Source organism: Hesperophylax consimilis, chromosome 2, assembly GCF_061612785.1.
Source record: "Hesperophylax consimilis isolate HC1 chromosome 2, BYU_Hcon_1.0, whole genome shotgun sequence".
Lineage (NCBI taxonomy): Eukaryota > Metazoa > Arthropoda > Insecta > Trichoptera > Limnephilidae > Hesperophylax > Hesperophylax consimilis.
In genome coordinates this window covers 31,905,446-32,049,624 of record NC_142837.1, presented here as the reverse complement: position 1 = coordinate 32,049,624, position 144,179 = coordinate 31,905,446, and the positions used below count along the sequence as shown (strand labels likewise).

At 33.8% G+C, this 144,179-nt stretch overlaps 1 protein-coding gene across 1 annotated transcript; it reads right to left on the bottom strand.

Moving 5' to 3' along the window:
- Window positions 1-65,394: 65,394 nt before the first annotated feature.
- On the bottom strand, window positions 65,395-139,540 carry LOC149425907 (furin-like protease 1). Its single transcript, XM_089645116.1, has 4 exons — window positions 139,480-139,540; window positions 139,033-139,147; window positions 104,913-105,551; window positions 65,395-65,465 (listed from the first exon to the last, which is right to left on the bottom strand). Exons 3-4 carry the CDS (start codon window positions 105,108-105,110, stop codon window positions 65,412-65,414), a joined length of 252 nt encoding a protein of 83 aa, XP_089501242.1. The 5' UTR covers window positions 105,111-105,551; window positions 139,033-139,147; window positions 139,480-139,540; the 3' UTR covers window positions 65,395-65,411.
- Between the last annotated feature and the right edge of the window lie 4,639 nt (window positions 139,541-144,179).

Below are 144,179 nucleotides of genomic sequence, written 5' to 3'. Positions count from 1 at the left end.
CGTGTCAATTAAACAACACTATTCTAAACTATTAAAGAATACTTATTTATAATAATAAAACAACACACAAGAAATAACAACCAACACTATATTAGAAACGGTAGATCTCAGGGTCAAACATATATTCAACAAGCAACTACAAATACAACATTTGGGCAAAAAATATTACGGTTAATATTATGATACTTAACTCCACAAAATCCCACTCTCATTCAAAACTCACAACAATATTATAACATTTTAATCTCAAATAAAAAGCTGGATACAAAAAAATCAGAAATCGGGATATTAGAAATAGAAAATATTCTGACTGCAATCAAAAAAAAACTTCAGTAACGTTTTTATAATTACTTCATATTATGCATAGTACTAAATTTTAATAATAAATATTATTATATAATCTATTTAGAAGGTAATAAAACATTTAAATATAAATGTATTATATTGCCCTCTAAACCGAATATGACTTAACCCATGCGATCGCTCAAGTTTTTTAGAGTGTTGTTTCAATGTCACTTTAAGGATTTGTTGAAATCATCAATTGTCTAGTTTCTACATGCTATTATGATATTAGCTCCTATCAAAAATAAATTTGAACAATGAAAACATATTATTGCCCTCTAAACCGAAATTCTGTTAAAATAACAAGTCGTTAAACATGATTTAGATTAAATAGCTTTCGTAACAATGAAGTTACTGCGATAACTTAGGGTTAAGCTATTTTTATTATATTTTAATCGTGGACTAAGTCAATATACAAACACAATTCAACCTTGAATCAAATGAACAAAAACCGATATTAAAATCAAGGCCACAAATAAGAACATTAATTCTATTCGTTCTTTTCGGTATTCAAGTGTTCACCAATGAAAGGGATTTTTTACTAATGTGTGTGTTTTAAGTAATTGTAACTAAGTTATCTCGCAAGAATGTTCCTAACGCAGGAAAGGTAAATGTATTACATATAATACACATTAGTATTATGAATGTATTTGTTAATGACACAATCAGAGATTCCACAGCTTTCTTACTGCAGTATTATTTCTTAGATAATCTTGATAAAAAAAATAACTATAATATATTAAAAATAATTTTGTACGGAAGAACGTTCATCACTAGGTGAGATGTTCTCCAACAGATACGGTTTCCAGTCATTCTTTTTTAGTTCTCAAACCTTCCTATCCTGAGTCAATCCTCTCTCAATTAATTGAATTAAAATCTGACATTCTTTCCCAGTGGCCAGCCGATCGCAATCTTTAAGGCATACAACTATGCTTTCAAATAAATTAGATTCTAGACTCGACCTAAGGGCATAAACAAGTTAATGGAGAAGTTTATTTAAGGGGTTACACCACCTTGAGATTTTCAAAAAATCTAATAATATTTTTTTTCCTAGATAAATTGTTTATACTTTTAAGAATAACATTTAAGAATATTTTAATCAAGTTACATCAATTAGAGGTAAGCGTGGCAGAGTCGGCTCGAAACTCGGGTAGCGATCGTACGAATATCTCTAGCCAACATGAGAGCCCAACAGGAGACTAAAGAGGCCAGGAAATTGAAAAGAGCTGCTCAAAAGAAGGACATCGCGGCAACAATGGAAGACCTCATGTACGGTCCAGGAATCGCAGATGGTAGTTTTAAAAATATTAGGTTTTAAGACGCTAACGTACTGTTTTTCTTTTGCGTTTCATTCGAACTATTCTACTTTTCTCAAACCGGTATACAAGATATCTCAAAATCTATTTAACCGATTGCCTGTTGTATGCTGATGATGCGGTGCTGATTGCTAATAGTATGGATGGATCTACAGTCTCTCGTGTCTAGGATGAACGAGGTATGCATGAAGAATGAGTTAATGGTGAATGTAAGTAAGTCTAAAGTAATGGTGTTTGAAAGAGAGAGTACGAAAACAGTGTGCAATATAGTTATGAATGAGGAATACTTGGAGCGGGTGGATGAGTTTGTGTATTTAGGAAGTATGTTTATGAGAGATGGGAAGGCTGACAGTGATATTGAAAGAAGGGTAAATGCAGGTAACTCCATTAATGGAGGACTAAACGCAGTTGGCGCTAACAAAAAATTGTCTAAAGAAGCGAAGTTAGCAGTCCACAACGGAGTGCTGGTACCTACCTTGATGTATGGAAGTGAGGCATGGAACTGGCAAAGAAAAGATGAAAGTAGATTGAATGCTGTTGAAATGAGATCCCTGAGGCGTGTGTGTGGTAAAACCATGTATGATCGTGTGAGGAATGTGGAGATCCGCAAAGAGTGCAAGGCTGATGTAAGCATAATGAGTAAGATTAAGAAAGGGACGCGTAGGTGGTTTGGGCATGTAGAGCGAATGAGCGAAGAAAGGAGTAAAGGATTGCTATGTAAAATTGACACAAAGTTTCATTCGAATACGCGTGTATTTTTATATACCTATATTAAATAGCTGTCACTTGGTAAAAACATGCATTTTGTCACCTGGGACAGATAAACACATGTTTTTTTTAAACAGCGCCATCTGTTGGAAGTAAAAGCAACAAGCGCTATTGTTTTTCTATCTTCACAGACAGACTGAGCCATAGCAACGCGTGGCGGTGTACAACTAGTTGTTTAATAAATATACGAGTATTTTAAATAAAAATTAATTATGTTTGATACTCCACCAGAAGTTTATTACGTACAAAATAATTTCAATCTGTTTTCGATTAGCGAATTTTATTAATTGTTGTTCGCTTCCACGAAGGCGGAAGCTGAAGTTTGGGAAACGTTTGTATTTAGACCATTTTTTTAGTAATTACCTGGAGGCAATTTGTTCGTGGTGGTCGCAGGCCGTTGTCAATAACAGGGAGAGGGAAAAGGTAAGCCAGAGGTAAGTGGGTATTTAACAAGGTATTAAGTGGGTGAATAGAGGAAAGAATAATAAATTAAGGTCCGGTCAGGAATGAGACTTAGTCAGCCAAGAATAATAAATATTATAACAACACGTTTCTGTAGCCCAATACGAGAAATTCGTTGTAATTAATAAGTTAAATACATTATTAAATTAACCTGTGGAACCTCGGGAAACATGTTTACCGGCTAATTCACCTCAAACAACGTGAATAAAATATATTATGTGTTTCTAACGGCTGTAATTTATTCGACGACCTCTGTGGCAGAAACTTAGTGTGGCTATTAGAATTTTTTTTATATTAATAACAGTTTACAGAATACTAATAGGGAAGCACAGTATCCCGCAAGGGTGGGCAGTGATGATGGACCACCACACAACTATGTTCTGCGCACACTCCTTGTTTCGTTCACATTCATACATCGTCTCATACTTCAATAGAATAGATATATAAAAAAATAATTATATGTAAAAAAATAATTATAAATAAAAAAATTAATCTTGAATAAACAATATATAGATTTAGAGAAAAAAGAGGCAAAAAAAGTATTGGTATATGTAACAGATTATATACATAGCAACCTAGATCAACAGCATAAATTCATAGTGATATATCTAGATTTAGCTAAAGCATTTGATTCCATCTGCCACAAAAACCCTTTTAAAAAATTAGAAAACATTGGTATCAAAGGCAGGGAGCTCTAACTAATGAAAAGTTTTATGAGTAACAGAACTCAACAAGTCAAAATTAATCAGTAATAGCAAGCCACTGCTGATTACATAAGGAGTTCCACAAGGTAGCAGCATACGGCCCGTTCTATTCAGTGAAAAAGTTAGTTATGTGAACGACACTGTTTTAAATTGTAAATCTAAATATTCAACATGTTTGACGTGCTAGATACACGAGAATTATACATAAAAACACTACTAAACTATTTTTGACAAAAAAAATCAACAAACACAAAATATCATTAATAGACAAGCGTAAAGAAACACATAAAAACTCCGACGGTAAACACACGCTTTGGACAGAGACACCACAAATACCAGGCATTAAAAGCATTCAACCAATTGTCAAAGGTACCATAATTACAGATGTAAAAAAAATCATTAGCACCTCCACAATACCGCTTATTCATCACGCTAGATCAAATACAATGACATAAAAAATATTCCAAGTCATAAAACCACATTCGGACAAAGAAATTAGATTTATTTTGCGACAAAACTACACAACTTCCTTCCCCCAAATATAAAACGAATAAAAATTTTGAATGATTACAAATCAAGAATAAAAATCTGGCTGAAAGAGATTAATGAAAAAACTCCATAGAAAATAACATAAAAACGACATAGAAAACAAATAAAATAGAAATCAATAACTTTAGTCCGCCTCAGCACAGGACTAAGACATACAATATTCTATTCATATACTTACTAACAAATTTTGTATGTACAATGTATAAATATTCGCTATAATAAAAAATTTTTAAATAAAAATTATTTTAATAATAAAAACAATTAAATGTTAGATTTATAGCTTTAGATACATTTTATAACCTTTTTATCTTTTTTATGATAATTTCCAGAGAATTTTTTTTAAATTAGCATTTATTTCAAAATGTGCTAAACAGCCTTTGAACAGTGATTTATTTTTGGGGTACTATGCCGTGTTGCGCTACCACCTTCTATAGCCAACGTAACGGCCAGCATTGCAGTGTCCATCATCAGGGCAGATGTGTAATCTGATTACACTGCAATGCTGTCCGAAACGTTGGTTAAAGAAGGAGGTAACGCAACACGGCATAATACCCCAAAAACAAATCACTATAATACTTTTGTTCGTAAAAATCTCAAATCATACCACATACACATCATAACAGTTTTCTCACTTTTGCCTAGGATTTTTGGAGTTAGGTACGTACACTATAATTCTCAGGTTCTAATTTTAGACAAACTGACGAGATGCATGGATAGATGCAGCCAATCTAATGTAATACTTCTGTAGAGAAATATAGGAAAATTGGCAAGTAGATACATTTAGGATACCGCGAGGCGCTGCCAATAATTTTATTCACTGAAGCAGTTTCCACGTCCCCGAATCCACTGAATATAAAATTCATTTTTCCAACCGATCAGCCGCGATATTTATGCGGAGGCACATTGCACTTCAATGCAATATTTCTATAAATAATAACTCCAAAATGCTACCAAATAACCCGAAGATCAATTCAATGGAAAATGGGATCAGTTGTATTTAAAAAATCTTATTCGCAAGTATTGTTCTTTTTTTTTTATTCTTCCACAATATTTATTTATGAAAATTGATTAGTAGATAACAATAGTGTCGGTCTTAGGCAGAAAAAAATGGAACACTTTTTCATGGTATTTTTTATTACTTAACGAGCTTTAATAGTTGTTGGAATTATCTTTTCTGAAGACGAACAACAATTTTTTTATACGCTCTATGCAAGCAATGAGTGAGCATCGTGTTCGACTCAACTCTAGTTGTAATTATTAATATGTAAATTTCCGGGAATCTATTTTTGGGAAATACTCCCAGGAAAATTCCCCAAACAAAGAATATTGCGGTAATTTTCATATAAATGGTAAAATCCACAGACTAACCAATGAGGTTGTCTCCTACCATGAAATTTCATGTTGTTTACAAATTACAATATATATACAGGGTGTATCGGCAAGTACCCGACAAACTTTAACCAGCTATTCCTCAGTACATTTGGAGTAAAAAATGTTATGGGCGCTTTGCTGTCCGGTAACATTTTTTTCCATTAAAAACAAAAAATAAATAAAAAATCCACACTCCGTCAATGTCATTTGCATTGAATCTCGTGTTCAACAGCTGTTATTAGCAAGTGTGTCAAAAAGTGTCCTCGCTCTTTCGTACACACTAAATAATAATAGTTAAAAATGAGACGAATGGTGCCGTGCCATTTCGTTGTGATTGTAAAAGCGCGCCAACGTAGGTACGTAAGTACATTATTCAACGAAACTCGAACAAAATATTACCAGACGGGTTTTCAAACTTTGACAAAGGATAAAAAATTGGTGACATGTGGTGAAAATATGAATAGTAAATTTTTTATTAAAAAACATGTTACCGGACAGCAAAGTGCCCATAGCATTTTTTACTCCAAATGTGCTAAGAAACTGGTTAAAGTTTGTCGGGTACGTGCCGCTACACCCTGTATATAGTATTAGAACATGCAGAGAACAGGATAGAAATAATAAAACATAGAGACGGGTTTTACGAATTTTTACAATTTTATTTTATAGTCACTGTAACAGCTCAATAATTGCATACGACTCAAAGTCAGAAAAAAACCTTCCCGGGTTACGAATGACCTGACAATATTTGAAAATCTCTTACTAGCACCACAGTAAGCTGAAAATGTGGCTTGTGTTGTGATAGAGGACTTAGCCAGTCGAGGAATTGAACACACTACGCCTGGGTGGGACCCAAACGCGATGTCAACTCGGCCACCGACCGGTTATTATAAACCATAATTCATATATACTGAACGGAAATAATCGTTTCTTCGGTAATTGCAAAATCACTTTGTGCCGCCATTTTATTTCAAATAAAAAAAACTTATGTAAACACCACTATTTAATCATAAAGTATCAACACGTTTATAAACCAATGATTTCATCGTCAGGATAAACGTATATTGAAAAATGAAAAAAAAAAGTTTAAAAATAGGCAAAGTTCCGGAGATAAAGTGCGCTAACTTCGGGGGGTGATTATACATGATGGTAATTTTTTTAGAGTAAAAAAAAAACTTTTTTTTCGAAATTCCAACGTTCATTTTTCCATAGAAGAATATTTATTTGCCCATGCAAATGGTTCATCTTTTTTACCTAAAAACTATCTTAAAAAAAATATTTTTTACTTCAAAAATCATATGGAATCATCCCCCGAAGTTAACGCACTTTACGCCCGGACACCATTTATAAATATAAACGTTTTATTCATAAATTTGTATTATTGTAGCATTGGTTTCAATATCTGATCGCTTGGAAATACTAATATTTTTTTTTTATTTCCATATAAGCACTCATGATTCCATGTATATATTGACAAAGAAAATGATTGGAATAGAATAAATGAATGAGTGTTAATCATGAATAGCTCTTAGTCACAAATAACATATTTATTACCTATCACATATTAATAAATCGCCTTCGAATAGAATTAATGAATAAGTGTTAATCATGAATAGCTCTTAGTCACAAATAACATATTTATTAACTATCACATATTAATAAATCGCCTCCGAATAGAATTAATGAATAAGTGTTAATCATGAATAGCTCTTAGTCACAAATAACATATTTATTAACTATCACATATTAATAAATCGCCTCCGAATAGAATTAATGAATAAGTGTTAATCATGAATAGCTCTTAGTCCCAAATAACATATTTATTAACTATCACATATTAATAAATCGCCTCCGAATAGAATTAATGAATAAGTGTTAATCATGAATAGCTCTTAGTCACAAATAACATATTTATTAACTATCACATATTAATAAATCGCCTCCGAATAGAATTAATGAATAAGTGTTAATCATGAATAGCTCTTAGTCACAAATAACATATTTATTAACTATCACATATTAATAAATCGTCTCCGAATAGAATTAATGAATAAGTGTTAATCATGAATAGCTCTTAGTCACAAATAACATATTTATTAACTATCACATATTAATAAATCGTCTCCGAATAGAATTAATGAATAAGTGTTAATCATGAATAGCTCTTAGTCACAAATAACATATTTATTAACTATCACATATTAATAAATCGCCTCCGAATAGAATTAATGAATAAGTGTTAATCATGAATAGCTCCTAGTCACAACTAACATATTTACTAAATATCACATACAAATACTAATGAATCGCCTCTGAATAGATTTAACGAATGGGTGTTAATCAGGAATAGCGCCTAGTCACAAATAACATATTTACTAAATACTAATAATAATTAATCACTTCTGAATCAAAATGATGAACACACACCTACATAATTAAATAAATATGATTGCACTAACCAGGATATTTATAAAAACTGTCTAACAGTTTCGGAAGTGGTTTTTTTAAAGAAATTGTTTAATTTATTATAATTTTAGTAAGGCAAACTTTCAATTATTTTACGAACATGATAAATAATTTATTCCTGAAAATTGGACCAATAAATAAATGAATAGGTATTGGAGAAGAATCAGTTGTTAAGTTTTTGGGGGTACTTTTATTTAATTGCTTGTAACATCTGTTCTCAAAATCCTAATTCCATCGTTACATTAGTTTTATTTAGAGTTAACAACCTTCACAAAATTTTAGATCACGAATCATATCTGAACGAATCATCATGAAGGTAGAATAAAAACAAAAGAGAAACCACTGTAAAAAAAGAGGACTAGCTCCTTCGGTCCGATGAAATAGAAAGGGATGGTTACAGTGGAAATAAACAAGAGAGAGAAAGAGATGGAAAGATAATAACATCTTAATCGTGACTCGTGTGTTGGTTTACCTTTTGAAAAGATATGCTGTTACTGTCAAGCCAAATTGGCTTTGGATGCCATGCGGAATTTCCATTATAAAGCTGGTTTTCGCGTGACGCTAACAATAAAAATCCTGTCTTAAAGGATATTGCAAGGAGCGGATCTGAAATTCCATTTCGGTAGAAGGTCCAAAATAAAGATATGGCGTTGAGAAATGATTGCTCGATTTAAGAAATGTCACATTTTTTATGGCTAGGTTAGTCACAGAGCTGTAAGTTCCTTGGCTCTGTGTATTAGAGGTCACAGACTAAATTTGAGTCGTTTTATGAGCATAAGTAGCTATTTATTTATATAATTTAAAGGTTGCTGATTTAAAAAAGTCTACACTCTCTCCTTTACCCCTCCCTTACTTATTTCCGTCTCACAACATTCCACGATCTCACTGGATTCGGATTTGGAACGAAATTGTTTTAATGTTCACATTTTAATAAAAATGCACAAATTATTATGAGATTTGGTATTTGTTTTCAAATGTGGAGAGCTGAAATTCAAGTGTAGATACACTTTTTAATACCAACGATATTAAAATAAAGTACTATTAAAAATTCTCTAGAACAAAGGGACTGAGTCATGTGTAAAGGATAATAAATATATTCCACCAGCAATGCTTCTATAGTCGTTGTATGGAGGCACTGTTTTCAGTTGGACTGTCACTGTTTGCAGTTTTTTTTACCTATAGGTAAATCATGCTAATTAGATATTCCGAGAAACTGATGGCCATACGAGTTATATAAACACTTATAGTCAGGGGCGGCCCTACGCATGCGCAATTCAAGCAATCCGCTCAGAGCGCCAAAATGTCAAGGGGCTGATAATACCTAACAGTCCTAACACCACATTCTTGAGATTATTTTTAACAAAAACTGCGCTACGGAAAAACACAAATCATCCCAAGTATTGCAATTGTTGATAACAGTGATCACCTACCTACTACCTAGGGCCTAGAGCCTAGGCGACAACTGGTTTTGACAAGGGGCGTCAACAGTTTACTCGCGCCAGGTGCCGTTTCCATCAGGGCCGACCCTGCTTATAGTGAAATTCTACGTAGAAGCTTTAATAGAGACGATATTATGACAAAAAAGGAAGGGAAATTTCCAAAGATATTAGAAGAACGAGATGTGCTATGAGCAGTTCATACTGTGTGGAATTGTTTTGCCCAGTGTCGCCGGTTTTGTTCACCAATACTACTGCACACCTTCGCTTACGCTAAGGTATCCGCACTAATACATAGAACAGATTTCTGTGCGTACACGTCCCGATAGTATTCAAAGTACCCTAATTAGGTAGTACTCCGCCTACGGTCCGGCGGCCAACATAGCATATCTCGTCCTTCTAATATCTTTGGAAATTCTGACTGGTTTTCCATAGAAATTCAAACACTCCGACGCATCGTAATAACTTAATATCTTTGTGATTTATCGTCGTTGCCTCATTGTTGAGAATCGTGATCCTCCATTCCAATTTTCTTGATGAAACAGACTGCTCCACTCACCATGGTCATTTGCTGCATGAAAAGGCGCGGACACCGACGTTCCGGACGCCTGTGGTAGGTACTTTATGAGTCCAATGCAGTAACGCACCGGTGATCTTCCTCTGCGTCTCCTGGATTCCACTTGGCCAGTGACCATGAGCATTTCCAGCTTCAAGTTTTCTGTTCGGCGAACAATGTGCCTAAAGTATCGTAGGATAAGTTGTTAGCAGTGTTGGCAGACGGTTATTGATTTTGATTTTGTATGCGTAGCTCTTGCACAATGAATATATTAGTGCACCAGGCTGCCCAAGCATTATTCTCCAGCACCACGTGTCTGATTCCTTTCGCATGGCTATCTTAACCAAACAGATGAAGATTATCTAATGTATTATTATCTAATCTAATTATTTAATGTCAAGTAACTTCATTCAAATCGTATAAAATGACACAAATGATTGAACTAATTTTACAACAAAAAAATTACAATAATGTTTATACAGGGTTTTCCAATAAGAGGTGTTATTTTGATATTCAATCGTAAAAGATCAATGGTTTCGTTGCCTTTGTGGCACGTCGCGCCGTCTTGTTGAAAGTAAACGTTGTCCAGATCAATACCATCCAATTCCGGCCATAAAAAAATCATTAATCATCTCTCGATAGCGCAATCCATTCACCGTAACTGTTGCTACAGCCTCATTTTCGAAAAAGTAAGGTCCAATGACTCCACCGGACCATAAACCGCACCAAACAGTCACACGTTGGGGATAGAGAGGCTTTTCAACAATAACTCTTGGGTTTTCCAAGCCCCAGATGCGACAATTTTGCTTGTTGACGAAGCCACCGAGGTGGAAATGGGCCTCATCACTCAAGATGATTTGCATTTGATTCACTCAAGTGAATTTTAATAATTTCAATGCGTTGTTGAAGCGTGTATCGTTTTATTTGTATTAATGGCGTAGTTTCTACTTGTTAAATGTCAAAAATGACAGCTTCAAAAGTAACATCCAATGGCGGGCTATTCAAAATAACACCTCTTATTGGAAAACCCTGTACATTGTTTACAAATTGTCGTTTCATGAAAATCGTCGTCACCCCCAAGTGCTGGTAATTTATTTTTATTAGAATTAATGAGTACCTATAATTAAATTTACGAGTAACGCATGCAACGTTTTGCATTTGTCGACAATGCCATAGATTATTTTAATTTCTATTATCATTTATGCGCAAACTATCAAAACAATCATATCTAAAATCTGCCGTTCGGTCACAAGTATCACAACATGTCGAAAACAACTTCACATGACAATTCTTTTTCTCCACAGATTGCTCTTTCAAAATTAGATATTGTATTGGAAATGATATCTCATAATGAATAGGGAAGACTTATCCAAAATTTCGATTTACTGTTTTAATAGCGGGATAATTCACCATCCATATTTCACTTCCAACTAAACTGCTGATTAACGCTGCTCGTTGAGTAGCGCATACCTCCACTACTAGTAATGCCACTCTTAAAAAAATCTATTTTACAGCCTGATAATCCTTTAATTAAAGTAATTTGCCGAGTAGTAACTCAACATTTTACTCAGAGGTGGTGAAACACCAAGTAAAACTGTAAAATTAAAAATATATATATATTTCATGCCATAGAATTACGCTTATGTTTAAAATATACCGCAATACCGAAACAATACATAATCATAAGCGACAAACATTTTTTTATTAAATTCTTAACTTCGAGCTTTTCGCCGAGAATTTTCGCCACCCAACAGACAGATAATCACATTATTATAATGTATCACACGCTATTTTGTAATGGAAGCAGATGAGCAGTTGGTATCCCGCCATAGTAGCAGCGGTGGAGATTAAATTACAAGGAAAAACAATATGTTTTAATTAATTTTCTGCAATAGCCGAAATTGTACGATAGTTCTGATTACATTTAGAACTACATACAAACATTACAAACTAAATGCAAGTATCGTGAAGTATTCAGCTGGCCATAATTATAATAATACTGGGCTGATTTATATAAACTCAATTTTTTTGAAATAGCTGAAATCTATGGATTTGATTATTCGAAAGCGTTATCCGGTGTGCAATTTGGTTCCTCGAACCTTTCAGTAGCTGATGTCACAGCTGATCTAAGAGTTAATACAAGACAATATTCTAAAATAAAGCCAGAATCTTAACGACATAAGTGATGAAGCCGTATAAAAACAATATTCGGCGCGCGGCCCGGCGTAATGGACGGACCTACGGTCGACTTTGCCCTAGCAGGCCTAGAAAATTGTTATTACCGTGGGATGTATTTTAATTATTTCTGATGAACGTATTACTAAAATCTCAAATGTTTCTAGAGGGATCCCTCGGGAAGTTACTAATTTATCGTCTAGAAAAACAAAAGCTGGTGCTTACCTATAATTTTATAGTTGAAAAACGTTTCATAAAATGTTCAAACCGTTTAACACAAAATATTTTAATGGTAAGGTCCTGTTTTTATTAATCTTAAATATAAATAAATTAAATCAGCCGGGATTCCTCTAGAAATATTTGAGATTTTAGTAAAACGTTCATCAGAAATAATTAAAAATATGAGGGTCGAGCAAACCCCGTTATTAGAGTCTTATGTCGCCTTAATTGTTGTGAAAGTTTAATTACTTATTTAAAGCTGTCGGCGAGAATATCAAGGTAGTAGTAATCTGTATTATCCTACTTTTTTGATAATGTATATAACAGATTTGTTTAATCACATTACAATACATTTAATTCCATCACGTAAAACCTACAGCCTACATAGGTTAGGTTAGATTGGGTAACCTCGCGATGTAATCTTGTTCAACCAAGGTTGTACTGTACGTGTACAACCAAACACAACCTACACGACCTAACCAAACCTTAACATTCTAAACTAACCTACATACATATTTTTTACATTTAAGAAGATACATAATAGTTGAAATATAAATATAAAAGAGATTATAAATATTTTCTTAGTCCTCTTCAATAAAGGATCCTGTGCTGATCCTGGCTTTTTGGATGGAGGGTTTTCAGCAATTTCTATGTTACAACTTCATGGTTTCGGTAGGGTTTTTTTCAGTAACTTCTATGGCGATGTTTTTAATTAAAAAAAACTATACAACTGTACTGTGGGTAGGGCGAGACCTCAACAATAATTAATTGTGACCATTGTTAAAAAAAATACGTAGTCGTCAATACAATAGATAAATCTCAAAAAAGGACAACCAAATAATTTCAAAACTTCTTCTATCTTCTATCCTTCTCCTCCGTTCCCAAAACATCCTGCCCTACGATTTTCCCCAAAGTTGGGGTTTTGGTAAATGGGATTTGTTAGTATTTGGAATCCTGATACTTATTTTCAAGCATTTCAAATAGAAACGGTGAGATGTGAACTAGCTACGAGCTACGACCCTAGAATAGATATCTCTCAATAATTAAAGCGTAAACCCCTACTAATCTAGAAGCGAGCCTTACTGGGCAGATGCCATATAGAATTAATCAGTAATTCCAGACGGAAGACGCCCAGCAGGATTCCCCAGATAAAGCAAAGAATGCACAATGAGAGACTGGGCCTGCAAACAACACCTTCCTGTATAAATTCCTACAAACAGACTGCCAAGATGGCCGTTCCTGTTCAAATATATTTCTTATGTGGTGATTAATAAAGACAAACTATTAATAAAGTACACATAATTGGTTTGCACGTGTAGATTAGAGATACTATTATATATGACCAGCAAGAGAATGGACGAATTCGGGGAAGTCCCAGCATGGCGTGACGCGAACAAATGAACTCGGGTCGGGTTATCTATTCAGTATAACATGATTGTTTTTATGAGTGAGTATGTACCAAAACAGAGTTATGTTATGTTTATCCCCTCCAGAATATAATAATTCAGTAGCGTTTTCACAAAGAGAAATATCTACCCTAAACTATATATTTTTTAAATTATTCTTATTATACATCTCTAGGTAGGTAGGTGCCTACGAAAAGACTAATTCAGATTTAAAAAAAAAAACATTTATCAACCTGCTTTATGTATGATAGAGAATGATAATACATACATACAAACCTACATCCATATAAAAGTGAAATAATTAGGTAGGTATATAATGTTAAAGATCCATTATTATCTTATTTCAATGTATCTGAGTTCTGAGTAGGCCTACATTGTACAAAAAAAAAACTTTATTTCTGATTCCCTTATTTCCAAATTATTTATTTTTTAGGGGTATTTGTTAGGTACTTACAAAGATAAATAAAACGTATATAATTGAATATTATTAAAAACAATAATTTAATCTAATAACTAAAATGAAAAGGGAGATTTCGCTTTGTAAAAAATGTTTTTTCTTTTCAAATACCTATGTAGATATTTCTCTTTTATCAAAATTCACAATTTTCGACTTCTTTACTTAAAAAAATAAGCGAATACTGTTGTATGAATCTACTGCTAGGGCCAGTCTCAAAGGTTGTACACAAGATATTAAGGGACGCACTTGACGAAATTTAACCAGTGATTCCTGCCATTGTTTGGAGTAAAAAACATAAAAACATAATAACAACGAAATTTTGGCGCCTTAAGGCGAACCTTAATGCTAAATCACTATTTTGATTAATCTTTATAACGAATTGGTGTACATTATGAATACCAAAATATACTTAGATAAATTTAAGGTTTTCCTATCGTTTCGCTTGAGTATTAATCAAATTAAAAAAATAAATTACTCAATAAAAAATATAAATGCAAACTACAAAACAAAAATATTTTTTCAATAGAAATGTATGAACGCGTAAAGGAAACAACTTTAAAAAAATACAGTATTATAGCTCAGATTATCTGTGAAAGTTTCACTTGATTAACTTATTTGCTTTCTTATAAAATTATTTACAAAATAAATAAAAACCAGTTTTGTGCTTGACATCGAACGTTTCTAGACTCCGTTTGTCAAGCGATTTTAATGCATATTACCTACAATATAAGGTATACCAAGAATATACACATTTTTAGCTTGTAGCTTCCTTTTAACTAAAAACATATAAAATTCCTGTGCGTATTGGACGATGTGATTTTTTTATTTGTTTACAAATGAAAAACAAAAATTACCGGAGACCTAAATTTCATTAACATTTTTTACTACAAATAGTGCCCTTAACATCCTATATTAGAAGGTCTTTCTGTAATCGAGGTTACCAACGAAGGGCAGGATAGAAATTCCTGGAATAATATAATAATAAAAATAAATGGATAATTTAAGTAAGGGCTGTAAGAAACTTGGAGGGAATAGGCCCTCCTTCCCGACCAGGAGAATGGGACGAATACAACGAAGACATGCCTCTGAAAACCTTTAACCAATTCTTAAGCAAAATATATACATTTAAAGATATCTACATTTATAAAACAGCGAATCATTATTCTGTTACACATTGTGAAGAAAGTAGATAAGGCATTTACATGACACTTTTATTACGATCGCGGTGACTGAATTTTCCTCAATTTCTCAACTAAGTGTATCTTTTGTAGAGCAAATTCAATTTATTTTTATAGCCACAATGTCGGGCGTTTTTTTTATTATTTATTTTCCACTCGCTTTTTCAACTTCCACGGAATCCCCTCACCGATTGGAAAAAAATCGATATCCTTTTAGGTTTTTGTTTTGAAACTCGCTAGAATCCAATTTAATTAAGTTTTGCGGTGTCTATTTTTTTTACAAAATCGTTTAAATATCATGCCAATCTCAAAGCTTACGATATTACAACTGTATGTATACTATAACTCAGTTTTTAATATAAAGATATGTATTTTTCAAAAATCCTAGAAAAAATTGTGATCAGGCAGATAACCGCCCATCTGGCGAAAAATGAACTGCTGTCAAAGTACCAATCAGCTTATAGGAGGTACTATTCTACAGAGACTGGATTACTGCGCATGTTGTCAGATTTGATGCTTGCAAATGAGTCAGGTAAGCTAGCTTTGCTATCACTATTAGATCTGAGTGCAGCATTTGACACCATTGACCACAATTTCCTGATCGACAGACTGGAAAAAACTTTTGGACTGGGTGGTGAAATTATTAAGTGGATAAAATCATACCTCTGTGGCCGAACCCAATCTGTACAAGCGGGCGTTAAAAACTCTCCCTACGTGACCCTGACTTCTGGAGTCCCCCAGGGTTCAGTCTTGGGGCCCCTACTTCTCATTCTGTTCATAAACGATGTTGCCAAAATTATAGATTCATTCGGACTTCTTTCCCATTGCTATGCTGACGATCAGCAAATCTATTTCTACCGTGCACCGAATGAGAAAGACAAATTAAAAGATATTACTGTTAAATGCATTGGTGCCATAACAGAGTGGATGTCTTCGAACAAACTTAGACTAAATCCATCCAAAACAGAATTTCTCTGGACAGCAACAAAAAAGCGCCAGTCAATGTTAGACAAAACTCCTCTAATTACTTCTGGCTGCAACATCATCCCTAAAAATGGCATTAAACTCCTAGGTGTTCATCTAGATGAAGATCTCTCACTCAAATCCCAAATTAACAAAACAGTAAGCGCAGGTTTCTTTCACCTGCATCAAATCAAATCTATAAAAAGAAATATTCCGGCTAGCGCCACAAAGATGTTAGTAAACTTCTACGTTGTATCACGACTCGACTATTGCAATGGCATATACGCAAGTCTCCCTAAAATATACACTGACAGACTTCAGTCAGTTTTCAATGCTGCAGCAAGGCTGATAACTGGTGTTCCCAAATATTCCCACATCTCACAACATTTGCGGAACCTTCATTGGCTTAAGTGCCCTGAGAGAATCCAATTCAAACTCTGCTGGATGGTTTTTAAAGCCGTACATGATATGGCGCCACCCTACTTGTCGGAACTCTGCATTCCAAACGATGTTAATGTTAGGCAAGCAACGCTTCGATCAGCACCTTCAACAGCCATAGGTAGACTTTCAGTACCTATGCGCAATCACAATACCAATTTTGGAGACCGAGCTTTTGCAGTAGCAGGCCCAACAGCTTGGAACAAACTCCCTTCATATTTGCGAAAGATCGACAGCTCATCTTAGTTCAGAGCAAAACTAAAGACTCACCTTTTCAACTTGTCGTATCCAGAATGATGACCTTTTTTATTGTTTTATTCATCAGTAGTATTTCATTGCTCAGTCCAGGGGATTTTCTATTTGACTTTTTTTTCACCGTTATTAACCGTTTATTACGCGTAAACATTTTTTTTAAAATATTTTATAACTGACACCACGCGCAGAAATCATAACAATCGGTATTTGTAAATATAAATTAAATATGTATGTTAGTCGTAAATCTCTAGTTTAAGCCGTAGTTGTAAGTCGTTTTGTAGCGGTATTGTGTGAAAATGCCCACTTGGTCATAAAAATATGTATAGCTTAAGTCATTAGTTAAAAGTCTTAGTTGTAAATCACTCGACATTAGTCTTAGTTATAAGTCTCTCTCTATCTATGAAACTTAGTTATAAACCAAAAGTAATTAAGTCTAAGTGATCAATGCATAAATTAAATTGTTAAGCGCCTTTGAGGTGATTTTCTCACGAAAACGGCGCTATATAAATAATCCAATCATTATTATTAAAGCCCCGAATATTAAACGCACTGTCATTATACTTAGTTTAAAATTTACCACATGTATACACACACAGTAGTTACGTGGTAGTTCATAATATATCAATTTTTTTATATTCACATTTAATATGCATAAATTTTCACATTCATCCACCATCCCATAAATATTCTTGTGATTTTTTATTGCAATCATTTGAACGTACCTTCTCTTTCTGGGGCGTCTCCGAGTTGTTCCATTCGCTTTCGCGTCATGAATATATTCTCCCGACTCTCTCAGTATCTACCTACATTCGCACCACATGTTATTCGCTATCACGTCATGAATATATTCTCCCAACTCTCTACCTACATTCGCACCACATGTTACTCGCTATCGCGTCATGAATATACTCTCCCGACTCTCTCAGTATCTACCTACGTTCGCACCACATGTTATTCGCTATCACGTCATGAATATATTCTCCCAACTCTCTACCTACATTCGCACCACATGTTACTCGCTATCGCGTCATGAATATATTCTCCCGACTCTCTCAGTATCTACCTACATTCGAACCACATGTTATTCAAACCCCAAACCGTTCAAGTTGACAAATCTTAATCGTATTCATTATTTTCAAATGCAGAGTGGTTATATTAGAAGAGTGCAAGACTGATGTAAGCGTAATGAGATTAAGAAATGGACGCTTGGATGGTTTGGGAATGTAGAGCGAATGAACGAAGAAGGAAGTTCAAGGAGAATATAAGACGTAAAAATAACCTTTAATATTAATATTGTAATTTAATAGCAGATGAGGAAAAACTGTCAATATTATTTAAATCAGAAGCCTGGATAATATTATACATTACAAAAAAATATGAATATCCTCGATCGCATTGGTAAAGCTGGTATATTTTATTTAATAATATGGGCTACATTATGTTGGTAGAAATGTGCATTATTTATTACGTGGTGGATATAATATTATAAAAATAAGGTTGACTGTACAGCGACCCAAAAACGGGGTTTACAATGAATTTTTATATTCGAAAAGTTTTTTACAAAATGCACGGAGAACGACGTATGGAGATGACTTTTCCAGTAAAAAATATTTTCAAATATTGAGATCTTTTAGGACACAGAACCAGTAACAATTTTTTTATGTGAATACAACGTAGGAGGCTTGGACCAATGAGAATATTGCAACCCCATTTTGAGTAGATATGTTGTGAGCCTAGAGGGAGTGGAGGGTATGGAGATAGGGAAGAGTAATACCTGCTTTACACGATACTTTAGTTCAAGGCTGCCCAACCTTTTTAACAGTTGGGCGAAATTGACGATTTTAAATCACTGGCGGGTCACTGAATACCTGACGGTTCCTATTTCCATGGGGGGGGGGGGGTTGTTAGAGAATCACCCAAAAACATCATATGTTTCTCCAATCCCTGAAATCCAGGCGAACGGTAGCTGACATGACATTTCTCCATAAAATAATACACAACGAAATAGACTGCTCAGAACTTCTATCTCAAATAAATTTTAACACCCCATCTAAAAGAACTCGACACACCAACCTTTTTTACACAACTAGTAATAATACAAACGCTGCAGCCAATTCCCCTATTTCTCGTATCCTTCAAACATTCAACTCAATTCAAACAAGCACAAGTACCGATATATTTTTTGATTCTCTCCCTCTATTTAAGAAAAACTTTTTTAGCACACTAAATTCGCCAACATAACACATACAACCACACACAGACACGCACGCACACGTACACACACACAAACACTCACACACACCTCTCTCCTTCCCCAGCACACTAATTAACTTAACTTAAAAATGTAACTTAACCGTACATGTATAATACACCTCCTATGTATATATGTCAGCGACATGTCATTGGTACCAATTATTATACTAACTTTTATAACTTTGTAACTATTTTCATCTATGTAATTATGTACTGTTTGTTTCTGCAATAAACAAAAATAAAATAAAATAAAATATGTGATTCCCCACAACAATTTTTCGAATTCCATGGGGAGGAGGGTGGCTACAAGATTCCATTTCGGACGCATAAAATATTATATCAAAAACCGGTGTATTTTTGTTTAAAAGGTAGGTTCAACAGGTTAGACAGTTCAACAGGTTTTCGTCGCTGATTCTCGTTCTGAGTAGCCTAAATAGAGATAAATCGCCTTCGTTGGCAACACTGGTGACCGCACGCAAGCTACATTATTTGTTTTACCGCGGGCCCGCGACACTTTTTCAAATTGGCGGATTGGCGGGTTTTTTGAAAATGGTTCACGCGGGCCACTTATAATTCGTTCGCGGGCCACATTGTGGCCCGCGGGCCTGGGGTTGGGCAGCCTTGCTTTAGTTCATACCGATCCCCATATCGGGACACATAAGAAAAAAAATCCCTTTACTAGATTATTATCTTCATACTTACGATTTCACACAGATAGTAGTTTCATATAGGCAGAAACAAAATATCAACCATCAAACATAGAAGCGAAATTCACAATATTTAACAGTAATTCACAATCAATAATAAGTAGATAGTGTAGCCATTTTACTAAAATTTTAAATATAACACTGAATAAGCATGCAACACTTTCACGTAACGTAAAACAATAAGAGATGGAAGATGTCAAATAATGTCCGCCATCTTAAACTAAACTAAGATCGGTAATACCAAAACATGTCACTCACGGTACCACCAAACTACCAAAATAGGACACGTCTCTTTTTATCATCCCGATTAGATAAACTGGATACAAAAGGTGTCATGTAAAATGGGCATCAGTATGGGAAGTACCTCACGGTATCAAGTCATTGCAAGCAACATTTCGATTCTGAATGGTGGACTTACATCAGGGCAATACTGAGAGCATCTACTACCCTGGTAAGATCTGCAAATTGACAATTAATATGATTTTACTTAATATACCACAAATAAGTTGTTCCCACAGACATATGAATATATAGGCATCTCGCATTATAATATCACCATTTAGTTCTTAAAAGTAAAATCTGCTTTTGAATGAATAGACATTTTTACATGGGAGCGCAAATTACTCGCCACGTTATGAACAAATTCGCGAAGTCCAAATTCGGCAAAAAAAAAACTTCTATTTTCAGAGTCGAATATTTTGTTTACGTATTTAGTTAAGACACTTTTATAAGTGTTCATAATTTACTTCCCAGTAACAACGATGCGCACACTTGAGAATCGCTACATTCGACCAATGTTGGCTCGATGTGATAGTATATGTTTCTACAACTGATTCATATTATACGACGTGAATAAGCTTAAAATGATGCTTACATATGGAATGTAATACGACAATTGGGTTTATTCTCTTTTTCACATCTATTTTTACAATTTTTCATATCACAAGCCACTATTTTGCCGTGTTATTTCATAAAATGCCTCGACCATAGCTCGACGCTAGTTCGAACAAGAATGATGACGTCACATTCTCAAGATTCACGGGAAGCCATACGCGAGCCCAGCCGGCTCCAATGGAACCGGTATGGGGAGTGGGGAATAATACGCTTTTAATCTCTTGGGGCAGGTCTACTAATATTCATATGTTTATGGTTGTTCCCAAGTAACGGAGCCAAAGAACGCTAACATCGATTAAAAAATAAATTGTCTCACATTAGCCGACAGTTCGGTCTGTCAAATTAGTTGACAGACAGGTCGTCGTGTCTAGTCTTTGTCATTAATCATTATTTATACCGGTTCGTGTGCAAATTGATTACAATGCAAACCGGTTTAACGTCATACAAATATTTTAAGATCAACTGGTCTTAAGAAAGGTCAGTTGTTGGTTAGTTCATATAAGAGATTGTTCACAAAAAAGGCTACAATGTCAAGACGGTGAAATTTATATGGCTGACCTTCGTCAAATGTCAGAAAACACGTAGGTAATGATAATGATAGTACCCATGTATATAATTATTCATATGTTTCTAGGTATGCTATTTTCTATGAATCGATGAAGGTCGCCATTATCAAATTATCTTTTATAACATTTTACTGAGAAAATTACGAAGAGCTCTGCATGATTTGCGGATACCAATTATCAGTTTATAACAACGTATCAGTTGTTTCAGGGATATTCAATTGCAACATTTGTATTTTTTAACTATTGAATAGACCCTGTTAAAAGACGATTCCATGCCCGTTTCAAATGTTAAGCATTTTAAAAAAATGTGATCAGCTGACACTAAGGCCGAATTACACCTGCAGAAGTGCCGAGTGCTCGTCCGAGTCACTCGCTTTGTTACTCGGCCCAGCAACTTATTGGAGCGTAGACGTGATCAAATATAAAAGAGACATTGGCGAGTCAGTTCATTGAGATTAGTTCAGTTCATTTTCACTCAGTTCATTGAGTTTAAAGTGCTGTCAACATGGTTTTGCGAAGGAGGAAAAAGAAAAAAATTAAGAGAGTTTTAGAACTACAACACAATTACTAATTACAAATACAACAAACGTCACACACTCACAATACATTTTTAAATTTTGATTTTTTTTCTTTCACTGGAGACCGAGTTGAGTATGCATGTGGAGGGGGTACTTAGTCGACCGAGTCATTGAACCTTGGTTCTATCCACTGTTTCGCCTGAATCACTCGCCTGCTACTAGACCGAGTACTGAGCCGAGTACTCGGCCGAATGCAGTGTCTTAGCCGAGCATTCGGCAGGTATAAGTTTAGAAGTAGCTAGTGACATTTAAAAACACAATGAATCGAATTACCTAAAAGTTTTTTTTTTTGATACAAGATATAATTAAAATATTTTGTGATTATTGATTATTGTACCTTATCAGGTCGAAATTATTGGTTCTAACTAGGCAAATTGCCCGTTCCAAGAAACCAAAAAATATGTGAAAGTAAGTGTGTGATTTGTCTATGTCTATAATATATCTCATTAATGTATTAATTTGTGATGTTTAATCGTTACAATCTTATGATAGAGTCGAACTTGAGCTGTTGTGTATGTTTCAATTGTGTATGAGCAATAATAAGAATAATGGAAAATATATATATAGTGTGTGATTAGTCTATGTCTATTTATTACTACCTTGGTTTAAATTTTAGAATGAGTACATTCTTTTTTGCATTGCTTTAATTCTTTAATAGGTCAAATGTCGAATTTTCGAATAGCGATTAAGTTTTATCGCAGTCTGAAGTGTATTTTTGTACGTTTGCACCGAACCACACAATTTGTTTTTACTCTTCAAACAACATTTATTGTGCCACAAAGGACTACACTATTACTTAGATAGCTTTAATTTTAATGGTCTAATCTTCGAATAAGCTATATCACAGTCTGGTGTGTCCTTTAGTATGTTTGCCCCGAACCATACAGTTTTTTATTACTCTTAGAACAATTTTATGCCACATCGGCATCACATAGTTAAATAGAAAAATGCACAAAGTTCTTGGAAAAACAGACATAAATGGATTAACTTACAAGTAATTAGTCTATTTGTGTGTTCTTTTGTGGAATTTGTATGGCTGCGGGCATAAATATTTACTCTAGTATTCAATTAGACGTACCAATACGATCAGTTCAGTGAAGACTACAATAAACAGAAAATGACGGATCCATTTAAACATTTTAGAATATGTTAAGATGTAGAAGGTAATTAGGGTGACTGCCAGGGATACATCTTTTATTCCTATTGGATAAATCATACCAAACGTTTTAACTATCGAAAAGCAGCTTTGTATAAATAGGTCTACCAAAACAAAACAGTGGCATAGACATTCAAATGAATAGACGAGCCAATCAGGGAAGGGGGAACCAACTATGTTGCTTAACCTGATCGTCCCCCTTTCTGTTATTTATCGATAAATAAATCTGACATATTTTGTTACACTATTTAGTTAGACACTTTTACAAATGTGTTATAAGTTATCTACCTTACTCAATTTTAGCGTTCTACGCCATGCGTTTCGTTTAAAAACGAACAAATAGACTGTGCTGTTTTTTTTTCAAAAAAGTTTTTTTTCAATTTTGAGGATTTAAAAAAAAAAAGCGCAAGTTGCGCCACAATACGAAGTATGTCAAAAAATAAAAATAAATAGTAGTATATCTGTGTGTAAGGATATAATGGCCAACCTAATGATTCCAGAGATAGCCTCATTTTTAATGTAAGTGCCATACAATTTTTTCTATAAAAATGATAACTCCTTCATTTGTACACGCAATTGCTTCATACGAAATTTTATAGCATAATAATGATCAGCAGAATCCATTTCTAGCCAAAAAAATATCCTTGAAAATTCAAGTCTCTATGTCTATGAAAGGCGATTTTCAGACCACTGTGCGCCGTTTCCGCGGGTATAGGCAGAGAGAACGGACCGCAAACAAATCGGTCTTGCGACCCTTTCTTGAACATACTCATTGCGTGCAGTCCGTCCTCTCTGCCACCCGTGCGGGGAAACGGCGTGATGGTTAGTTAGTAAATCTAATACCATAACAAAGAAAATATAGATATACGAACCACTTTATTAGATGAGATTATAGATGAGAACGGTTGAATTCTGTTCAATAGAAGATCGTTGAAGTTCTAGTTTGTAACCTAACACGATAAACTACGTAACTTATGGGCAAGTACCTAAATCAAAGCCCGTCAATGGGTATTACACGAACCGTTTACAGGGAGATAGTGATGGGTAGAATCAATATATTACTATCCCTTTTGTATTACTAGTAGCTTTTTTAGACATACCGCGAATAATAATCGATTAACGAACAATTTTAAAAGTTCAAATAACTGCAATACCATTAATCGGTTAACCCTCTATTTTTATAAAATAAAATTTAAATTAAAGAAGGCTGTAAATTAACTATCATCTATGCCAGTCCACAGCCATTTGGGACTGTGGCAGCCTCAATCGGGGTTTATTGTGAGGCTGGGAGGAAAATGAGATAAGGAGGAGGAAGGTTGGGAATTACCTGGATATTCAGATATATATGTGTATGGTCACTAAACACCACTAAATCCATTTTAAGTAACGTATCGATTGTGCTTTCTTTCTGAAAGACATTCACCAGGACGACACTGAGAGTATCTCACTATTAGAGTCAAGAAGGTCACAAACACTACAACGAAGTTCGCCAGTTGTATATATATACACTGTAAATAATCGAGTATAAAATGTTGATAAATCTTCGCCAGCCCAAGATAATGCGTCATTGCTCGCATAATGAATAATGATGGTAACAAAAAATCGCCTTATAATCATTTATATTCATCGGCGAGTTAAGTCCGAACTGCGGGCGAAAACGTAAACAATGTTTCACGTTCTCGCAGTCATCGGCCTACGTCTATTTCGAATCAAAACATATCGAGCAAATCGTTTGGGTAATACTCGATAAAGAAATCGAACTGTTTACAGTACGGATTCGCTGATGTTCGCTGACCTATGAGCTAATAATATTTCATCACTAAACTTGTTGATTCACAAATCTGTTAGGAGGTGGTAACAGAATGAGAGAGTGATATAAACTCTGTCGAACTCTCGATTATTTATCGGTAGCGTTGATTTACGAACAGCTGGCGCAATTGAAGTTTTAAAAATAAATATTTATTTATTTAAAGGGGCCATATTAGGGTCGATGTAATATCAACTAGAAAAAAGAAAATTTGTGGAAGCAGTGCGAACTTCAGAACGGTGATCTTCGGCGTTATGAAAATTGACACAGTAAATTCCAGCTATCAAAATCATTGCCATCATCGAGTTTGAAGAATTCATTTGATTGTTAAATGTAAGACAGTAAAAGTGTTAATAGAGAATGACAGAATTGGAACTTGAGCGAAGCCGGGTTGTAAACAGTAATTTAATACAAATATAACAATTAATAAAGTAATTTTTTAAAACTTTATTTAAAAATAACTTTATCGTTGAAAAAATATATTTATTTTTTATTATAGTTTTTTTAGGAAACAGACAGTTGTACATGTGAATTAACTTTACATTTAAGTTGAATATAAGATAAACCAGTTAAGTTCCATTTAATATTTTTGTAAGAAAGAAAATAGAAAGACATTGGTAAAAAATTAATAAAAAGAATATGCGAACAATAAAAATAATCGTGATTAAAGTACATTGTATTATCAATTTGTTTTTTAAAGTTTTTAGGGTACAGTGGAAAATATCTTAAATAAGCCATATTGTAAAACATAAATAAGATATCACAGAAATTCCATTTTCATAACAATAATAAAAATAATCGTAGAGTAAAGTAGTAATGCGAGTTCGATTTATGTAGACAAAAAGTGGCGATGTAAATTTAACCTCTTACGAGAAGTATATTTATATACGTCTCGTAAGAGGTTATATATTGTATATTTTTGATACTGACCATTCGTTTATTGTTATTAAGTTTAATTTGTAGAACTCCATTTTATTTTTTTATTTTTTATATATACAATAATATTATTATTGGGTTTATAAAAACAGTTTATTTTTAAACAAGTTCTGCTGTGTAATTATTATTACGCGTGACAGCTGTTTCGCCCTCTGAAGGCATTATCAAACTGTGGGTAGCCCACTTACAGACGATAAATTTATATTATTTCTAGGTAGGTATTTTAATTTCATTTACTGATTTCTTAATTGATTTCTAAGTAAAATATCAAAAATTATTAATGGTTATTACCCCAGCAAAGTTTCCCCAATTAGTGTAATGTTTAAATTTGACTGAATGTCTTTATGTTAGTTATTCCCAAACGATGACTCATAGGGTTATTTTAATAGCATAATTAAGTACTTCATAGTGCACTCATATTTGCATTAGGTTTGAAGATATCTAGTAGGGGTGAACGAATTATATTTGTTTGTTCATTAATTAGAATAGCTTTTGGATTATTAGAGTTTTTGTTAATTTCTAACTGCTCTAAAAGATTCAGTTTACGGCCTTTATTTTGTATGTGTAACGGAGTTGGTTTATTATTATCATTAAGTGAGTGATTTTCATCTAGGAGATGTTCGGCAAATTGAGATTGTATTTTATTATTATTTTTAAAAGATCTTATATGTTCTTTAAACCTAGTGTTAAAGGACCGGCCCGTTTGTCCAACATAAACAGCGTTGCATTCGTCACACTGGAGTTTATAAATGCCACTATTTTGTAATTTGAGTACCTTACTTTTTGAGTTTTTAAGAGATGATCCTAAGTTGTTATTTGTGCGGAAGGCAATATCTAAACCACACTTTTTGAGGACTTTGGCAATTTTATTAGATGTCTGTCCGATGAATTCTAAACACCCGAATTTATTAGAATTCATCGGACAGACATCTAATAAAATTGCCAAAGTCCTCAAAAAGTGTGGTTTAGATATTGCCTTCCGCACAAATAACAACTTAGGATCATCTCTTAAAAACTCAAAAAGTAAGGTACTCAAATTACAAAATAGTGGCATTTATAAACTCCAGTGTGACGAATGCAACGCTGTTTATGTTGGACAAACGGGCCGGTCCTTTAACACTAGGTTTAAAGAACATATAAGATCTTTTAAAAATAATAATAAAATACAATCTCAATTTGCCAAACATCTCCTAGATGAAAATCACTCACTTAATGATAATAATAAACCAACTCCGTTACACATACAAAATAAAGGCCGTAAACTGAATCTTTTAGAGCAGTTAGAAATTAACAAAAACTCTAATAATCCAAAAGCTATTCTAATTAATGAACAAACAAATATAATTCGTTCACCCCTACTAGATATCTTCAAACCTAATGCAAATATGAGTGCACTATGAAGTACTTAATTATGCTATTAAAATAACCCTATGAGTCATCGTTTGGGAATAACTAACATAAAGACATTCAGTCAAATTTAAACATTACACTAATTGGGGAAACTTTGCTGGGGTAATAACCATTAATAATTTTTGATATTTTACTTAGAAATCAATTAAGAAATCAGTAAATGAAATTAAAATACCTACCTAGAAATAATATAAATTTATCGTCTGTAAGTGGGCTACCCACAGTTTGATAATGCCTTCAGAGGGCGAAACAGCTGTCACGCGTAATAATAATTACACAGCAGAACTTGTTTAAAAATAAACTGTTTTTATAAACCCAATACTGACCATTCGTGGTAGAATTCCATTATAATGATACATTGAAACGGTAACCGGGCAACTCAGAACAGGCCATTTAACACACTCTTGTAAAGTGATGAAAAACACAAGGTAAAATAGGTTAGGTTAGGTTTATAGGCCTTTTTTCATCACTTTTAGCGTACAAAATTGCACCAACTTAAAACTAACTCCCCAATCTTCTCACACGATATTCTGTTTTTAACTGAAACATGGTTAAATGCTGATATCAGCTCGTCAGAATTAGGCCTACATCAATATACCACATATCGTTCTGATCGAAATTCTATTACGAGCAAAAAGTCTAACGGAGGAGGTGTGATGCTGTGCGTATCCAAGAATATATCATCTACTAAATTACCGGTAAAACACAAAAGTGTTGAACAAATTTTTGTATTGCTCAATATACCTAATGGAAAAATTATTATTGGCTGTGTCTATATCCCACCTGCATCGGATTTGCAAACGTATAAAAATCACAATGAGGACATAGAAGTACTCAAATTCAAATATCCTAAAGCAAAATTCATTATTGCTGGTGATTATAACCTTCCTAACTGGACCAGCCAAGATGACAACGGACCTGCTACAAACCAAGCCGATTTACAGTGTGCTAAATGTAGTGAAATTCGTGATATGTCTTTATTTTTGGGACTAACTCAATCAAACAAGATTTTCAACTTTAACAATCGAATGTTGGATTTAGTGTTTTCAAGTGATTCGAAAATAGTGGTTGAGCTATCCGACGAATTATTATTACCATTAGATCAACACCACCCACCGTTGGACATTATCATAACAAATAGGCCTTTAACATCTTCAAAAAAAACAAGTGTCCCATCGTATAACTTTTCCAAAGCTGAATACCATCATATTACGGAGTACCTTGCCCAAACAGATTGGTCCTTTTTAGATGAGGAAAATAATATAAATGATCAATTAGAATACTTTTACTCGATTTTAAATACCTCTATAGAACAATTTGTTCCCAAGGTTAGCTTTACATCATCTAATTATCCGAAATGGTTTACAAGGGAACTAACTAATTTAATTAATAAAAAAAAATGTATCCACAGAAAATATAAACATACCAGAAATTCTAACGATTATATAGCATTTACTAAACTACGAAAACAATGTAAAGAATTATCAATAAAGTGCTATAGTGACTATGTTAACGTAATTGAAAATGAGGTACATCATCACAATGTGAAAAAATTCTGGAATTTTACTAAATCTCAACGAAAAGACAACTGTGGATATCCTAATAGCATGTGCTTTAAAGAAAAATGTGCCGACAGTATTGAGGGTATAGTTAATCTTTTTGCTGACTCATTTAAAAGTGTCTACGACAAAGATATTCCCATCAAAGCAGTCTCCAGTACGTCAGTGGAAGAGTCATTAAACCTAAGTCAATGTTTCATAAAATTAGATTCCATAGAAAGAAGCATAAAAGCACTAGATAGTAATAAATCTGCTGGACCGGATGGTATTCCTCCCATATTTTTAATAACTTGCATTGATAGTTTGATATATCCCTTACATAAACTTTTTAACAAATCCTTAGCGTCTGGCTGTTTTCCGGCTCTGTGGAAAAAGAGTTATTTAACGCCCATTCATAAAAAAGGCGACAAAAGCGATATATCTAACTACAGACCTATTTGTATTATGTCTGCTTTACCCAAACTTTTCGAGTCATTAGTATTAGATACCATTGTAAAACCTATCAACAATATTATTGTTCCTAACCAACATGGCTTTATCAGAGGTCGATCTACCTTAAGTAATTTAACTATCTACAATAATTACATATCTGAATCGCTCAGTCTGAAACAACAAGTGGATTCTATATACACCGATTTCAGTAAAGCATTTGATAAGGTTCGACATCATATTCTTATATCCAAACTCCGACTGTTAGGCATCAAAGGTAGTTTATTGACATGGATTATTAGTTACCTCAGTAATAGAGTTCTTTGTGTCAGGATTAATTTTATAGAATCCTATGTATTCGAGGCCACAAGTGGTGTCCCGCAAGGGTCCCACCTTGGCCCAATATTATTCTTAATATTCATTAATGACATTGTAAACATATTTAAAGATGTACAAGTCCTACTTTTTGCAGATGATCTAAAATTGTTTAAAAGAATACGAAATATATATGATTGCCTAATTTTACAAGCTAATTTAGATAAATTTTTTAAATGGTGCGAACAAAATATGTTATTTTTGAACATTGAGAAATGTCAAGTAATACGATTTTCCAGAACTCATTCTCATATCTTACATGAATATAATTTAAATAATGTTAAATTAACACCAGTATCACAAATTCGTGACTTGGGAGTTATATTCGAATCAAACTTAACATTCACAGCGCATATAGATGATATAACTAATAAGGCTTTAAAGATTCTTGGCTTCCTTTGTAGAACCCTAACTGATTTTAAGTCATTGGATTGCATGAAAACACTCTACATTTCACTAGTTAGAAGCCAAGTGGAATATAATTCACCTATTTGGTCTCCTTTCTATAAAGTACACTCTAACAAATTAGAACGGGTTCAACACAAATTTCTTAGGTACTTAAATTTCAAGCTTAAAATTCCAATAGAAAACATTAATTATGTAAATTTGATGAATGGACTTAATTTAATTACGCTGTCTGACAGAAGAACCATTTCAGACCTAATTTTATTATACAGAGTCATGAACAACCTTATTGACAGCCCTGCCATCGTTGCTGCTATTAAACTCTATGTACCGACAAGAAATACTAGACAAAATACAACATTCTTTTGCGACACATATAAAACCAACTATCAGTCAAACTCACTTACCAATAGGATGCATGATTTGGGCAACAAGTTTGGTGGTATTATAGATATATTCCATGATTCCCTTTATAATCTTAAATTCAAATTAAACCAACACTTTGTGGAATCATACAAATTATTGTAATAGATTTAACGATTAGATATGTTATTGTAATGTTTTATATTATATTTTGTTCTTTGTTATTGTTAAATATTATGTTGTTTAAAATGTTTCTTTACGCCATATTCTTCAAAAACTACTTGTATATTTTTTTAAAATTCTTCACTTTTATAACTCTTAGTATAAATTCTAACTCGATAACTTATGTAAAACTTATTTATAATCTATGTAAAAGCCCCTATGGGCGTATAACAACAACAATAAACAATAAACAATAAACATTATATCAGTTTTCAAAAGTGTGTTGAATTGCCACTGTCATGGGTTGCAATGAAACCATTTAAACAATTTTAAACTTTAAGGAACTTTTTTATTTTATTTTGTTTTATCCATTATTATTATTTTTTTACCATTACACATGTAAATTCTTGAACTATGGTTTATACACATCCCTACCTCAAATGTTGTGTAAATAAACCATAGTTTAAAGAATAATTGTACAAGTCTGAAGATGGCATCGACAGGCTAAAATCGGTAACTGTCAAAAATAAATTAAGTTAATATAATTTAAAAATTGTTTCGAATATCGTTTAATAGACAAAAAATAGACATACACATAACAATAATATTAGTTAATTTTAACAGTATTTTGTTTACGAAAAAATCACCACCCGGGCAATAAAAGCTAGAAAATAACTTATATAATAGGTAATAAGTCAGTTTAATAATAATTCTTGCATGCTTTATATAGCGCCGTTTTTGGGGAAAATCATCTCAAAGGCTCTGAATCTGAATAATTATATTTCTTTCTTTCCTTTGCTTCGAAGACTTTCTTAATACTAAAGATAGACAATAAAGTGAGAAATAGGATTTATAACAACCGAACGTTTATATATTTTTTGTAGATTACTTCTCAATGTTGTGAAGTCTAAGTAGGTGTTATTATTATAGTAGTTTTCAAATATGTATTCACTTAAAATGTTAAAAATTTATAGCTAAATAATACACATATACAAAATCAAGAAAAAGAAGACCAAAAAATTGCACAATTATGCACCTATAGACAGAATTATTAGACACATACATAATAAAGACAGAATTGTTAGACAAATACATAATATAGAAAGAATTATTATTCACATATATAATATAAGCAGAATTATTAGACACATACATAATATAGACAGAATTATTAGACACATACACAATATAGACAGAATTACTAGACACATACACAATATAGACAGAATAGTTTTTTATTTATTATTTACATACATTTGTTAACATGTAATTGTTGGGTTATGTAATATAATGTGTATTTGTTGGGTTAGCTGGAAGAAATAGGATTTAACCTATAAGCTATACCCTTTGTACTCTTTTTGTGTAATAAATATTTTTTTGAATTTGAATTAGACACACACATAATATAGACAGAATTATTAGACACATACACAATATAGACGGAATTATTAGACACCATAGACATATGAATATTAGTAGACCTGCCCTAAGTGATTAAAAGCGTATTATCCCCACTCCCCATACCGGTTCCATTGAGCCGGCTGGGCTCGCATATGGCCTCAAGTGAAATTTGAAAACGTGACGTCATCATTCTTGTGCGAACTATGGTCGAGGCATCATCGGTTCATTTTACGAAATAACACGGCAAAATGTTGACTTGTACTATGAAAACTTGTAAAAATAGATGTGAAAAAGAGAATAAACCCAATTGTCGTATTACATTCCATATATAAGCATTATTTTACTTTATTTAAAGCATATTCACATCGTATAATATGAATCAGTTGTTACTATCACATCGAGAAACGTCTGGACGCGAAACACAAAGCTGGTGGGTTGCTGGGAAGTAAATTATGAACATTTATAAAAGTGTCTTAACTAAATACTCTGAAACTAACTACGACTCTGCAAACAGAAGAAATTTACTTTGCCGAATTTGGACTTCGCAAATTAGTTCATAACGTGGCGAGTAATTTGCGCTCCCATGTAAAAATGTCTATTCATTCAAAGGCAGATTTTACTTTTAAGAACTAAATGGTGATATTATAATGCGAGATGCCTATTTACTGTCAGGTTGATTTATTGACGAATCACAGTCAGCTTAACCCCCTTCGTTCTTCAACAGTTGATTTTACCCCTCGCCATTATCTTCTCGTCTATTAATTCCTATGTCTGTGTTAGACACACACATAATATAGACAGAATTATTGAGTTTTATTTTCCAATATACATTTTTTACTTAAATTTTGTTAACTTTGTTAAAAATAATTAAATTAAATTTAATTTTTAAGATTACATGTTAATTACACGTTTGTGTCGAAACCGGTAGCAAAGTAAACAAAATTTAGGTAACAAATGTACATTAGAAAATAAAACTCAATAAAACAAAAATGTCCAGATATTGTTACATAGTTAATGCCCAAGAAATACAAAAAAATAGACAGAATTATTAGAAATTGAGAAAGAGAAAACAATATGAATAGGCAAAAAAGGCATGAAAGATGTAAAAAATGTTAATTAAAAATTTAAATATCATCAGACGCATCAAATTGCAAGCAGTTGGTATAACCTTGGAACAATAATTAATCAATCGCAAAAATTATGGAGCTTTAGAAAGAAAATAGGAGAGGGGAAATAGACTAGATTGAGATGTCATGATGACCTAGCAGAGGAATTGAACCATTGACACTTGGGTGGTAGTCCGACAAGTGGCGTGCAAAGTTTTTAATCAGGAAAGGCAGTACGAGAAACAGCGAATTCGTTTAATATTAAATAAAACTTACTGCCGATACCGACAACACCCTTCGTGCACACTTGGGTGGTAGTCAATTAAAATAGGAAATTAAAAATAATTTTACACACAAAATTACAAAATGGATTAAAGAACAAAAAAGACAATATTACCAAAATGTCATAGCATAAAATAAAAATAAAACCTACACGTAACACACAAAACCAATATAAACACACATCACTAACAAACACACAAGATTATTTTCAAGTAATAATTTTTAATTTTAAATGTATTATTTTTTCTTTAAATGTATTATGTAGATTATATTTTAATATTATAAAATGAAGGCCTCAGCACGGGCAAGCCACCCAGTGAGGCCTAAATTACTGGAAAATTTAAAATGTAAAAAATATTGTACCAAATAAATAAATAAATAATAAATCCGACATACGACTCATTTGTCAACTCACCCACACGGAGAAAACTTACTGATATAAAATATTGCTAATTTATTAAGAATTTCTTCAAATTATTTGTAATCCGGTTAAAAACGGGACTGCAGGCCCTTAACCAATGAATCGATAGGTTTCCTGTTAAAATTTTTGTAAAAACGGAATGTATTATCGCGATGTCGGAAAACGTGTTCATAGAAATCATAATATTATCGCATTTCGTCATTATCATCACGCGTTCCGATATATTAGGAATGTACTAAAAGTTTGACAGGAAACAGCCTGCAATACCGTTTTTAACCGGATTACGAATAATTTGAAGAGATTTTTAATAATTCAGCAAAACTCATTTTTCTCTGTGCACTAACCGATTGAACAACATCAACCCAATATTTAGATTAAGTCACTATACGTAGCTCGGGATATTTCAAGAAAAGTTACCATACTAATTGGTGGCATTTCACCAATGCGATATTTAAAGTGCCTTCCGAAAACGAACGGTTTTGCGAAATAGTGACTTTAACGCCGGGTTTTAATTTATTTATGAGCAAATTGATTCACAGTATAAATTTTACAACCAAAACTAGAGTTTTGCAATCTGTGGGTCGCGGGCCCGTAGAAATTATACTCCTTCTTATGGTTCTGCCGCAGAGAACTCTCTGGTAACTTCTCTTTCTGTTACTTAACAAGCGTGGCGTCGGTCGATGAAAACGACGGAGAGGTTACAACAGATCTGTCGCGCTAACTCCTTCTTTAGGCTAAAGAAGGAGTTAGCGCAACACGGCATAACACCCCAAAAACAAATAACAAAAATACTTTTGGCCGTGAAAATCTTAAATCATATTAGGTTACTTGTGTTAGTTTTTTTGCACCGCTTTTAATAAATTTATATCATTTTTTAACGGTGAGATTTTCATTGTGTTGTCGTCGTTGAACCCATTGAAACATGAACATTTTGTATTAAAAAATATATTTTTGGAAATCAAAACGCGAATAGATCACCAAGAAAACAAGTATTAACACTATTAAAATTAACTAAAATTGACTGAAATGACTATGAATATTAGATCGGTGCCTGTGGCGCCCTGTCTGATCAAAATATGCAATTGCATGAACGTCATAACTTAACAAAGTTAATTATTTATTTCCTGCTTAACAAATGATTTGCTTGGATATTATTAAAAAATATTATTAAAAGATCTTTGTTCACCGAAGTTTGAAAACCCCTGCCGTAGAAATGATCAGAATAGAGAAATAACCCAATAAAACAGAAATTACGTACGGTACGTAACAATTACGACACTTTCACCCGAAGTCTTGCAGAAAAAATGGTGCAGCAGAAGCGTGAAACCGACCGAAATAGAAGGTGGCCAGATTTGACTAAAATTGTTCTGAAATATCCCAATTTGTGTCTTCGGTATTTCTGTCATATCGACGTTCATAAAGGCTTATGTAGTTTTTTGATCATGCATTGCGTTATAGTTTGGATAACTCGAGTGTAAAATGTGCGTTTAAATACTTGTTTTTTTTTTTTTTTTGTGTGAATAATTAAATTTTGTACAACCATCGATATTGGACACACAAGACTGGCTTTTTCGTTGCAAAAACGACATAAATAAAATTGTGATAAATATAATAAAAGATTTTATGCTGACAAAACAAAGACTATTTAACACTGTTATACAGCGGTAGGCACAACATTTAATTTAAGTGTCATTAAATCATCTATGGTGGGTACAATTTCATTTAGTAACATAATTTTTCATTAAAGTTTTAATAACGTTCATTGCAAAGTTTAAAAAAACATATTTAAATACATATTTATCAATCTTCTTGCAATAGCGAAACGGCCGTACAGCCATTATCGTAAGGTCCACTAAAAAGAAAATTCCTAGAATTATTTCCTGATTTCAGATTGTTGGATTGTTCAGAGAGTAAGGATTGTCCTGATGAAAGTCAACCTCCGGTAATAGATAGCAAGAGAAGAAGAAAATATGTTTGATCGGTGCAGGATTCGAATTAAGTCAAGAATGAAGTCCAGACTCAGAGTAATGTATGTAAAAAAACATTTTTATACATTAGAGATGTGCTTATAATAATAATAATAATAATATTATAAGTTTTTGTGAAATTTCACCTCAAGGGCGCTGTACAAAAAATATTACTTTCTAGGCTATATCTAATTATGTAAAAACTGAGACGAAAGCATTATTGCCTGGCAGGTCACATCAGATGAAGACAGTTTCATTAGAAAGCTTAATCTTGGAGAATATACAGTTTTGAACCTAGGGCTATTACAAACTCTGAATATTGCATGATTGTGAGGTATTTGTTACTTCATGCTTTGTATTATAATTGATACCACATTTATCAAAAGATTAGTGGCAGAAGTAGAGTTGGAATTCATTTAAATGTTTATTGTATATGTATTTATCATAATGGTTTACTTTAAGGCGATGCCATACGTATTAATGCAAAATCATATGTTTTTGGTTTGAAAATTTGGTCGCCTAGAAATGTTTCAGATGCTTTAATTAAATACTTCGAGTAGAATACATCTTGGCCTTTGAAATAATCGAGTATTTTTTAGATAAGTCTTTTTATAAGCCCAGAAAAAAATAATGTATAAGGCCCATGAAAACTACTTTAAAGTTCAAAATCTCCTACTTACAAACCCATTTTCGATTATGATTTTATTGTATAATATGGCAAATTAAGTTATTTATAAAATGATTGAAAAAAAATTAAATATTTATGCCTGAACATCCACAAAATAATATAAAAGGCACTTTTTGGCCATGTTTTTTTCTTGCATAAATCAAAACAGGCGGATGGTGTTAAGCGGGAATTTAAACCTTATCGCCATCTACGGGTTGCTATTGATAGCGGCTCAATTTAAAATATTTCATGACGTAGTGCATCGCCTTAATATGGTAGATACTCTCAGTATCGCCCTGGTGTAATACAACCATTCAGGACTGAAACGTTGCTTGAAATGCTTGTATTTTATGACCAGATCTTCCTTATCTCCTTCCCTTCCCCACACCGTTCAACCTCACAACATATCCCAATTGGGGGTTCCATAGTCTCTCTACCTCAAGACAGTCGGGAACAATTTTAAAACTTCGTGGCAAAGATAATGACGAAAATTAATTGATTTTTTAAATGCAACCGAAGCAAAACGTTCCTACTAACTTCGCGTTAACGTTTTCACAAACTTACAACTTGCGCGCGGAAGACATAAAAAGTCAGCGTTGTTTTAAAGTCGATTGTTGCCGGCACCGTTCATGTAGCGAGATTAGTTTGCACAACTAACAGCAACTGGTAACATTACCGCAACACTGATGCTGTAAGGATTACAGATAATACAGACACGACTTTAAAAGTGCACGATCTTGTTAGCGTTCACACTACGTTATTATATAGATTGCAAGTAAAAATATACAACTTTAATAATGCACACATATTGTATGTGAATAACGCACAAGAGTCCCAACTGAGAAACGTTAAAGAAAGAGAAATATCTATGTAATATTTTTTCATAACTTATTTCATGATAATCCAATAATGCACAATTAAGAGTTAAAAACTATTAACAATAAGAAAACTTGTGAAGTCGTTTTTTCAAAGAAGTCGAAAATTGCAACTGTCGCGATTCTCATTATCAAAAAGCCGTACGTGCTATTTATAAATCAGAGTAAACAAGGGTGTTGTTTTAATCGTTTGTTAGAGTGGGTTTCCGGTACATTAGCCACTATCAGATAAGTCGTTTAACTTAAGAACTATTAGTCTGGATACTGGAGATAATTCTGGAGATAAGTCACATAATGGCCCGTGAGCTGTGATCTGATATCGCAAATTAATGTAGCGTGGTGGTCTTGTATTATTATTATCATAAACAAAGTTTGGTTACTAGGCCCGAAAGAGTAATAAGTTCGTGGAGGTTTCTAGTAATGCCGTCAATATTTTGACAAAGCACATTAATTTCATCTAATATTTTATTGTATAAATTGACAGTATTTGCATATATTTTACGTGATATTTTAAACATTTACAGCCTTACTAATAAAAACTTCACAATCGTTAAACGTTGTTTTTGGTTGCACATTGTACAAAGACTGTACAATTTCTATTTCGAATTATTACTAGTAAAAATGTACTAAACTGCGCTGCGAAAGAACTGGTAATATTCCATTTTGGTAGACTGTCGAATTTTTCCAGGCAATATCAGTAGTATGACAGTTTTGATTTTGTGATGTGTGAATAATCATGTTTTTGTTCATAATTTCTTTTCTAATTACTAATTCACTATTATTATAATTCAATATATTAGCTATTATTTGTGTTATTTTTCGTCAGTTTTAATCCATTAATAATGTCACTTTGTTAATTTAGTTTCATGTTATCGGGAAAAGGATATTTCGGTCATATTATTTGTTAATTTACTGTTACCGCATGAATATTATAAGAATTTTATGAAAGTGATAGTAAAAATAATAATAATTTGATGATTTGTAACCACCGTTTTTGTAAAAAAAAATCACCCCAAGGGCGCTGTACACATTATTAGTTACAAGGCTCTAATTTTATTATTTACAAACATAAACAGATACACAAAAACATACTCAACATGGTCTCTTCAGATAAACACACTTTTATTAAAAAGTTTACGACTTTGCACGCAGACACTACAGTAAAAACAATTGGATTTTATATTTGCAATCTTACACCCTGTACCTGTACCATAGACATATGAATATTAGTAGACCTGCCCTAAGTGATTAAAAGCGTATTATCCCCACTCCCCATACCGGTTCCATTGGAGCCGGCTGTGCTCGCGTATGGCCTCAAGTGAAATTTGAAAACGTGACGTCATCATTCTTGTGCGAACTATGGTCGAGGCATCATCGGTTCATTTTACGAAATAACACGGCAAAATGTTGACTTGTGATATGAAAACTTGTAGAAATAGACGTGAAAAAGAGAATAAACCCAATTGTCGTATTACATTCCATAAGTAAGCATTATTTTACTTTATTTTAAGCTTATTCACACCGTATTATATGGATCAGTTTTAGAAACATATACTATCACATCACAATGTAGCGATTCTCAAGTGTGCTCATCGTTGTTTACTGGGGTAAGTAAATTATGAAACATTTGTAAAAGTGTCTTAACTAAATACTCTGAAACTAACTACGACTCTGAAAATAGAAGAAATTTACTTTGCCGAATTTGGACTTCGCAAATTAGTTCATAACGTGGCTAGTAATTTGCGCTCCCATGTAAAAATGTCTATTCATTCAAAAGCAGATTTTACTTTTAAGAACTAAATGGTGATATTATAATGCGAGATGCCTATTTACTGTCAGATTGATTTATTGACGAATCACAGTCAGCTTAACCCCCTTCGTTCTTCAACAGTTGATTTTACCCCTCGCCATTATCTTCTCGTCTATTAATTCCTTTGTCTGTGACCTGTACCAATGATATTATATTTATAAGAAGATTAGTGACAAAAGAATATTTGATATTTCTTTTAAAATGCTGGAGAATTTTTACGCAATGAACCTAACCGTTCAAGCCTAACCTAACCTAACCGTTCAAGCCTCAGACATATTGACAGTTTTTTTCTTAAAGAATCTGTCAGAAAGTCAGTCAAAGTCAAGAAAGGAAAGAGAATTTGTGTGTATTTCCGCTTCTAAATAATATCCAAATAAATGGTTTATTTCTAAACGTATCCGAAAACTTAAAACTGTTTTTGATGGGAGATGAAGCACACTTTCAAATTTAGTATTAGAAATAAACATATAATTTTTGAAATATTAAAATTGTGAATGCAAATAAAAAGAGTTTTAAAAATGGCTCGCCTTACGTTTTTTCGTCTAACCACTGAATTAAAATTACTGATAAAAAAACACATACAAATTTTAATATAAAAATGTATTCTAAACATAATAGCTACCTCACATTTTTGTCATTTCAATTAAAAATAATTAATAATTTTTTTTATTAAATTGCGGTCGGAATCTTTGGTTTGATAGAGGTGTACATTTTAATTATACTGTAGTCAACTTCTATATTTGAATATAAAGCTTGGTGTTTTCTCTTTTCAACACCTTTTCAATCATATTTTTAACAATGAGGGCAAGGGAGACAACGGATGATTCTATAAGACCATAGTTATTAAAAAAAGCGAACTAATAAACTCTACGGGTACCAGCTGTTTGTTTCCAAAACCGAACAAGTTAGCCCGAGGAGTTAAAAAGCTTACAAATTCTTAGTTGTTTACATTTTTTACACATTTACAGAACTAAGTGTTAAAAATATGTGATATAAGCATATTTTAACACCAGTTTTGATTTCAACAGTCTAAATTTCCGGGAGATATAAAGTTAACGAGAATATTTTGTATGTAGACTTTTGCAAAACTATCACGAAATGTGTGACTAAGGATATCCTTTTTTCTTCTTACATTTTCATTAATTTATCCTAAACCAAATAACTGTTCGCATGGGAGGATGTAAATTTATTACACCTCCAACCATTTAGAGAAATTAACAAGTAATAATTTCTCTAACTGATGACAGTGAGAATTATCGGAAAATTATTTTTTCGTCAATGTTTACAATGTTAACATTTCTAAGGTAATTTAGTTTTCGTAAAACATCTTCAATATCAATTAAATATGGGAAATTCACACCAAAACCAAATTAAAAAATGTAAAATGGATATTTAAAAAAAAATCTAAAAATGAGTAGGTAATCGCTGATTTGTTGGGAAGTGGATTTTTAGTTTATTGTAATTAAGTTTAATTTGTAGAACTCCATTTTTATTTTTATTTTTTATATATTCAATAATATTGTTATTGGGTTTATAAAAACAGTTTATTTTTAAACAAGTTCTGCTGTGTAATTATTATTACGCGTGACAGCTGTTTCGCCCTCTGAAGGCATTATTAGGACAGTTTGATAATGCCTTCAGAGGGCGAAACAGCTGTCACGCGTAATAATAATTACACAGCAGAACTTGTTTAAAAATAAACTGTTTTTATAAACCCAATAACAATATTATTGGATTTTTTGTTGTTATTCAATTCTACAATATTCAAAAACTACTAGACCGATTTCACTGAAAATTTGAAAGTTTGTTCTTATTAGTTTTAGGAGTGTTTAGACGGAAGTTGGAATGGTAGAATAAGTCGTGGACGCCCGTGGAAGACTTAATGCGATACGAAATGAGATACGCAGTCAAATAAGTGTCGATATAATGTACTTTTTTAATAGTAACAATGTGGTAGGTATACTGTGGTGAATGGTGAAAGTCGGAGACGCCCGAGGAAGACATGACACGATCAAGTGAAGCAAAAATTTATAAAAGTAAACGTTTTCAAATCTTTAGAATAATATTATTTCTACCTAAAAAATTGGCCCAGTTTCTAACCTCAAAATTTTACTCCAAACCATTCTTCACAGCGAGCAGCACTGGGCACACGTTGGCTAGTTAATTATAAAATTCGAGTGCCAAAATAAATAATCTTAAGTATTGTTGAACTTAATACCAAGTCACCTGGGCACAAAATGCACTAGCCAGTAACCAGAAAGTAGAACGTGCGAGCGTGCCGATGTCTTGTATTTCGTATGCAAATAACACTAATTGTAATGTAATAGTTACATTCAAGTCAAGTCGGACCGCTGCATGTGGATTACAATACTCGTATAACACACACTGCGTTTAGATACGACCAAATCGTGGAGCTTCCGGAGATAAGAAAATATTTTATTATTTCGGTCCTAGAATTCTTGGTAATTAATATCATTATCAGTATTATAATGATGTATGTCAAATTATGATTAACCACTTAATGCTTTTGAACGAGCGATGTTCGCGGACGGCGCGTGTATCGTACCGCGACAACCCGAACACTGCTCGCGTCTTTTGACTTGGATAAACAAACGAACTGCGTTCGCCAGATTTTTTAATTTTTTGAAAATGCGTTTTTATTTTCATTATTAGGTATTCGGCCGAATACCGAATATTAAAAATTGGCGAATAAGTCGAATACCGAATAGTGACCGAATATTCGCTGTATCTCTAATAAATGAATATAAATAAGACTAATAATTATTGCTTATAAAATAATTGTTACCCTTTGTGCTATGCATAAAAAATCTTGTCTTAAAACATTAGTTTACCAATAAAAAATAATAATTAATATTTGAAAAGTTCTAATATTCTCACCAAAAGATGTAGACAATTTGTCTCGACGCCATCTAGTGAGAGATTTAGAACTTACAATGCCTTTCTCATATAAAATAAAGTTGGTTGTTTCAGGTGAAAACATGTAACAAGCAGTAATTGTTGAATGAAACACTGGTATATATTGAATTATTTCGCGGATAAGAGATAAGCCGCCATAGCTCAATGGTCAGAGCTGTCGACCGGAAATCGAAAGGACACGGGTTCAAGTCATGTATCTTTTATCAGGAGATTTTTCAATGTGGATGAGTGTTTCAGGCTAATAATTATTGCCCATAAAATAATTGTTACCCTTTGTGTTATGCATAAAAAATCTTGTCTTAAAACATTAGTTTACCAAAAAAATAATAATAAATATATTAATACGAAGATATCTCACGTCACAGGTCGAAGGTTTTAACAACGATGATAATAATCGGTCAAGTAAGACTTGTTTACCCAGATCAATAACACGATTATTCATATTTTTCTGATAATGTTGAGTAATTACTTAGAGTTTTTAAATCAACACACCATTATACAGATAACCATTAACATACGTTAAATAGATTGATATCGTTATCATATCAAGAAACAAATGTTAATGGTCCCACCCAGGCGTAGTGTGTTCAATTCCTCAGCTGGCTAAGTCTTCCATCACAACACAAGCAACATTTTCCGCTTACTGTGGTGGTAGGAGATTTTCAAATATTGTCAGGTTATTCGTAAACCGGGAATGTTTGTCTTACTTAAAAAAAAAAAAAATCTTAAATTTACCATAGAAAGAAATCAAAGAAAGTCAAAATCGTTGATCACGGACGCAGCCAGTGGGGCCATTCAATCCTCAATTGGGGGATTTTAAGAAAAATTGTAGAGACTTATAAATAATCAGTAATCAGTATGGGTGTTGATTTTTCAGGTACTCAGTTACTCAAACATTTTTATTAAACTAGGTGAAGTCTCCAGCGTTGCCCGGGAGGGAGTTTTCCGAAATCATATATAGACAGTGACCTACCTCTTATTTTGATGGTTCGGGTGCAAAATTTCATCAATCTCGCAATAAAACTGTAGATTTGTATACAAAGCGAATTCATGCCGTCCGCCCGCCAAAAACAGACGGACAAACAAACAAATACAAACACTCTCCTTTATATTTTAGATAATGTCGAATTTTCAATAGTTAATTGTCATTTGAGCATGTGTCAGTTTTCTCCAGATCTAGATGCTACGCGGACATTTAGTTCTCCTTTCACTGATTGGCTCGTCTATTAACTTGAATGTTTATGCTTCAGGTTTTAAAACCAAGGTATTTCCCAACCAACCTCATCTAGTTCACCCCCCCCCCCCTCCCCGCCCCCCAGCGACACAACAAACTCCAAATTGAGGATACCATAATCCCATTGACTCCGGACACTCTTGTGCGGTAACTATAAAAAAAAGAATCGAAAAGTTTTTTTTAAATTAGGTGTTATTGACTGTACCTACCTCAGAGATGTGCTTTATTTCAAATAAATCCATTTCAAATGGAAATGCAAAATGCAAAATGGGTATTTTCCATTTTGCATTTTAAATGCTTTTCTCAATGCATTTTCCATTTGAAATGCTTTTTTGCAACATTCTTCCTACTATCTCCACTCATCTGTTTTTCATAAGCCCCAAATATCAGTCGGTCCTCAACCTCGCTATGAGAGATAATTTACATCTGTCAAGTTGCTCCCTGGTAGGAGCCCTGGCAATTGAGTGATAACATTACAAAAAATACTGATTCAAATACTGAACATGGGGCCATGACGCTGTAATGTTAAATGTTAGATAGCAGTTAGATAGATGTTTTTATGTTGGCAACATTAGTCCCGCGCAAATTTTTTGTGGTTTCATAATCTGTAGTCGTGGTGTTTTTGGATTTACCATCATGTAATATGTTTGTTCTACATTGATGTCCATTATTAAATGACAAAATTATTTAAAAATTCTATAATTATTCTAATTGTGTGACCTGAGAAACCATTTTGAATTTTCAATGCATTTTGAAAATAGGTATTTTGCATTTTGCATTTGAAATGCTTTTCTAAAAACCATTTTGCATTTTGCATTTTCAAATGGAAAAGTTTTGACCCATTTCCATTTTGCATTTCAAATGGTTTTGGGTACCCATTTTGCACATCTCTGACCTACCTGTAGTTTTCAATAAAAATAGGCATTGTGATGGTGACGTTTCTTTGAACAAATTGCATAATTAATTGGTAAAATTTTAAAAACATATGATTTATAATTAAGCAGGTGGGTATTTAAGTACCTACTTACTAATCTTATAAATTCAGAGGAAATTTGGTTTCGATTTGTTGAATAAGAAAAAAATTGAAACATACTAAAAACCACTAGTATATGATCAGAGTCAAATTGAGTATTTTCAAGGAAAGTTGGTGTTCTAAAATTAAACAGACCTCGGTTTTAGAATCAACAGTGAAAGGGTTAAAACCGCATTACAAAAGTATGCGCTCACGTGTTACATTGAACGTGTGCAATCGTCGACATCGAATTGGCGCAAATATGCGGAAAATATACCGTTACATAACATAATCAATATTGGGCAAAAATTAAAGAAAAATACTCGCGATATTACATTAATATCTATTTTACATACATTAGAAGACGATTGACTGCCTTTATTACTGGATATAACATGCATTGTACCAAAGATATTAGAAGAACGAGATGTGCTATGAGCAGTTCATACTGTGTGGAATTGTTTTGACCAGTGTCGCCGGTTTTGTTCACCAATACTACTGCACACCTTCGCTTACGCTAAGGTATCCGCACTAATACATAGAACAGATTTCTGTGCGTACACGTCCCGATAGTATTCAAAATACCCTAATTAGGTAGTACTCCGCCTACGGTCCAGCGGCCAACATAGCATATCTCGTTCTTCTAATATCTTTGCATAGTACTATCCAATAATTAGTTTATGTCATCACTCAAAACGGTATTTAGAATGGGGCATACGTGTATATTTATTTCGAGTATTTCAATAATAAATATTCTAAAAATAATCGATTAAAATTCTTTCGAAAATTTATACAAATACATACTGGAATTCGTACATACTATTTTGTCACTAGTTTTTTTATTGAATGGGAATCGGATACAAGGATTGTGCGCTCACTTGTATTGGGAGATAATAAGTTCAAAGGGTCATATAGAAATACAGAATCATCGCAGAGAAGATTCTATTGAGTGGAATTGAGCGAGAATTCAATATCATTGATAAATGATTCTAAAACATAAGTTTGGCATTAGTGGGAGTGTTAATGACCCCATATTGACTTGGGCAAATACGGTGACCAAACCGAACTATGTTTTGAATTAAGTCACGTGTCGAGCACATAAGTCAATTAAAATGTGTGATTTCAGTGAAAAATCACCTCAAGGGAAAAATCACTTCAATTTAAGTTTTGTAAAGATATCGTAGTGGAATTTATACAGGGTGTATCGGCACGTATCCGACAAACTTTAACCAGCTATTCCTTAGCATATTTGGAATAAAAAATCTTATGTGCACTTTGCTGTCCGGTAACGTTTTTTTTTAATAAAAAATTTATTATTCATATTTTCACCACATGTCACCACTGTTTTATCCTTTGTCAAAGTTTGAAAACCCATTTGGCAATATTTTATTCGAATTCCGTTGAATAATGCACGTGTGTACCTATATTGGCGCACTTTTACAAACACAACGAAATGGCACGGCACCATTCGTCTCATTTTTAACTATTATTATTTAGTGTGTGCGAAAGAGCGAAGACGCTTTTCGACATACTTGCTTATAACAGCTGTTGAACACGAAAAGCAATGCCAATGACAGTGATGTAGTGTGGAAATTTTTAATTTTTTTGTTTATAATTGAAAAAAAAATGCTACCGGACAGCAAAGTGCCCATAACATTTTTTACTCCAAATGTGCTAAGGAATAGCTGGTTATAGTTTGTCGGGTTAGTGCCGATACACCCTGTATAGAGGAACTAAATGTGAAAATATGAAAGAAAAAAAAATGTATTGCGCGAAAGTTAATAGTAAAAAAAGTTAGAAGAGAATGTATGAATATAAATGTGAGTGAAGCAAGGAGTGTGTGTGCCAGATTTTAATTAAAAAAATAACATATGACTAATTTAATCATAACCCGTCAGGATAATTTGTTCGGTTTGATAGCTGATTTGGTCTAATAGATATCGTTGTATCTCCCTTACTGTAATGGTGATAAATTTGATTTGAAAGGTGTTAGAAAGAGAAAACACCACGCTTTATATTCAAATCTAGAAGTTAACCACAAAAGAATTGAAATGTGGATCTCTATGAAACCAAAGGTTCAGGCCGAATTTTGAGAAAAAAATTGAGATGGCAAATCAGAAATAAGAGCAAAAGTCGGGTCGCCCGAGGAAGACATGGCACGATCAAGTTAATCAGATACTTGAGTCGGGCCATGTCAAGAGTCAGAATAACAGAAGAGTATGTATGAGATGGTGTATGAATATAAATGAGGCAATAAGTGTGTGTCAAGACCGATATTTTTAAACTTTTTTATGTTGGCATTCAAAATTTATAAAATATGTATTTATAAAACAATGTTTTTATTTTAATAAAAAAGCGTTTTAGTTTTCGGATATGTTTAGAAATATTTGTTTGGATCTTGTTGCAAACCAGACATACAAATAAATTCCCCGACCATCTGACAGCGTCTTTATGAAATACAGGATTTTCCTAGCCCGCTATTTCGGTAGATGTTACTTTTGAAGCTGTCATTTTTCGACATTTGACAAGTAGAAACTACTTAATAAAAATGGAACGATACACGCTTCAACGACCCATTGAAATTATTAAAATTCACTTGAGCGAATCAAATGCAAATCATCTTGAGTGATGAGGCCCATTTCCACCTCGGTGGCTTCGTCAACAAGCAAAATTGTCGCATCTGGGGCTCGGAACACCCAAGAGTTATTGTTGAAAAGCCTCTCTATCCTCAACGTGTGACTGTTTGGTGCGGTTTATGGTCCGGCGGAGTCATTGGACCTTACTTTTTCGAAAATGAGGCTGGAGCAACAGTTACGGTGAATGGATTGCGCTATCGAGAGATGTTTAATGATTTTTTATGGCCGGAATTGGATGGTATTGATCTGGACAACGTTTACTTTCAACGAGACGGCGCTACGTGCCACACAAGCAACGAAACCATTGATCTTTTACGATTTAATATCAAAATAACACCTCTTATTGAAAAACCCTGTATAAGCCCGAGGGGTTAACCCTTTAGCACAAGCCACCCGTCACTGCCATGTATTAAAAATCAGAATAGCATACGCACACACGTTTGCAAGCGTTGTATAAAAGAATATTGCATAAAAAAATATTGTATTAGGGCAAATGTGTGAAAAAACGCGATAATCGGTATGAGTTAGAAACGTACATTAACGAGCATAGATATGTTAAAATATACCTTAGGGCAATTAAACAATAAGTGCCAACGCCGCACCTGTTGGATTGCGTTCATTGCATTGACATTAATTTTCCCGCACGTGCGCGGGGCGCTTTTACGACTCGTTCTTATGCTTAATAGCTTGGGTCCGGGACGAACTGCTGGCCTTTCTACTCCACCCTTCTAAAAACAATATCTTTTAGACCCTGGATCTCTATTTTGTCTCCATAAAAATAAAACCTTCATATATATAATTGTACAGGGCGTCCCGGGGTTAATGCGCTAGCTCGGTTATGATTCTACATGATTTTAGAAGGAAAAAAGAATAACAATTTTTTCCAAAAAACTAATGTTTTAAGGTAGTTTTTAGGTAATAAAAGATAAACTGTTCGTATGGAAAAAAAAATTCTTCTATGGAAAAATATTTTTGGATGGGAAAATGAACGTTGGAATTTAGAAAACGTTGTGTATTTTTTTTACTTATACCATCATATAGAATCACCTCCCAAAGTTAGCGCATCTTAACCCCGGACACCCTGTATATCGCCAAAGACGACTAATGATGGCGAAAACTCAGGTTTACTAAGCTTGTTTTAAGGTTTATTATGCTGGTAAAAACCAGTTATCTTGTGGTTTACGATATTCTTAGATTAAACTAAACCAATAGATTGTTTTGATCGCAAAAATGTGGTAAAAATTTTCGTTTCACATTTAAAATCTAACGATATTTTTAGTTTATGAACTATTTTAAGTTAACTTTGATAAATTTATAAATCAACATCAAGACATCTCGACAGTTTTTCAGTTGTGGTGAAATAAAATGAAGAAAAGCGCTGTATTAACCCTTTCAGGCCTGAATTAAAACTGGCAGTGATCAAACATGTTGGATAATTTGTAGAATTATTTGAAAAATTTTAGTCATTTTTCAATACTTTAGAACTTACGCTACTTTTGTGTGAATGAACATTATGGTACGTATGCATTTACGAACCGAAACGCGAGCTGAGCCGCGAATTACTGGAAAGGAACTAAGAAACTGCAAGCGGCGTTTCGCGCCATTTGTGGTTGCTTCGTTCCTCTCCTTTAAGTTGACGTTCAGCTAGGTCTTTAAAGACGTACTTAAAATGACAAATCAAACACTTTAATGTACAAAAAATACAAAAACACAAAAATTTCGTATTAAAAACTTATCTTCAAAGACATAAGGGTATATTATATCCCATAGTTTTAAACAAAAATCAGTCTGAAGATGGTCCGTAATAGGCTTAAACGGTCATAAATAAAAGAGCTGATAAAAGTTTAAAATAGTTTTGACAAATCTTCATGTCTTATGATAATACGTACGTACAAAATAATAACTTTTTTAGTAAATACGTTTCACAATACAAAAAAAATCTTGATTAATCTTGATTAAAAAATCTTGTTCATTCATATATGTGAATATGCAAAAACTTAAAACGTCAGTAGTCGGAGTATATATTTATATATACTATATTTATATTTATAGATTAGCAGGAACCTACATTTAGCGATGGAGGAGGTGTTGGATAGTAACAGAAATACAATACATTAAATGTAAAGTACTTATATCAGGATGGTGGCATTTCGTACAGGTAGGAATACAGAAATAAAGGCAACTAACTGAAAGAACTCCCAGAGCACCTGGGTAAATATTAGCTCTTGGGGAATATAGCCAGCAGAGGATTTGACCAGATATGAAATAATATGAATAACACACCGGGGCCGATCGCATTTGTTGGAAACTAATTTGCATAATTATTTTTGTTCGTAAACAGATAATGAGTATGCATGAACTGTTAAATGGGTTTTATAATTAGTTTGTTAATGTTTTTCTCAGATTATAATATGGTAATGTAACGAGCTTATCGAACAGGCTAGATATACACTCGTATTTATACACACTTCAATGTAATACTTTTATGGTTTATTAATATATACTTTCGCATTTTGAGCAAAACACTTCGTCTTTTGCCCCAAACCCGTTTATGCGTGACGAATTTCACTAATGAACCCGAGTATGGTTGATTACCGTCTTGAAAATTATTGTTAATTTGTAGTTATTTTAAACTTCTCCAAGCATATAAATATTTATTTTCTTACGAAGCAGATAATTTGGGTTGTGAAATTTAAATATAAAAATAAAAACTAAAATAACTTTGTAAACATAACATCTATTGTTTATACTATCGTTGACTAGGTTGATTCATCGGGATAGTATTTACTATATTCTTTATTACGCGCTCATATAAAACATTATATTATAGTGAATTTAATTACAGTAATGGTACTTCTTATTCCTCCTCCTCTTCAGTGCTGTAGCGGACCAAAGTTATTTAATTCTATTTAATTTGTCTTCGATGTCGTTTTTAGTGTTTTTTACGAGTTTTTTTAGAGTTTTTTCACTGACTCTTTCAGTCAGATTTTTATTCTTAATTTGTACTCGTTAAACTTTTCTAGTCGTTTTACATCTGGGGGAAGGATGTTGTCAAGTTTTGTAGCAGATTAAATGTTATTTCTTTGTCGGAACGTGGTTTTATAAGTTGGAATGTTTTTTACGTCATTTTGATTCGACGTAGTATGATGTTTGGTTTCAATGGTATATTTTGACGGCCGGCATAGTCCAGTGGTAACGCATTGGACTGCCATTCCGAAGGTCGCGGGTTCGAACCCGGCGTGCGCAAATAAATTTTATTTGATTAATTTGTGTTATTTCACAAATAATTAATTAAAATAATATATAGTATATTTGCGGCACGTTCCAGAGTGGAAGATACTACCAGTATCGCCCTGGTGTAAGACCACCATTCAGAATTGAAACGTTGCTCCAAATGGCTTTAGCCGTGTTTAGTGACTAGATCTGAATAGCCAGGTACTTCCCCACCTTCCTCTTTCCCTTCCCCATTTACCTTCAGCCTCACAACATCCCCCAATTGGGGATGCCATAGTCTCACTGGCTCCAGACGGGAGCAGTTGGGACTCTTGTGAGGTATTCATTATAAAAATAAAATAAAAAATTCATATATTATATTATTATATATATGGAGTGCCATAACGCGTAGTAGACTTTTCATATCATTTTTATTGGCCACATTTCTTAGATTTTTAAATGTGTATGGCTTGTTAGTTTTTCTCATTCTTTGATGTGTAAGTCCCATTCAAGATTTTCATCAATTACTACTACGACATATTTTATGTTTTGTGATTTTTCTATAACTGACAATGAACATTATTTGTATTGCGTTCGTGTAATTTTAGTTCTAGTGATTTTACTGGTTTGGTTCTTCTGTATAACTCCGGAAATGTCTTCATTATAGAAGCCCACAGGAGTCCAGATTCCAGCACCGAAGGACACAGAAGAAAATTATTGGCACCATCAATCTGGACTACAGAACATTTTTTTTGTTCCATATATATAATTTTTTTTTAATAGGGAAATAATTCATTATCAAAATTAAAAAAACAAAACTATTCTAGGGTCTATCGAAAAAATAATTTACGCAGAAAGGGGTGAGGGGGGCTAGACGAATATATTATGTTGAATGTGAGTTGTATTTTCTTTAATATTTCCGTTTACTGATTTAAATATTAATTTATGTATAAGTATAATTAGGCCTTCCGTTACTTATAAAAGCGGTGTACATATTACGCGGCGCGTAAAGTGAGAACAGTGGAAAATATGACATACCTTACCTTATTTGACTGTCGTTTGTTTGGTTAAAATAGTTTTAAACCAGACTCAATGCCGGATTTGCCGAAACAATGTTGAAGCGGCGAGTAATAATTTATTTAGTAATAGTGATGTACCACGCAACTAAAAACAAAACAATTTAATATTTTTCTTTTATAAATGGGAGAGAAAGGTATAAAATAATGGAAAAGGGAGACTAAATGGACGACCCCTTACTGGATTACTCATTAGATTAAATAATAACAATCATAAATCAAATAATGAACCTTCTTTTAAATCCACCTCGCCAAGCACAGGATGTATGATAAGATACGAGATCCGACAGAGTAGGATGGATGACTGATGCGGTCTTGAATGAAGAGAAGGCCAGACAATGGGAACGTGTTCAAGAGATAGCACGTCCCACCAACTAACAGGTAACAAAAACACAGGTACAGTCAGTGTTGCAGGTAGATGAAAGGTATAATACATTGCTGTCAGACTTCGAAGCTACGAACTTCAGTACAGGTGAATCATTTTGAAGAGGACTTGATAAGAGGTTTTCGATAACGCGAATTTTTGCGCGAAATTCATTTTATAAATTTCACGCGATTTTCTGGATTTAATTTTAAAATAAGAAAGCAATACACGTTATAGATTTTAAATATGTTTTGTCTATGGTTTCGAGAAACTTTAATGGCCATAAAAGCGGCTAACTTCACAGTTTTTTTTTCAGTTTCAGTGCTGATAAATCGGCGATCGTTGAAACGTTGTTAACAGTTTCATAGAATATTCATTCATTTTTCCGTTAAAACAAAAAAGCTGCGAAAAACCAAAAAGTAAACATGTTTATATCATTCTTACTGTCGCAAACCAAAAATACCACAGATTTTCCCGCAAATTTCGATGAAAAATAAAGCGATTTTTCAGATCCCGGGCGTATATGCCCGATGTGCGGTCAATTTAATCTTACTTTTCTGAAAATTGATAAAACATTTTCAAACTTCGAAATTCTTTCTCGAATACAAAATCAATTTCGTTGGCGTAAGTAAATCGGTGACATCGGTGGAAAATCGGTATAGATCACACTTCCAGTGATTTTCTGTTTAGTGTTGTGTCAGATGCAAGTTTCTAACAATAACCAATTACAACCTCAACATAAATCACACTTATTTCTTTTTGTGGGTACATTCTTAACACTATATATGTAAGTACCAATGACAGTTAATACTCGGAAAACATCCAGCACTTACAATGGGCACGGAATCTCGTGACCAATAATAAACATGTAATAATTGAATGCATAATTATTAATTGAATGCTAAAACATAAAACATAAGTATTTTTACATTGTATTAAAAGATGAGATACCCAACTGTCCGAGAGCAGTGGGACTATGCCACTTCCGAAGTTGAGGAATGTTAGGAATGGCGGTAGGAAAGATGATGATTTGAATAATCTTCTATTTACATAAAGAAGAATGTCTGTATTATTGTAATATACGTAATGCGGACAACTAGAATTAGCTCTACATTGAATTTTGTGGCGGTACATACTAAAACTTCTTTTGGTCAAAGAAATTATTTATATCAGGCACCACTTATGTTTAATATTCTTCCAAATCATATTAAGTCTACCAATTCCATAGTTAAATTTAAAAAGTTAATTGAGTTTTTTGTATTGACAGACGATTGTCTTAATATTCTTTCTTAAATAATAAGATTTTATGTAAGTCCCATTTACTAAAAACTGAATGTCACCCTATCTGTCGTTATTATCTACTTTGCTTATTCTTTTGAATAATGATTAGCTATGGTTCAAATATTGTTACAATATACTGTCAAATTACCCATCTGGTAACACATCTAATACTTATTATTTCTTTAATTTTTAAATATTTTGCGTTTGTATGTAAAAATTACTTTATGTTTGTGATTAATCTTATGTTTGCTTCACTCAAATGTAAATTGTTAACCTCCACAGACATAGGAATTAATAGACGAGAAGATAATGGCGAGGGGTAAAATCAACTGTTGAAGAACGAAGGGGGTTAAGCTGACTGTGATTCGTCAATAAATCAATCTGACAGTAAATAGGCATCTCGCATTATAATATCACCATTTAGTTCTTAAAAGTAAAATCTGCTTTTGAATGAATAGACATTTTTACATGGGAGCGCAAATTACTCGCCACGTTATGAACAAATTTGCGAAGTCCAAATTCGGCAAAAAAATTCGGTTCTATTTTCAGAGTCGAATATTTCGTTTAAGTATTTAGTTAAGACACTTTTATAAATGTTCATAATTTACTTCCCAGCAACCAACCAGCTTTGTGTTTCGCGTCCAGACGTGTCTCGATGTGATAGTATATTATGTTTCTACAACTGATCCATATTATACGATGTGAATATGCTTAAAATAAAGTAAAATAATGCTTATAAATGGAATGTAATACGACAATTGGGTTTATTCTCTTTTTCACATCTATTTTTACAAGTTTTCATAGCACAAGTGAACATTTTGCCGTGTTATTTCGTAAAATAAACCGATGATGCCTCGACCATAGTTCGCACAAGAATGATGACGTCACGTTTTCAAATTTCACTTGAGGCCATACGCGAGCACAGCCGGCTCCAATGGAACCGGTATGAGGAGTGGGGATAATACGCTTTTAATCACTTAGGGCAGGTCTACTAATATTCATATGTCTATGTTAACCTCGATACAGGCTTAGTCCTAGTGAGGTTAATTTTTATGTGAAAAAAAAGTGTTTTATGTATAGTGAGATGCAATAAATAAATAAATAAAAATAAATTATTTATTCCGGTGTGGATGGAATTTTGGAGGAAGACATGGCACGATCAAGTGAATCAGATACTTGAGTCGGGCCATGTCAAGAATCAGAATAATAGATAGTAAGAGTATGTATGAATGTGAATGAGGCAAGAAGTGTGTGCCAAGACCGAGTTGTTTGGCGGTCCGTCCTCTCTGCCTACCCCTGCGGAGAAACGGCGTGATGGTTAGTTAGTTAGTTACCCTTCAAAACAATAGGAAGGTCACTGTGAAGAAATTTACTGTCTACATCTGATTTCGAAAAACTCCCGGGCAACGCCAAGGATTTTAGCTAGTAATAAGAATAATAAATAAGAGTGTCTGTGGCGGGCGGCGTGGATTTGAATTTTATACAAATCTACAGTTTTATTCCGAGATTGATGAAATTTTATACACTTGACCTTCAAAACAAGAGGAAGGTCACGGTCGCCTTTTGAAGCAGAGTAAAGCCTGGTCAACGCCGGGACTAAAGCTATCAACAAATAAAAACATTTCAAACAATATTTTGTGGTTATGGACTGTCACAGAACATATAAACCGATAGATGTGTTTTGTGGGCGTGTCTGTGTGTCCGAAGTAAGGTCAATTTTCCGTTACGTCAGGAAAAAATGATTGAAACTGAACAATTTAAAATGTCGAAGTTCTTTCTTGGATACAATCAAGTTAATTGGTCTGTCTGTGGATTAGGAAAGGTCTAGAAAAATGGAAATAACAATGATACTAAATAATATTACTTCCGGCAGAATAAAACAGATAATAATGACAATAATCGTTGAATTGTTACGATAAACAACACCAACATAGTTTTTAGATTCTCACGGCCAAAAGCATTTTTGTTGTTTGTTTTTGGGGTGTTATGCCGTGTTGCGCTAACTCCTTCTTTAGCCGACGTTCGGATCATCATCTTCGGATCTACCGGATCTGCCCTGATGATGGACACTGCAACGCTGTCCGAAACGTCGGCTAAAGAAGGAGTTAGCGCAACACGGCATAGCACCCCAAAAACAAACAACAAAAAAACACCAACATAATTTGATCCCAGGAAGACAGGTGGTTTTTTTTAAGGTTAACGTTGGTTTTCCACTAAAAAAAACTCACCCACACCATCGGAACCGGATAAAACAAAACATGACAAACTAATAGATTAGGATATGTTAGGTTGGGCAACGTTAGTTTAGGTTGGGTAAAGTTTTTTTTCTGTCGGAAAAAAATTAATGCAACAAATGGAGTTCCACAGGGTTCACACCTTGGCCCTATCTTATATTGTTTATAAATGATCTTACAAAAATATTTCATGATGTATCTATCTTACTTTTTACTGATGACCTCAAAATGTATAGAAATGTATTCAAAATATTTACCATTGCAACATTCTTCAAGATAATAATCAACAAATTATTAATTTGGTGTAATGAAAATAGACTTTACTTAAATATCTCAAAATGTCAAATAGTTAGATTTTATCGAATAAAAAATCCAGTGGTTTTTGATTACAGCATTGATAACAATGCTCTTGAGACATTAACACAAATCAAAGACTTAGGCATAAATTTTCAATAAAATCTTTCATTTGTTAACCACATAACAGAAATCTCTAGTAAGGGCCTAAAATGTTGGGATTTTATAGATTTTTAACTAGGCTAACCAGAAATTTTGACAATATAAAGTGTATCAAATTGTTTTATTTTGCCAATGTAAGAAGTCAACTTGAGTACAATTCTCCTGTCTGGAACCCACTTTATAATATACATGTACAAGCTGTTGAAAGAATACAAAACAAATTCTTACGTTTTATAAATTTTAAAATGGGTATTCCAGCAATTATGTTGAACTACACAACACTCTGTTAAATTATATGAATATACTCAAATTGTCAGACGGAAGAATTTTCACTCCCTTGGTATGTCTATATAAAATTCTAAATGATTTACTTGATATTCCGGTATTGCTAGAATTGATAAGATTTCAGATTCCACAGCGTTATACTAGAAGTCAGGATTTATTTCAGTGCAGAAATTCTGGGACTAACTACCATACGTATTCCTCTTTGCCCAGAATACTAATGGAGGAAAGCAATTATACCAAGTCAGTGGACATCTTCAATTTATCACTAAACAAATATAAAATGTTGTTAATGAAGCAATTCAATTATGTACAATAAATAATGTATATTTCTTAATATTATCATGTATAAGCCCCGAAAAAGTGCGTTAATAAATAAATAAATAAATGAATCTCTATGGTCAATTCTTAGGAAAAAATTTGAAGCCCTTTCTGCTTTGGTTTTCTATTCCATAGAAAAGCATGTTCTCGCAGATCTATTTCATAAATTCTATTAAATAGTTTAAAGAATAGATCGGATACCTCCATGGTCAAGGGTTAAGGCTGGCATTATTTGATTAATTTGTCTTATTTCACAAGTTAGTAATTTAGAATAATATTTAGTATTTATTCGGCATGTTCCGAAGGAAGATACTCTAAGTATCGCCCTGGTGTAAGACCACTATTCACAATTGCAATGTTTCTTGAAATGGCTTTGGCCGCTTTTGGTGGCCAGATCTGAATAGCCAGGTACTTCCCCACCTTCCGTTTCCTTCCCCACTACTTTTAACCTTTTACCCGGCTTTAAGTTTGTTGTTTATTTGTTATTTTTCTCCACTTTTCTTCAATGTAATGTTTAGTCATGGAATCGCATACCTACAACAGATATTGTAATAACAGTGTCCGGATCGTTACATTGAATAACACCAAATTAAATTCATCCCAGGAATGCGTTATGGTAGGTTACAAAAATAATACCAAATGACGCCGTGTAGTTCGGAGAATGGAGTGCTACATAAACCTGGAAATCCCGTGTGTAAAACGCCACGTATTTCAGAGGATTCGAGATCTTTATTATTATTATTACTATTGCCTAAGCTCGAGATGCATCGTGACGTACGGAGTGATGCTGAGTGCGGTTCCATGATATTTCATCAAAATAACAACTAAACACACCTTTAAAGAGTGATATAGAGTCATTAAAAGTGATAAAAACAAAAAAAATTAAAATTTCCACACTACATCACTGTCATTGGCATTGCGTTTCGTGTTCAACAGCTGTTATAAGCAAGTATGTCAAAAAGCGTCTTCGCTCTTTAGCACACACTTAATAATAATATTTAAAAATGAGACGAATGGTGCCGTGCCATTTCGTTGTGATTGTAAAAGTGCTCCAATATAGGTACACACGTGCATTATTCAACGGAATTCGAATAAAATATTTGCCAGATGGGTTTTCAAACTTTGACAAAGGATAAAACAGTGGTGACATGTGGTGAAAATATGAATAGTAAATTTTTTATTAAAAAAAAAGTTACCGGACAGCAAAGTGCACATAAGATTTTTTACTCCAAATATGCTAAGGAATAGCTGGTTAAAGTTTGTCGGGTACGTGCCGATACACCCTGTATATATTTATGCAAGTATGTATATACATTTTTTATTACGTGTATTTTTTCTCCCGTAATAATTTACAGGGCTGCGCTAATATTAATGAAGATTTTAAATTAAAAAGTTAGTTAAAAACCTACTTAATCAAATTTTTATAAATTGATCTTTAAATTCCAACGTTCGACCATTTTTAAAGAGATATCACTACGAAAACCTCATAATACGATAATCTCTGTATGATGATTTATTATGAGTTAGCAAAAAATTGAATTAAGTAAAAGAAATCAAAACAAAAAACAAGATATTTAAAAAATGTTATTGCACGGAGAAAACTTAATGTTATGAAATATTGTTAAATTATTAAAAAAAATGTCAAATTATTCGTTTTCCTGTTAAAAACAAGACTGGAGGACTTTAACGAATGAATTAAGAACCTATCAGTAAAGCACGAATATGTTATGAGAAAGTCGGAACACGTGTTCTTAAATATTATAATGTTTTCGTGATTCGTCCATAATATCTGTTAGGATATAATGGCCACCTGCTTGAACACGTGTTCAGATATATTCTGAATGACTAATATTTTATTAGGAAATGGCATTGATGTATTATACTAGATTAGCCCTGTCTAGTAAAATTCATTTAAAAAATAACGCCACGTAGCGTACGTCACAAATATGGATATGAACTTAACAACCCAACTCTGTTTAAACTCCTTGTACAAGCGTTCAAACTCGTGAGCGAAACCACGGAGAATTTGTTGTCAGAGGTGTTGTAATATGGACAAAATTTAAATATTTGGAACTGGGTTATTTTTGTGATTGAAAAAATGAACTTGCCCAGCATAGCTGAGAAGCAAAATAGCTTACTCTAGAGTCTAGACCAACAAAAGGTAAAACGCAATGCACAGTGCCCATTTCGCATTGCGACACAATGCGTGGGCCTTTTCGTAAATGTGCACGTGAACCAAACCAAAAATTGTGTTGGGGTTATTTTTAAATGAATATGCCGTGTCTAGTCTAATTTAGTCTATGGGAAATGGTCATCCAACCACATTTTTTTAAAACGTCCATACTCATTTTTATTCTTGTAGTTTCAAAATATATTTATGTTAGGGTAGCGTAGCTTCACAATCGAATTTTTTGCGATTCTTAACTTTGATCTTCGACTGAATCTTAGAATATTTCACACATTATGGAAACAATCAAAAATTTGTAATACTTTACCTTATTTGTTTATTTTATAACAAAACAAAGAGTTTATTACATAAATTTAGTATCATGTACTTACTTAAATTTCAAAATTAAATTAATTTTAAAAAAAAGCAATTTTTGTAAAGTTATCAAAATGGGTAAGTTACTAATTAAGGGAACCGGCTGAGCGGACTTTCTCATAGAAAACTGAATTTGAGGCCAAAATACTTGACCAAACTAAATAATTGATTTTTTTTTAATCAAAAGGTGTAGCAAATATCTGGTATAAATAATAATATTAATATTTGGATGATTTTTATAGCGTGATTTTTTGAGAGTGATGTGTCGGCGACTTGAGACTTGAATTTCTATCTTTCCGAATATTCAACGTCCTTAGTACAGCGCATAATTATGTAAAATTTTCCACGTACATTTTATGAACACTGCTACTGTAGGTACAGCGTACAAGAGATATGGTTCCGCTAGACGATTTTCTAAAGGCACTATTGTTCAACACATAGTGCATTTAATACGCAGAGTCAAGTCGACAAAACACTCCACACTGCATTTCCTCCACATTCTACATTGTGTGGTGAAATATAATATACATTTATAAGTCAACACTAAAGAGCATAGTAAGCCAAATGAGATATTTCATAACCACCGGACATTATTGGACACTGACCAAAGCTATGCTCTCTCGACCAGCAGTGGTATTTTATTAAATATTTCTTATGGGGCACCGAATTTAGGTGTGAGGATGAGTGGTAAATTTAATTAAAGTTGTTGAACATGTAGATTGTTCTGCTTTATAGTCAGTAATCAAATACACTCTGAATAGATTACAAAAGCTAACAAAAACGTTTTATGACCTTTGTAGAGGTATATGTTACTTATCGAGTTATACATAATAGATTACAAAAGCTAACAAAAACGTTTTATGACCTTTGTAGAGGTATATGTTACTTATCGAGTTATACACAATAGATTACAAAAGCTAACAAAAATGTTTTATGACCTTTGTAGAGGTATATTATACTTATATAATTTTACATAAGTACCATACACTGTTATACAAAATATAAACAAACAAATAAATGATTTTAATATATGTATTATATATGATCCTTGTACGATAGAAAATTAACAAGTACGTAGGTACTTAACATTTGTAAAACGTTGTAATTTTAGTAGCAAAAACGTAATGTGAGCCATTTTGATTATTTTTTTATGTTTGCATTAAAAATTTTAATATTTCAAAAAAATATACTTTTATTCATATAAATGTATGTATTTTATCACGTTTCAAAAAACAGTTTTCGTTTTCGAATACATTCAAAAATATTCAATTTATTTGGATTTTAATACTAAGACCTTCTGACACAATATGCCTGAGGAGTTAAGTCTTCAAAAGCATTATTTTAATCCATAAAAATCCATGACCTTGAGTGACATTAACTTAAAATCTATGAACTTTAGTAACATTAATTAAAATTGCACACGAATAGCATGACCATTAACCTGATGAACGAGGATTATCCCGTATGCAGCACCCTCAAATAGGGAGTTTTACAGTCCGTCCATAGTAGATAGAACTTCCCAAAATCATGATTAAAATAAATTAAAGTATGTGTATTATGGGGTGAAGATTACCCTGCATTGTACTTATAATAATTTATCCAGCAATTCTCTGAATTGATATAATTGAAAAAGCGCCTCGTACAATGACATATAAATCGCGTAGAAAAGGTTAAATCCTGAAACCACACGAATACGTGGGCAACCATATCAAATTGCCCACCAAAAAGGTTTGTACAGGAAAATAAATGTTTTCTTACGATAAAGACATCCGGTAATATGTGGTTTACCAGGCATAATAACGTCCTGGTATCAAAACAATAAATCCTTGTTTTGGCATTGTAAAATTAAAAACAATATATTTTTGACACATTATTTTAAAACAGATAAAACATTTTTTTGTGACGTGCAAAAGAAAACGGGTAAAATTGCTTGAAAAGATTCCTTTGACAAAATATGATTAATTATTATGTAAAGCTTATTCATAGAACGCTGAAGCTCGTCAACAAATCTCTTAAACAAGTCAAAACTTTGATAAACTTCCATATAATTTGCAAGATGACTAGTTACTTATTATTTTTAATCTACTCTCGAGTGTGTCGAGGTCATTAGATAAATAAATTGCTTTTGATTGCTTGACTTGTTAAAACATTTGGAAGGAGTTTTGAGATTTATGTTCTTATCGCAATATACTTTTGCTGACATGATAAAGTATTACACTGTTAAAAACAATACGTGGAATATTTAAAGTTCATTTTCTTGGTTTTGATTTATTTCGTTAATTTTTTTTTTGAAATTATTATTGATTTTAAAAACTATGCAAAACGGCAAATTCCTAAACGTTTCTAATTCGGAAATGACGAAGTTACGCTACTGACAGCTAACAGCTGTTATCTGTCACCGGGACTGCCCCTACAAACAGTGCAAACAACTAACAAACAAGTGATCGACGAACCGGTGGATGCAATCTGTTAGCCATAAATTGACAATAGTTTGACTAGTCTATAGCTAGCAATAAAATAGATAATTGTAGTATATATTTGTACACCGCCCTTGAGGTTATTTGGCACAAAAACGGCGCTATACAAATCATTAATCACGTTGTTGATTTACTACATCCAAATATTATTATTATTAATAACGTTGACCGGTGTGATGTCACAAACGCCCTCAGCACGAACATTATCGTTTTGGCGGCAAATCAAAAATGGCATATTTAAGAATAAACTCAACGTTTAAACCATTTCGACGGAGTTTAATGTTGAGTAGTTCAGTCCATGTTTGAGGCCACTTTTCTAATTTAGCCATTAAACGAAGCATTTCTATGCCTTCAAGCTTCAAGCTTTAAGCGGCTCACTTGAGAAGCGTCGTAAATAAACAAACTTCATAAGAGATGATGGTCTCTTTACTTTTCCAGGAATAAGTCGGCCCTTCTCGGAAAGACGGACATATGAAATGATCCACAATGGGAGACTCTGCGACTAGACAGATTTACACAAGTAGGTACAGATACAGATTTATACGAGTAAATATACATTTAAAGATATACAGCGTGGCAGCAAAATCTAGAAATTTAATAAAACTCATTTATTTGGCAACACCGATACCGATTTTAGATGCAGATGTGGGTAAATAAAATTTGACTTGAAAATGACATACTTAAAATCCATTTTGTCAATCTTTAAAAAGAAAACTTAAGCTTCTTAACGTGGTTTTCACTGTGATCTAACATCCAATAAATTTCTTATTTGTTACGTAGCTAATTTCTAAAATACAAAACAAATCATTTCCATCCAATTATCAGGTTAAGGTTAAGTCATAAAAAAATAACAACAAATTAGAATATAAAATTCTCTAGAATGCGGTATGAGAATTTTCAAAAATTAACACGAATTTCCGCACACCGTTTGAAATTGAAAACTAATAATTTTAAAAATATTCACTTGAATCGTAGTTCTTTTTTTAAATTTACATTATTTTTCCTTTTAAACCGTCTTGGTGTTGTCATTTAAACTAAAGCAGCGCCATAGACATATGAATATTAGTAGACCTGCCCTGAGTGATTAAAAGCGTATTATCCCCACTCCCCATACCGGTTCCATTGGAGCCGGCTGGGCTCGCGTATGGCCTCAAGTGAAATTTGAAAACGTGACGTCATCATTCTTGTGCGAACTATGGTCGAGGCATCATCGGTTCATTTTACGAAATAACACGGCAAAATGTTGACTTGTACTATGAAAACTTGTAAAAATAGATGTGAAAAAGAGAATAAACCCAATTGTCGTATTACATTCCATATATAAGCATTATTTTACTTTATTTTAAGCATATTCACATCGTATAATATAGATCAGTTTTAGAAACATATACTATCACATCGAGAAACGTCTGGACGCGAAACACAAAGCTGGTTGGTTGCTGGGAAGTAAATTATGAACATTTATAAAAGTGTCTTAACTAAATACTTAAACGAAATATTCGACTCTGAAAATAGAACCGAATTTTTTTGCCGAATTTGGACTTCGCAAATTTGTTCATAACGTGGCGAGTAATTTGCGCTCCCATGTAAAAATGTCTATTCATTCAAAAGCAGATTTTACTTTTAAGAAGTAAATGGTGATATTATAATGCGAGATGCCTATTTACTGTCAGATTGATTTATTGACGAATCACAGTCAGCCTTACGCCCTTCGTTCTTCAACAGTTGATTTTACCCCTCGCCATTATCTTCTCGTCTATTAATTCCTATGTCTGTGAGCAGCGCACTCCATTTTTTTGTATTCTTCTCTTTATTTTGACAGACTGTACATTTATAGACACAGATACAAACTGACCAATATATATTTGAGATCAACGAACTGCAAAGGAAAAGTAATATGATTCTTCCGATTTCTATATAAACGGGAATCGAAAGGGGAAGACTTTATCAAGTACTAAATTCGACTGATTTTAGTTGCCATTCGGGCATGAATGAACGCTCAACAAAACAAGAATATAATGTATTGTATTTTATATGTGAAAAATCACAGAATATTATAATTGTAGGATTCGTGAAGTTAAAGGTATTTATGATAAGTATTGTGTTCATAATATATTTATTTTTAGGGTATTATGCCTTGTTGCGCTACCTATTCTTTAGTCAATGTTTCGGACAGCATTACAGGTTCCATCATCAGGGCATGGTCGTAAATATTGTATTAAGTATATAATAATAATAATAAGAGCTGGTAATACATTATAATTTAAGATGGTTTTTTGCGTTTAGTTTGGGTGTAGCCGTCAATTATCTGATACCACCAACTATTGAGCTTAACCCGGTGGACTTTATAATTGATAGGATTTTTATAAATTGCAATTGAAATGATTATGCGTGCTCTATGTGTTTTGGGTCTACCAAGGACTTCAGGAACAAATCCAAAGTCCGTTTTCAATTAAAACTCGGTAACTGCCGATTTGTCAGGGAGGCCGAGTTTACATGCTCGAAAGTGGCCTGATATTCTTTTGGAGATCGTCTATTCTTCATTTTTTTTACAAATTAGAGACTTCTGAAACTGACTTTTCGAATGAACACCGTTAATAAACATAGAAAATCATCTGTTAAAAAAATTAAACGAAATAAATAAACATTTCTTATTTTGAATTATTAAATAATTTCTTTAAACACGGCAAATTTTATTTTCTGGCAACATTTTAATAATAATTTTAAAAGAAATAAAAAAGCACACATTTAGCCACTTTTCTTGTTTAGGTACACCGTCATGTTTCGTAAGTAATGGTCACCTCTTCAAGGTTTACAAACCTAGACATAGAAGGGGAAGGGACATAGTTTACAATAGAAACAAATTTAACAGAGGGTCATTCAAAAAGATAGGAATTAAATTCTTCTCTAGACTATTTCTAATTTCTAAATGGATACCACTAATATTACCGTGTAAAATCTCAAAAGATTATAAAAAACAAAGTATGGTTTTCCTGCAATAAAAAAAACAGCAAACTCCGTAAAACTTTCACTGTTTAAGGCGAAGCTTAATGCCAAATCACTATTTGGATTAATCTTTATAACGAATTGGTGTACATTATGAATACCAAAAAATATGCTTTAGATAAATTGAAGGTTTTCCTATCGTTTCGCTTGAGTAGAATACAAATAAAAAAATAAACTACTCAATAAAAAATATAAATGTAAACTACTAAAAAAATATTTTTTCAATATAAATGTATGAACGCATAAAGGAAACAACTTTTAAAAATACAGTATTATAGCTAAGATTATCTGTGACAGTTTCACTTGACTAACTTTTTTGCTTTCCTATAAAATTATTTACAAAATAAATAAAAAACAGTTTTGTGCTTGAAATCGAACGATTCTAGACTCCGTTTGTCAAGCGATTTTAATGCCTATTACCTACAATACAAGGTATATCAAGAATATACACATTTTTGGCTTGTAGCTTCTTCTTAAACACTTCATACGCTTCTTTATACTTATTTTAAGTTTTTTCGAAGTTTTACCAACATAAATAAAATCAAAATCTTATCAATTTAGCTTAAGGATTGCATTTAAAAAAATAATAATAATTTTAGTATTGTGACAGCTACGGTGTACAGCGACAGGCCACGAGATCAACCATTGTGATATTATAGATTCCATTTTGTACATTTTTTTGTTGATCATTGGCGCAAATACTAGCTGAATTGTATTTGGTATATAGTTAGAAATTTGATTGCATGAAAATATAATTTTCCAAATTATTTTCCGTTCTTGATTTTTATATTCAATTACAAATAATCTCTTAATTAAATGAGCAGACTCGTTTGTAAAAAATAAAATTTACTAATAAACGGTTCAGCAAAAACAATAACGTTGATTTGGGTGAGTGCAGCATTAATCATTGTAGACCTTGAAAGTGGAATATTTGGAACAAATATTGAAATTTCAAAATACGGAATATATTATTTGTTAATAAATACTGAAAAAAATACCAACTGTGCAGCGCCAGGTTGGCTATGGCATCTCCAGTTGGCGATCAAAGAAGAATAAAAATAATAAAACCTATTTTACACTTTTTCCAAGGGTTTGAAAATGAAAAAAAAATATATATAGTATATAAATATATGTGCTTACTGTTGGTAGGTTTTCACTTCGGTTCCATATTTTTTGGCCATATTTTTAGAAGACAGGATTTGCTTACCTGGAACAAAGAAAATAATTTAAATTAGTAAGCAAATTGTAAAAAGGATTAGCTTAAAAATAAGCTAACATTTAAATGTTTTCGTCGGAAACATTTTTTTAAATGTTAATGCCGCACGAGAGTCCCATTGCTCCCAACCGTCTAGAGCCAGTGAGACTATGGTATCCCCAATTTGGAAATGTTGTGAGGCTGAAGGTAGTGAAAATAAGGAGATGGGGAAGAGGGAGGTGGGGAGAACCTGGCCATTCAGATTTGGTCACAAAACACGGCATGGTGGTCTTACACCAGGGCGATACTGAGAGTATCCTCCAATCTGGAACGAGCCTGTCCGGGGGAAAAGGGAATTGACTTCGGGGGGTGATTCTACATGATTTTAGATGTAGAAATTCCGAGTTTTAAGGTAGTTTGTAGGTTAAAAAGTTGAATTTTTTGTATGGGAAAATAAATATTCTTCTATGAAAAAAAAAATTTAGTACGGGAAAAGGGGTTGAATTTCAAAAAAATATATTTAACTTTTTTACTACTACCATCATGTAAAATCACCTTCCGAAGTTAGTGCGCATTACCCCCGGACATCCTGTATATTATTTTAATTGATTAAATTGTGATATAACAAAATATAATCAAATAAAATTTACATGCGCACGCTGGGATTTGAACCCGCGACCCTCGGTAGTCGAGAGCCTTACCCCTAACCACTTACTACGGAGGCCGTCAAACTATTTTCTATTTCATGTTAGTACAACTTCAAGGACTAGGTCAAAGGGACTATGGTTTCCTCAGATAGGGTATGTTGTGAGGGTTAAGAGTGTGGGGAGGGGAAGAAAATGCAAAATTTAGCCTAAAAGATCTAGTCACCTAACACTCCGAAAAGTTTGTATTTGGACACCCACCTGAGTGATGAAATTTTCACGTTTGGAACATTGCTAGGAAGTTAAAATTTGGGTGAAATGTATTAGCCAACATCTAAATTTATGATACAAAATCTGAAGTTGTATTATATCATTCGTAGCGCGTAAGAGAAATAAACTTCGCCTTGGCTGGTACGAAAAATATTGAACGAGATATTCAAATACAGTATTCAACAGCCCGTAAGAGTAGCAGTATCTAGTGAACCACGCAAGCTGTAAACTCATATTTACTGGCATGTTCACTGTTCAGTAAACCAAGAAGGGGTATTATGGTTGTGCCGCTGAGAGCTCCGTCGTAACATTTCTTTTCTATTGCATGCGTCGTTTATGAGAAAAGGGAAGAAGTTATATGGGGCCATCAGCAAGATGCAGGATTGGTGGCCGCTTTGCGAAGTGCCTATATTACATTTCGTGATTTTGTATCGAAATTAAAAGTTCTCACAGCCTACCTCAATTATTCTCATACCTCTAAAACTTCAAAATATTTAGAGTAACATAGTCCCTCTGGTAATGGGCAATATGGGCATTCGTGTACTGATCACGTTAAACTAAAAATCAATCAATTTTTATTAATAGACGTATTAAAAAAAAAGTTTGATTAAATGCACTGTCATCAATAACAAGACTATCTGCCGAGTTTCAGCTCGATCGGATGTCGGGAAGTGGGTTAATTTCCGCCTCCAAGATATGCATTTATTCCCGAAAACAAAAATAATAATTCCTCGTATGCGTAACTTTCATTGCTGTAAAATCATTGGTTCGAACGATAAGCTCCAGGGAATTAACGCGGAATTTAAATTTAAACCACTCACACACCTAATAACGTTAAGCGTTTGTATTGAGTTCGCGGTGGAAATAATAAAATTATACATTCAGATACGTCATTTAAATGTTTGAACGACGACACCGAATCTTCTATCATAAGAAAAGTGTGAAAAATAATCCTATTTAGATTGTCACTCAGTTAAAAGAAATTATATTTCGTAACAATCTAATGCGTAAATAATTGAATTTCAATAGGTTACCGCTGGAATACAATTTTTATTTTTTTTAAGCCGGAAAAGTAATGAGTGATTTTGGATATTTTGGATGTGATGATTCCAAAAATATATGACTCTTGTTTCTTCGTCGCAGCTCTTCTTAAAAAAATATTAAAGTAATGCTTATAATAATGATAGTAGTGGGAGATTCAAATATTGGCAGCTTAATAGGAAATATTTGTATTTCTTAAAAAATAATTGAATTTTAGAGCAATATTTTACCTTTATATTATTGTTTAAGGCGATGCCATCCGTAGTAATGCAAAATCATGTGTTTTTGGTTTGAAAATTTGGTCGGCTAGAAATGTTTCAGATGCTTTAATTAAATACTGCGAGTAGAATACATCTTGAACCCATTTTTGGTTATGATTTTATTGTATAATGTGGCAAATTAAGTTATTTATAAAATGATCGAAATTTTTTTTAATATTTATGCCTGAACATCCACAAAATAAAATAAAAGGCACTTTTTGGCCATGTTTTTTTTCTTGCATAAATCAAAACAGGCGGATGGTGTTAAGAGGGAATTAAAACCTTATTGCCATCTACGTAAGGGTTGTTATTGATAGCGGCTCAATTTAAAATATTACACGACGTAGTGCAACGCCTTAAAAGATATTTATAAATGTTTTTTTTTATAGTTGCGGTAAATACCAATAGATAAAACATTAATAAAAAAACCCCAGGCACCAAAATGTATGTTGGCCAATAACGTATGATGTTGGCCAGTATGTAAGAATCGATATACCGTTGGGTCTTACAGCACTTGGTTTATTTACGAGATGTCCATTCCTTACTGGCCCATGAGGGAGCCGCCTTAAATGTAATTTCAGTCAATTTAATAAATTATTTCGAAAATCGAGTTTTTTTCGCATCCGTAAATCCGCACAAGAGTCCTATTTATTAATCCTACACATATATGGATAATTTCATTAATGATTAAATTTTATCGTCAATGGTTAACGCAAAAAAGAACAGGTTTTCCTAATTCCTGACGCTGCTATAGAGATTGATGATCAAATGTCAACATCAGGAGACATTTCCTTGTGATTATTTACATAATATTGAATTGGAAGCTTGTGCGTGGATAATAGCTTTGCTGGGCAGATTTGGTCTGCTTTGTCTTTGTCGGAATAATATCAAATAATCCTGAATCTTGAACAGTTGGGCTGAACATTGAATTTGACATTTTGGGTAATTGGTGTGTTTGCCACATGAAGGGCGTTATAACTATAACGTCACGTCAAACAGCGAGGGAAGAAAATAAGGAGATTGACAAGGCAAAAACACTTTAGGAACTTTGAAAAAGAAGGTTACCAAAAATACTTAACCAGATGCAGAACCTTGACTAAGGACGGGTTAGTTCAAAGAATTTGAAAAATTCAAAAGTTTTCAAAGTTGATTTTCAAGTTCTGTTATTATTTCAGTTTTGTGAAACAACTGGTCAGTAATGATATAATTGAATAGAACCATCATAAAACTTTAAAATCAACATTGAAATTGGTTGAATTATTCAAATTTCTTCAAAAAGAACCATCCTAAGGACGGGTTGTTTCGGAGAATCTGAACAATTCGTCAAATTTCAACGTTCATTTTCAAGTTCTGTGAAAGACTTATTCAAGTTCTGTTTTTATATCATTGTAGGCTAGTTGCTTGACAAAACTGAAATCAAAACAGAACTTGAAAAAATCTTTCACAGAACTTGAAAATGAACGTTGAAATTTGATGAATTGTTCAGATTCTCCGAAACAACCCGTACTAAGTGTACAGTAGAAAAATCACAATGGGACAGGGAGAGAGGAAAATTTTTTATTAAACGTGAACTAAGTACACAAAACAGTCTTCAGTCCGAGGCCAGTGGGAATATGGCTTCCTTAATTGGGATAGTTTGTGAGCAGGATGAGGGTAAGGAGATAAGAATAGAAAGGTTGAGAAGTACCCACTTGGCTATCTAGATCTGGTCACCTAACACGGCTAAAGCCATTTCAAACAACTTCCGATTCTGAATGATGGTCTTTCATCAAGGTGAAACTGAACACTATCTCTCTGAACTAGTAACTATCGCCTTAAACTCTTATTGCGTCTAAAAAAAGTAACGCGCCGCAACTGAGCTGGATGATTTAACTCTTTATACTCCGTTGTCGCCGCCACGGCGACATAGGAACCATTCTAACATCTTAGATGGGGCCGCAGCGGCGACATACACAAGGGGTATACATTTTATTGTTTTAAAAATATAAAGGTCCTTTTAAAGGTACACATGATTCTATTAAGTTGTATACAGTACTCACTTACGATTAGTTGTGCTTCTTGCTATGTTTTTCATACGTAACAATAACTACGCACTCATTTTATTTGAATATTTTTACTGGACAATAAATATCCTCACTCCATCAGAGACTAGGCTCAATGGAAAACTGTATATTTTAAGAAAAGGTCTCAAGAGGAACTGTGTGGTCTGCTCGAAAAGGGCAGTAAAAGGTGGCAGACGGGAAACCAGTGAGTACTGTGACATGTGTACGTATGCATTTGGGCGACTGCTTTCTAAAATACCACACGTTAAAAAATTATTAAGATTAGAATATGCAATTTTTTTCTTTTATTAACAATCTTATATGATATTAAATATATGTTTCTTAACATAACTATATCATTTTATTTATTGCCTTGTCAAAAAACATTTTTTTTCTAATTTTCTAAAAGTATCGTAATTTTTCCTTTTATTTTTACATTACACTATGGAGTAGCTGGTATACCATAAAAAATAATTTGGAGTACAATGGGTTAAAGGGACGAATGCTACGCAAAATATTGGAAATTAAAATCAATCCATTTATGTAGGTGGTAATTTTTAAATGTTTTATTGCAGGCTAATTTATTACGAAAGAGGACTGAAATAAAATTATATGGTATGTAGTATTGATTTCAGTTTTAAATTGGATTAAAATTTTACGAAACAAGTAAAACTTATCTTTAAAAATGGAAAATTTATTGCGATACTATCCGTTATCATATGAAGCATGCGAATAATTACAAAACCGAAAAAATAATAAACAACATAATTACATTGTAATTATACATATTTGTTGAAATAATCCCTGCCTTCGGAATGTCGTTCGACCACAAAGAATTGATAACGATAGGACCGTTTAGTGAAGTTATTTGGTATGTGGGTACTATAATCTACATAAATATGAGATATCACTGATGTTTGTGGGCGTATCGGGGTACACAAAATAAGAAAAAAAAATTCTAACTTAAACGTTTACAAAAAAAAACGAAATTCTTTCTTGAGTGTACAGTCAATTTCATTGGCCTGTTTGATCAATTTCAACAAAACATTCCAAAACCAGAAAAGATTAGAAGAAACAAGAAGATGACAGAAGCGAAAAGCTAGAAGTGAGAAGAAAGGCAAACAAAAGGAAGCGGGAAGCTCAATCAAGCCCATCCTAAATTCCAATATTGACTTATTATGTCATGTATGATGTACGTCGGTCGATTAAACTCTAACCTCCTTCCCATCAACAGAGCACGTTTCAAAGTTCTACCAAAACAGTGATCCCTGGTGTACCGGCGGCACCGGGACAGGAATACTCCTGGCTGAGATAGTAAATCCATATCGTATCGTGTAATATGAATATCATTCCCAGGCAGAGCTCGTATCCACGTCATCGTGGAACATTCAAATTGAACTAACGTCGTAATTTGCTTCTTATAATATTGATGGGCGACGGTGACCATTCTTCTATGATTGTCGGGACCTTTACACTGTAATATATTTATATTAATAACAGAGTATCAATAAGTACCCACATCGATAACTCAGATACATATTATTTTATTTGTATGCATACTTTAATAAATATGTGAATTAAAATAAAAACCCAAATTAGTAGAAGAATTTTATTTCTTTAGTACGAAAATATTTACTTGTTCAGTCAAAAATGTATGTCTGAAGACATAATTATTAATATACGGGATGTCCGGGAGTAAAGTCCACAAACTACGGGAGGTGGTTGGTTCTGCATGATTGCAAAAGTAAAAACTATAAATAAATTTTTTCGAGATCCAATACAAAAATATTTTTCGATAGAAGAATATTATTTTTGCCATACAAATAATTCAACTTTTTTACCTGAAAACTTCCATAAAACGTTGGAATTTCGAAAAACTTATTTTTTTTTTACTTGTATGTACTATGGCGTAGAATCACCTGCTAAGTTTGTACACTTTACCCCGTACACGCTGTGTAGAAACACAAAATTGTGGCGAAATAAAATTTTATTTGAATTCGATTAGGCCAGCGCCACACTTGGCGGAAATTCCGTCGCGTAACTTCCGCGGGAGTCAATCCGTTACCATACGTTGCAGCCACACTGAATATTCAGTGGCGGATTATCAGTCGACTGCGAACGCTTATACGGTGTGATCGTAATAGATCCGATAGAAGTGATAGCTATTTATGAGGCATTAGAAGAAGAAAGAAAAAGAAAGCGTAAATATTGGGTTCATCCCATAAATACTCTTCGACTAGAAATTGGGCAATTTCATACCTTGTATATGCAACTAAGACATTATACAGATAAAGCATTCGAATATTATCGAATGTCCATACAATCATTTGATGTATTGCTGAATTTGACGAAGAACTATATTACCAAGCAAAATACAAAACTTAGAACGGCTATATCTCCCGAAGAAAGGCTAACCGTTACATAATTTCTCGCTGTTTTGTTTCTATTTCACTATCCCAATTGTCGTAAAATAATTTTGCAATCTCTTCCCATGCTCGTCTATTTGCCGTTCTATCCGGCTTTTCTCTAGAGTCCCAAAGGCAAACTCTATTTTGCACTTCGATAATAAATCATTCAATGTCGAACATCCTGTGCGTGCGTCGTCGCCGCGTTTTATCCGCCGATTGCCGAATGTGGCGCGATGCATACAAATACTTGGAATGCGACGTTGCCGATCTTCCGCCGACGGAAGATCGGTGCGCGGAGGACGGAGCAGACGCGAGAGTCGGCGGTCCGCCACGGAGCGACCGATCGTCCGCGACGGAACCACCGATCGTCCGCGTAGTGTGCTCGCTATTTGTAATTTATATGCAATTACGTGTATTGGCGTTCCGTCGCGAAAGATCCGCGACGGAATTTCCGTCAAGTGTGGCGCTGGCCTTACAAATTTAGAAATAAGTCGTCCCGGACAGGAACTTACATGAACTATATAACTTTATAAAGGTAGTATCACATTATTTTTATGGTAGAATTATTAACGAATAAGTATGTACGTTGATAAATATCTACATCACGTGTGCTAATTTTATTACCATTTTGTGCAATTTATGAAATAAAGAATTCAATTTTTTTGCTTATTTTTTCAAACTGGCAATACCATAATTGGGCTTCCAGATTACGTTATACGCATCACGGCTTGGCCTATTTCCCAGCACATAGCTGGCCATACAATCCAAATGGGAATTTATGGCGAGCGATATGCTGAATAGGCCAAGCCACGAGAATATAGCTTGGTCCGTCACAGGCTTAGTAGTTATACAATACGAAAGAAACATCGGAACAGGAATTGCGTTATCGTCCATAGGAATACGATTAAATGTATTTGACATTCTAGTATCTTCTGTCTTTTTCGTTTTCATACAAGACGTGTGAGAGAGAAGATTTTTATGAACGGCTTTTAGGAAAATCGTCGATGACGTGCATACGATCTCTTCCTAGGATTAGTACTACGCCTAATCAAATTAATTTTAAACATTCAATAAATATTGCGTTCAGGTTTACGTGGAACGACATTCTTCTAAGTGGCCGCTTCGCACTGGACTCGAACCACGTAATAGTATCGCCTATTTGGGGTTTTTGGAGTCACGCTAGCTTGACCAAGTAGAACGGACTTTAGTATAAGATCTCAAGCCAACACAGCACGCTCATTTCATACTTACTCTACTCTAATTCACTCGACAAAAACATTAGAAGTGGTATTTTAGTGTTGGTAATTTTTATACAAAAAGATGAAATGGTATTTACTGTAAATTTTGGGTGCCTGCAGTGAGAAATGCTTTGAATATAAGGGAAGTGAACAAGAACTGCATATTATCTCCATATATAGTTAGTAATAGCATAAATCATTGTAGAAATGTATTATATATTTTTACAGCGCCCAGGATGAGGTGAAACCGTCAGCAACTGCCTGAGTTGTTGATATTGCCACTATTTCACTGAATTTGGAGGGTATTTGATTACATACACCAAAAATACAAAACAAAAACAATCGAACTTGCTCAATTTTCATGCAATATTTTCCATAATTTAAATAGTTTCCTGCTAGTATTTATGGTTTGGGAAACACAGGAACTGGATAAATGACATCACGGTAAGGAACAACGATATTCTCATTTCATGACCGAACGTGAAGATTTTTAAATGTAAATATCTTTTGGGATGCTGTGAGCAACATAAACTCTTGAACGGTTTGTTCTGACCTCATGAAAATTGCTAACAATCTGAAATTTCTATATGAAAAATACTATTTTTAGCTCACAATGTAATTTAAACAAGTAGCTATAAAGCTTTGAAATATCCATTTAACTTTCAAAAAGTAATACCTTACATGAATTAAAAGAGAAGACAGGTTCGTGAGACAAAGCGCGTGGTTTCACTGAACTAGGTCCAGTGGACATTCTTGAGATTTAAGTTCGTTCATCAGAGAAGCTGTCACCATACAAAACAGATCGTTCTGGGCTCTTTTTCTGTGAAAAAATGCCTTCCTGTGCTTTTAAGAGGTGAAAAAAGGATACAAAATAATACTGAATACAAAAATTATTCAAGGCTTTTTAGGGTACCCTAAATCAGTGTGTCGAAATAAAATAAAGCTAGGTAGGGAACACAGAAAAACATAAGTATACGAAGGACAACGCTGCTCGCTGTCGGATGCGGGGCTGGCTGTTGATAATACAGCTATTTCATCAGTACGCATACATTATTTGAATTGCTATCCTTTTCTCATGCGTTTCGTTTCTCGCTTAAAACTAACTTCAAGAGATGCGTGCGCCGTTGTATTGCTATTTCATCCGCACACACATATTCTATGAATTGCCATCCTATTCTTATTCGTTTCGTTTTGGCCATGAAAGATAAACCAAGAATGTGTCATATTTTATGTTTTATTAGTATGACTTTAACCGTCTTTGTATTTATTTAGTCCATGTTTTCATGTATAATTATTCTTCCTTACATACATCAATACTTCCAATTTCCAAAACTATTCAAAAAATAATACTTAATTGAATCGTACGAGGTTTCAATGTCATCTTAAAAATTCAAAACCTTTAATAAATCAAGCATGAAAATATACAATATGAAAAATGTCCAAAACGATTAAATGCACATAATATATTATGGTCATTAATGGATTTGTGCTAACCAGGTTTCACTGCCGTTTTCAATATTGTGCTGGCAAATGGTAATTTAATTCACACATTAACGTCACACGTCCGCAGATAAAAGCCAAGAAACTTAAGTTTCGTTCGTGACGGAATGTGATTCGCCCCAGGAGGATTTGATCGAAAACCAGTTCAACACTATTTGCATGAGGTCAGGCGTCAGACGGAGTAACCACTATGCCGTCATAATAACCCCGCTGGTCAGAATGCAATAATCATAATTAACTATCAATCTATCTAACCAACTAACAAACTAACCATCTTGCCTTTTCTTGTACGCAGATGATGGATCGCCAAACAACTCGGTCTTTGCACGAACTACTAACTTAATTCATATTCACACATCGTCTCATACACATCCTTCTGTTATTCTGATATGACCCGACTTAAGTATTTGATTGACTAATCTTCATCGTGTCATACCTTCCTTGGGCGTCTCCGACTTTTTATATCGTTCACATTCGAGTCATAATATATTCCCCTTAGACTCATTTATTTGTTCATCCACCGTGGACAGAATGCAATAATCGTAATTATTGGTGGTGGATAATAATCATTGGCAGAGGACGGAAGAAAGTAGACTGAACTAAAACTATGTATGATCGTGTGAGGAATGTGGATATCCGAAAATAATGCAATATGTAAGCGTAATGATTAAAATTAAGAAAGAGATTTATCATATCTATAATCATATGGTTTGGGCATGTATAGCGAATGAACAAAAAAAGTAGTGCAAGAAGAATATGTGACCAAATGTGAATGGTAGAATAAGTCGGAGACGCTCGAGGAAGACACGGCACGATCAAGTGAATCGGATACTTGAGTTGGGCCATGTCAGTGTCAGAATAATAAAAAAATATGTATGAATGTTAATGAGGCAAGGAGTGTGTGCCAAGACCGAGTTGTTTGGAGGTCCGTCCTCCCTGCCTACCCCTGCTGCGAAACGTGATGGTTAGTTAGTTAGTTAGTTAGATAATCATGGTTTAGGTACGCCTATATTAGGTACACCTATAGATTAATACATCAAAGGCCTAACAATATTGGTATTCCATTAATTCATTAGCCAGCTATTGTAAATCACTCTGATGATTTAATGAGATGATTAAGTGACGACAATGACAAGTAATAATTAGCATTTCAAAATCATAACGAACTGCTGGACCCTGCAGGCGGGTATTTGGGCAGTCTTAAATTATAAGCCGCTTCGAGGCTCACCGATCTCATCATGCGAATTAGTTAAAAATGACGTCCTCGTCAAATGAGATACATTTTTCACATATGTATATGTAATATATTTAATCATAAATTATGCGATCTTTCGGCAGTTCAATGAAAAGCATACCCACGCAATGTATCATGTTTTCGGTAATAAAATCTATATTATAAAGGGCCCTGGCTCACGATGGAAATAACAGTGCGCGCTGAAAACACTTGTATTTACATAGAAATATAAAGAAAAAAATGCTGTTTAAACTTCATTGAAATTATAAGTTTTTAAAATAAATTTCTTCTCGATGAAAATAGTATAAGTGCAAACGTTTTTTCTTTTATTGTAAAAATAAAATCAGCAAAAATACAATCGCCGAAAAACACAATAGGTAATATGCATGAATTTAAATTCAAACCACATAATAAATACGTAGGCCTATAAACTACGAATGAATACAAATCAGCTGAATAAGCGACCTTTCATTGGGGTACAAATAAATAGTATTAAATCAGTCTGTTTTGACATATCATATGTCTGTGGTTTTGACAGAGGCTCAACAGTCGGTACCACTAACTATAGTTGTGATTTGGTTCACCGTGACCTTCGGCGATATCAAAAGTAGATCAAAGCATCTATTGGACATTGAACATGAGTACTCGAACATGTCCGGAAAAGTCTGGTCTGTTTTGACTTCCTACTGTTAACACTTACTGTATGTGTGATATCGGTACAAACCGTGACCTTCAGAATATAGTGAAACCCATTAGAACACAGCTTCTATAAAGTTTGGTCTGTTTTAACTTGATGCATCGCAAGTAAAAAGATAGTACCACTTACCAGGTTTGTCTTTGACACTAACCGTGACCTTCGGAACAGGAATAACTTTGTAGGACATAGCTTCTACAAAAGTAAAGTCTGGTCTGTTTAGACTTGACACATTGCAAGTCAAGAGTTGATACCACTAACTAGGTTTGACTTTGACACTAACCGTGACCTTCGGAACTGGGTAGAACCTCGTCGAATACAGCTTCTACAAAAGCAAAGTCTGGTCTGTTTAGTCTTGACACATTGCAAGTCAAGAGTTGATACCACTAACTAGGTTTGACTTTGACACTAACCGTGACCTTCGGAACTGGGTAGAACATCGTCGAATACAGCTTCTACAAAAGCAAAGTCTGGTCTGCTTTGACAAGACGCATAGCAAGTCAAGAGTTGGTACCACTTACTAAGTATGACTTTGACACCAACCGTGACCTTCGGAACAGTGTAGAATACTGTTTATATAAAAGTAAAGGCTGTTCTGTTTTGACTTGACGCAATATGAGTTAACAGTATGTAGGTAAATGTTGGTACTACTTACTATTGGTATGGCTTTTACTTGTTCACCGTGACCTTCAGCGGTACCAAAAGTAGAACACAGCCTCTATTGGACATGAACGTGAGCGCAGTTGATAATAATGTCCGGTAAAGTCGGTTCGGATAATATGGGCGGGGTCACGTTGAACACGAGGCGACTTTGAGAATATGCATTGTTAAGAAACAGACTAGATAGGTATCAAAAAATTAACAACTCAACAACGACAGAGATCACAATTCAGAATCGAAACGTTGATTAAACTAGTTCGGTGGCTAGATTTTCATCCCTTTTCTACTTTCTTCTACCTCACAACATTCTCCAAATGGGGATACACAGCGCACACATTCCACTGGTTCCGTTAAGATGAAACACATAAAAATAATGCCAAAAACAAGGACACTGGGAGGCATTTTATCGAAGCGATGGGTCGCCGACAAGGGGGAAAAATATGAGACGAGAAACATAACAATAACAACAGCTTCAATTTTTGTTGTTTTAAAGCGATGCACTACGTCGTGTAATATTTTAAATTGAGCCGCTATCAATAACAACCCTTACGTAGATAGCGATAAGGTTTAAATTCCTGCTTAACACCATCCGCCTGTTTTGATTTATGCAAGAAAAAAACATGGCCAAAAAGTGCCTTTTATTTTATTTTGTGGATGTTTAGGCATAAATATTTCATTTTTTTTCGATCATTTTATAAATAAGGTAAGTTTTTAGATTCTTACGGCCAAAAGCATTTTTGTTGTTTGTTTTTGGGGTTTTATGCCAAAAAAAACTTATAACATAAATACTGTGCTTTCAGAATTCACCACAAGATGTCGCCACTTCCGTTGACATTTCGCACTTGGACGGGCCCAGGCCACAAACAAATAAGCACAAACTCGACAACCAAAATTTACACATCTTCGGATCTACCGGATCTGCCCTGATGATGGACACTGCAACGCTGTCCGAAACGTCGGCTAATGAAGGAGTTAGCGCAACACGGCATTACACCCCAAAAACAAACAACAAAATTTTTTTATAAATAACTTAATTTGCCACATTATACAATAAAATCATAACCGAAAATGGGTTCGTAAGTAGGAGATTTTGAACTTTAAAGCAGTTTTCATAGGCCTTATACATTATTTTTTTCTGGGTTTATAAAAAGACTTATCTAAAAAATACTCGATCATTTTAAAGGCCAAGATGTATTCTACTCGCAGTATTTAATTAAATCTTCTGAAACATTTCAAATTTTCAAACCAAAAACACATGATTTTGCATTACTACGTATGGCATCGCCTTAATGTACAATGTACGGCACAGTGAACACCGTCGCAAATCCTAACAGCTAGCGCTAACAGTTTCACTGCTAGGGATAAAACACACAAGTACCTTGTGACGTTTGACTCAGAAGAAACACTATTCATCTTCGTCATTTCGGGTGCCGGATTATGAAGGCGATTAACGACGCAACGTAACGTCATATTTTCATAATAGCTTGACGAATCGACAGCTAACGGCGCTGCGATGACTCGGATGTCTAATTTAACCTAACTCCCCTTGGGATCGTTATGGCAACACGCTGGAGCAGACTGGAGCAAGGAAGCCTGAATATCCAGGCACCTCCCACATTACTCTCACAGTATAGTAATGAATTAATGTTGATTCCAATGTGTTTAAATACATCTATTTGAATTTAACTGTTCTTGGGAATGAATGAATGCAAATCTTGAAAGTGGAAATTAACCAATTGGGATTTGGCTACGTTGTTGTTAACACTGTTGACACTAGTCCTTGGGGAGGAAGGTTCAATCCTCAGTCAAACCAATTTTTTTTTTTAGTTTTAAAAGTATAAACACCCCTTTGAGTTTTAATTCAGAGAATAGATTTATGCAAGAATTTAAATTTTATTTTTCAATTCGTTCCAGGAATTTTTGTTTTTTAAATATCGGTGATTCAATCAAATGTCATATTATCCGAGCATGGAGCGAATTGATCGTTATATTGGTCGTAAAATTAATGGTCTGATTCTGCATCAAGTAATTAAAGGTGTAATGTACACCAATCTTTACAATTCTACATCATAGGAATTTGTTGAAATATATCACAAATTGTTTACAACACAAGACATCGATGGACATGAGTTTGAAAATCAAGAGTGCTATTAATCCTTCAGGCCTCGGGCATATTGACCGTTACATTTCTTAAAGATGTTGTCGGAAAGTCGGAGAATTTGTGAGTAGGTTTAAGCTTCACAATGAAATTCAAATAAATTGGAAATTACTGAACGTATCCAAAAACTAATTACAGTTTTCGGTGATGAAATACGCCTTCAACTTTTATTATTAGAAATAAACAATAATTTCTTAAATATTAAAATTTTGAAATCAAACATAAATTTTTTTTAAATGGATCACATTACGTTTTTTCGTCTAAACACTTAACTAAACTTACTGATAATGAAAAAAACCACATATTTTATTAGACAAATGTGATACAGGGTTTTCCAATAAGAGGTGTTATTTTGAATAGCCCGCTATTTCGGTAGATGTTACTTTTGAAGCTGTCATTTTTGGACATTTGACAAGTAGAAACAACGCCATTAATAAAAATCGAACGATACACGCTTCAACAACGCATTGAAATTATTAAAATTCACTTGAGTGAATCAAATGCAAATCATCTTGAGTGATGAGGCCCATTTTCACCTCGGTGGCTTCGTCAACAAGCAAAATTGTCGCATCTGGGGCTCGGAAAACCCAAGAGTTATTGTTGAAAAGCCTCTCTATCCTCAACGTGTGACTGTTTGGTGCGGTTAATGTTCCGGTGGAGTCATTGGACCTTACATTTTCGAAAATGAGGCTGGATCAACAGTTACGGTGAATGGATTGCGCTATCGAGAGATGATTGATGATTTATTATGGCTGGAATTGGATGGTATTGATCTGGACAACGTTTACTTTCAACAAGACGGCGCTACGTGCCACACAAGCAACGAACGATCTTTACGAATTAATATCAAAATAACAGCTCTTATTGGAAAACCCTGTATAACCATTACTTCTACCTCACTTTTTTTGTTGTTTTATAGAAGAATAATTAATAAAAACTTCGCAAAAGTTTATAATTTTTTTTTCAAATGATGGAATCTTTCGTTTCATAGAGGTGTACTTATTTTTATTTTATTTTATATTATAGAAACAAATAGTACATGATTTACAGAGATGAAACAATATACAGAAATTAGATATTTCATGTTGAGTACCTATAATATGTTTCCTTGTAATGTCGGCTAAGTGGTATGTTTATTCCTTAATTACCAGGTGACGTGTGTAGTTTATAGGTGTGTGTGTGTGTGACGTGTTTAATGTACGTGTGAGTGTTTGTGTCTGTATGTATGCGCATTGAATAGTATTATCGACATGATGCCACGTTTGAATTTGGGCAGTGAATCCGGAAAAATATCGATGTTTTATGGTTAAGACAAATATTATTTAGAGTATGAAGAGCTCGGTTAATTGGCGAATTCGATGCTGCTTTATTATGTGGTTAACTTCCATATTTGAATTTAAAGTTTGGTATTTGTTTCTTCCTAATGGTACGTATACATTTGCGAAACGAAACGCGAACGGAGCCACGTATTACGGGAGCATAACACCGTTTAGTTCATATTTCTAACTATGCCAGTAAGGGACACATAATTCTACGTATACATGTACGAGCCGAACTGCCGAACTGAACCTCAACTTATGGGAAAGGAACGAAGCAATCGCAAATGGCGCGAAATGCGGCTTGCAGTTATTTCGTTCCTTTCACGTAATTCGTGGCTCGGTTCGCGTTTCGGTTTGCAAATGTATACGTACCAAAACGATTTCCACGAGACCATATGAGCTGTTCCGCATACAAATTGACTATACGGATATTAGGTGAAAAAAACGAACAAATCAGCCCGAAGAGTTAAAAAGTAAATCTCAACAATAAATGCTATCAGATATGCGTAACTACTTCTTCATAACACGACCTGTGATTGGTCAGCGGTTCTGACGTCGCTTACGCTAACCCGGATACACCGTGAGAATAAATTAATGTAACCAAAGAAGGTTGGTAGGTAATATAACCATTGTTTGGGAATTGCAAGGGGAAACTAGGTACCAATGAATGTACCAGGCGGACGTAAATCAAAGTCTCGTTACGCGATTTCCTCGGAAAAAATTATAAAATTACATCTAATTGGTATTACAATGTAGTCTTCGTAAGGTAACCTTAAAATTAATGACTTGATTTGAACATTCGCTCTGAAAATATGACGTGCCGTCGGTTATCTACGAATAGCGCTACTTTTAATCACAACACAATGGTGTAACTAGATAAATAGGTAAGCAGAGAGGATAGACCACACAACTCTGTCTTGACACACACTCCTTGCTATATTTACATGCATACATCGTCTCATACACACTCTTCTAGCGTATTTGATTCACTTGATCGAGTACTTATTTATTTATTTATTTCTTGGATAATTTGTAAACCGCCGCATTTGTGAGACATCATCTCAGGGCGCTTTACAGTTGATGCAGGTATTACAAAAAAAAATATTACAAAAAAAAAATATTACAAAAAAAAAGTGAAGTTAAATTAAGTAAAATGAAGTACAGGAACAGGTAAAACGAAGATAGATGAAGATGGAGACTCTGCAGCAAGAATGCTAGGTGGTGAAGAAACTGGACCAGCTGCTGCAGCGAGAGAGTCCACCGCGTCAGTGCCAGCACGAGGTTCGTCAGGTATGTGTCTGCTGCTAATAAAGCGCTGACACAATATCTTAACATAGTAATCACTTTTTCTACAAATTCTCTTTCGCGTCATGTTCTTCGTACACTCCTTTCCCCGCTCAACCTTTCTACATGCCTAAACCATGTAAGCGTCGCTTTCTTGATTTCATTAATTAAGGCGATGCACTACGTCGTGTAATATTTTAAATTGAGCCGTTATCAATAACAACCCTTAGGTAGATGGCGATAAGGTTTAAATTTCCGCTTAACACCATCCGCCTGTTTTGATTTATGCAAGAAAAAAACATGGCCAAAAAGTGCCTTTTATTTTATTTTGTGGATGTTCAGGCATAAATATTTAATTTTTTTTCGATCATTTTATAAATAACTTAATTTTCCACATTATACAATAAAATCATAACGGAAAATGGGTTCGTAGGTAGGAGATTTTGAACTTTAAAGCAGTTTTCATAGGCCTTATACATTATTTTTTTTCTGGGCTTATATAAAGACTTATCTAAAAAATACTCGATTATTTCAAAGGCCAAGATGTATTCTACTCGCAGTATTTAATTAAAGTATCTGAAACATTTCTAGGCGACCAAATTTTCAAACCAAAAACACATGATTTTGCATTACTACGTATGGCATCGCCTTAATAATTATTATATAATTTTATGCAATGAAGAACATCTGCGGCGGGCGGGCGGCGTCCATTTGATGTTTATACAAATCTACAGTTTTATTCTAAGATTGATGAAATAATGCACACTTGACCTTTAAAGCAACAAGAATGTCACTCTTTACATAAGATTTAAAAAACCCAACCCCATCGCATTTTCCCACCCCTTAAATGAGAATTTAGATATTACTGATTAAATTTTGCAGACTTGTAAACGCCGGTGACTTCGGCTAGTTTTTGTTTTATAAAATATAATACGATTTACATATTAGATTGCTTTCTGCTTTCTCACAGCCGATAAATTATTATTATGTTCGCATATTACTCGAGCATTGAAATCTGGTGCAATAAAATTGACCGTTGAAAACACAGACGTAATATTATTACGTTTATCGAACGTATATTATCGTAATAACGAAACCATCAGAAGAATTACGTAGTTTAAATTGTGACGGTTCGATATTATAACACTTTTCCGTTTTCCTTTATGTGTTATAAACCAAAACTTTGTGGTCGATGACGCAATAAAAGTCATAAAATTTAATGACCGAAAGAGCTGAATTATTATTAAACTAACGGCAAGTTTTCTTACAATGGGTAATAGATAAGGTAAAAAAATTAAGATTTTTAATACCGCACAAATGATGCTCCCCCATAGACATATGAATATTAGTAGACCTGCCATAAGTGATTAAAAGCGTATTATCCCCACTCCCCATACCGGTTCCATTGGAGCCGGCTGGGCTCGCGTATGGCCTCAAGTGAAATTTGAAAACGTGACGTCATCATTCTTGTGCGAACTATGGTCGAGGCATCATCGGTTCATTTTACGAAATAACACGGCAAAATGTTGACTTGTACTATGAAAACTTGTAAAAATAGATGTGAAAAAGAGAATAAACCCAATTGTCGTATTACATTCCATATATAAGCATTATTTTACTTTATTTTAAGCATATTCACATCGTATAATATAGATCAGTTTTAGAAACATATACTATCACATCGAGAAACGTCTGGACGCGAAACACAAAGCTGGTTGGTTGCTGGGAAGTAAATTATGAACATTTATAAAAGTGTCTTAACTAAATACTTAAACGAAATATTCGACTCTGAAAATAGAACCGAATTTTTTTTCCGAATTTGGACTTCGCAAATTTGTTCATAACGTGGCGAGTAATTTGCACTCCCATGTAAAAATGTCTATTCATTCAAAAGCAGATTTTACTTTTAAGAAGTAAATGGTGATATTATAATGCGAGATGCCTATTTACTGTCAGATTGATTTATTGACGAATCACTGTCAGCCTTACGCCCTTCGTTCTTCAACAGTTGATTTTACCCCTCGCCATTATCTTCTCGTCTATTAATTCCTATGTCTGTGTGCTCCCCACTGTCCAGAGCCAGTGAGACTATGGCATCCCCAATTGGGGTTTGTTTTTCATTCTGAAGGAATGAAGAGATATTGAAACAGTAAATGCAGGAAACATTAAAGGACTGAACCTGGTTGGCGTTAACCTTTCCTCATTTGTGGTGTGTATTTACTACACATTTCTTCTAATAACTTTAATAAATATAATAAATTCTGGGTTCAGATTTTAGGTATTCCTTCGTTATACATTTATGCACTGAATTAAAAAATAATATTTTACATAGTTTTCAAATTCAATTAAATATCAAAGATTTTTGTTAAAAATCGGGAAAAAATACATCAATACAATCAACCGTGTGACACTGCTACGCGAAGAGTGTGCGAGGAAAAGACACGCTATTGATGTCCCGCTTTAGTTCTCTATTAGTTGTATTTAGACATTTAGACCATTGATATCTACGACCGCATAGCTGTGGGTGTGCGTCCAGCGCCCATCCAGCGCCTGTTGTACGTCAGATATGGACTCTTCGCACGTTTTTTTAGCATCTGCCGATGGTTTTTTCATGTTTTCAGCAAAATTACAATTAATATCACCTTTGATATAAAATATAATAAACATAAGCGATTAGCTATGAATATTCATGTTTTTCTGATATTAAATCGCTTATTTTGAGATGTGTATTGACTACACAGCATCGGAACTCGTGGATTTTTTAGCACAGTAAGGGAAAGGTTAACAAAACAAAGGGGCCAAAGAAGCGAGGCTAGCAGTCCACAGTGGAGTGGTTCTACCATAGACATATGAATATTAGTAGACCTGCCCTAAGTGATTAAAAGCGTATTATTCCCCACTCCCCATACCGGTTCCATTGGAGCCGGCTGGGCTCGTGTATGGCTTCCCGTGAATCTTGAGAATGTGACGTCATCATTCTTGTTCGAACTAGCGTCGAGCTATGGTCGAGGCATTTTATGAAATAACACGGCAAAATAGTGGCTTGTGATATGAAAACTTGTAAAAATAGATGTGAAAAAGAAAATAAACCCAATTGTCGCATTACATTCCATATGTAAGCATCATTTTAAGCTTATTCACATCGTATAATATGAATCAGTTGTAGAAACATATACTATCACATCGAGATACATCTTGTCGAATGTAGCGATTCTCAAGTGTGCGCATCGTTGTTACTGGGAAGTAAATTATGAACACTTATAAAAGTGTCTTAACTAAATACGTAAACAAAATATTCGACTCTGAAAATAGAAGAAATTTTTTTTGCCGAATTTGGACTTCGCTAATTTGTTCATAACGTGGCGAGTAATTTGCGCTCCCATGTAAAAATGTCTATTCATTCAAAAGAAGATTTTACTTTTAAGAACTAAATGGTGATATTAAAATGCGAGATGCCTATATACTGTCAGATTGATTTATTGACAGATCACAGTCAGCTTTACCCCCTTCGTTTTTCAACAGTTGATTTTACCCCTCACCTTTAATTTCTAGTCTATATATTCTTATGTCTGTGGGTTCTACCCTAGTGTATGGCAGTGAGGCATGGAACTAGCAGAGTGGCAGTGGTAAAACCATGTAGGATCGTGTGACGAATGTGAAGATCCGCAAAGAATGCAAGGCTGATGAAGCGTAATGAGTAAGATTTAAGAAAGGGACACTCATATGGCTTGGGCATGTACAGCGATTAAACAAAGAAAGTAGTGTAAGGAGAATATGTGATCAAATGTGAATAGTAGAAGAAGTCGGGGACGTCCGAAGAAGACATCGCACGGTCGGGTCGTGTCAAGAACCAAAATAACTAGAGTATATACGAGATGATGAATGAAGCAAGGAGTGTGTGCCAAGACCGAGTTGTTTGGCTTAGGGGTAAGATGGCCTGTCTGCTTACCCCTGAAGTAAGCGAGGAAGGTTAAGAAGTGAGCGTCCACCTAATATATCTTATATATCGATGTATGGGAGTGTTTCCTTATATTTTCGCTCTGGATTTTTCTGATGTTGATTTTAACCAGAACTTTAAGGCATAAGATCCAGAGAGAAAAAACTACGCAATTTTCGGAACTCAAGTTCAAGTTTCAGGGCTTCAGGGCAAAGGCAAACTACCGAATTTACGCACAGTTTAATTTTTACAATCGTTAAACAGTGCTTGTTAATAAAACATGTTTTTTAACTGTTGGAGATGACACTTTAAGGCGAAGCTTAATGCCAAATCACTATTTGGATTAATCTTTATAACTAATTGGTGTACATTATGAATACCAAAAAATGTGCTTTAGATAAATTGAAGGTTTTCCTATCGCTTCGCTTGAGTAGAATACAAATAAAATAAAAAAATTACTCAATAAAAAATATAAATGCAAACTACTAAAAAAATATTTTTTCAATAGAAATGTATGAACCCATAAAGGAAACAACTTTAAAAAAATACACTACTATAGCTAAGATTATCTGTGACAGTTTCACTTGATTAACCTTTTTGCTTTCTTATAAAATTATTTACAAAATAAATTTAAAAAAAACAGTTTTTTGCTTGAAATCGAACGTTTCTAGACTCCGTTTGTCACGCGATTTTAATGCCTATTACCTACGATATAAGGTATACCAAGAATATACACATTTTTGGCTAGTAGCTTCGTCTTAACGTGGACGAAAAACCGTTAATTTAAGGCAAAAACGGCTTACCTCATAACGTAGCGTACGTTGTAATCTACGTGTTCATAGATGGCTTTCATTTTATTATTTTATTAAAATACACTTTTGGCAATTTATGCTTTAAAATATTAAGACGAATTATTTGTTTGCGCCCGTACACACGCAATGAATATGAATAAATATTTTGTCCGTATACAAACTCAATTGTTTCAAGAAAGACACACCAATACAATATTGGATTAAATCACCGATACAATACTGTATTCGTATGCCTTTCTTGAAAGAATTGATTTTTTATACGGACTAAACTATTTATTCATATCCACATTGCGTGTGTACGGACGCGAACAAATAAATAGTCTTAATAATTAAAGCATAACTTGTTAAAAGTGTATTTTAAATACGTATAGGTATCAAAAAGTGCTTAGATTATAACGTACCTTACGTTTTAACTTATCTAACTATTTTTTGATTTTCCATTACTTCGATTCGCCATCTAAGGGTCCACTTGTAGGTTTCATTATATAAACGAAAATGATGAAAATAACGATCAAACTATAATAAAACCAATATACAATGGACATACGTGATCCCATTCTACATACACTAAGTATATAAATGTTGATAGACAACCATTAAGAATCGAAATGTTAAGAATAAAATGGCAATAACTATGTTTGCCGATTACACCTGAATAGCCAGGTACTTTCTTACCTTCCTCCTCACCATTTCTTTCCCATTCTCTCTCCCATCACACCACAACATTCCCCAACTGGGGGATGCCATGGTTCCGATGGCTCCGATCAGCTGGGACTCTTGTACAGTGTTAAAAAATAGAAAATAAACCAAAAGTAAAAATCAACGGAAAAGAAGAATGCAAAAATTAGAAGATGGCACGGAAGTACAGCGAATTGATTTTGGGTATATAGCGACAGTGACATTTAAATAATAATATTAATAAAAATTCCACTTCTTCAAATTCACAGCCTCGTATCTGTTTGATTTTATAGATACACATTTAGAGCCCTAGACTATTTATCAATGGACGATGTAAACTCATTAAACCAACACTTGGGTGGCTGGTCCACTCGGATCGGACAAAAAATCTGAGGTAAGACCCAAAAAATGTTTTCACTTCAAAATTCTCTCGTTAGATTCTGTTTTGAAACTCGGCCATACAATTCTCCATATCATTGACACAAAGACGAACTTTAAAATGCGTACATATTATAGTAAACAATATTGACTCAACTTCAATCTCTCTAGAAGCAACTGTCAAAATGATACATGCCGTCACAAATTACCGTAAATCGATTAAAACACGAATTACAGAACAGTGCAGCCATCTTATGAAAAGCATTACGAACATCGGAAAATACAGGCTTATCGAAAGCCATAGATGACTTGGCATAAGTGAATCGCTTTTCAATCGATTCGAAAGTATGGTATTAGTGCCCTAAATCTATGGCCACTTAAAACCCTAATCTCCTCGAAACATTTAACTAATCCGACTAATCCTCATTATCTTTTTAATCGTTGGTTGGATATTCCACAGAAGTTAGTGTCACATTAATTTACGGGGAATTCTTCATAGTGTATAAACAGTGTAACTAAAATAACTCTAGGTCCTAAAGACGGTTGGTGAAAGCGAAAGATGGAATTCGGAAGCCAATTATTAGCTTAGAAAAAGGTTAATTTTTTGAGAAAAATAAGGAATAAATTAGATCTAAATACAGGTAACTTAGTTTATAACAGTATAGTAGCATCTCATTTAAATTACTGCTCTAGTGTCCCTTTCTTGTCCAATAAAACGCAGATAAAGAAATTGCAAATAATTCAATAGGTATTGAATTGTAGTAGGTATTCTAAGATAATTATTATGCAGAAAAAATTAGGAATGTTAAGTGTGAGACAGCGAATAATTTACAATACCATAATGTTTATATTTAAGGCGATGCACTACGTCGTGTAGTATTTTAAATTGAGCCGCTATCAATAACAACCCTTACGTAGATGGCGATAAGGTTTAAATTCCCGCTTAACACCATCCGCCTGTTTTGATTTATGCAAGAAAAAAACATGTCCAAAAAGTGCTTTTTATTTTATTTTGTGGATGTTTAGGCATAAATATAATTTTTTTTTTCGATCATTTTATAAATAACTTAATTTGCCACATTATACAATAAAATCATAACCGAAAATGGGTTCGTAAGTAGGAGATTTTGAACTTTAAAGCAGTTTTCATAGGCCTTTAAATTATTTTTTTCTGGGCTTATAATAAGATTTATCTAAAAAATACTCGATTATTTCAAAGGTCAAGATATATTCTACTCGAAGTATTTAGTTAAAGCATCTGAAACATTTCTAGGCGATTAAATTTTCAAACTAAAAACACATGATTTTGCATTACTACGTATGGCATCGCCTTAAGCTAATAAATAAGATGCTCCCAAAATACATGTTTAAGAATGTTAATTTTAATTTCGGAACACGTGGCTACCGCACGAGAAACTGTGGAGATTTTAGACTTCCAAAAACAAATTTGTCGGGAACCCAAAATAATTTCTATTTTTAAGGATTTAAGATTTTTAATGAATTACCGACAGATGTTAAAGAAGCAAGCCTTGCTGCTTTTCGTGGGTTATACCTAAATACGATAAAGAATAAATTTTAGCTGTATTGTAAAGTGTCCTCAATGTAATACAAATAAACTAAAAAGGTTTATACTAGATATAAAAAATGCAATTTTATAACTAAATAAAAAACATACAACAAAAAAAAATCAAGTAGGTAACGTATGGTATAGGTTTACAGATAAACTTTTAGTACATTTCGAATACATTATCACGATGTCGGAAGACGTATACGAACAATGTATTCGAAATGTACTCAAAGTTTACCTGAAAACCTGTTAATTCATTCGTTAAAAGGCCTGCAATCCCGTTTTTAACCGGATTACAAACAATTTAAAATAATTCTTAATAAATTATCAATACTCATTTTTCCTGTGTAGAGGGTAGGAAGCTAGATACTGTGTTGGTATTTTCGACCATTGTTAAATATTTCTGGGACAAGTGAATTCTGTCAATCGCGAATCTGAATAATAACTGGAGCACTTAAAATGCATGTATTAAATAATTAAATAATGTAAAGAATCGAAAAAGTGGTATAAAATTGAATTTCTATTTTTAATACAGGTTTAGAGTTCTGAAATCGAGATAATAAAAAAATAAATTTCGAGATTTATTTATTTATTTTGTAAGAAACAAACAGCTTTTATGTAATATACAATGATAGATATATTTTTTTTATTTTTTATTTTTTTTTTTTTTTATTTAGTGGCTATATTATACATTTTTTTTACATTTTTATAAGAATATATATAAACAATAGATGTTGATTATATTCATAGTCCTCCTCACTAGGAGATCCTGTGCTGAGGGGGACTAGGTTTTGGATAAGTTATTCAGCGACTTCTATGAGGTGAGAGTGCCCTTGAGGTGATTTTTCACAAAAACGGCGCTCTACAAATTATCCAATTATTATTATTATTATTATTATTATGGTATGACTCCATGTTTCGGGTAAGGGTTTCCAGAAACTTTTACGACGATGTTTTAAATATGCTAGTAAGTTCTTTTTCCGGTAATTCCTTAAGCCAAGATTTAATGTTCTTAATGCAGTTGTTTTTTGTTTTGATTTGTTTGATACTAAGTGGGAGTTTGTTATATACCTTTACTGCTAAAAATTCAGAGCTTCTTTGTCCAAAGGTAGAGTTACACTTTGGTATAGTTAGTATCTCTGTTTGTTTGGCTCTGGTTTTATGAGTATGTGAGGTGTTTTCCTGAGAATTATTTTTGAGGTGTTGTACCAAAATGTTTTTGGCATAGATTTTCTGTATGCTTGGAACGTCAAATTGTTTAAAAATTTCTGTTGTTGACGTCCTTATGGGAACCTTTAGTATGGTCTTTATGATGCAATTCTGAGTTACCTTCAGCTGTTTTATATGTTTTGATACTGCTGAGCCCCATCCTATTATTCCATATTCCAATTTGGAGTGGCATAAAGCATAGTAAACTCTCTTTAAATCCCTAGCTGACAAAATGTTCCGTAATTTTTTGAAGAAGTAGATGAGTTTAGTTAACTTTTTTGAAGTTCGATCAATGTGTGAATCCCAGTGTAGTTTATCGTCAATTTCAATACCAATATATTTTATGCTTTTGGTTTGAGTTATAATCGAGCAGGAACATTGAGGAATTTTTTTTTGACATTCATGTAGTTTGAGTATATGCTCATTCATTGGTTGTCCTCTTTTGTTTTTGGAGAAAATTAAATATTTGGTTTTATTCACATTTAATGTAAGGGAGTTTGCTTTAAGCCAGTTTTGAAGAACAGTTAGGCCATGTTCAGCCTCCTTATATGTGCTTGTCCAATCTTGTTCATGGAATAAAATTACAGTGTCATCTGCAAAGCTCATTATGTTTCCTTTGATGGGAAGATTCGTAAGGTCATTTATGTAAATTAGAAATAGTATAGGTCCTAATACGCTTCCCTGGGGGACACCGTACTTAATTGGTAGAGTTTTGCTCCTTCTTTTACCAATTTGTACAAATTGTTCTCTTCCCGTTAAGTAACTTCTAAGTAGGTTTAGGGTTGTTTCGGTTATTCCATTTTTTTTTTAGTTTTAAATACAGTATTTCGTGGTCAATGGTATCGAAAGCTTTTTGAAGATCAATGAAAACTGCTAGGCATTTTTTGCCTTCATCCAATTTTCTATAAATATATAAATATAGAAGTTAACTGAAGTCAAGCCACAGAAGTTTATTATGTTAAAGTGCATTAGAAATGAAGTTTTAGTATCTTAAAATTAATTTGGTGTTAAGGGAAGGGGAGAGGAAGGGGAAAATAGGAAGAGGATAGGAGATGCTGCCGATACATTCCATACTCTCATATTAATAATCGATCGTATGCATTACTTCATATCGATATTTCTTTAGGTTATTACCAAAATGTCAATGCTGTAAAAATTTTGTATTATATTGTGCACATATACGAGGAATTAGGGAATTTTTTCGAATGTTTGTTCTACAAGAGGTTAGATAAAATAAATCAGATTGTAGGATTGATCTAGACGGAATATGAAGATTTATTAAATTGGTAAGTTCTGGTGAGTCCAGAGCATTATTTAGGATTTTAAATAATAATATTTGTTCAAAAATTAGACGTCGTGGTTAAAGGGAGTTAAAATTATGAAATTTAATGGATTCGGTATAATTTGAGAAGTGTAAGTTTAGTTTATAATTTTAGTGTTTAAATTTTTTTTTTAATTCTTTCTTTTCTCTCGATATGGGCTTGGTATAAAGGAGTCCAGATCGGTGTACAGTGTTCCAGGTGCGGGCGAATATATGAGGTGTAAAGGGAATATAGAGTGTTTATGTTGTGGAAGGGTTGTGCTATGCGAATTATAAATCCCAGCATTTTATTGGCTTCGTTAATTGAGATGTGGATCCTGAATCCTGAAGTTACTAATATGACATAATGCATTGATTTTCAGGAGTAAGATAGTTAGATTAGTTTAGTAGAATGATACATAGTGAGTGTTTCCAACCTTCCACTTTCCAATAGTCATCCCCTCCTCACTCCCTCCAATCTAACAAAATTCCTCAAATTGTAGATGCCATGCTCCTACTGCCCCGGGCAGTTTGGACTCATTATAGTAGACTGGAAATAATGCCAACGTAGTGGCGACGTAGCGCTGATGAACTGAGCCTATGATACTCGTACATAGGGCGTAGGACTACAGCTCTTCGTTCATTCACCTACACGTTACCGCAAGCAACCGACTCACGCTACCGACGTACGCAACCGACGGACGCGACCGATGTAGGCTGGCCGCATACATACGTTTTCCGTATTCGATTTCCGAATTCGTTTTCCGTATTCGGAATTCCGTGAGACTAGCGCAAACGTTCGTTTTTCTTCATTCGGAATGTATATACGTCAGTACCAGTGTTGCCAACAAGGGCGATATATCGCCATTTAGGCTACTCAGAGCGAGAATCGGCGCCGAAAAAATCTAAAAGGCGACTGGTCGCCAATTAAGCTACTTCAAAAACATCAATTTTAAACATGTCCCGAAATTCTCTAGCCAACCCCCCCCCCATGAAATTTATTTTTCTGGGGACAAATTTTATATTTTCTTGTAATTTGTTTATTTTCTGGGGACAATTTTATTTTTTTGAAATTCTCTAGTCACCCCCCCCCCCACGAAATTTTTATTTTCACGTAAAAACATCAATTTTAAACATGTCCCACCTAACAGCAAATTCGGCTACTTTACGCTACCTTATGTATGAGAAACGGCGATATTAGGACAAGATCCGTTGGCAACACTGAATTACTGAACAGAAATTTCCGAACGTTTGCGTCGGCACAAACAAACTGTATGCAATAGCTGCGTTCCGCATGACGTCATTAGGTTTTTTCCATTCGGTTTCTCCGAACGCGCCGGCTAGCATTCGGAACGTGCGTAAGGAATTTGTTCCGTTCGGAACTAAAACGAACGTGTGCGGCAGTTAATGTATATTCTACTGATTCCGTGCATTCGGATGTCCGAATACGGAAAACGAATTCGGAAATCGAATACGGAAAACGTATGTATGCGGCCAGCCGTAGGAGTTGCACTATTTCCAGTCTGATTCCCTTACTAATAAAAGTGTTTTAAATTGTACACAGCTGGTAAACAACAGTTTAACATACAAAAACTGTCGTTTCTCAGGGGTCAAAATTTAAAATACGTTGATTAGTAAGGGGTTTATAATAGATATTCGATTTTATTGTATACGTACACCGTACATATAAATCAATGAATATACAGGGTTTTCCAATAAGAGGTGTTATTTTGAATAGCCCGTTATTTCGGTAGATGTTACTTTTGAAGCTGTCATTTTTAGACATTTTACAAGTAGAAACTACGCCATTAATAAAAATGGAACGATACACGCTTCAACAACGCACTGAAATTATTAAAATTCACTTGAGTGAATCAAATGCAAATCATCTTGAGTGATGAGGCCCATTTCCACCTCGGTGGCTTCGCCAACAAGCAAAATTGTCGCATCTGGGGCTCGGAAAACCCAAGAGTTATTATTGAAAAGCCTCTCTATCCTCAACGTGTGACTGTTTGGTGCGGTTTATGGTCCGGTGGAGTCATAGGACTTTACTTTTTCGAAAATGAGGCTGGAGCAACAGTTACGGTGAATGGATTGCGCTATCGAGAGATGATTAATGATTTTTTATGGCCAGAATTGGATGGTATTGATCTGGACGACGTTTACTTTCAACAAGACGGCGCTTCGTGCCACACAAGCAACGAAACCATTGATCTTTTACGATTGTATATCAAAATAACACCTCTTATTGGAAAACCCTGTATTATATTATTTAACTTTACATTACGCAATACGTGTCTGTGGCACCTGTGTCATCGAGTGATCAGTTCAAAGGTGAATGGTGCAAACCGTTCCGACCGCACCAAAGACCGCTGGCGCATCGACACAGTCAAATTCCATTATAACTAGTACTTATCCATAGCAGTTTGCACCACTGCACTGCTACTCGTGGTATTCGTTGATTAAATATTCATTAGACATCACTACTACGGATTAGGATTTCCACATCCGAAACTGAACTTAGTAAAACTCAAAACCCGGATATCCGGATTAAAGTATTTTTTTTAGATGAAGTGAAGAATTTTGGCATGATTTAAAAGATTTCATTCGTTTGATTAAAACAAAGTTAGAAAAAAGATTGAAATTAACATATAATCGCAACCATTTAGGTGCATTAATTGTTTTGTTCATAGTTTTATAAGAAGTGTCAATAAAATCGATGGAAAAATTAAATTATTCTTTTTTTTTATTGCCGGCAACCCGGGCGTTTATTGAAATAAAATTATCATGCACAAACATGTAAATAACCCGCCTCACTAGAAGAAATATATTTTTTATTTTCATGGCATTTGCCTATGTTTATTTCTTTTAATTTTTTATACTAGCTCCACACAGGAGGCACTCAGGCAAACATTTTTTCTCGTGGCCTATGTCATTTTTGGAGATTCTGTGTAGAAACTATTTTTAATGGAATAAAGGGTAGGAAGTTCTGGGAAGGAATCGGGTATGACGGGTGGGTACGAATCAAGGGAAGAGTGAGTCCAGAAGTGACGGACGTATGAAACCGTTTCTCCTACTGAGATGGGGGGCGATGGCTCAATAACTATTGGAGAGGTCAAATGGTCTTCCTCAACCAGTGTCTCCATATCCGGCCTGCCATGCAGAAGGTGGGCAGACACGGGACCTAGACAAACCTCACCCCATGAACCCGGGCACCCCTGCTATATCACCAAACGAAGCCTACCACTTGGGGTGACATGTGGCAGAGAAGTTGGATTTTTTTTTAAATGGTCAATATTTCCAATGCAGAATGAGCGTGACAAGAACACGCGTTCCCTATGCTGTGACCATGTTTTCTACTGTCCCAGCGTACATAATATCGACACGTGCGCCGCACTCGAGAGGCATGAAGTGGCATATCGATATATCGGCATACCGCACCTAAAGGGTTAAATGAAACAAACACTTTTTTCTAACCAACATTCTATTTTACAATTTGACAATTACCTATTTGACAATTTTTCGTTTTCGTGTTTGTCTTATTTAATAAATATGCAAAACCACAAAGTGATTGCTAGGTACAAAACAAAAAACAAGTAATCTCGTCACCTCGCGCACGGGGCAAACTTACTGATATAAAAATATTGCTAATTTACTAAATATATTCTCTTCAAATTATTCGTATTCTATGAAAAGGGGACTGCAAGGCTTTAACGGATAAATTGACAGGTTTTCTAATGAACATCAGTAAAACACGAATGTGTTTTGGCGATTTCGAAAAACGTATTCATCAAAATTTTAACATTTCGTCATTGTTATTATGAGGACAAATTAATGTTCCGTTTGTGAATGTACTTTAAGTTTATTAGGAAACGGCGTGCTGTCCCATTTATAACAGGATTTTAATAAATCAGTAATACTCATTTTTCTCCGTGCGAAATAAAGCATATTCATTCATAGATATGTACAGCGTTTAATGACTTCTTTACATCGGTTGGTGAAAATCTAGCTGCGAGCATCCCATCTCATTCAGATGACGTAAATACAATAAACATGGAACCAAAGCCATTACAGTCCCTCTACATGGCCAATACAAACAAACTAGAAGTTTTAAAAATTATATCAAAACTAAAAACTAATGCATCTCCAGGGGTCGATGGTATGACAACTAACTTACTCGGATTCTGTAAAGAAAAATTAGCGGATCATCTTGTTATTCTCATTAATCAATCATTAGCGAGTGGACTGTTTCCGGATCAATTAAAGCTAGCAAAAATCGTTCCAATTCACAAAGAAGACTGCAAAAAAAATCCATCTAATTATCGTCCAATATCAATACTCCCAGTCTTTTCCAAAGTATTTGAACATGTAATCAAAAATAGACTAACAAAATATCTCACAACTAATAATATTCTCACGCCTCAACAATATGGGTTCAGAAAATTCTCCAACACGAAATGTGCTGCCTTTGATTTTATACTAACTCTTCAAAAACACTTAGATCAAGGAAAATATGCAGCGGGCATTTTCATAGACCTCAAAAAAGCGTTCGATACGGTTGATCATAAGATTCTGTTAGAAAAGCTTGAATATCTGGGCATCGTGGGCAAAAATCTAAAACTTCTATCTAGTTATCTTACGGGTAGGTGCTCTTCGGTTGTTATTGGAAAAGAATCAAGTGATCATAGAAATATAACATGTGGTGTACCACAGGGCTCGATTCTCGGGCCTTTATTATTCTTGATTTATATAAATGATATTGCAAAATGGGGGTTGAAGGGTACCCTTCAACTTTATGCTGATGACACAATATTATTCTATCATAATACTAATTTAAACGAAATGGAAAAAGACATGGAAAGGGATTTGGGTCATCTAGCCGAGTGGTTGAGAATCAATAAACTTAGCCTTAACATGTGACTCACTATGTGCTATTCGGGAATAGGAAAGGACAACGCCTAAACATTTCCTTGGGAATAAACAAACTGGAACAAACAGATGTCGCGAAGTATCTAGGACTTTTAATTGACTCACGGCTTACATGGAAAAACCATTTTGACCATGTTAAATCAAAGATTGCTCCGGTGACCGGTGTAATGTACAGACTACGTAGATTGCTTCCCACAGCCATACTGCGATCATTGTACTATGCTATGATTCACTCCCACTTGGCATATTTTTCGAGTATCTGGGGCTTTGCTACCAAAAAATGATATCGGAGCTGCAAATAATCCAAAATAGAGCCATGCGTAACATTTTTGGCTTGCCTTGGGATATACCTGTTAAAGATATTTACCGTCACGCACTTGTTTTGCCATTTAAGATGGTTCCTAGCTTTGAGATAACAAACACCATTTTAAATATTATTCAATGTAACACCCACACAAATATAAAACTGAACTATAACAATGATGTTCACCAATATAATACACGACAACACAACAAACTACATATATCAAAAATACACTCAACAAAGTTCGGACTGAAATCATTAGAATATATTGCCTACACTAACTATAACAAATTGCCTGAAGAATTAAGACAGGTATATGCCTCTAACAAATCTCGAAACGATATATTGAAATCCTATTTTTTCAAATGTTATTTGGAAAACGAGTCATAAGTAGGTACAAACTCTGTTCTGATAGCCGTCCTAATTATCTCCAAATACCAAACTTTGTACATCCAGAGATGATGAGCTTTTTTAATCTTCTCATGTATTTTGAATGTAAAACATCTTGTATTAGGTCTGTTTATTTTTGACCCCGTACTTTTTAATGTATTTTCCTGATTTTGTTTTTATGCATTTATATAGTCCATCATTGAGGATACTTTTTCAACTTTTTGACACCAACAGTACATAAATCAAATGAGTGATTATAAAAATTCATAAAGTCTAATAAGACAATTTTTTTTGTAACATATCTATAAAGTGATTCTTCATATGTTGTGTCTGTATGTTGCTTCTGTGAAATGCTTTGTAAATGTTTTCTTCATACATTGTGTCTGCACATTGGGTTGGGTTGGTTATTTTTAATTTTTAATCTAATTTTGAAACTTTGTCAAACCAATTAGGTACTAAATGTTTTAAATCTGTTAAAAATCAATGAAAACAAATATTAATTAAATATTAAAATTCAGCGAGCGTATGTTTTATGCTCGCAAAATGTAGTAGATCGATATCGCTGAAAAATTTCAATGTTTGTTCTTATTAGTGGCACAGTAACTCGTACGATCGAAAATTAATACTATAGTATGGAATGTATCCAGAGCATCTCCTATCCTCATCCTAAATTCCTATTCCTCCCCTCCTCACCTAAAATATATATATATATTTTTATTTTATTTTTTATTTTTTTTATGCAATAAAACTCCATCTCCAATCAATATTAATATAGGAGACTTTTTTGGCTTGACTGTTTTTAACATGTATATATTTATATTTGTATTTTATGTATAAGCTGTTTGTCTCTTAACTTTACCAATAAATAATAACAAGTGTTTAGGGAGTTGTTTGAATGGTATAAGAAAACGGGGACGCCCGAGGAATACTTAACACAATATCTCTTGACTTCGCACCGGAACACAGATATACGGAGTCGAATTAAAGACGATGTAATATAGTTTTTTAACAGTAACATTTTAGTGGATGTATGGAGCTGTTCACACTTGTCCGACACGATTTTAAAACGGATCCGGCATTTTTTTCGGATGGATCGCCAGCGCAGTGCGTCCGATTTAAAATCTTGTCGGAACTCGCTCGCTCATAGTTTTGTATGGAGCTGTTCACACTTGCCGCCTAGTCGTTCCGGCAGAGTCCCCGCCACACCCCGACACAATCCCCGCCCGCTCCCAATCGCAAGGAAGCAGGCACGCTGCGTGATTGTATTTGGTTATTTTGATAAGTAAATAAATTAAAACTATAATAATGGATAAGGAAATAAATACCGAAAATTTAATCCCACTGGTCGGAGAAAGAATTGTGCTGTGTGATAAGCCGACATAAGGGTATAAAATAATTCATTAAAATTATCGGCTTGGCGAGAAGTTTGCTGTTTATTCATGCCGAATTTTGAGAAATTAGAAGAAAAACAAAGAAAATATTTTGGTAAATTATCAACTCGTTTCAAAATATATTTTTTTATTTTTTAAAGTTTAAATGAGATGCACGATGCACGGAAGAGCGTATTAGTTTAATAAACACATATAAAAAATATTTGAGTTGTTATTGTTTTCTTACCTTAAAAATATCGATGGCCTTTCTTCAGGACAAATGCACTCTCTCAATTTTGTATTTTGATATGTTAAGCTCTCTGAAACTCGTTCCAGTAGATGGTTAAAGGAAGTGATAGACATTCTAAAATAATTAAAGAACTTAGTTCATCACTTCTCAACTCACCAATTAACACTTGGAAAGTTCCTACAAAAAATCTTTCAGCTATGATTGGGTGAACCCAAAATTTTCTTTTCACTTTTTTCCTTCTTTTTAATAAGTACCACATGACAACAAGAGCTTCATCGTCCTCCGTTGCGCACAATCGTCTACTGAAAAATGAGCAAATAAAATGTTTTGGTTGAATCGACAATTATTTTTTTTCGTAGAGTAGGATCCGATTTTAAAACGGATCCGTTTTTAAAACGGAGTTGTGAACAGGGCCATAGTGCATCCGATTTTAAAACGGGACCCGCCTCCGATTTGAAAACGGAAGTGGGAACAGGCCCTTAGAAAGGTGTTGCGCCTCTTAGCTACCCTGCTGAACACGTGCATTTAATATGATATTGCAAATAACTTCTCTAAACAAAATTAATCCGGATTTCAAGATTTAAAATCCGGATTCTGATTCCACCGTGAAAAATCCGGATTATCTACTATCACGACCGGGACTTTTCGCTAGTGATACGTGATTGACTAGAGTGGTCACTACTTAGAATGCCGAGTGCAGCATTCGGAATTTGTTATATGATATTAATTCTGCACTGCAATTAAATCAGCGATGCACAACCGGTGAATTGCGAGCCCATTTCGTGCGGCCCACTTGGCTAAATAAAATAATAAAAAATCAACAGCATTCATTTTTCGCGCGCGATATTATTGAAGTTATTAATGGGTTCCATTTTACAAGCGCACACTACTAAATTTTGTTTCTAAAAACATAGAGGTAAGGGAGGTGAGTTTTGATATTTCTTATTTCGTTATTCTTAAAGCTATCGATCGAATTTACGGGTGCTAATATGATCAAGATATTTAACAGGTAAAATGCGAGAAGTGGGAATCGCGACAACTTGCTTGTCTTCAATATTTAGTATTTTTGGGCGTCCTTTATATTTACAGATAGATACAATTAAACAGCAAAAATCAAAATAAATATAGATTGAAGATTTTTCACCTGCGGCGCTTGTATGATTGGTTTATTAAATGGTTACCATTTTTTTAAATAAAAAAATGCTACCCGACATTAATTTGAAAACCTTGTATTCATATTTATATTTATTATAATAAATAAATTTTGACATGGGATATAAAGATTTCGCTTCAACTTATTACGGTACGTGATATTTTAAGTAGGTAGGTAATTACTCAATTAAAATATATATCTACAGGATACTGACAGTTTTGACTTTTTTCTATTTACATAAAGAAGAGTGCGGCGGGTGGCAGGCAGGTGACGCGCGTGGATTCGATTTTGATACAAATCTACAGTTTTGTTCAGAGATTGATGAAATTTTGCACACTCGACATTCAAAACAAGAGGAAGATCATTGTTTACATGAGATTTCGAAAAACCACCCTATCCCCTTTTATACAGAATAATACTTCTTGATTGAAATTTTTGTACACTCGAGTCCCAAAAATCAGTGTGAAAAATCTCAAGCATGCGTAGTCAGTAGGTAGGAACTACACTATAACAAAGAACAATTTGTACCATATTTCTAGTTGAAATAACTAAATAAAAGAATGACTACAATCTTGTTACAAAGGCGGGAAAGAAAAAACAGAAATCTGAAACCTTGAGAGCAAACAACATGCTGAAAGCATCTTCTGTTCTCAAACGTTTCTAAAAAATATTATCTTTGTGATTTATTTCTGTTGTAAAAGCCGTGAAAACATCGTCACTTACTTACATATCTAAGACGTCTCGACATGTTGGTGATTCTGTTCTAGGTAATTTGTAGCTGAACAGAAAATGTTCTGAACAGAAAAACGTGTCAGTAAAATATTGATAGAACGTCGATTTTGTGTTTTATAGAAAAATATCGGTTACCATGCGGTGAAAATATTATCGAGACAGAATAACGTTTATCAATTCAATTTATCAAAATACTAATAATATTTTTTTTAAATTGGACGAATGTTTAATATTTTTAATAATGAGTGGAAACTAATACGTGATTTCGCCTATTTTACGACGAATTCGGGTTATTTTAACCATAAAGCAAATAAATTTTTACATGTATAAATAAGTTCATAAAATCCTGGATAGTGAGCTCTGGCGTCATAAATTTTTCACAATTTACTGATTTGCAATTTCTTGACTAGCCCAACTGTTTACATTTCGTTACGCAACTTTAAAGCTCTATAGGCCTTAATCAATATTGAATAGAAAATGTTGACTATTGCATTACATGCAGACATTGTAGTGAAATCAAATTTAACTGTGTTTACCTGAAAATTATTATCTACCTAGTATATGTATTAAATGAAGAAAAATTGGAGAAACTACAGACAAGCTACCGTGTGGCAACTTTGAATGACTACTTTTTTGTAATCGTTAAAATTGTTAAAAATCATAGACATATGAATTTAAAAATCAATGTTTTGTGATAAAAAAAATATATAAATTTTGAAAAAATAAAAGAAGAGATTTTTTTTTTTAATATACATACATACACAAGAATCAAAAACAGAAAAACAAGATCGAAAACAGTTAGTTCAACTAGTATTAAATACTACCTATTACCTACCTACCTACTTATCGAAATTACGGTTGAAATAAATACTACTTATCTCGGAACAGGTCCTCGATTCTTGACGAAGTCATTCCAGTCAAAACAACGAGTGGTTCGACCCACTCGTTGTTCGAGTGGAATAACTTTTGACATTTGGCGTATGTACCTACGACGAGACTTAACAATTAGAATATCGACAAATGTATTATGTACTTAAGACGGCGATTGCGACCGGTCTGGATTGGAGAATCGATACCCAGAACAGACACGTGTATTAAATTTAAAATTTCAATAAAAGCCCAGGTTGCCGGAAATGTTTTTTTTACATTTTCAGTGCAATTCCCAGTAAATTTTCAAAGCATTGTGACCCCTAGCTAAAATCACGGCGTGTAATGAATCTCTGTTTGCCCTTCGCGTATTTGCTCAAGATACGGCGATATTGTTTACCCGCTGATTCTCCGTTTATCTAGGAGGAACAAATTCTCGCGTGGATCGCTCATTCGTCTGGTTCGAATATCTGACAACAGAGCATTTGGGGCACACCTGATTACACCAAAGCATTTGTGACATTTCCAACTTCTTCCTTTGGGGACATACCAGTTTTAAACAGAACAATTGAGACATACCTACATTTTCCAAAACATATTATGGGACATACCTGCTTTAGCCAGAACAATTTATTGGGAGATACCCACTTTTTCCAGAACATTTGGGACATACCTGCTTTTATCCAGAATAATTGAGATATACCTACTTTAGCCAGAACAATTGAGACACGTCTACTTTTTCCAGAGCATTTGGTACATACCTACTTTATCCAGAACATTTTTGAAATACCTACTTTATCCAGAACATTTGGGACATATCTACTATTGACAGAACATTTCGGGCATACTTAAACGACTTATGGCAAAACAATTTCAGATCTCAGCGTTTCAAGTATTATAATGATGTTTCTTAAAGAAGAACCTTGGATAAACATTAAGTTTAAATGGATTCAAAGGTTAAATATGAAGTTTTAATAAGTCTGGATTCCGTGATAAACTTTATATTTGAGTTTGTCGTTTCGTCATATGCGTGCTCGAAAATAATTTATGAAGTGTTAATTTAAGAGAAAATATTTTATTTTACTGCTCGTAAAATATATTTAAAGCCAGAACGTGAGGTTCGTTATTCGTATAGTATGTTTACTCTACGTATTATACTTTCATGACTGAGAATATAGTATGGGTATATCATATTATGTAATGAAATATCGTAAAATTTATAAATCATGCACAATTCATAAGAAGTAATCAGAGGCGGCTGGTGCAGAGTGCATTTCGTTTTTAAAATGTACTTGGTATGTAATACAGGTGCAAACGGAGAAAAATGAGCATTGCTAATTTATTAAGAATCTCTTCAAATTATTCGAAATTCGGTTTAAAACTCGATTGCAGGCCCTTAACGAACGAATTGATAAATTTCCTGATAAACTTTTAGTAAAATACGAATGTATTATCACGATGTCGGAACACGTTTTCATAAAATACCTAATATTTTAGCATTTCATCATTATATATTATAAAGCAAATGCAGGTGCATGAACACGTGTTCCGATATATTAGGAAACGATTAAATGACAAGCAATTCATCAACCCTTTTAATATACTGTGTTAGTGTAGTAGCGCTAACATTGTAAATTAGTATTTCTAAACGAATCCAGAAGCGGTGACCGGATAACTTATCAAAATGACAGTTCAACACACCTTTTAAAAAGTGATCCCTCCAGACGCATTGGATTACGCATGATTAAAGTTTTGAAAATTCACTTGCCTTCAAGGATGAACCCAAAAAGGCCTTTTTGGTTCATGCCATCAAGGAGCTTCGCGCACGCGTCGATAGTGCTCGGGATGAGTTATATATCTGCATTGCTCCAACACGTGATTTGCCATCATAGGAGTGCAATCTGTCTCACATCACCGCTTTGGCCGGACCAGCTGTCTCGATACCGCCCGACGCAGTTTGGCAAAACAATGTTTTGTACATATCGGAATATGCACGACACGTTTGCGATTGCGCAGGAGTCTGTTCTAGAAGATAGCTCAAATTTCTAATGGCGGTAATTATGACAGGAGCATACTTTCCTATATCGATGATTGGGGCACAGATGTCGTTGTTATGTGAAGACTGAAGACAAGCAGTGCAATGCACAAATGTAGGTACATACCAAGGAACTGTCTCTGGTAGTAAGTAGGTACACACGAATGAATGTATTATTACGAACACATGTCAAAGATTGGTATTTTGGGTTTTATATCAGTTTTACTAGTATTTTACTCACAATATTGTAATATAATATGGACCTTATTAAAAACTTCGTAATTATGCTCACACCATTTGGAACCACCTTATAAATTTATATTGTTGATTCTCAATTGTTATTAATTACGATATGTATTTCTTATTGTCTAGAATACTAATGAGGGAAGTGTTTATACCGAGTCAGTGGACATCTTCAAATTATCACTAAACATATACAAAAGATTTTTGCTGAGGCAGTTCAGTTATGTATAATAAATACTGTCCAATTTTTACTATTTATATGTAAAGCTACTAAAAATGGCGTTAATAAATAAATTAAAAAATCCAAAAAGTTCTAGTAATTAAACTAAATGTAGAGTATTTCAAATATAAATATTAATTTGAATTTGTACGCATTAACTCAGTGATATGTGAATATATTGCAAAACATCGATAGTATAGCTAGTTATTTTGTTTGTCATTTTACAGTTCTTTGTTGTTAGGTCTGTGAAAGGCGAAACAGCTGAACTGCTAGGTATATTAACATGTACATATTAGTTGTTTTTTTATATTATAAATATTAAAAGCATCCTACCTCTCCATGATTGATGAATCCGTGATCCGCCGCCACCTGGTCTGCTACGTGCCTGCCACCCTCCACGTGCACGGCCCACGTGCGCGTGAAGTGCCCGCCGTTGTCGTGCACGCCGGCACCTGCTTCACCCCCACCCTCCGTGGCCCACGCGCCCACGTACAGGGCGCATAGCGGCAACAGTAAACCCTTGAACCACATTACTACCAAAAAATGGTCCCCCAAAAAATAACACTTGTTTTTTAAGGTCACCCGAAAAATAACACGTGATTATTTACGATATCGAACGCACAATCTAACACACTTTACACTTCACTAGAGTTAATAATATCAATAAGTTTTATGCTTCTTTATTTATTAATAGCGCACATTATGATTTTAATTTTATTATTATTATTTGATCATACAAAGATTATTTAAGTATTTTTATCAGTGCAATTTAATTATATTAAATCTAGACTGTAAATTTAATTACGAATTTACAAAGACTATTTCAACAAAGTATTATTTACAGAAAGCTAATTGTAGCAAATACATCAACTAGGGTTATTACTTATATTAAATAATAGTGTTTTAAATCCCATGATTTCTCGGAAACTCCTCTATCCTGATCGTCGTGTTGTCATGACATTGTTGAGAGGTCTGAAATAAAAAAAATATATTAATTTTATTGGAAAAGAATCGCATATTTTGAGAAGTGGTGGTATTGGTATGGCCCACGTAAATAGCAATATTATATTATATGGCACAGCGGTAACAGTAGACCTTTATATGAATCTTTAAAAATTGGTCGCATGAAAAAAGAAAACAAAATTAGTTTTATAAAATAAAATACTTTTTGTTTTAAAACCACGAGTTTTTAATAATTTTTTAGAACCGACCGGTTTCGCTTTACTCAAACATCTTCAGGGTACAAACTATTACCAGTAATAATTTGTACCCTGAAGATGCTTGAGTAAAGCGAAACCGGTCGGTTCTAAAAATTATTAAAAACTCGTGGTTTTAAAACAAAAAGTATTTTATTTTATTAAATATGTCAAACCACAAAGTGATATCTTTCTACAATAATATAAAATTAGTTTTTAATGGTCACACGAAAAATGATAAAATTACACTATTTTATAAGGTCACATGAAAAAATAACATTTGTTTTTACGATTACGAACGCACAATTTCACATTTCACTACAGTTGAACATGGTTATAGACTAGCCCAGACCCTTGGAAAATAACGGGATATTCTAATAATATTTGTAAGATTTGTAAAGCTGAAAGAATTTATAAAAACTATATGAAGTCCCCGATATTGCCCGAGCTTTACACGTTTTATTTGTTTTAAAGGTTAAGTGTGCGAAATTTCAAAAGATTTGTATAAAAAACAATGCCACGTAGCCCGCCACAGACACTCTTCTTTGTATAGACAGAAGGTGATAGAAGATTACTTATAAACACCATTACACATATAGGTTTACTGTATGAATATTTTTGGGAAGATTACTTATAAACACTATAATACATATAGGTTTACTGTATGAATATTTTTAGATGATTACTTATAAACACTATAATACATATAGGTTTACTGTATGAATATTTTTAGATGATTACTTATAAACAGTATAATACATAAAGGTTTACTGTATGAATATTTTTTAGAAGATTACTTATAAACACTATTATACATATAGATTTACTGTATGAATATTTTTTAGAAGATTACTTATTAAAACTATTATACGTATAGATTTACTGTATGAATATTTTTAGAAGATTCCTTATAAACACTATTACACATATAGGTTTACTGTATGAATATTTTTAGAAGATTACTTATAAACACTATTACACATATAGGTTTACTGTATGAATATTTTTTAGAAAAGTGTTGTGTTTAATTTAGTTGGATACTTTTATTTTATTAAACCTATTTTCTCAGACTATATTATGGAAGGTCATTTCTAAAAAATTTCAAAAAAGAAACTTTCTTAGCTTGGTATTATTTTACAACATTAAATAAAACTTAATTTTTATTACACTTTTTAAAGTGAATAAAGCACAAGAGTCCCAATTCTTCCCAACCGTCTGGAGCCGTGGGACTGTGACATCGTATATTGTGAGGTTTAAGGAAGGGGGGAGGTGAAGGAAATTAGTAAGATGAAGGTGGAAAATTACCTGACTATTCAGATCTAGCAACAGTTCTGAATGGTTGTCTTATACCAGGGCGATACTGAGAGTATCTTCCACTCTGGAACGTGCCGCAAATATACTAAATATTATTCTAAATGATTCATTTATGAATTAAGACAAATAAATCAAATTAAATGTAGATGCTTTAATTAAATACTACGAGTAGAACAATAATCGAATCTTATTATAGGCCCGAAAAAAAATCAGGTAAAATCTCTTACTTACGAACCCCTTTTCGGTTATGGTACTAGAATTATGAATATAAATGGGACATTGGTCTTGTCTGCAACGAGCTAAGACCAATGTATTAACGAAATTCTGGAACCAATTCAGAACTGCGTATGTAAAGACATAAAAAAGAGTAATGGCCTAATAAAATTTTATTTCTCGCATACTAAATGGCAATATTCAAATGTTGGAAAGGAAAACAATCTGGGACACTGTGTATTTGTGCAAATGGCAATAAAAATATTTAAACTTGGAATGCGCAAACAAAAAGTCAGAGTTATTGTGTTCTAATTTCTAGCGAACAGGAAACTGAATCTATTGTGGAACCCCGACTGGAGTCACACAAATATGGGATGGTCAACGGACAGAAGTCCAATTTACGTGGGCCATCGCCTCAGTGGATATATATTATTCTTAAACATTCCCACAGTCTTTTTGAATGGTGAGATTCTGAAAACAGTAGAAACCACAAAATATCTAGGACATGTCATCAACAACAAGTTAACGGATGATGAAGATATTGACAGGCAGAGGCGTGTACTGAGTTTAAAATGTAACATGCTCAGTAGAAGATTTCGGCTCTGTAGTCCACGAGTGAAAAGGACGCTCTTCTTAGCCTTTTGCACCACCCTGTACACATGCGAGCTCTGGGCTAATTTCAAGAAAAGAACAATGGAAAGGCTTCGGGTGCAATATAACAACGCTTACCGATTGATGACTCCCCAGGCACTGCAGTGCCTCCTCGATGTTTACAGAAGGGCGAGTTCCAGGATTTACAGCTCTGTTAAGAACCAGGATTGCAGGACTGAGGGAAAGGATAAACCATTCCAGAAACATTCTTATCATAGAATCCCGTCTGACTTAAACTTATACGTATTATGATTGCAGGACTGAGGGAAAGGATAAACCATTCCAGAAACATTCTTATCATAGAATCCCGTCTGACTTAAAAATATATTTATTATGGCCGGAATTGGATGGTATTGATCTGGACAACGTTTACTTTCAACAAGACGGCGCTACGTGTCACACAAGCAACGAAACCATTGATCTTTTACGATTGAATATCAAAATAACACCTCTTATTGGAAAACACTGTAGTTTACTCTAACCTGTGAACAAATATAACTTTAGCCATGGAATAAAGAATAACACTAGAAGTGTCATTGAATGGAAACAAAGTCGTAAACATTTTAATAAATGTGTGCTTATTTTAAGTGATTTTCACAGGTAAGTATATTTCTCTACACCTGTTTGTACATAATAAAGTTAGTTATAGTCTAGGTAGGAGCTCTTATTAAATTGTACAGCGCCCTTGAGGTGATTTTTCACAAAGAACGGAGCTATACAAAATATCAAATTATTATTATTATTAGCAGTAAAAGCATAAAAAATATACTTTATATATAAGTAATAGGTTTATTTGATAAGCAGAGGTCAGTTCAACGACCTAGCGTCATGTAGACGAAAATTTTCGCGTCAGTTTGTTCACGAATCATTGAAAGCGAACAAAACTAAATGGAAACGGGATTTTTCAATTACAATGTCATTATTTACAGTCGTTTCCATTAAACATTGATTAGATTCGTTGTCTGTCTACGTCATTATATCGCCAAACTGGTTTCACGTTTTTAATGCTGGTTTTCCAATAGGCTATTTATTAACTGGTAAATACTACAAGAATTGTGTAATTTTGCTCTCAGTTTAATAATTACTGTGAAAGTAAGCCATAATAAAGTAGCCCCGGAGAGAGCTCGTATGCATGTCATCAACGATCGTCCTCTTCCTTCTCACCCGTCTTGTATGAAAACGAAAAAGACGGAAGATAATTGAACGATGACGTCACATAAAACCTCTCTCTGGGACTAGTATCTGACGCACACTTCGAATTATGAATAAAAATAATTGTCAGGCAAACTTTATAAAATATCTATCGTTCAGTTGAAAGTGTTTGTGGCAAAACTATGAATGACAGTGTTAAAAAGATGGGTCTCCGTAATGGATAGTTTTATATGACGTGGTAGCTAATGATAGAAGAAGTCCGGACGTCCGAGGATGACATGGCACGATCAAGTGAATCAAATATTTGAGCCGGGCAATGCCAAGAGTCAGAATTCTCCGCGGTGAAAAACGTGATAATTAGTTTAGTATTTATTTTCAAATTTTAAAAAGCATATTTAGTATTGCGTTCAAAAGTTGAGTTGAGGAATAATTCGCAATTTATGATTACCTAAACACATTGCAATTTACAACAAATTAGGTTCTGTGGTTCAATATGTTTATCAGAAGAAATTTAGAATAAAGATATTAAAGGGTATCGATAATACATTTGGCGAATTTAGTGAAATTTTTGGTGAAATTTTTGACGATCTTTGGATACGAATCCGGTGGATTTTTGACGATCTTTGGATACGAAGTGGTCTTTGGATACGAATCCAGAGGTCGCAGGTTCAAATCCTGGTGTGCGCAAGTAAATTTTATTTGGTTAATCGTAAGCACTCAACCACGGAGGCCGTCGTGCAATAATATTTTCTTGCAGTAAATGCAATTAATTTATAATAAAGACTATATTAGCAAATCAATATCTCAAAATGTTACTGTTACAACATCCCGTTGATTGTTTGATGATGTCAAATCTCTCGGCATAATCAATTGGGTTGCATTATTTGATTGAATAAGAAATGGGACATGGGATGGTTGAGAGCGCCTACAGTATGCGTCGTATTTAATCAAAATTCTTTTCTTTCATGAATAATTGACTGTTTGACCTGAGATGGTGAAACTGTGGAGGTGTGGAAGCGTTTATCAAAAGACAATTCAGGAAGACAGCGACCGGCTTTTCATATCTAATACCATATAATAAAGACAATTCAAGAAGACAGCTACCGGCTTTTCATACCTAATACCATAGAATAAAGACAATTCAAGAAGACAGCGACCGGCTTTTCATACCTAATACCATATAATAAAGACAATTCAGGAAGACAGCGACCGGCTTTTCATACCTAATACCATAGAATAAAGACAATTCAAGAAGACAGCTACCGGCTTTTCATACCTAATACCATAGAATAAAGACAATTCAAGAAGACAGCGACCGGCTTTTCATACCTAATACCATATAATAAAGACAATTCAGGAAGACAGCGACCGGCTTTTCATACCTAATACCATAGAATAAAGACAATTCAAGAAGACAGCGACCGGCTTTTCATACCTAATACCATAGAATAAAGACAATTCAGGAAGACAGCGACCGGCTTTTCATACCTAATACCATAGAATAAAGCTTAAATTTCCAATACAAAACTGTGTTTACGAAATTCAAAAGGAAAGGAGGTCAACGATAGCTGGCTAAATGGAACATTTGTTTCCATTCAAATTTGTATGACAGGCACTTCTAGTTTTCTTCTTTATTCTATGCCTAATACTAATATCAGCTAGGTTTAGAAAAAGGCAAATACTCATATGATGAAATTGAACTAACTCTAAACCTCTCTCCTTCGGAAGTCCGTCGGGAAAGAAATGACCTCATTTGCTTCTTCAAAATTATAAATGGTATTATTGATTCACTTACTCTACTGCAACTCATTCCTTTCAATATCCCCTCGCAAAGACTCAGAAATAATTAACTGCTCTTCCTCAACCATCATTCGACAAATTATGGATATTATTCACCATTGTCCAGAATGTGTATACTGGTCAACTCAAGTCAAAACCTTAACTTTTTTGGGATAAGTCTGAATGATTTTAGCCAGTCGCTTAACAAGTGACGGAATATTATAAGTGTCCTGTGTTCCTGACCCACGGCGTATTCTTGACGTGATTCGACTTGTCACTTTATTTTCTTATATTATATCTACCACATGTCTTTGCTTTCATGTACCTTTGTCTACTCCTGTATTTTTCATTTTAATTTATTCGTGTAATTATTTTGTAATTTGTAAATAAATAAATAAATAAATTTCTAAATGTTACTTTTTGTTGGAGTTCATTTTCCACGGGGAAGTGAGCAGGCCAGAGAGAAGCTATTGCCTAAAAATATATATATTCTTTTAATATATTAACCCCACCCGGGAGGCCATGAGGAAAATCATTTCCCTCAAAGGCCCTTGGAGGGTCTTTTTTAAGGAAAAGAAGGAGAGGAATTTCTGGGTATGAGGGTTGTATAGGAATTTAGGGATCATTATGTCCAGGAGTGATGGACCAAACAAGACTCCCGGTCTACAAAGCCAAGTAGCTGGTGGGCAGGCGAATCCTGAACACACCTTACTCGATGAGCCTGATCACCCCTGCTAAATCACCGTCACGTCACTCCATGTGGCGAACCACTTGGAGTGACCTATGGCAGAGGTTTTAGTTATCCAATAATGGTTCTTAACTTGGCCGGCCAGCCCGTCAATAGATGACTTTACAACGGACTAATGTATTTTACTTTAGGAAGGTACATCGCTATTATTATTCCACTGTTATCTTTCCATCATAAATGATTCGTGATAAATAATAATACGGTTACAACGGAACACCCAAGGGCAGAATCGTAGTATCTCTCAATTATTCCTATTTCATACCACCTGGACGGATGACAAACCTCGTGCTGGCACTGTTGGTGGACGTGGTAGACTCTCGCTGCCACAGCTGGTCCAGTTTCTTCACCACTTAGGATTCTTGCTGAAGAGTGTCCATTTTCTATCTTCGTCGAACGTCACAGCGGTGCTGCCAAGGTCTGGTGTATGTGTGAGGATATTGTGTCAGCGCTTTATTAGCAGCAGACATATACCTGGACAGATGACGAACCTCGTGCTGGCACTGTTGGTGGACTCTCTCGCTGCCGCAGCTCGTCCAGTTTCTTCACCACTTAGGATTTTTGCTGAAGAGTCTCCATTTTCTATCTTCGTTGAACGTCACAGCGGTGCTGCCAAGGTCTGGTGTATGTGTGAGGATATTGTGTCAGCGCTTTATTAGCAGCAGACACATACCTGGACGGATGACGAACCTCGTGCTGGCACTGTTGGTGGACGCGGTGGACTCTTTCGCTGCAGCAGCTGGTCCAGTTTCTTCACCACCTAGGATTCTTGCTGCAGTCTCCATTTTCTTTCTTTCTTTGTCGAACGTCACAGCGGTGCTGCCAAGGTCTGGTATCTGTGAGGATATTGTGTCAGCGCTTTATTAGCAGCAGACAGATACCTGGACGGATGACGAACGTCGTACTGGCACTGTTGGTGGACACGATAGACTCTCGCTGCAGCAGCTGGTCCAGTTTCTTCACCTCATAGGATTCTTGCTGCAGAGTCTCACCTATTCCTGTTCTTAATTTTACTTAACTTAACTTCCCTTTATTTTGTAATATTTATATTTTTTTGTAATACCTGCATCAACTGCAAAGCGCCCCTGAGGTGATATCTCACAAAAGCGGCGCTATACAAATTGTCCAATATTATTATTATTATTATTACAGCGCAATTAACCTTTACGTACCTAAAGCTAAAAATCACATACGACAACGGGGGTCACTAAGGTACCCCATATATCGTGGAGGGATCTTGCCTTTAAATATTCCCTTTACCCTTTCCAGTAACTCTCAGATATAAATTACTACCTATCGTTTTATCCGGACATATTCCATCTTCTCCCAGCAGTCAATTATCCTGTAATGCAAAAGGGTAAAAGTAAGAATCCAGCGTAATTCAAATACTAAATTTTATAGTAGTCCTTAAGCACAAAACTCTCGTTTGGGGTACGTGTATTACCCCACTTCGGAACGTTAAGAGAAGTGTCGAAATTTTAACCGCTTAATTTTCAACCAAAATTTATTTAAGCAAAGAGTGAGTATTTTCATGGCATTACACATCCACTATAGTTCTTACACCAATTATTTTGACAGAATGAGTTATCGCAATAATAAGTCATAAAAATTATTGTTATATTACAGAAAGACACTCGCGAGGGATGGCGACAAGATCTTTCTTATTACTATCAATTAATAAATGCCAGGCAGTTGCATCAGATGTAATTCTGTTTGATCGGCAGTGGCGCAGCGAGTACATTAGCCGACTGGGCAGTCGTCAGGGGGCCCGAGCCCCAAGGGGACGTCGCGGCGCCAGGATACCAAACGATTACAAAATATCAATATTATGTGAAATACTCACGTAATTAAGTACGAATGTGTTATTTAGAATAAAAACCAACAAAAGAAAAATCCTCCTCAACTCTTATTTTGCCATATAACCGCAATAAAAGCTACAGTGAAAACACGATATCTAAGGTGTGGACGATACTGAAGTATTTCGCCTGCAGCGCAGTGATTTGTATCAAACCCAAACGAAGAATTATTCAAGATAATTATGAAAAGTTAATTTAAATATGCCTATCACTTGCACAAACAATTTAAAATCGCGGGCCAAGCAAATAGACTTGCCTGGGAGCAAGAGTTGATCGCTACGCCACTGGTGATTAGAAATCTTTTTATGAAATTATGCAAAAACGAATTTTTGAACATGGCTGATTACAGCCGCGTTCGCGAAACTAAAAATATACCCTGCAAACCAAATATCAATCATATTATGATTTGAGATTTTCACGGCCAAAAGTAAAATCGTTATTATTGTATGGGTTATTATGCCGTGTTACGCTTCCCCCTTCTTTACCCAATGTTTCGAACAGCTCTACAGTGTCTATCATCACGACAGATTTTGTCCAAAGAAGGAAGCGCAACACGGCATAGTCACCCAAAAAATAATCAATCATAATAATATAAGGAAACAAATTAATTCAGCGATAGTTCCAAATAAAATACACGTGTTATTTACGATTTTTCACCCTTCTCACCACAATAAATAGTGTAGGTATATGAAAGTACGTTTGATAGATCAATCGATAGTATAATTGACATAATTTTTATTGATTGATCTAGTATTACATTTACTAGGCCAGATATGTCACCCATTGATTGTCATCAGTCATCTCTGCTCAATAGAACTGGTAACAATGAACGTAAGATAACACCCAATCATGTCATTACAATAAAGTGATAGCAGCTCTAATGCCTGCATACCAACAAATCATATAACACTCGGATAATATTATAATCAAGAACAGCAGCTTGTAATTGATGTAACAAAAATTGGGTCAATGCAGTATTGTCTTCATAATTTGGGAGGCGGGTATGCATACCGCCGCCCTGGGAACCATTCTTTGAATAACCAACACCTCTGCCATAGATCACTCCAAGTCGTTCACTACGTTTGGTGACTTGAAAGATGACAAAAACCCTGAGGGGAATTATTTTCATCAGGGCCTCCTGTGTGAAGCTACAGAGTTTTCCAATAAGAGATGTTATTTTGATATTCAATCGTTTCGTTGCTTGTGTGGCACGTAGCGCCGTCTTGTTGAAAGTAAACGTTGGCCAGATCAATACCATCCAATTCCAGCCATAATAAATCATTAATCATCTCTCGATGGCGCAATCCATTCACCGTAACTGTTGCTTCAGCCTCATTTTCGAAAAAGTAAGGTCCAATGACTCCGCCGGACCATAAACCCCAACAAACAGTCACACGTTGAGGATAGAGAGGCTTTTCAACAATAACTCTTGGGTTTTCCGAGCCCCAGATGCGACAATTTTGCTTGTTGACGAAGCCACCGAGGTGGAAATGGGCAAGCACTCAAGTGAATTTTAATAATTTCAATGTGTTGTTGAAGCGTGTATCGTTCCAATTTTATTAATGGCGTAGTTTCTACTTGTCAAATGTCAAAAAATGACAGCTTCAAAAGTAACATCTACCGAAATAGCGGGCTATTCAAAATAACACCTCTTATTGGAAAACCCTGTAATGTAAAAAATATCTATAGGGGCTAAATTTCTATTGATTTAATCATTGAAGAAGATAATGTCAACAACTTTCAATGAAAATATGAAACAAACAAAGACAAAGAAAATATGAAATAAAACATGAGAGAAAATAAAAAGGTAACGGTCGCAATTGGGGCTCGAACCCAGAATCTCTACTCTTACATGAACTCGCGTACCTTCCAATTGAACTATTGCCAGTATTGCCATCTCATTACATTTCGTAATCCCTATCAATCTCATACTACAGGGTTTTCCAATAAGAGGTGTTATTTTGATATTCAATCGTGAAAGATCAATGGTTGTGTTGCTTGTGTGGCACGTAGCGCCGTCTTGTTGAATGTAAACGTTGTCCAGATCAATACCATCCAATTCCGGCCATGAAAAATCATAATAAATATATTTTTAAATACATACATCTATTTGAATTTCACTTTTGTTTTCGGTAATTAATGAATACAAATTTTGGAAGCAGAAATCACACCACTTCCCGAGCTGAAATTCGGCAGATAGACAATTTGTCGATGTGGCAACCACAAATACACACGCGGACATATAGGCATTTCTCTGAAATTGAATGACATTACTGCAGTAAATGTACGAAATAAATGTCAGACCTTTTTTAAGCTGCTGGGTAACTCGACAGTAAATTTGTCGGCCGCTGATGTAGGTTTGCAACCAGAGTTGATCTGAAGATGCATTGCGTGTTTCAAAGTTGTTTGAAAATTTCAGTGAATTATAAAAAAAGATCAATATAAAAAGAACTGACTGGAAAAAATTTTCCACTACATTTTTTTTTTTTTAATATTTAAATAGAATCTATGGAATAATCGCCTAGGAAGGAACATATAATAAACGTGTTAAATCACTAGAAGTTGCTCAGTAGTGCATCATTAAGATAATGTACCAGAAGAGCAAGACCGATCCCACGAGTTAGTTTATGGAAACTGAAATTATGGAACTAACACTCAAACAAACCGCTCTAGCCAGAGACATATCACATGCGTGAGCACAATACCCCACTGCGAAACCAGGCTGGCCAAAAGGCATATTACTGTACTCCCCCAAAATTGTTCAATTACTTACCTAATTCCATCAAGATATGCCAAAACCTGAACTCATATATAAGCTGGGTAAAAAAATTGCTACTGGGTAACCTTTTCATACACTTTATACTTCGTTTATCTATATCTAAATATATAAAATAGTAATAATAGTATTTGGATTTGTATAGCGCCGTTGTTTTTTGTAAAACCACCTCAAAGGCGCTGTACAAACATATGATACATTTCTACAATTATAATCAGTCAAACTATTATCAATTTATGGCTAACAGATTGCATCCACCGGTTCGTCAATCACCAATACAAATCCATATGTACAATGCATTTGATTGATGAAAGTGATGCTAGAATGTACATATGATATTATTATTATTTATTTACATTTGTCACTTAAGATTAAGACTGTTTATTATTATTTAGTAGAGAAATCTAGATACGGTTCGAACGCACATGAAATAAGACACAGAACGCACAGAAAATTGGACACAATTGGACTTTCCGTTTTTTTTTTAATAATATGTAATTATGTTCTTTAATGAGCGTGTTTAGGAAAGGAAAAGCAAAATTTATGCTGGACCGTACAAGAGAACAAGGTTTTGATCAAAATTCGTCTTCCGAAATGTAATCCGTCCCTCGGTATAAGACAGATTTAGAATGATATAAATCCAATAAGAATATGCTATGTCTATCTATAAATATAAAATAAATTGCAGTAACTCCTCTAAAACCATTGTATGTAGTAAGTTGTTTATTTTGAATAAGTAATAAGAATTTTTAAAAAGTTAACGATTTCTGCAATAGGATGCAATGAATCCAAAATAACCATTTTAGAACACAACTATCCCATCTAAATGTGTATAAACAACGATCGTCGTCGGCAGTTTCGCCTATCCCAAGAACAACGATTAATCGTTTACTGGCATCCAAGGGGTTAATTAAGCTAACGATCACACGTAGTAATCGTGTCTCTTAACCATTGCATGATCCAAACATGTTAAACAATAGTAATTATTGGCAGAACTCATTACACAATACCCCACCACAAACTGTTGAGTAATGGATTAATGATGTGCGGAAAAAGCTATTTAAAAACGAACGAAGCGTATCCGAGTAATGCAAGTATGACAATAGGCGCAGTACTGGAGAAATGCAATATCTAACCTACAATTATTATAAGTGTGTGATACTTTCTTAAGGCATGAAAATGCATATATGGACATAAAAATATTTGAATATTTTTTACTAAATGGAAATGAAAAATAATAACTATTGATATTTATCAGGTATTCAACTCAATAGATTTTTTTTACGGGAATGTTAAGCCCTTAGTACACGTTGGCCCTACGCATTTGGCCAACGTCGCTCTTGACCAATAGGGTATTTTCACCACTAAAAATTTATGGAAGATTTAAAATTTATTTTTCGGATTTCGACTATTGTACTAAAAATGTGTATTTTTATTAGTTTCGTTGAAAATTATTGATTTCAAAAACGATCTCAAACTTCACATTCCGAAACGGTTCCAATTGGCAACAACGTCATTATGACATAGGAACCGCCATTGGCTGGTAACCTACACCAACATGGTCCAAACCTCAACTGACTGACTGACTGCCCCCGTGATCGAGGGGTAAGACTCTAGCCTAGCAAGCTGGAGGTCGCGGGTTCAAATCCCGGCGTGCGAAAGTAAATTGTATTTGATTAATTTGTGTTATTTCACAAACTACTAGCAGATTCACAAAAAAATAATAAAAACTATGTAAAACCTACTTGAGTGCTAATCGCAACTACCAACCATCAATAAACAATAGAATATGTGAAATATCATAGATTAATGATTAGGATATGTCTACATGTTCTTAACCCTCCGTCGGGCGCAGCCGGCCTCAGAGGCCAGCGAAAGACATTTTTTCCCTCTCCAATTCTTAAAGGCGGCCCCCCGCCTCTTCCCTCATTTTACTCGCCTAACTTTAGGAACCTCACACGGTGCCCGTCTTTAGTCAGGCGTCGGTCTTTACGCAGCTCACTTACACCTTCCCTGGCTTCACAGGCCGCCTGCGCCCGATTGCGTCACAATTTTGAAGGTTTTGAATTTTGAGTTTATTAAGGATATTTTTATGTGCAGTTGTTCATTATACTCAATTATGCCTGTTCTGTATGAAATTTATCTGTATCTTGAGAAATAAGTGCTGTATTGGACCCTGGCCTTTCAGGCAGGGTGCGCCCGATTGAATTATAATTTCAGTTTTTCTCTTTTCTGGCATTTTATACACATATGTTTCTGCCGAAATGACTAGAAAATTTGATCTCTCTCAACGCAATGATGTTGATGATATGGTGAAGTTTCTTCTCGATGATGATGCTTCTGAAGATCCAGCTTTGGTTGAAGATTTAGGCGATGAGAGCGATATCGGACAACTAGCTCGGCGAAGTCTGAATACAAGTGGAATGCCGATTCAGTTGAAAATTCGCCTGAAATGGTTTTTTCCTCACGAGAAAAAAAAACCATATCCCCTACAACACCTTCCAAAAGGCGAAAGTGTGGAATATGCGTGTTTGAATTAGGATTTAGGAGGATGACGAATTACGAATGTTTAGGTTGTCATCAACCGATCTGTTTACTCCACTTGTTTTTCGGCTGCTGATTTGGGAACCTCATCGTCCATATCTGGCCTCGGCTGCAGTCAATAGAGACTACCACCTACCTTACCTTTAAATTTGTATTACTTTAGAACTTTTATTACTTTTATGGAGCTCGGTTTGACCAATTATTTTGAACACTGTTTTCGAAAAATTGTTTAGTTTGATTATTTTAGTTTATGGTTGGTAATGTTTAATAAACTGGTTATTCTGTGTTATATTTGGTTTAATTCCTTTCTATAGATCCTAGTAAAGACTACCCGACAAGTTTTTTGTATTAGAATTAATATAGTGGAAGATGGGGGCTAAAAATATATAGGTGGCCTCTCAGGCCGGGTGCGCCCGATTTCGGTTCGCCCATAGGTGCGCCTGACGGAGGGTTAAATACTTGAAACCAACGAGGAAATTTTCTATTTGATACTTTATTTATCTGGCTATTTAAGAACTTCGGTTATTTAGTTCAAGTACCTGTGATGATATTAATCACTGAAAAAAATATTAAAAATCATTTTTAAAAAATCGAGAGAAGCAAATACTTTAGGGTGGATATTATATATATTAAGGCGATGCCATACGTAGTAATGCAAAATTAAGTGTTTTAGGTTTGAAAATTTGGTCGCCTAGAAATGTTTCAGATGCTTTAATTAAATACTGCGAGTAGAATACATCTTGGCCTTTGAAATGATCGAGTATTTTTTAGATAAGTCTTTTTATAAGCCCAGAAAAAAATAATGTATAAGGCCTATGAAACTGCTTTAAAGTTAAAAATTTCCTACTTACGAACCCATTTTCGGTTATGATTTTATTGTATAATGTGGCAAATTAAGTTATTTATAAAATGATCGAAATTTTTTTTAATATTTATGCCTGAACATCCACAAAATAAAATAAAATGCACTTTTTGGCCATGTTTTTTTCTTGCATAAATCAAAACAGGCGGATGGTGTTAAGCGGGAATTTAAACCTTATCGCCATCTACGTAAGGGTTTTTATTGATAGCGGCTCAATTTAAAATATTACACGACGTAGTGCATCGCCTTAAGAACTTCGGTTAGTTAGTTCAAGTACCTATGATGATATTAATCACTGAAAAAAATATTAAAAATCATTTTAAAAAAATCGAGAGAAGTAAATACTTTGGGGTGGACATTATATATATTAAATGAAAAACACACTTTGTAATGTACCACTTTTATTAAGGCGGCAGTGTTCACCACAACCATTACACCACGTCACCTCTTTTCAAGGTGATTATAGATTTGTTTTATTATAATTGTTTTAACAAAATGTAGCTAAAGATTTTTTTACAAATGAAAATTATCTATGCCAAAAGATTCTGCGGGGAAAATTCTTAGAGATGTATCTTTGCCTATTATCAGTTTTCTTAAATGACATAAAATACCGCACAAGTGTCCCAACTGCTCACAACCGTCTAGCCGTCTAACCGGGTCCAGCGAGATTATGGCATCGCCAATTGGAGATGTTGTGAGGCTGAAGGTAGTGGAGAGGAGAAGGAGATCGGGAGGAGGAAGGTGGTGAGGAACCTGAATATTCAGATCTGGTTACCAAACACGACTAAAGCCATTTGAAGCAACGTTTCATTTCTGAATGGTGGTTTGCACCACTAAAAGTACCTCTACTTAGAAACGTGCAGCAAATAAACAATATATTATTTTTAATTAATAAATTGTGAAATAATACAAATATATTAAATATAAATTTACCCGACCACGGAGGCCGTCAAAAATAAGAACTTTCGACTCGTAGGCCCCAGACAGGCCAACGGGTTTGACGTCAGTTAGTGTACGAACACAAAGAACGCGTGTTTCGGCTTTCAGATTAGCCGGCGAGTAAGCGGCCGACTGGCGCAGGCGCGCCGACAAGAATGTTTGTATCTAAACGTGTGAGAACGCACATAGTAAAGGCAGGTTCAGATTTGTGTCCGCGCGCTGGCGCGCCGAGAAGCTTTACCGGAATGAATTCTTAATTCCTACTCGCCGGTGCGGCCGGTTAGTGAAGCTTGTTTTGGAAGCTAGTGTCAAAACATAAATAAACAAGTCCTGTCAAAATGAGCGACTTACTAATTGCTGCTGTTTTTAACAAATCGCCGATCTGGGATAAGAGAAACAGCTTACACAGCAACAGAAATGTTGTCGACAAGTGCTGGAAAGAAATCAGTAAGGATATGAATGAAAACGGTAAGTACGAACTGAGAAAATTTTATAATAACCTCAAATGTCACGAGTGAAATAAGTTTGCATGCACTTTTGTTTTTACTAAATACATGAAGAATTTGAAATGAGTGAATGAAGATGGTAAGTTCTCACTTTTGCAGTAACTTCAAATGTCACAAGTGAATTATTTTCATGGGAACATGCACTCAATAGCATGTTCTGCTAGGGTGTTTTTTTTATAAAACCATAGCTTTACCCTCTGCAATAGTATGGGGCTGATAAACTAATATCAAACATTTTGTGTCTGTTAATAATGACATTTGATGTTATTGCAAAATAAACCCATGAATTTGCATGAACGGTTGTTTTTACTAAATACACAAATATACGTGCAGAATTTGCGACGAATGAATTAAGATGGTATATTCTCACTTTTGAAATAACCTCAAATGTCACAAGTGAATTCTTTTAATGGGAACATGCACTCAAGTGCGTGTGTTCTGCTGAGGGTTTTTCATATTAAGATGAGAAACAGTAGCTTTACCTTCCACACCGTATGGGGCTGATAAATATCATAAGTTTGTACTAAAAATATACAATTTACAATTCGGGTAAGTTTTTAGATTCTCACGGCCAAAAGCATTTTTGTTTGTTTTTGGGGTGTTATGCCGTGTTGCGCTAACTCCTTCTTTAGCCGACGTTTCGGACAGCGTTGCAGTGTCCATCATCAGGGCAGATCCGGTAGATCCGAAGATGTGTGATAAGATGTGTGATAAAACACATCTTCGGATCTACCGGATCTGCCCTGATGATGGACACTGCAACGCTGTCCGAAACGTCGGCTAAAGAAGGAGTTAGCTCAACACCCCAACAACAAACAACAAAAATTTACAATTCGGTTTAGGTTTTAAAATTTTGGTTTATCAAACACTTCCAATGTAAATGAACATAAAAATATCCTAACCGATTGCAGTGCCATCTAGCGGTAAAAATGCACAGTAACGAACATAATCTATATTTTTCAGTTAAATTGAATGACTTACATTTTTTAGTTATTGTTCTGACGAAACAATGTTCTATCAATTGAAATGCTTAACTAAAATCAATTATATATTTTTTTCAGAAACCAAACTACGAAAAAAGTGGAAGTATTTAAGAGACCAATTTGCTGTGGAGCTGGGCAGAATACCACCTTCCCGCTCAGGAGATGCTGCAAATGCAACGTACACCCCAAAATGGCCTTTCTTCAAATCGCTATTATTTCTGAAAGATGTGGTAAGACCGCGGGCGTCGACTGGCAATCTTAATAAGGAAGCTGCATCCATCCATCAATCAACATCCACAGCCAGTACCCACTACACGGATACCTGGGATACTGAAGAAACTATTATCTCTCCACAAACCCCACCCATGGATACAGATACGCAGGATGAATACTGCGTTGAAATTATCGATCCTAGCATCGACGATCTTCCGCACACTTCTTCCTCATCTACTCCAGTAAACAAACAGAGAAGAAAGCCGATGAATGTCTACAATCAGGCGATAGTGGATATCGAAATAAAAAAACTTGAATATTTAAAAGAGAAGTCCCGGAGGAGAGAATCCAGAGACAATGAAAATGATGAACATCACCTCTTCTTTAAAAGTTTACTTCCTCATGTTGCAGAGATACCAAAATCACGAATACTTTCATTCCGAAGTAGAATTCAACAAGTGGTGGAGCAATTTGCGTATCCAACGCAATTCACATCACCTCCGTTTTCCTATTCAGTCATGAGTCCAAATGCAGAAGACGCAGCCACTGCAGATGTTTCTCAGTCCATCTTAGATTTTAAACGTTAATTTTTTTTATGTATTTTTATGTACTTACCTATATTACGTAAATTTTTAATATAGGTAAGTACATATAATCATAGTCTAATACCAACATAATATTCTTCTAGTTTTTTTACTGTTAATTCGTGGTGGAATTCCATTGTATTAGAATTGAAATTTAAACAACTTTTGCACTTTGTTCCATTCATTTCTAAAATAAGTGGAACAAAGTGCAAAAGTTGTTTAATTTTCAATTCTAATAATATTCTTGTTTAAATACGTTAGTTTAGTATTTAGTCACCCCAATTAACAAAACTGCATATTATTACATTTTTATGTTTATCTTTATTGAAATAGTATATAATATGTTCAATGGTTACATAATATTTAACATAAACCTTATAATTGCTTATTGACAAATATTTTACCTACATCATGTAGGTACTTAGAAATTACTAAATATATTTTCTTATATTTTACATTTATTTTTCTCTTCTTTTATTTTGACTGGTATATCTTGATTTGAATCAAGGAATTCTGAGATTTAGATTTTTTTCTAAATGACAGTCTTATCATATTTCGTTTTCTTGTAGAGTGGTAGTGGTTATGGTTTTTAGATGCTTTTTAATTTTCATTGTCAGAATCCATTTACGTCACTCCAGAATCTATACCATTTTGTCGTATTGTTCGTTAGCAATATCACAAATTTTACTCGTTTTTTGTTTCTTATTGGTATTTTTACAATTTTAGTTCAATTAATTATTGTAACGCAAAGGATTGTTTGAAAAATATGTTACATAAACATCTCTCACACTTTTAGCTGCATTAGACGATCGTCCTATAGCCTGTCTGTAGTCTTGTCTGTGTTCATTAAATACAAAAACTTCAGTTAGATGACGCTCACATCCTTCCTTGTTAATTATTGTATTATGTAGAACACATATACATTTTACAATATTATCTGCTAATGCTATATCTGTTTCAATGCTTTTAGAAAGCAAACGCCATTTTGAATATAAAATACCGAAAGCACATTCCACAGTTTTTCTAGCTCTAGACAAACGTTTATTGAAACATTGTTGCTCAATTGTCAAACTGTTTCCACCAAAAGGTTTTAATAAATTAGTGAGAAGTGGGTATGCTTCATCACCTATAAGCACGAAAGGAGCCTTCACATTCGTTCCAGGCAAATTATCCGGTTCTGGAATATCTAATTGTTCATTGTAAAGGTGGTGGTAAATATCAGATGCTTTGAAGGTGCCTCCATCACTCTGTTTTCCATAACCTCCAATATCTACTGATATAAATTTGTAATTAGCATCTGCAACAGCTTGCAGCACCACTGAATAAAACTTTTTATAATTATAAAACATAGACCCAGAGTTTTTTGGGCATTGGATGCGAACATGTTTTCCATCAATTGCACCAATGACGTGAGGAAAATTCCAAACTTGAAAAAAATCTTTTGCTACTGAATTAAATATTTCTTTTGTTGGTACGGGCATATGCAGTTGATACAATTCTTCCCACAATACAGCAACCGTCTCGGCAACAATTTTTCCCACTGTAGATGCTCCCATTCGAAAAGTAAATGCAAGAGTCTTGAACGATGACCCAGTTGCAAGATATCTGAAAAAGAAACAATGTTTTAAACTATATTTCTGTTAAACTATTAATTCGAGTGTAAGTTTCTCACCCAGCAAAAGAGGCAGGTGAGTAGAGCGATTTGTTTCTGTTGATTTAATTTAATAAGGTACTATCCTGTTATTTTTTTCTTCGTAAAACATTCTATTATATTTAATATATGCATATTGATTGTGCCTATGAATGAAACATAAGTTGAACCTTTTATAATAAAAAAATATGACAATAAACATCTTATAATATTATTGATGTGCAAATCTCACCCCACCCACCCCTTCCCTACTCCCCCGTTATATTGCTAGGTGAGGCCTGATTTAAAAAGAAAAGGATTTGAAGATGGTGGATTGCATTTTATAGGTAGGTACTCAACTCACCTGAGAGTAACAACAAGTCTTTCTTCCGGAAAAATAGGTTGACGATGCCAATTACACCAGCTTTTGCTTAATCGATGTTCCACTTTATTTAAAATGTAGTTAAACGTTTCGAAAGTCATTCTGGTATATTTAAAAAATCTTTCTTCGTCCGCCTTAAGCTCACAAAACAAGTGATGATATTCACCATGACTTTTTCTACTACGATTAATTGGATGAATGCCAATTGTTTTATTTCTTAATTTAAAGAAAGAATTCTCCAAAAGTAAAAAATCTTCTTCTGACGAGCTTGACATTTTGTTAAAACTGACAGCTGCTATCAGGCTACCGCGCAAATGGCGCGGATTTTACCGGCGTTCTATGTGTCCACAACTCGGCGCCTATCTTCTCCAGCGGACTCAGGCACTGAGTGCTGTTAATCTGAAAGCCGAAACACGCGTTCTTTGTGTTCGTACACTTAGGCGCTACTGACAGTGCTGTCAGCACGCTACGCTAGTTGCATAAGCATCTACTAATAGTTTGACAGAAATGGTGTTCGAGCATGATTTGAATGTTAAATTAGTTCTGGAAGTGTGTTTATAAAACTATAATTTACCGGAATACGTACGAAAGGAATTAGCGGACAAGGCGTGGATTGAGGGTGGAAAAAAACGTTAATTTGATATCATTCTGGTCGTGTAGTTCCTTGGCGGCGACAAATACCCTACAAAATATTTATTTCGTTGTATGGGTGAATCCAAAATCTTCTTTTAGATAGTTTTGAAAATATTTTCCACTTCGCTAGTAACTGGACATCGTATAACTCGTCATTTTCAGACTAATTCGCTTGACGCCGTATACGGAAATTAGAACAACAAATTTGTAGTTGTAAGTATCTGTGTCAATCGAAACAGGATTATCAAAGCCAACCTTACTGCCCTATCCATGGAAAAGTTTTTCAAACAATACATTTCGTGCGCGTGATGCGTTTAATCGCGAATCACTCATACAGATGCTATTAATCTATAAAAATGTGGTTATTTTCGAAGTCGTTCACGAATCAGCGAACCTATTATTTAACTTCTATACAAATTCTCAGTAGAAATCTTTAAAATCCAACGTTTCCATGTTGATTATTATCATTTTTTAAGAAAGTAAAACATTCCCGTATTGGAATAACCTGACAAAAATAGGGTATTTTCGGTGTTTTTTACTATCGAACCAAAAAACAAAGGTATTTTTTTTTATGTTGAAGAATATTTTTTTTATAAAGATTAAAAATGTGCCATTTTCGATATGGAAGTTAACATGGAAATAGAAATATACATTCAATGCCACTTTAATACACACAATATTTAGATTTTAAAAAAGGTCCTTAGCTTCCTACAATTCACATCTTACTTAAAATGTTTTGACTAAGCGATCGCTCAACACCAAAAGATGGATATTGATTTATTCACATAAATTAGATAGTAATGTAACAAAACTAATTATTGAATTAAATCGTGATATGAAAACAAACAAAAAATTAATCACTCGGTTTCTGACATGGAATCAAAATTTTCTAAAATTCCCGAGCAAAGGTCGTAGACTAAAAATAATATTTATTTATTTATTAATGCAGGATGTGATTCAGACTGCGTAATGCGGTATGTTTCATACAATAATATTAAATGTCCACAGTGGCAATAATGCAATGGAAAATAATAATAATTCGCAGTTGTTGCCTATCAAATAATAGGTTATAGGTTGAATAGACACAGCTGGTTGGCGAATAACGCATTGGTTACAAGTTTGCTATTATTTTATGCAAGACTAACTCGGCAAATGGATGCCGCATGCATCCTGTGGTTATTTCGAATTACACATTGAAACTCGTTTATTAAATACCCGCTTAGGACAATTACCTCGATAGTGCAACACAAAATAGATATCATTGGTTTCAACAAACGATATACATATTTTAATGATAATCCATTGCAGTGCCAATGTAATATTTATCTTAAGTCTTATACTGGCTGATCTGAAATTCGGAAGTGTCCACAAACTCATTGAATGATCACGAAAATGTTAAAATTGCTTCGTCGCGTCAAACTCCCACCTCGAATCGAACTCAACATTTCTCACGTAAAACGTACATTTACTTTGTTTTTGCGGCAAGCCTAATATTAAATACTTTCCGTTAAAAACATCAGAAATAAAATTTGACAAGTGGCACAAATTTAACGTTTAAAGCCTTTCTATAGGCCGGATAAATATTTTTCAAAGCTTATATATCCTAAATATTTTGTACAAAAAATTGATTGCAAATCTTTATCCCACAATAAGTTTTTAATGTCGTATCTTAATTAACAATTAGATGATTTTTCCAATCCATGATAAATCATATTACTTTTATATTATGTTTTAAGTTGCATGTATTTTTTTATGATAAGTTTAGATATTATATCAAAAGTTAATATTGTTAATATTATCTACACGTGACATTGTAATGTTATGCATTAGAAAGACGTTGTAAGCGTGTTACAAAACTGCGCATCGTTGTGCAACATATTCACGAAATTGTGCATTAATCAACGGATGTATCCTTTATTCAAATGGTTTTTCAATACATAAAACATTCCCATGTTCTGTTGGAACAAAACCACGTGTTGGGATCAGCTCATTGAAAAAACATGGTACATTTGCATTGTCTATGAATTATAAATACACTCGTACGTTTTTATATATACATCCCAGAATTTCATTAGAAGTATTATTATTATTGCCTCTTCTATGAAGGTAGGACTACATCGTGGTAATTCATAATTCAGGAGCAGCAAGTGTAAAGATTGATGATCTGATGGTAGATAACCTCTGATAGAAGATGGCACTTTAAGAAGAAAATGAAAACGAGTACAATCGTATTGCAACAATTGTACTATTCTCAAAGGTTCTAAGTGGCAAGTAATCTTGAAAAATTTGAAAAAATTCTTGAGCCTGCAATTCACACTCGGAATGAATAATTCTCGTTTTTTCTTTGTTCGTGATTCTTTCATGATTGTTATTATTATTTTTACTAAGCTTTTAAAACTAATTGTAAAGATTTATGACAAAAGCGGCGCTATATAAATTATTAAAAAATTAGTATTGGTAATTTTGTGTTTATAAAGAATAGGGATATTCTAAAATAATACAGGGCCGATGTAAGCTTAATGAACAAGATTAAGAGATATTATCCAATTTGGGAGGGGGGTATAGGTACCGCCGCCTCGGGAACCATTTATTGTATAACCAACACCCCTACCGTAGGTCACCCAGAGTGGGGTGTACAGGTTCATGCGGTGAGTTTTGTCTAGGTATTGGCTGCGGATGCGTTTACCCACCTGCTGCCTGGCGGGCCGAATCGGGAGAAACTGGTAAACCGTTTGACCTCTCAAGCCGGACTCCTCGTACCGCTGTGGGAGGGGTAGATTCATACTTCCGTCGCTCCTAAACATATTGACCCACACATTCCTACCCTCACCTCGTAAGTTTTTCTTTCGCAGAACCTTCTTTCCTTCTTTTCGCTAAAAAAATCCACCACACAGCATCCCCAAAGATGACATAGGCCCGTTTTTTTGTCTTCAGGGCCTTTTGTGTGGATCTAATGAAAAAAAAGAGCGCCATGTAGAATGTAGGAGTTTCATTGAAATGATATGAGGCGCAAGTGGATGGAAAAAGTTGAGGGCACCTCTAGAAGAGATGGCAAACTCAAGAGAATAAAATGTGTACCAATGTACTAGAAGCGGGTCATATCAAGATTCATAAAAAGATGTGAGACGATGTATGGGAGTGTGCCAAGATACAGTAGTATCCATTGAGGTCTCTTCTATCAACAACAGCGGGGAATTTCATAATTTCGTCACAAAAAATAAAAAAAATAGATTAGGGAACATTGATTTCCTAAAAAAATTGACAATTTTTTAGTCGTTTTAAAGTTACTACGGAGTTGGACATTGTTTTAGTAAACATGGCCAAGAAAGTCTGTCAAAATCACAAAGGTATCAAATTCTTGAGAGACTAGGAAGCAATCAATAGCTTGGCAAGCCTCCAAGCCGAAACATGCATTCCCCATAGCTTATTAATTCCCAACGAGTTTCAGGAGGAAATGTCAAAATTAATACACGAAATGTATTTAGTATAACGACCGACTCGGTAATAATTGTTCCGGGATAGACAGTAATCAGATACTACCTATAAATGAGGTTGCGGTCGGTTACAGGCACATAAGTGAAAATTATAGCTGGGAATTGGAAATTTTACGTAGACATTGATGTCCTGTCAAAGAATGGGACAATCACCTGTTATTTGTGTTGATAATATTGTTTGTGTTTAAGTAATCATTGTCCATCTAATTAACCGTTACGGAAGCATTGAGGAATTACCCACACACTCCATGTTGCATTTCTTACATCGTCTCTTGGTAATCGTCTTTAATATCGAATTCATCTCTTCTCATCACCTATGTAACTATGTACCATTCTGGTAAGACTAGTTAGCGTGTTAGTAGCATTCTTGTGGAAGACACAGTTGAACCAAAAAGAAATAGGGATTTGTCGTAGTCTAATAGACTAAGTCGTGGTTCATTTATCGCATCTAAAATACTTTGGAGTTTTACGACGGTTAAAATCGATAAGAAATTAGTTCCTATTTTTTTCAATAGGCACTTAATTATAAAAATAATGAAAAGCAGAAAGCTTCCAAGGTAAATTATTATTGAAAAGTAGTGGTTTACCACAGGGATTCCAGATGGGCCATGAATTATTTTTTTATATAACTCACCGTGTATCATGCCTACATATAAACATGAAGGGATAGGCAGAGGATATAGAGTTACAAATTTGTTAAAAAAATACACGGAGATTATGACGTCAAAATAAAATGATCACTGTGATTGTGACTACGGAAAAAAAAAGATTCCACATTAAATAATAATTGAAATAAGGTTGGCAACACATGCTCACTTATAAAAAATCATTTCAAGTGGACTTTTTTCTTATCATGAATGTGGATCGAATTGGTTATAATTTCTTGATAACGTGCTTATCAAAATTTGTCATGCATATTTACATGGACAGGTGGCACGTGACACGTGACACATGACACATGACAAGAGATTGCAATGCTGCAAAGGTATAAAGTGATGTTTGACATTTTATATAAGAGGCTTTTATAAATATTATTATTGTCGATTTGGAGGATATTGGCATATTGTCTATTTTTGTTACTTTTGTTAACTCTTATATTTTAAGTTAGATGCCTATATTTTGTTAACTGTTATAATTTTATGTTAGGTACCAAATTTTTTTTAACTGTTGTATTTTATGTTAGGTGCGTATATTGTTTTAACTGTTGTTTTATGTAAGGTGCGTATATTTTGTTAACTGTTGTATTTTATGTTAGATGTCTATATTCTGTTAACTATTATATTTTATGTTAGGTGCCTATATTTTGTTAACTGTTATATTCTATGCTACTTAAATTCTGTTATAACTATTATATTCTATTTTCATTATAATTTAACATAAAAAGATTTACTGCATTGCATATAAAAGCCGGCGTTAAGGGTAAATATGTTATAAGTTATAATATACGTTATGTGTATAGTATGGGCGTTTACATAATTTAAGATAAATAAATAAAATCATATGAAAACCTTGAGCTGATATTTCACAAAACGGCGGTATACAGATTACCCCACTATTATTATTATTTTATTAGGGATATATTCGCTACACAAAAAAAAATCATTTGAGAAAATAATGAAAGAAAATTAGACATTTTTAACAAGGGGGACGGCTTCGCGACCCTTTACATACAAAATTTAAATTTGTATTTGAGGATAAAATTAAAAACAAAAAAATCACACGGATTTGTATTAATTTATTTATTTGTGTTTTAAATTATGACGGCCATTAAAGACATCAATTTTTCACGATTTTATGTCAGTTTTTTTTTAATTTTTTTCTGTGAGTTAACAGTACTTAATAAAAAAAATCTCGCCCTACCTACTGTATTAATATTATAAACAAAGTTTAAACATAAACATCGAATAATGAGTCTTTAAAAAAAAAAATTAAAATCAACAAAATTAATTAACTAAAATTTTTAAAAAATCATGAAAAATTGCACACTTTAATGGCCTATATTTTATAATTTTAAACACGAATAAATAAATTTGAATTGTTTACATTTTACTATTAAAAAAGCCGCGCAAATGGTTTTCCAGGCTGGCAAATTGTACGGTGTGAAATTCTAGATATTGGTTTAAGAGATTACCAATAGATGGCGCATAGTTTGTCGATAATGCAGGTATTGGTACTTTAATAAATACGACTGCAACCTCAAAGTCGGGGCTCAGAATCATCCCAACCGCCTGATAATAATAATCCAAGCAATTAATATCTATCACAAATAAAGTCCAGAGTGTTTCATTGATGCCGGAGTTACTATTTTAATAGTTTGTGGAACACACCCGGAGTCACATTAGACAATAAATAAAATAAAATGCGGCAATCCTACCCTAACTGTTTTCTAACCTAACCTAACCCAACCTAACCGTTACTTACAATGAACATTTTAACATTTTCCAGCTAGCTCACAGAGTCGACTGGCTTATTATTTTAATTTTATTTGGAACAATACTTATATTTTAATACATTATTTGATAATGTGGGCCTCGTTGGGTGCTTTACTGCTGATAATTAATCTAAGGATTATATTATGAATTAATCCATAAACACATATCAGAAAGGCATTTGATAAAAAAATAAATATGTTTGTAATTTTCATGCAAGCGCTTTGAGGTAACATTTCACAAAAAAAAATTGCGAAATAAAAAAAATGTACGTAGGTATTATACATAGATCAAAAGCGTGATAAGAGAACGCATTATTCATGCAGTGATATTAAATTTAATATTGGAAGTATTTCCATAATTATTGCTTGATAACGTTTCCTTTGTATCGTTTCAGTAATCGATCACACACGTCATGAGAGAGTTGTTACAGCTTGACCTGGTTATCTCAAAGATAAACTAAAAACGCCATACTTTTTATTGTTCAGCTGGTTTGATTTTTTGTTTTAAGATAAAGCGATACAAAAGATAAGAAAACTTATAAAAAGTGATGGACAAAGAATTGTTCTCAAGTTTTTTGGCATCCATGGACTACCTATAAAAATCCCAGATATTTCCATTATTAGGACGAGTTGCCTGTGAGATCTTCGTGGTAGTTTTTCTTCTTTTCTACTGCCGGTCTATGGGTGGAATCCCCAATTGTGGTGTGAGGCTGGGGGGAGTAGGGAAGGGAAGACGATGGAAAAGTATCTGGCTATTCAGATACAGTCATCAAACTAGGCTAAAGCCATTCCAAGCATCGCTTCGAATCTGAAAGGTAGTCTTTTACTGCAACGCCACAGGTGACGTCAGATCGTGCTTAGTCATTTAGTAAGTCACCTGCAAGTTGTTTAAACACTCGGCTAAACAAATATTGGTGCTGTTATCAAATCGCGAGAAGATTTCTGCATGAAGTTGTCACGGTTTCGTGAATCGGGCGGCACTGAACACTGAATCACAAATACATTAGAATAGGTACTGGGTACTTGTCTTAATGGCGTCATGGTCTATGCGTTTGACTTTGAGTCAGAAGATTTCTGGTTCGTTTGTTTTCCGTGGCATAATTATTTTCTGTATACCTCTTGTATTGAGTAGAGTTATATTTTTGTAGATAACTTTTAAGCCCGCGGTATAACATAAGGGAACGTATGAGACGATGTATAAATGTGAATGAAACAAAGAGTCTGGGGTCTACCCTTCGTTCCTATCTCTGCGGGGAAACGATGTGAAAGTTATTACTTGAATCATTTAAATGTATTAAAGATCGACGGTTAATTTCATTCATCCATTTAACATATATTTCCAGTTTATAAACACCCTAATACAATAGAACTTCCTCCTTCTTCTGGCGCTTGTAAAATTAGATTGTTAAGGCGATGCATTACGTCGTGTAATATTTTTAATTGAGCCGCTATCAATAACAACCCTTACGTAGATGGCGATAAGGTTTAAATTTCCGCTTAACACCATCCGCCTGTTTTGATTTATGCAAGAAAAAAACATGGCCAAAAAGTGCCTTTTATTTTATTTTGCGGATGTTCAGGCATAAATATTTAATTTTTTTCTGATCATTTTTTAAATAACTTCATTTTCCACATTATACAATAAAATCATAACCGAAAATGGGTTCGTTAGTAGGAGATTTTGAACTTTAAAGCAGTTTTCATAGGCCTTATACATTATTTTTTTCTGGGCTTATAAAAAGACTTATCTAAAAAATACTCGATTATTACAAAGGCCAAAATGTATTCTACTCGCAGTATTTAATTAAAGCATCTGAAACATTTCTAGGCGACCAAATTTTAAAACCAAAAACACATGATTTTGCATTACTACGTATGGCATCGCCTTAATGTAAATTTTAGTTATAAGTTTCTACATATGTAAATATATATATTATTAAGATAGTAGTTATAGGCCTTAGTCGTAAGTCTCTAGATATAAGTCTCAGACGTAAGTCACTAGTTTTAAGTCAGTAGTTCTAGTGTTAACTATTTAAGACATATATTTGTACAGCGCCCTTGAGGTGATTTCTCACGAAAACGGCGCTATATAAATTAGCCAAATATTATTATTATTATTATTAGTGTGAAAATTAATTAAAATATAATAATAGCAAATAACAACACACCAATACAAAGAACTTTAGGTTCAACGGTAGAAGACAAGAAAAGTACAAAATGTAACACGATGCGAGCATAAGTAAGTAATAAAGGAACATGAGAATAATAATATATTGTAATTGCGGGGGACGACGATATAATATTATTAGGGTCCTTGGGCTGTAAAAGGGCAAAAAGGTTCGTCCTGACCTGAAAGAGGGTCCACCAAAATACTTGGGTCCCCAGACAGAAGAGATTGCATTTTTTTGTAAATGTTTCGGGCCTAAACAAGTTGAATATCGTAAAATATTAATTATTATTACTTGATATTCTGAAATTTATTTCATCATTGTTAATATAAATGAAATATTTTTTTTACGTTTTCGTATAATTAACTTATTTATGACCAGTCCCTCATCAGGACACAAGCAGCATTTTCCGCTTACTGTAGTGGTAGTAGGAGATTTTCAAATATTTCAAATATCCCGTAAAGTTTAACATTACCCGACTCAAGTAGGTACTTGATTCGCTTGATCATGCCATGTCTTCCTCGGGGGTTCCCGGCTTCTTCTGCCATTCACTTCCGCAACATATATTCTCCTTACACTGTTACAAAATATTAATTTTAGAATTGTCGAATTGTAACGTTGTCAGAATCAAGAGGTTACATTCGAAATTATTGTTGAATTGTTGAGGAAATTTGCACTTCACTACAATTCAATTTATCACTAGGTATCATTATTTATACACACCACACACCACACACCACACACCACACACCACACACCACACACCACACACCACACACCACACACACACACACACATTTATGCACACCAGTGAAAAATGACGGGACACTCTGAATTATTGACAAATCAGTTCCAATTTTGAAAAAGACAATCATAATAATTTTCTGTTAAAATATTATATTGTGTCCTGAATCATTCAAACAATGAGTTACAATTTTTAACTTGACACTTAAATTCAAAGCAAACATGAGTTCATTGAATCAGAGTTACGCAAAGCAGACACACGTTTGAAAGTAAATAGTAATCAAATAATAAAAAATAAACATAAAACTATAATGCGGTAAATTTTAGCTATAGGTATATATATTTATTATATTTAGATGAGACATGAAGCAAAAAAAATACGTTCTACTTTTTACCTCCAAGTGACCTCCAACTCTCCCAACGCTCTAAATAATAATAATAATATTTGTATGATTTTTATAGCGCCGTTTTTGTTCAAAATCACCTCAAGGGCGCTGTACAAGTATATAATACATTTCTACAATGATCTATGTTATAACTAACTATATATGGAGATATTATACAGTACAATACTTACCTGGTAGGTCACTTGAGATTAACACTTAAATAAAATTAACTAACTGTTTATTAGCGAAATTTAGATACAGGATTTAGGACATAATTGGAAAATTGGATATAATTGGACTTTCAGGAATGGTATATTTAATTTAAGGGTATGACAGCTTGAAAAGGTAAGTTTTTAGTTTAGACCTGAATTCTGTTGGACTTGTTATTGATCTTAGTTCTGGAGGGACTTTATTCCAAGCCTTCGGCCCCGATACTCCGAAAGCGCGATCACCAAACTTAGTATTTGGCTTGCGCTTAGGTTCTATCAGTCTGCCTACAGCTGATGATGTTGCTGATCTAAGAGTTGACTGCTTCAGACCAGTGTTTTTAAAACTACCGAATCCGGTAAACGCGCATCTCTCATCACGTTCTAATAGTGAATCGCGTTTTGACAAGATATTAGTGCGTAATAGCGCCTCTTATTGTATATGGCTCTATGCCTATAGGTAGTTTTGTTTTTCCAATCATCTTATAAATTTTTAAAAACAGGTAGATCAGTTAACCATGGAGAGTATGTAAGTAATTTAAACTATTTTTTGTTGTTGTTTTCTCCCAATCTCGTTAAGAGCTATTGAGGTGATATTTAATTGACCTAAAAAAATTATAAAAAGTAGATAAATAAAGGGTTTTCCAATAAGAGGTATTATTTTGAATATTAATTAAGGAATTAATGATTTTTTATGGCAGGAATTGGAAGGTATTGATCTGGACAACGTTTACTTTCAACAAGACGGCGCTACGTGCCACACAAGCAACAAAACCATTGATCTTTTACGGGAAAAGTTTCCGGACCTTTGGGGCCACGTGAAAGAGAAGGTCTAAGTCAACAGCCAAGCGTCGATTCAAGACCTCAAAAATGGAATTCGTGAGGCTATCGAGGACATAAGGCAGCCACTTTGCGATTTGGTTATGGAAAATTTCATGAAAAGGATATGGTCCTGTAGGCGCGGTCGTGGTGGTCACTTGACTGATGTTATTTTTCACTATTAACGGCATACCTTCCTCTTTATAATGAAATAAACATTCGATCATATTAAAAAATTCATTTTTCTTTGAATATCAAAGTAACACCTCTTATTGGAAAAGCCGTAGTATAAAATTTGAAGCGATCCGTCAGATACTATTTATTCTACGTTCAGATACAATATGGAAGTATTTAAATAACAATGTACATACAATAATAATGGTTAATAATAATTAGTGGAAAGAACAATTAATTCCGTCAAGTTACGCGCTATATATACATATATTTCAATAATATTAAATTAATATGCACATAATAATATTATTCATTATAATAAAACAAGTGGTGGACGAAGTGGTGGTTGAATACAAAACATAAGGCAATAATAACTGAGGTTAATTTTCGAAAGTGAATATAATGTTAATTGGTTCATATATTTGACAAAATTTTGCATTCAATCATTGAATGGAATAAATTGATCATAATTATTATAACAGGTTACATAATTATGTTTAAAAGTTAATTTATTAATTAACGTTGTGGGAAATCAACATAAGACATGTAGCATTTATTGCTGAAAAGCAATAAATTAAATAGGTGTAGGTACCTACATCTATATATTGTTTAAAGTAATAATAGATAATAATAATAGAAAGTGGTTTGAATGGTAGAGAAAGTCTGGGACGCCCAGGGAAGAGTTCATTTTTAATATTTATGAAATAAACGATAAAAATGTGTATTTACAGATAAATGTAATATTATGGCGATGCCATACGTAGTAATGCAAATTAATAAATTTGGCGCTTAGAAATGTTTCAGATGCTTTAATTAAATACTGCGAGTAGAATACATATTGGCCTTTGAAATGATTGAGTATTTTTTAGATAAGTCTTTTTATAAGACCAGAAAAAAATAATAGACTTATATCTAGAGACTTACGACTAAGTCCTATAACTACTATCTTAATAAAATATATATTTACATATGTAGAAACTTATAACTAAAATTTACATTAAGGCGATGCCATACGTAGTAATGCAAAATCATGTGTTTTTGGTTTGAAAATTTGGTCGCCTAGAAATGTTTCAGATGCTTTAATTAGAATAAATACATTTTGGCCTTTCTAATAATCGAGTATTTTTTAGATAAGTCTTTTTATAAGCCCAGAAAAAAATAATGTATAAGGCCTATGAAAACTGCTTTAAAGTTCAAAATGTTCTACTTACGAACCCATTTTCGGTAATGATTTTATTGAATAATGTGGCAAATTAAGTTATTTATAAAATGATCGAAAAAAAATTAAATATTGAACAGCCTGAACATCCACAAAATAAAATAAAAGGAACTTTTTGGCCATGTTTTTTTCTTGCATAAATCATAACAGGCGGATGGTGTTTTTTAAGCTTGAATTTAAACCTTATCGCCATCTACGTAAGGGTTGTTATTGATAGCGGCTAAATTTAAAATATTACACGACGTAGTGCATCGCCTTAATAAGAACTCTAGTAGGTATAAGTGATTCTGTTCTGATGATTATTATATCAACAGTTGATATAATAAGCCCTGACGAAGCTTGAGCTAAGCGAAACCTGGTTGGCTGTTAATATTAATTCATAATAAAAGTTGTGTTTTACAAAGTGTATTTTTTTCATTTAATATATAATGTCACATCACAAAGTGTTTGCTTCATTCGATGAAACTGATTGTGCTACAAGTGATAAAGTGGGTACTTTATAGCTTATTATTATTTTATAAATTAATTAATAATTCTATTTTTGAAATGTGTATTTCTTTTGTTTCATTTTTTGGAAAGATGTCGTAATTTTTCCACTGTCGTAATAAGTCCACTAACGGTGTTCATTCGAAAGGTAAATTTCTGATCTTCTCTAAAATTGACAATGTTTGTTTTTGAAAACAATTATCCTGAGGCAAATAATATATTATAAGGAATACTTTCTCAGCTTCACGGTTCCATGATATTTCATCCATATGACAATTAAACACACCTTTTAAAAGTGATATAGAGTCATTAAAAGTTATGAAACAAAAACTACGTTAAATAGTTACTTATGTAACCTATTTAACCTAGTTTTTGTTTCATCACTGTTCATGACTTTATTTCACTTTTTGTAAGTGTGTTGAACTGACATTTTGTTTCATTTTGGTCACCGAATTAATTTATATTGATATTATGTTAAACTACTGTACCCCGTCACGCGTTGCTGTGACTCGGTGTGTCTGTGCAAATAGAGAAACAATAGAGCGTGTTGCTTTTACGTCCAACAGATGGCGCTGTTTTTCATAAAAAAGCATATTTTTACCTGTCACAGGAGACATCTATATAATATAGGAATATAAAAAACACAAGCGTATTCGAATGCAAAGTTGTGTCAAAATTTCAAAGCAATCGGTAAAGAACTTTTGGAGATTTAAGATTTTGAACAAACGAACATTTTTATTTATATAGATAGATAGAAAATATATTCAACGAACTTAAATGAAATAAAATTAAATTAAATACACTAATGAAATTGAAATAATTAAGCTAGTTATGAAAACTAAACATGTAATTACTAGTCCGGTTGGGTATGATATGTGTACTATGTAGGTACATTTTTGATTTTTAAATTATTTTATCCCGTAAATAAATATCATGTAAAATTAATATGTAAAAAATTGACGAGTACCTAACTGATTTTGTTATGAATTGTTACAACACAATTCCAGCAAAGACTGACCGGTGAACACAATCTCTGACTGACAATAACCAGTTTTGAAGATAGGTACCTACCAAATATTTGACATAAAAACATCATACGACATAAGATTATAGCTGCTTTATAATACGAAATTTAATTCCTGAAAAGACAAACAGAAAATAATTCTGTTCATAAGACCAACAAAACCCTATTATTATAAACATTATGATAGGTATTGTTGTTTACTCATTTCAGGTTACGACGATTGGGAGTACTGGGATATTTTTAATTAGAACAGGCTGACTGTCATTAATAAGACAAACAATTTATTGTTTTTAAAGAATAAGTAATTATAACTGAAGCGTTTTGTAAAAATTGTAGGTACAGACCTTTTAGCGACACTCGGAGTCACCGTTCAAGTTGACATCCGTAATGCAAGTTCCAAGCGGACAGGTGTAAAATTATCTTCACCAACACACGCACAACTTTACTCTGCAAAGTTTACTAAACGTCACAAAAAACAATAATAATTAATAACAACAATAAAAAAAGAAGAGAAAAAACAATGGACCGATGTTATTGCAGAAGAAATAGATTTTATTTTTAGTAGATTTGAGTTCGAAGCACAGATTTGAATCTTTACGTCAAAGACATAAACACAAAACGTCTGTAGAAAATCCGGTTCGCGGCACAATTTTATCTCTTCCCGTCGCGAAAACAATCGTATTTTGTGAAATGTTCGGTTTAATACGTTGGTTGGGTGATTGTTTTGAAGATGGCGATTTGCTGGGAAGAAATTAATCCCGATCTTGCCCGAAATATACACACTTACACACGTGTTTTGACTCGCCTCGGTGGCGAACGTACAGAACCACGTCCTTCCTCGGCTGCAAACAGAGCCGCACTGGGCGCAAGTCGACGGTCGCCGGTCGCCAGGGATGGTATCTATCTCCCGCCAGCAAAACATTACCGTGCGTCGACCGGGTTGTACAAAAATATATTTATTATGTTGTGCGCTGATGACAGCTGATCAAATGAAATGAAACTGATTTCTTATTCTTATTTTTCTAATTTACTTACCATTGTACCAAAGGCGAATTCATGTGACAGTGATGGTATAACTCCACTCAATTTTGTATTAGTTCACTTTTCGGTAATCGTCGAGGATTGCTGGCCTCGCTTAATACGAATACTGTTTCAAAATAAAATTATGATTCAACTTAATTACTGTAGGTCTTTGACTGTAAGTCAAATATTTACATCCAGGGAATGGAAAATACTGCATTAAAATTCCATTTTTGCCAATATAAGTTTAAAAATTTCATGCATTTTAACAGTTCGGCCATGTTTTTTTTTTCTTGTTTGACGTATTCGTTTTGAGCGTGCCAGCGATTCTAAAGTTTGCTAATTTTTCTTGCATTATTCACATCCATATTTGTTATTCTGTTATACCTACTGACTCCTGTCATAACCTTACTCTAGTATTTGATTAATTTTATCTTTACATGCCTGTCCGACGTATCTACTTCGTGTTGACTTCCATTCTCAAACGCGTCAAATACTTTTATGACACAACTATTGAGTCTATCTGCCCTACATTCCAAAATCATCTTAACTTCCCCTATTTACTATTGTTCATAATATTAACATAATAGCCTCGCATGTAAATTATGTTTTTAAAATCAATGTCTCCAATCTAATATAATGATATCGTTTCAGCTAATTATTAAAAAAACCTTATTCTGTAAGTGATATCAGTTAATTTAAAATATTTTTCAGCGACGTTTTTATTCGATTCGTATTTGAATGTAAAATATGTAATCGAATAAGACTTTCATTTAGTTAGCACTTTAAAAGTAAAATTTGATTGTTTTTTTCTTAAATTATTTAAAATTATCAAATGATGAGAATCAATTATCAAAAATAATGATATTATTTTTACAAATTTTAAATGGATATCATGAAATCACATTCTGTTATTTCAAACCGAGCGGCCCCCTTAACGCACCAAATACCGAATGCTAGCGGGAAGAGCCGAGACGAACGAATGACTCTGCAGCCGCCACACTCGGTTGTCGAGCGGTATATTGTCTCCATCGAGACAAAAAATACTCTAATATGCAGCTAAATTAATAAGCCTAGAAAAAAAGTCTTCATCAATTCATTGAAAAACTATCAATCGTGTTCACATTTTGGCTAAGTGACAACATTATCTTATTACTTGACGATTAAAATCCTGATCTCTTCGAACTTTAAATCTCTCGTAATCAGTGCAGAAAAAAGACTCCGAGTAGAAAATTTTTCTCAAGCACTTCGCATTTTTGTTTAAACTCGGTATATTTTTAGACATTTTTATGTTTTTGAACTATTTGTTTGCACACTTACTTTTTTTCGCAAGTTGATATTATTTCCGGTATTGGAGTTTGCACCGAAAACGTTGTCAATCGCTTCGGTTCCGTTATCATAGGTTAATCAGCGCAATAAAATAATCGTATTTTTTAGCGGTCCTTCATACAATGTGTTTGTTTTTTTTTTAACTAATCTTTTAAAATTAATTTGTGGTTATATATATAATATTTCGAAAGGTTTAGTAAAGTTTTTTTTTGCATTAGCAAGAGCGACGTGAGTAGTTAGAAATTTTACTATGTTATATTTACTTAGAGTTAGAACTTTGAAAAATAAAGTTGGATAAAGCGTATTTGTTGGTACCTACATTATTGTATGATTTTGCTATGTCTCTCTATCTCGATGAGCTCCCGCGACATGCAATTTGTACAGCTTTCATAAGCTGTATGCTAGAAATGTCTACTTATCAATATGGATAGTACTTTTCTATATTTTTATGAATAAATTATTGAAATAATAAATGAATGAATGAAATGGATGATGATGGATGATTGAAATAATGAAATGGATGATGATGGATGATTGAAATAATAAATGAACGAATGAAATGGATGATGATGGAAGATTGAAATAATAAATGAATGAATGAAATGGATGATCGAGATAATAAATGAATGAATGAAATGGATGATGATGGATGATTGAAATAATAAAAAAAATAATGAAATGGATAATGATGGATGATTGAAATAATAAATGAATGGATAAAATGGATGATGCTGGATGATTGAAATAATGAAATGGATTATGATGGATGGTTGAAATAATAAATGAATGAATGAAATGGATGATGATGGATGATTGAAATAATGAAATGGATTATGATGGATGATTGAAACAATAAATGAATGAATGAAATGGATGATGATGGATGATTGAAATAATAAATGAATGAATGAAATGGATGATGATGGAAGATTGAAATAATAAATGAATGAATGAAATGGATGATGATGGATGGTTAAAATAATAAATGAACGAATGAAATGGATGATGATGGAAGATTGAAATAATAAATGAATGAATGAAATGGATGATCGAGATAATAAATTAATGAATGAAATGGATGATGATGGATGATTGAAATAATAAAAAAAATAATGAAATGGATGATGATGGATGATTGAAATAATGAAATGGATTATGATGGATGATTGAAATAATGAAATGGATTATGATGGATGGTTGAAATAATAAATGAATGAATGAAATGCATGATGATGGATGATTGAAATAATGAAATGGATTATGATGGATGATTGAAATAATAAATGAATGAATGAAATGGATGATGATGGATGATTGAAATAATGAAATGGATTATGATGGATGATTGAAATAATAAATGAATGAATGAAATGGATGATGATGGATGATTGAAATAATGAAATGGATTATGATGGATGATTGAAATAATAAATGAATGAATGAAATGGATGATGATGGATGATTGAAATAATAAATGAATGAATGAAATGGATGATAGAGATAATAAATGAATGAATGAAATGGATGATGATGGATGATTGAAATAATAAATGAATGAATGAAATGGATGATAGAGATAATAAATGAATGAATGAAATGGATGATAGAGATAATAAATGAATGAATGAAATGGATGATGACGGATGATTGAAATAATAAATAAATTAATGAAATGGATGATGATGGATGATTGAAATAATAAATGAATGAATGAAATGGATGATCGAGATAATAAATGAATGAATGAAATGGATGATCAAGATAATAAATGAATGAATGAAATGGATGATGATGGATGATTGAAATAATAAATAAATTAATGAAATGGACGATGTTGGATGATTGAATAATAAATGAATGAATGAAATGGATGATCGAGATAATAAATCCATGAATGAAATGGATGATGATGGATGATTGAAATAATAAATAAATTAATGAAATGGACGATGATGGATGATTGAAATAATAAATGAATTAATGAAATTGATGATCGAGATAATAAATGAATGAATGAAATGGATGATGATGGATGATTGAAATAGTAAATAAATTAATGAAATGGATGTTCGAGATAATAAATGAATGAATGAAATGGATGATGACGGATGATTGAAATAATAAATGAATGAATGAAATGGATGATGATGGATGATTGAAATAGTAAATAAATTAATGAAATGGATGATCGAGATAATAAATGAATGAATGAAATGGATGATGACGGATGATTGAAATAATAAATTAATGAATAAAATGGATCATCCAGATAATAAATGAATGAATGAAATGGATGATGATGGATGATTGAAATAATAAATAAATTAATGAAATGGACGATGATGGATAATTGAAATAATAAATGAATGAATGAAATGGATGATCGAGATAATAAATGAATGAATGAAATGGATGATGACGGATGATTGAAATAATAAATAAATTAATGAAATGGATGATCCAGATAATAAATGAATGAATGAAATGGATGATGATGGATGATTGAAATAATGAATAAATTAATGAAATGGACGATGATGAATGATTGAAATAATAAATGAATGAATGAAATGGATGATCGAGATAATAAATGAATGAATGAAATGGATGATGATGGATGATTGAAATAGTAAATAAATTAATGAAATGGATGATGATGGATGATTGAAATAATAAACAAATTAATGAAATGGATGATGATGGATGATTGAAATAATAAATGAATGAGTGGAAATTACCACACTTCTCGACATCCGGACGAGCTGAAACTTTGCACTCGTTGTCGATGACAATGCATTGATTCTAACGCATTTATTGGAAATTGTAGAAAATTTTATCTAAAAAACATAAATCTCAGTCCTATCCAATTGGAATTTAGGCGCCATTGTTCATTTATTTTAGTCTGTCCTAAGGGATGAAGGTCTAATCCTCAGCCAAACCAAAAAAATATATTTCAAATTGGTAACTAGGTCAAAAATTGAAATTAGATGTATCTATTATGGTAAAAAAAAATATTTTTTTACGGGATGATTTTTTCAATACGAAAAAGATAGCTGAAATCAGAGCGAATTTATAAGCAAATAAAATAATATTAATTTGATTTAAATGATGACCTTCGTAGCGTAGTTGTTGATTTTGAGTC

What these genes read in the sequence shown, in the direction of transcription:
- LOC149425907 (XM_089645116.1), bottom strand. Translation starts at nt 105,110, where the DNA reads ATGTGGTTCAAGGGTTTACTGTTGCCGCTATGCGCCCTGTACGTGGGC. An exon ending in GATTCATCAATCATGGAGAG is followed by an intron (nt 65,466 to 104,912) that starts GTAGGATGCTTT and finishes TCTTTGTTCCAG; the next exon opens with GTAAGCAAATCCTGTCTTCT.